The sequence below is a fragment of the Streptopelia decaocto genome (genome assembly GCF_964273445.1).
Source record: "Streptopelia decaocto genome assembly, chromosome: 9".
NCBI lineage: Eukaryota > Metazoa > Chordata > Aves > Columbiformes > Columbidae > Streptopelia > Streptopelia decaocto.
In genome coordinates, this window is record NC_138664.1 from 21,824,319 (window position 1) to 21,966,087 (window position 141,769).

The 141,769-nt window shown below is 51.3% G+C and overlaps 1 protein-coding gene and 2 long non-coding RNA genes across 4 annotated transcripts in view; 2 read left to right on the forward strand and 1 right to left on the reverse strand.

The window, feature by feature from the left end:
• LOC309443854 (immunoglobulin delta heavy chain-like) overlaps positions 1-3,721 on the forward strand; it is a 20,160-nt gene extending 16,439 nt beyond the window's left edge. Inside the window, exons 3-6 of the mRNA XM_082061126.1 lie at positions 378-433; positions 1,970-2,251; positions 3,046-3,108; positions 3,571-3,721. Of these exons, the coding sequence (XP_081917252.1) occupies positions 378-433; positions 1,970-2,251; positions 3,046-3,108; positions 3,571-3,689 (520 nt within the window). The 3' untranslated portion in view covers positions 3,690-3,721. The remainder of the gene's footprint in view (positions 1-377; positions 434-1,969; positions 2,252-3,045; positions 3,109-3,570) is intronic.
• Positions 3,722-9,859: 6,138 nt separating this feature from the next.
• LOC309443938 lies at positions 9,860-54,932 on the reverse strand. Of its 2 annotated transcripts, none has more exons than XR_014184883.1 (5): positions 54,826-54,932; positions 26,282-26,394; positions 22,494-22,626; positions 21,768-21,983; positions 9,860-10,143 (listed from the first exon to the last, which is right to left on the reverse strand). It is a non-coding gene; the product is annotated as an uncharacterized lncRNA (long non-coding RNA). The 2 variants fall into 2 exon arrangements; XR_014184884.1 differs by lacking the exon at positions 54,826-54,932 and adding an exon at positions 26,731-26,761.
• LOC309443939 lies at positions 53,584-109,804 on the forward strand. The gene is made up of 3 exons (XR_014184885.1): positions 53,584-53,698; positions 54,652-54,728; positions 109,577-109,804. It is a non-coding gene; the product is annotated as an uncharacterized lncRNA (long non-coding RNA).
• Positions 109,805-141,769: the final 31,965 nt, after the last annotated feature.

Sequence of the window (141,769 nt, forward strand, 5' to 3'; positions counted from 1 at the left end):
TGTGAGGTGTCATACAAAAACCCGAGACTGCAAAAACAACAATGCATTTTGAGGAAGAAAGGAAAAAGGGAATATTTTGAAGACAGGAACTGCAGAATTCTTATGAGCATTTATTCTGGAATTATATTGCTTACTGAGCTAATAGAAGGAAAAAGTGTTTTAAAAGCTTTGACCTGGATCAAGTTGTTTGAAATTGCTCTACTATGAAATTTTTGTTTTCTCTCTGCACAGTTTTGGAAACAACGATGACTTTGGAGCACTTCCACAGCAGTCCATGTATCCATCTTTTGTGGAAACCACTGGCATTTTACACCCTGATTTTATACACCTTTAGAGTGTGGTGTGGAGAGTGGGTTTATCTGATTATGCGAAAACAGTGTGGCAACAGACAAACTTGTGTTTGGAACCGGGATCACTTTTTCAGTTGAGCCAAGTAAGTTACACTTGTTTTGCTAGTAATGTATTTCTCAAGTTTGTACAGGGGTGGGCAAAGGGATCCTGTGATATCACAGCATAATGAGAAATTTCTGCTGAAAATTTATATCAGTATTAATTTTGTATGACTTATTTCTGTGTCATAACTCCTGTTCTTCAGGAGTGAGGGAAAAAAGCATTTCCCCAAACGGTAGGCTTTAGAAACCATTGGCTCCTCTGGACACCAGAAGAGGTTTTCCATGTTTCCAGGATGTTGGCATCCTGACTTTTTTAGTGCTTTCCTCCCTGCTCCCCTCCCCTCCCCCCAATTTCTGTGGAAGATATTCAAAAGAACTTAAAACATCTAAGAAGGCTACAGGACCTGGGCCTCCTGAGAATCTCCAGACAAAAAATATATAGAAAACATCCTTTAATCATCACACAGTTTTTGAGACATCTCCTCCTGAGAATTCAGTAAGAGAATAGCTAAGGAATTACTTGGTTTATTCCCCGTATACTTCTCACTGGAGGAAGTCAAGATACACAAGAGAATGGATACATAGCCAATTTTGTCATTTTGTAAGATTAAAAGGAAAATGAAGTACAAGTGTTTGCATAAATATATTAACTGCTTTTTATGTGCAATACAAATATAACTGCTCCCCTGTCACATCCCCCAGTACAAAGATGTCCTAAGGAACTACAAGAGTTCTGTTTCTTTCAGAAGGGACAGCCAGAGAAAAGACAGAATAAATGGTGTACTTGGAATGGCACTAAACTGCTCTGTTGGAGACCCCAGCGTTGTTCTTTAGGATGGCTTGGCATCATGCAGTAAGATAGTCTCATGATTTGGAAACCTCTCCAGAGCTCACATAGCATTATTCACTTGTTAAGTTTATATGCCTTGGTCAAGCTCCACATAGAAATATTACAGAAACCTTCAAAGAATGGAATTTAGAAAGAAAACCTCCTTGGAACTGAACATTTCTACCTGCAAGTAATCCCTCTCATTAGAATAGCATTGTACAGTGAAGTGACAAACTGTTCTTTCCCTATGTGCTATGATTCAGCCTTTTAGCCTCACCAGGTAAAGGATTTTGGGGTAATAAAGAAAAACGGATCATACTACAAGCCTATAAGGCCACCCTTGGAGTAAAAGTTCTTCTTAATATCTCAATTGTTATGAAGTCAAAATCAATATTATCATTTGTGTTGTATTCTTAACAGTTCCCTTCCTCATTTCAAGCTCCCTTGCTAAAGGAATTCATTTTATATATATATAAAATATGTGTGTATATATATATACACACACGTATGAGTTCTGGTCAAAACAACATTAGGAGCCCAAGGGATTAGAAAATCCAATTAAAATCCTACCCTTACAGTCACTTTCTGCCTTTGATCTGCTCTGGGAAACAGGAGGAAGACAGAAACACTCAGACACTCAGCTGTCAGGGGGCAGAGGTGGCTGTGCTATATCCGAACTATAAATTATTTAACTCTCATAAAAGTATGCAGAAAATTAAGTCATCCCCAAATGATGTTTCTTTTTCAGAGAGTCAAGAAGAATCTGCCCCAGAAGTCATTGTGCTTAAATCAAAGGAAGCCAAACAATATGACAAAGTGAATGTGGCTTGTTTGGCAAGGGCTTTCTATCCCAAGAACATCAGCCTTGATGTGCCCAAGAGTGACATTGTATATGATTTGAAGGCACCTCTTGTCACATCTGAGGGGATGTATAGTACCATGAAGATAGTTGGAGTGGAACCAGGTGCAGAGGTGACGTGCAAAGTTATGCACATGGGGAGCAAGAATACAGCCAGCATAATTCTGCCAGGTACAGTGTTGTGGTCCAAACGCAACGTGATTCTGGGAGATGCATCTTCCAATACTATTTTTTTCCCTTTGAGAACCTAGCAGGAACAAGTAACTGCAATCACAAAGATATGTAGGTGCCTAGTTAGGTGAAGATGAGACGTTCAAAAGCACCTAGCATACATGGAATTAATTCAACTATTTAAGCAACTGGAGTTTTCTTCTCATAAAAGAAAACAAACAAGCGAACAAAAACTCTGAAACACATGCTCCCCCCTCCAAAAAAATCCTCTAGTATTTGTGAGCCCACCTTTATCTAAGGCAAAATAGTTCAAGGGACATGAATATACATGCCTGCTAGAAGAAAGCTTGAAATAACTTTTATGAAAACCCCAAATAAAAAATTATTTGATTTTTTTTTCCCAAAAAAATCTTTTGGGGTTTTTTTTTGATCAATTTTTAAATTTTTCTTTTTCTATGGTAAAGTGCATTTCAAAGAAGACAGAAAATAAAACTCAGGAATCCTGATTTGTATGGTTGTTGGTTTTTGGTTTTTGGGTTTTTTTTGTGTTATTTTGTTTGTTTGTTTTGGTTTTGTTTGTTTTGCTTCTGTTTGCTTGTCTGTTTGGTTGTTTTTTTCTGCAATTACATGTAGAAAGCTAACGTTTCTCTTCTAGTTAATCTCAGAATTAATGGCCTGCCTTCTAATTCTATAGTACTATTTATCTGCTGCTGTGAAAAGAGATATAGCAATGTTTTGTGTGATTTTTGTTTTATATTGTTTGTATACAATTTATAGTGTCTCTCATTCAACAGAAGAGAAAACTCAAGAATTTGAAACAGTTAATGCTTGCAGCATTACAGGTGCCTCTACAAAAGGTGAGTTGCCTGAAGGAACAATAGCATATGGTCACTTTATTGGGGATTCAGTAACAATGCATGAAAATGCATTGTCTTTCATACAGAAATACCTGAATCGAAGATACTTATTAAGCAATAAGCTGCACTTTTTGTGGACTCAATATCAAAACATGAAAAATTGCTTTCTCTGGTACAGAAATGTCAGAATTGGAAGTAATTATTGAGAAATAAACTGCTGTTTCAGGTTAACAGACTAAATAGCTAACAAATTTCCATGGGATGAAACAGCAATGGGAAGTAAATTGCGCACTGGGCAGACATCTCTCTTCCCCGCCCTTGATACATTCCTCCGTCACCTTTTCCTTTGTTCCTGCTGCCCTTATCCACCTATGATGTGTGGGTTTTCCTTCTTTTTTTGGGGGTGGGAGTGGGGCTAGGGATAATATCAAGACCACACTCTCTTACCCCTTCTTTTTAAAGCAGATGTCAAAATGGAGAAAGCGAATATGCTGTTCATGGCTGTTTTGGGTTTGAGAGTCCTGCTGGCAAAAAGCATCGCCTTCAATACAATCATGAGTATCAAGCTGTTTCTCTTCTGAGACAGGAAACATTATTCAGTCCCTGGAAACACAGGAGGCAAGTGCAAGGAGTGGCCAGTTGGCTTTGCATCTTTCTGTTACCCCACAAGGAACTATGTCAGTTCAGCTCTCCCTGTTTCCACTGGCTAAGTTAATGTAACCCCCAAATCGCACCTCACCCCCCAATTGCCTTTGCATCAGGCTAGTCCAGAGCATCTCGGGTTCTATCAGAAATCCTGTGCTGGTTATTTCAACTGGCAGAGCACAAAGTCTGGTAAATATCCAGATCAGCAAGAACTAAAAATAGAGAATTCCAAAAGCCAACAAACATGAAAAGGGGGGTGGAAAAAAGGAGGAGGGAGAATTCTGAACATCAAGTAACCAAAATGACAAAAAAAAAAAATTGTCCAACCCATTCCAGATTAACAGAAACTCAACACCACTGCATTAAATGTGAATAAGAATTTTAAATAGGCATTGTTTGCTCTTTCAGGTACTGGGTGAGCCAGCAATGGGCTGAAGAAGAGCAGGAAAGAACACACAGAAAGATAATTTAAACACCATGAGGTGCTCTTCAGTTAACACCATCTGGAAGTCTTCTTAAATAGCTAATACTGCTGAACTCTTGTCTAGGTTAGTTTCATTAATTGTTAGAACAATTTTTGTTATTTCTTATTTCCATAAGAAATTTCCCTCATCCCTGTGCTAGGCAGGAATAGTTAGCTCTCCTTCTCCTGAATCCATTGTACTGAAGCATTCAAATTTCTTAGACAGTTTTGAAAACTTAAAATTGAAGTTTATACTTACTCCACTTTAAAAATGCTATCTCTGGTCATATTATATTATTGTCTATGTAAGTAATGCTTTTCTGCTTAGGGATCCCAGGCACAGAGGGAGTATTGTATAGTTTTGATTTTTAGAAGTTTGTATTGGTGGCAATTTTGTAGTGCAGGTAACTAGAACAGGTAACACTGGACCTGAAGGAATTCACTTCATGCAGGTATTCAATAGTATTTTCATTTCCATCTCTTCTTTAGAACATTTTTCTCTTTTGTTTTGTATTTAGCACCTGCATTTTAGATTTCCTCAATATACACCAAAATAAAATTTTATCATGCTTGGTTTGTACTATGCGCTTTCTTCTAAATGTTAGCTGGAAATTGTTGAAATTTCACTGTCCTATCCACTGACCAATGAGAACCAGAAAACCAACCTGTTACAGACCAGTTTTCCTTTTAATTAAATTTGTCTTTCTTGGGCTTTCCACAGGGAAAGACACTCCCTGACACATTTAAGAGACTTCAGGAGGGCTGTCAATTCTGGCCCTATGAGGTTTAAAGTAATTTTAATTATTCATTCCCCGTTCAAATTATTTAGGCTGAAAATTGTGGATCATAACAGAAAGGGATGGGTCTGAAGAGAAAACAGTTAAGACAAGGGGCAATATGAGCATTAATGTACAGACCTCAGGAGGTGAGAGAACAAGGTGCTGCTTTTTCACTCACCAATACTAGGAAGGGGCCAACAGGAAACACTGCGGGGTGTTTTGACAGATAACCTGGCCATTTGGTGGGAAGTCAATAAACCCCAACACTGACTTTTTTTCTCATAAGCTGAAAGCTTCTGCCTGCTTGATACAGGATACTGAGGTTAAAACACATGACTAAAGACAAATTTTCCCTTGCTTTTAAAAACGTTAACTGCTTCCTGGGGGGCAGGGCCCACAGCATTTTTCAGAAACCAACTGAAATACTGATGTGCAGGAGCCTGCACTTACTGTGGAAACCATGGCCATCAAGTTTTTGTTTCTTAGGCATGCCAAGGGCTAATGAACATGTCGAGCCAGCTAGACTATAACTATCCCTCGAAACAGCCGCCTTCCTGTCCCCGTGAAGCAGGCCACGCTCCACTCGTGCAGCCTTGGTGAGTCAGCCACACAACCTGTGCTGGTTTGACTGAAAATGAGTTCATTCTCTTCACGCAGTTAGAAACTTTTCTTTTTCATAGCTAGTATGGTCACTATTCGTACTCGGTTTGAGAACAACCCCAGCTCAGGGTTAATGTTTTTAATTGCTCAGATATGAGAGCCAAGGACATTGAGCTCTGCTCACAGGTGTGAGGTATCAAGAAAGGGGGGCATGGATGAGGCAGAGCTTGACTGACACCCAGACTGATCAACAAGAGTACTCCATCCCATTAGCATCATGCTGCATATTTAAGGAGAGTCAGGACCTTCCTCTTTCCTACTTTCTCCCTCCCTCTCTCTCTCTCCCTCTCTCTCGCTCACAGTCTTCTTCACTTTTTTTTTTGTCAAAGCAGAGTGAGTTCAGTTTGAGACGTTTACTTTGGCCTTTTGCCATTTTGTAGGGGCCTTTCTGCCTTTTTCCTTTTTTCTCTCTCTGGGATCAGTTGTTTGGGACCAGGTGTTGCTTCCTGGGACTGGCTGCTCAGTGCGGATGAAGATCATGAGGAATTCCCATGTTTATCTCAATCCAAGTTTCTCCCTTCCCTTTTGATTCTCTCCCCTTGGTGATTTTCAATTAAAGCTCTCCACTTAGATTGAAAAAAAACCTGAACAAACAACTGTGTCCTGGAATGATGAATAATCCCACAGACTTGGTAGTCTTACTCAGTTCTCCTTAAACAGCAGGTGTGGGGTTTTTTTCCCTTGTGCTGGGCAGTGATTAAAAAAAATAAAATAAATAAAAAATAAAACCAAAAACAAACAAAACAACACACACAACAAAACCCAACAACAAAACAGAAAGAAAAACCCCTTGAAACTACCTCTGAAGTTAGAGGTAGGTGAGACACATCACCTTTTCTGCCTCTTCCACTATCCTGCTTTCTCTGAGCTTTGTTTGTGTCATTATTCCACATGTTTTGCTTTCACTAGAGCCAGAACAATCTAAGATTCATTTTCAGGCTGGTCATCTCCTGTCTGTCAGAGATATCCATGTAGATGTGCTTGGTCACAGAGGCCTCGCTGCAAAAGAACTAATGGTGGGTGTGTGGTTAAAGGATGGTTCTGCCTTTTAACTTGTGCTGTCACGCACGTCAGTTAATAATCTTTGGAGGAGTTTCAGGTCAGTGGTAAGTGCAGAAGAATAATACGACTATTACTGGCGTTGGCTCAGGACATGAGGGAAACAAAGGTTTGGGGAGGACAGGGGACTTTTTATTAGCCACAAGACTTTTTTGAAACTCAGCATTTGTGAGTCACTGACAAGATGTTCTTGGAGGTTGTGAATGAGAATCTGCGAGAGAAATTCTTTTGTTCTGGAACTGAAGCCCAGCTTGCCTTCTTAGTCTTAGACTACTTAATCTAGACTACTTAATATAGAAGTATACAGTTTCTTTTCCTAAAACTGCAGAATATTTATCTAGAAAGAAAGCCTATTTGATATTTTGGTGGTCTGCGGACAGAGGCCAGTTGGGGGCTGTTTCTTCACCATGCCCTCGGGCTGGCTCTCACAGCTGGGAACGGGCTTTCCAAAATCCTGTTGGAAGGAGCCAGATCTGTGGCCTGTGGCTGAGGTGGGGGACAGAGAGAAGCCCTGGACAGGCCTCAGGACCTGCAGCAAACCTGCCTACAAATAGTCTCTTCCCAGCAGCACATTGCCCAGGAGTCACGGTGAGTGTTGCTGTTCTCCTTTGGGAAGCGTGGTGCACACCAAGCACACCCAGCACTGTTCCTGTGCCAGGAAAAGACTTTGAGCACAGCTGGGCCTGATGTTCCCACCAGCCATTCAGCTCAAGAAAGTGCAGGTAAGGTGCCACAGAGGGGACACTGACTGATTGTCATTTCTCTTGCAGGAACAGGGCTTAAGAGCAGAAGGGAGGCAGAATGAGGTGGCCCAGGAGGTCAAAAAGCACAGCAGACAGCTGGCACAGTCAGAATGAGAGCAGAGGGAGGTGTGAAAGAGATGCAGGTGACCTGGTTGGGACAATGCTTCTCAGGTAACATCTGCCAGCGAAACACAGAGACAGACCGAAACATCAGTGAGTCCTGGAGTGGGTGAGAAAGATGCCTGGGAGAGAGGAGAGCATGGGGAGGTGGGAAACAGAGGTGGAGGTGGAAAAGATGGTATTGGCAGTGAGGATGCTCCTGCTGGGCAGGTGTTTGTGAGGTCGGTGGTGGCTGAGTAGGTGTTAGGCCAGGAGAAGCTTTGTAGTTTGAGGAGGTGCTTGTGATGTCGTAGGTGGATGAGTAGGTGGCAGGCTAGGAGCAGGCCCCTGGCTTGTGAAGATGCTTGTGATGCCACCTGATCCTAAGTAGATGACAGTTTAGGGGCAGGTCTCTGCCCTGTGAAGTTGCTTACATGGTCACTGATGGCTGAGTACTTTATAGGGCAAGAGTAGGCAGCTGGCTAATGCTTGCGATGTCGTAGGTGGATGAGTAAGTCATAGGGTACAAGGAGTCACCTGGTGCGTCCACATGCTCAGAGGGAATCCTCAGCACAGCCCTGAAGATCTGCACATAGGACAGTACAATGAAAGAAAAACACCCAATGCTAGACAGACACTAATGACAATAAACCAAACTTCCCTGAGGTAAGAGTGTAAGCAGGAGAGCTTGAGGATCTGGGGGGTTTCACGGAATAACTGTTCCAGGGCACTGCCCTTGCACAGTGGCAGTGAAAATGTATTGGTCTGTTAATGCAGTGGCTGTTAGTGCTGGGGTTCAGGAGATCTGGACTCTCTGGTTTAAGTCTTACCTCTTTCATTGGCTTGTACAGTAATTTGTGCACTCAGCTCCTCTCTGCTTTCATTTATGAGTCCAAAAAACCCCAGCTAGCTAAAGGCAGCTAAAAAGCAGCAACTGAAGTGAGTGTTTTTGAGGCGGTTTGAGATCCCGGTGTTGGCATGCCGGTATCTGCAGCTGGTCCTTGTGCAGGGACCATGCTCCCTTCTCTCTTACTTGTTTTTCTTTGCCCTTTTCCTGGCAGAGAACAATTGAGGATGGAGGTGAAGAGGTTGACTGTGACACCCCGAAAAGAGTGCAGATCCAGCAGACTGACAAGGAAGGAGCAAGATGGCTCAGGGTAAGTTAAGCTGGCACGGTGGCATTTCGGATGGCTGCTCGTGGACTTTGAAGCATGTTCCAGGGAGCTGAATTCCACACGGATTGTCATGATATTAACTTTTAGCACTGGTTGCTCTCACTATTAAAAAAAAAAAACCAACAACCAAACCAACAGAACACTGAAGTTGTGTGTCTGGATCATCTGCAATAACTCTTTCCTCCTGTTGACTCCTTTTCTTGATGTGTAAAAAAGATTTGACCAGTAGTGGCTGTGGGTCAGAGTGCAGAAACAAGGGTTTAGCTTATGGCCTGAGAAGCTGAACATTTGTCAATTATTTTGCACTGGCTGTGGCTCATTTCTGCTGTTAGGAACCTGTCTCAGGTCTCCCAAACAAATAGTCTTGGTGTTTTGAGTAATAAAGGTCTCTGAAAAGTCAGCAGAAACTTCCGCAAAACTTAAGTGAATACAGGTTCGGGTCTTATTTTCATATTGCTTTCTCAGACAGTTGAGAAATTAATTGTCTGCCCTTCTGCAAGAATTACAGCTCTGTACTGTTTTCAAAGGTATTTGAGAGCACGAAGGCTTTAGGGGTACGTGCAATGAGCTGAAATGCACAGGCTCTCAGTCTGGCAGCTGCTGAGGCCCGCACCGTTGTCAGGCCCAGTCCCCGGCTGATTAAAGTGTCCTCACTTCACTGCAGTCAGTGCCGCTGTGGCAGGTTGAGCCAGAGGGTCAGGAGGTGGGTGGAACTTTCATGTTAGGTTGTGATGTCTCTACATTTTCTTCAGAATCAAAGGCAATAATATAAGAACTTGCTTTGGTGTAGTGTCCAGGTTGGTAGTTGTCGAGGGTTAAGATTGCGGGGTGACAATAAAACCCTGGCAGATGTATTGTTAACCTCCCCTCCCCCCCACTTCCCCCTTTTTCCCCTCCCTCTCCCCCCTTCCCACTCAGGACAGGCGATCGGGAGGAAAAGAAGGACAGAGAGAAGAGAGTTGGAAAAATTAAAGATGTTTTACTAATGCTACTAATAAGAATAGAGAAAATAATACAAAATATACAAAACCAATCTTGAAAGTCTCAGCAACTGCAGAGCCGGCCACCAAAGTCCTGGACTGGACTCTGCAACCAAGCGGAGCTGGATTCAGTCTCTCACTAGGCCTCAGTTCGCAGGGACGACTCGCAAGATCCTCTCCTAATGTCAGCCATGAGGAAAAAGGGACGAGGTCCTCATGATCTCCCACTTTTATATGAAGTATTCACGTGAATGGAATGTTATACACAGTTGGTCAGTTTCTTGGTCACTTGTTTCTCGTCGCCCCTCTCGCGAGATGTCCATCCATGCTTATCAATAAGTTTGCATTCCATTGCTATGTTTACCAAAACATGTGTCTGGTTCTCCAGGAAAATGCAGCTAATATGAAGCTTTAGCTGACAGGCAAAATTCACTGAAAGAGAAACTTGTTTTTAACAAAACCAGGACAGTAGTATAAAGATTTTGAGTAGCAGATTTCCCATCTCTGTCTCCTGTTTTTACCAGGAAAAATATTATAAAGTATTTTTGACCTCCTGTACATTTCCCAGCTGATGGTTTTGTGCAGCAGGTGGGGAGCATTTTGAGCATGTCTGTGTCCCATAAAGATACTTTAGAAAAGCAGAATTTTTTTCACGTTTCAGGGGTGTTGTTCCTTGTATGTAGAAGGACTTTACCAGGTTTTGGTCATATTCTCAAGGGAAGATTTCTTAGTGATGCTGCATTTGTAGACTGATTTGGAGGCTTTTCAGCTGAAAAGCGTTAGATGGTAAATTTTTGGATGTGTCTGAGAGAAATGCAGCTTTAACTGAAGATTTCATAGAACCTGTGTTGAAGGGAATATCGAAGTTTTTGTTCATTTTGAGTGAGCTGGGGTTTATTACCAATTCCTTTAAGTACTGAGAAGCTTGAAATCTTGCTTAGTAACTTCTTGTAGAGGTACCAGTAAGTGAAGGAACTTAGATCTTTTATGCTTCAAACATCCTGGGTTCTTGAATGGTTGGCCCCGTTATGAGAGAATGGTCAGTTTAAAAGCCAACCATAAGATTACAGCTTAAGCACCGGAAACACTTGGCTATTTAAATAGAAAAACACCTTTCTTACGTTTCAAAATTTGACAATTAGTGAAAGCAAAAGACAAATAGGCTGTGACTGACACAGTCATCCGCAGTTCCTTAAATTTCCAGTGTGAAGCTTTCATAGAAACAGCAAATTTCTTAGCTTTAAATTTAATATTAGACATCAAAGGATGGCAATCATAGATACTGTTTTTGTCACTAAATATTGAGTGAAGCTTTAGACTTTAGTCACTACAGTGTTACAAAGTATTAAAAGCCATGGTAGTAGCTCATTATTGTAATAGATCCTGCACAAAAGCACCGTCCTGTCTGAAAAGAACTTGCAGACTGAATATCAAGCGCTGCTTGTCTGTACCCATGTTGTCTCGGCTGCTGGTATCCGAGGCTGTGGTATCAGTTTGGCAACAATCTGATGTTTCTGAAGTTATTTGTAGACATCGAGGCAATGGCGGGTCTTAACAAAACTTGCAAAGACAGAAGTGACTTGTGGAGATGCTGAGAGACAACACCTCCCTCTGTTTGAAGAGATGGAAACCCGCGGCACTTCCAGAAATGGTCTTACAGCTTGTTTCTTTTAGATAATAATATATGATAGGATCATAAGATAACTTGATAGCAGTTGGACTATGTAATGTTTTGTGGAGAATGTCAGAGAAATCTCTTGAAGAAAAACTTATTAAAATCCTCCAGTATTTGATACAGCATTTGGTATTTGGAGAGCCAAAACTGACAGAATTGTTTAGTAACTAGAGATGGACTATTCCACAGTATCACAGCATGTTTGGGATTGGAAGGGACCTCAGAAGATCATCCGGTCCAATCCCCCCATGGAGCAGGAACGCCCAGGTGAGGTCGCACAGGAACATGTCCAGGCGGGTTTTGAATGTCTCCAGAGAAGGAGACTCCACAACCTCCCTGGGCAGCCTGTTCCAGTGTTCTGTCACCCTTACTGAGAAGAAGTTTTTTCTCAAATTTAAGTGGAACCTCTTGTGTTCCAGCTTGATCTCATTACCCCTTGTCCTATCATTGTTTGCCACCGAGAAGAGCCTGGCTCCATCCCCATGGCACTCACCCTTTATATATTTATAAACATTAATAAGGTCACCACTCAGTCTCCTCTTCTCCAGACTAAAGAGACCCAGCTCCCTCAGCCTTTCCTCATAAGGGAGGTGGTCCACTCCCTTAATCATCTTGGTTGCCCTACGCTGGACCCTCTCCAGCAGTTCCCTGTCCTTCTTGAACTGAGGGGCCCAGAACTGGACACAATATTCCAGATGTGGTCTCACCAGGGCGGAGTAGAGGGGAAGGAGGACCTATCTGATCTACTAACCACCCCCCTTCTAACCCACCCCAGGATGCCACTGGCCTTCCTGGCCACAAGGGCACAGTGCTGGCTCATGGTCATCCTGTTGTCCACCAGGACCCCCAGGTCCCTTTCCCCTACACTGCTCTCTAATATGTAATTTCCCAACCTATACTGGAACCTGGGGTTGTTCCTGCCCAGATGCAGGACTCTACACTTTCCCTTGTTCAATTTCATTAGATTATTCCCCGCCCAACTCTCCAGCCTGTCCAGGTCTCTGATGGCAGCACAGCCCTCCGGCGTGTCAGCCACTCCTCCCAGCTTAGTGTCATCAGCAAACTTGCTGATAGTACACTCCATTCCCTCGTCCAAATCGTTAATTAATATATTGAATAATATTGGCCCCAGCACTGACCCCTGAGGCACTCCCTGATGGACAGAGGTCAAGAATCCTGCAAAGTTCAGCATAAACATACAGTGCATAAATGCACGCTGCCCACATCCCAACTCTCATTAAAGCTTAGGCACCAGGTGGGGAAAGTGTGCAGGGTCTGACTGCTAAGGAACCAAACTGGGACTGACACAAAAAAATCAATATGGGTTTCCCTTAAAAAAACCCAGAATATGTGTGGGCTGTAAAGTCACACCTAGAATAGATTCCTACTTCTTCCATCTTGCAGTCACTTCTAAGTTTGATTGGTTTGTGGTGGTTTATGACCAGTCATTAAAATGTTCCCACTCAGATGTATCATGAACTCCTCTTAAGCCGGTGCAAGGTGTGGTTTGAAAGGAGCTGTTCCAGCCGGTGTGAGGGCTCTCCCCGCAGGGCTCTCGAGGCTCCGTGTCCCCAGCTGAGCTCCCTGTGGCCGTGACTGTGCCTCTCCTCTCAGAGGGACGACTGGTCTGCCTGGTTTAGTCTGGGTTTGCTTTGCAGTGCGCGAGGATATGTGTAAACCCTTGATCTCTGCCTCAGCTTCCCCAGCCACGGTGGAATTGTCCAACATGATGCCCTTGTCATAAGATTGTTGAAACCAGAGTTCTTATTTTAAAGCCTTGGGCGGTGCTGAATTTGTGAGCCATGGCAGGACAGAATAATGCTGCCTGTAAGGCACAGGCCTTGTCTGGGTAGGTAAGAGATTCTGCTTTGCCTTTGGAGTTGTGCCCTTGGTTTCCTCTTTCCCAGTGGCATTTTCACAGCCCCACGGCCATGCCCGCTTGTGACAGCTGTGCCACTAGTTTTGGCACAAGTGGGCGCTTGCCACCTAGAAAACTTGGTGTGGAATCACCCTCGGAGTGGGAAGGAATGGCAAATACTGCAGAAACAGAAGCTGTGTTGGAGAAAACAGTTGTGTTCCAGCCTCCTTGTGCGCTGGAGTGTTGCTCTGGGAAAGGCTGAGTGAAAATGGGCAGAAAGGGTCCTGGAGCTGTGAGCAGAGCAACTGTTTTGGTTGATTCCTCCTCTGTGCAGGCTGCTTCCTATGAATGACCAAGCTAGTTTGCAAGATACTGGCTGTTTCTTTAGGATTTTTTTCCTCTTCAAGCTCCTTAATTTTGCCCAACTCTTAGATTCCACATTTGTAGTTTGAGCTAGAAACACTCTTTAATTGTTTATGCTAATTGTATATGAATTACACTATTTGGGATTTTGCTTTTACTCAGTAGAGGTTCCTCTAAACAGCCATCTCATTTTTCAGATATGGAAACCTGGAGATTTCAGGCTGCAAAGAATTTGGAAACCAGAATTCCCCTGCATCCACCACAGTGATCAGGATGTAAGTTTGGTTTTGCACCGCCCAGCGAGCCCCAGTCAGGGTTCAGTGTTGGAGGAGGACGTGGGCAGCAGAGCTGTTGTTTCCTTTGACAATTCACACCCCTGTTTGCTTCAAGGAGCTTGTGTAAAGGCTGAGTATCAACTGTCTCATAACACATCCAATAATGCAACCCAGAGAAAAAGCTTTAATTTTTTTTTTAATGGCTGCACTGGTTACTCAAGGTGTAATTGAAGACGCAGCCTTTAGTTTCCTATGAAGTAATATCTTAATAATATTTCTTGCATAAAAAGAACAAATTAAATTCTATGCTCAAATAAGTGTCCATACTGCCTTCACATGGGGGATGAATGTCTCAGTGTTTCTGTTGTTATATTAGATACAGATCCATAGGATTGCATCAATACCTGCTGTATACAACCCATGTGTTCTCTCTGAATTTGCTCACAGTGCAATCGTGTCGATTTTACGAGCCTGGCTCGATCAGCGCACCGAGGATTTCCAAGAGCCACTGGACTACGTCTGTCTGATGAAGGTGCTGGATTATCTGAAGAGGAACATACCCGGCTCTGACCTGGAGAAGAGAGCGCAGAACCTCTTGGAGCAGTTCCAGAAAGAAGAACTGGAAAATGACGGTAAAGTACCTTTCTCTGCTGTCTGTGTGTTCTCCCAGCGTCAAGCCTGACACATCCCCTTATCCTGGGCAGAAAGCTTCCTGTGCCATGAGCTGAAAAGTCGTAGGAGCTCACGTAGCATGTGAATGACAACTAGAATCAACTTCCAGGTTTAGCAGAGGGGCAAGAGGGCATAATTCGTGTAATAAGGGATAAAGGAAATGACAGAGAAAACCCATTTCATCCCATGAAAATCCTGTCTGCCAGGTGTTCCAGAAATATCCTGTGAATGCACAGTACTGTGAAATGTCCATCCGTGCCTGGTGGTGTCCTTTCCTGGGTTTGGTTTTCACCAGCCACACTAGGCGAGCTCACAAGAGCTCTGTTTAGATGCCTCTGGTATTCTGAGTGTCCTGGTTTTGGTTAAACAAGACCAAATGGCTTTGAGTGCATTTTCCTTTCTGCTAAGCTCTTCTACATGCATTTTTCTCAAGTTGGCTGTGTGTTTTTCAGACCCCGTTGGCTCTGGAGTGGGTAACGGTAGGACCAGTGTGCAGAAAAGGCCCAGGTTTAGACGTAGTGCTGCGACAGACAAGGCTGCTGATAAGCTTTGCACATCCCATGAGAGGGGTGGACTTGCAGGGAGGGGTGGCCAGAACAGGTGACCCAAAGTGGCCAGCTAGGTAGGTGTTCCACACCATCCATGGTGTACAGCATCTAGAAATGGGAGATCACCAGGGTCTCAATCTCTTCATCCATGGCCGGCATCTGAAGAGGACCCTGCCTACAATCCTAGGCCTGGTTCCAGGCCCTGCATCCCTGAATCCAGCTCTGGTTTACTGCTGAGTCCAGCCCAGGGCATCGGGGTGCCTGTCCTGCAGCTGCTGGAGCCACAATTGGTTTCATATATTTTGCATTACTTTCTCTCCTCATTAGTATTACTAGTAAAGCATGTTTTAACTTTCCAACTGGTCTCCCTCCCTTCTCCTCCTCACCCCTTGAAATCTGGATATAAGAGCATGCTCAATGCAATACTTTAGGGGTATAATTGCAGTCTTGCCTCTCTGCAGTTCAGCTTTTTTTTCAGACTATAGAGTGCATAAATACCGACAAGTAGATTATCAAAAATCTGCAGTGTTAATAAGGAATTGTTGTTGGGGAGATGGTGGGGATTTTGTCTTCCAAAGAGTGGTTAGTGAATGAGTTAAGGCACTTCTCAGCTAAGAGACCCTGAACAGCTCAGTTCTCTCTGTTTCTTTTTCTTCCACCTCCTCTTTGCCAATTTAATCTTCTGGTCCTTAACTTTCTCACTAAAACATGCAGCACACTGAGGCCGTTACACCAGGCAGGAGCCTTTGCATGTTCTGCTATTAGATGTAGTGGTTTTGGAAATATCTGCTTTGATAAATTGTTTGTTGTGTAAATTTACTAATCCATGTTTTCCATGCTGGACAGACGGGTTCCACAGCAAATCTCCTCGGGGCTTGGGCAGGTAGGCGAGTGGGCGGAGAGAATGCAAATTGAGATTCGAAGCCTGCCAATCAGATTGCGAGAGGGAAGAGGAGGGGCGGGGCGCATGGGAATGACAGGCGGGGCGAGGATGGGGCGGGGACATGCAAATCAGGGGCGTGGCTACGCAAATAGGGCACTACAGAGCTGGAACGGGCTGCCGGGAGGTTCCGCCGAGGAGGGTTCTGTGGGTGGGGTGGCTCTCCAGAGCGAATTCTCTGTGGCGGGTTGTCCCGGGTGACTCGTTTGCTGTGGATGTTCCCGGGTGGCCACCCCCGCACACGCCCGCCCGTTCAGCCCCGGCTCCGCGCATGCAGAGTATTGAGGAATGAATGTGGTACAGAGCATGTTCAGATGCTTCACTCGTGTAATAAGTAAATGATCAAAATTGTTATTGTTGATCAAATCAAGTGGAACTCAGTTGTGTTATGTATGTTGTGTTATATTATGTATGTTGTTGTGAGCAGTAACTGTGTTTGTGCAAGTTTGGTTATGTTTTGTAAAACTTTGTGGTGGCAGTTAAACTGAGGCCTGAATGCAGCAAGGTCAAATAGGACAAGCCCCCCCCAGTGACTCAGCTTTTCAAGCCAGAAACCAGCGACATCCAGTGGCTCAAAAGGCAACATTTTCCACAGCAAATTCTCCCACAGCAACACCTTCCACCAACCCGGAGAGCTGCTGGAAGCCCGCGAACAGCATCAACCAATGCATGAACACGTGTAAAACTTAAATAAGCACCCACGAAGAGTGGAGGGTGTGCCCGTGGCGGAACCGAGCTCCCCCGGTCACCCAGCGCTGTTTTGCCTAATTACCGCTTGCTTTAAATTCGCTTGTTCAATGAAATTGATTAATTGGCTTAAAAACTTGTCTTCATTTATAACAACTCGTGTTTCAGAGAGCACAGCAGAGCGTTTGTTTGCATTTGATCGTCTGTAATAGCACGTTGTGCAGAATCCGTTCCGCTGTTCCGGTCACGGCCGCTCCCGCACCCCCTGTTGTAATTGAAACAGCCTTAGTGGCATATATTACGTGCTAATACACAAAGCAGCGTTGCGGTCTCTGAAACATGCATAGAAGGACGTATATTTAAGATAATTCTAGACGTAAGCAAGCATTATGGTTCTTATTGGGATCTTTTGGCATCTAAACTCTTACATGGTGGAAAGCATCTGTGAAGCTCCTGCTAGAACAGCTGCAGAGTGGTGAAGAATGAATGTGGGACAGATCACGTTTAGATGCTTCACTCCTGTCACTTTCAGTCAATAGAGAAGCCAAATAACATGCTTGTGATTTATAAATATTACTTTAATGTTCATGGTTTTTGCATGTTACACATCCCAGGGTCTCAACTGCTGCAGTTCATATAACGTACAGTGAACAGGGAGGCGCTGGGTGTCCCAAAGCGCCTCAAATCTGTAGGATACTCCTACCTGGAAACCTCATTGGACATTCACCATCTTTGGTTTTCTGAGTGTATTCTTCACTACTATTTTTTTTTTTTCCAAAGGAATGGTCACATGCTTTTTGGTGTCCTGAATTACATTAAAACCCCAGGTAGAAGTCAAAGACTGAGCTCCAGTATCCTGGAGCCACTAATTGATGCTGAAAACATTAACATGAGACTGGACTGTGTTCAGGAATTACTCCAGGACGGGGAGCTCTTTTTTGGTCTTCAACTAGGTAGTAGTTTATTTTTAATGCATCGTATTCAATTCATTTTAAAACATTTTTTTTTTTTTCCTAATCTGTGAAAGTATGCAATGTGACTCAATATGTTTGAATTTTTTTTAATAAATTGTCAGGTGACGCATAGTGAAGTTATATTTATTATGATAGTGATATTTTTCTCAGGTATTTTGCTAAGAAAAGTGAATTTCTGAAATTAAATGGGTAGAAGTCAGCCAATATCTTTTTCAAAGGATTGGAGTTTGTCTCTACCTCTATGACTAGTTGGAAGTATTCGAGTGTACATAATGTATACATTAAAAACAAATAAAGGCATCACTGATGTTATACTTGTTGTGTATGGATATTTTTTCCTGTTGCTTCATAGTGGTCCAGACAAACCAAACAAAATACAATAGCAGAGTATGAGTCAGTCCACCTGAAGCTGGATCATGTAAACTTAATCTTTATCACAAGAGATGTGTGATTCAATCAAACTAAAAGAATATTGCTGAATTGATATATGTCCACCTGTAAAATAATCACTACATGCTTCGGTATAGCCTATATAGTTATGACAACATAATTTAGATAGCAGCAATTCTTAACCTGTTTTTTTTTTTCCCTGGTAAATAATTTGTGAAGATGATGGAATGAAAGAAAAAGATTAGCAAAAGTTCAATTTCCATTCAATTTCTGATCTGTTTACTTTTGTTTTACAGTTATCTCAAAATTCCTGGATACAGAACAACTACTTTCCATTTTGGCGCAAGTTCCAAAGCAGGATATGGTATGTTTTGAAATGCACCTTAGATGATCAGTTACCTCCAAGACGCTTGTCTTGGAGCAGGAACCTGATAGTCCTGGGGAATCAATGCAAACACATGGAAAATCAGCCCTACTGAAATCCAAAAATCATGTTGTATATTGACATAAAACTTACCTTCTCTTCTGACAAACTGCTGACGGGCAGAGAGGAAGATCTGGAAAGTCCTGCGTTTGTCACCAGAGCGGCAGGAGGTGTCACGAGTGGTGGCGGCTGCTGCCAAAGCTGCTTACGGACCCTTTTTGTGTAGCCAGTTCCATTTCTGAAGTTGTTCACAGCCTAGAGGCAGAAAAACCATTTACAGAAAGGTAACGTTACGGAATATATTCCGGAAACTTCAGCAGATCTCCACACAAAACCCTCTGCGGAGTCAAATTACTTGTGCATTCCTGCAAATGCCATCAAACCTAAAATAAATCAACATACAGAGATAGGAACATGTCACATTAAACATAGATGTTAAGGATTGGTATTTAATCCTTTATTTAATGCTTTGGTATTTAAAGTCCTTCAGTGTTAACGCTGAATTTGAATGTGAGGCGATCACGCTCAACAAAACTGTGACCCGAATTGGACAAACTGACTCTAAATTTAGAGTTGTGACCTTCTGGAACAACAGATAATGTGTTTGAACAGGAAATTCAGCCTTAAGCAATACAGCCTTGCTTAAGGAGATGTAAATCCATAGTTTTTACAAACAGACTTTTCTTACAAACAGCGTATGTAAAAGTCATCACGTCACCTGGCGCAGGAACTTGTTGGCAACTAAAGCATCAGGAGAAACATCCATCCGGTGACGTGTTGGGCATTAATGTTCCTCAGATTCCAGTAACGCTGTCCTGATACCTGTAGAGAATTAGAGCCATCCAAGTATTTTTAGCCAAACTAAGGACATTTTGTGGGTTCTAATCAATTGTAAGAACACTTAGATGGGTAAATATGGTCTGGAATGAAGAGCATGAAGCTCTAAATGTTCCATAGTGTAAAAAGTTTCTCGTACGCAACAAATAGCTATAGAGTTTGGATATTTTGTTCTTACAACATTTGAAGATGTAGGCTGGGCTGTGTCCTGGTGTTCTAATTAGTCTCATTAGACGAGGCTGTGTCTGGATGTTTTGACCGGTCTTTCTTCCACCTTCTCATCCAGTGAGAAGTCACCAACCTCAAGGTTAAGGAATAAAACACGTCTCACAAACCATGAGTAGGTAGGTTTGAGTTCTGGAGGCCTGAACCAACCCTCTCAGGGAGAAGAATGTGGATTAAATGATATTTATTTCTTAAATTTCTTTTCTGATAGTTTAAATGATATTTCCTTCTTATGAGTGAAGCATCTGAACATGCTCTGTACCACATTCATTCCTCAATACTCTGCATGCGCGGAGCCGGGGCTGAACGGGCGGGCGTGTGCGGGGGTGGCCACCCGGGAACATCCACAGCAAACGAGTCACCCGGGACAACCCGCAACAGAGAATTCGCTCTGGAGAGCCACCCCACCCACAGAACCCTCCTCGGCGGAACCTCCCGGCAGCCCGTTCCAGCTCTGTAGTGCCCTATTTGCGTAGCCACGCCCCTCATTTGCATGTCCCCGCCCCATCCTCGTCCCGCCTGTTGTTCCCATGCGCCCCGCCCCTCCTCTTCCCTCTCGCAATCTGATTGGCAGGCTTCGAATCTCAATTTGCATTCTCTCCGCCCACTCGCCTACCTGCCCAAGCCCCGAGGAGATTTGCATATCCGGCACGACGCTCTGTTCTCTTCTATTTCTATTCGACCCCATCTATTTTCTATTATTTCTATTTCTATTCATTCTCGTTCTATTTCTTCTCCTGTTTTCTGTTTCTTTCCCTGCGAAGTACAAACCACACCTGATCTCACAGATGTTCAGTGTAACCTGTAGCTGCTTTTGGTAAATATGAGCAGAACTTTACAGCGCACGGCTTTCCCAGCAACACGAAGCAGAGAGCGTATTTAAAAATAAAAAAAAAAAAAAAAAGACGACACACAGCCTTATAGGTCCATGTGATTAATTCTATTCAGTACGCTTTTACTTAAGTTAGATTCCATGAAAACTAAATTGCGCTCATCCAGTGACCTGTGAGCAGTAGAACCCATCACCACGCAGTCACTCAGAGAGCTCGCAGCAGCGCCCCGGCTGCCGCAGCCATGGAATAAAGCATTTGGCTGGCACACAGCCCACAGCAGCCCCCGCTCCGGCCGCGGACGGGGCGCAGGGGCCGTTCTGCTCCCTGGGCAGCTCAGGCCTCTCCCTCTGCGGAGCCTGAATGGCTGGGGGGGTCGAGTGCACCCGCCAGAGACAGTTCCAGGTGAGGATGAGTTTTTTAATCCTTTCTACAAACAGGATTTCTTTGCATTTTAAAAACCTTATACATCACTGACATTGGCTCTTATGTCTCTTTTTACACATACATATGTATTTAGGGAATATATTTGTTTCATATGTATCATCTATTTCCACTGTAATATATGTCTACTTAGACATCTACATACTTGTATACGTATTTACACATATATATCTGCTTAAACTTATACAGAATATCTGTTTACGCTTATATATCAACACTTAGTATCTAGAATATCTATTTATACTTATTATCTAGAATATCTATTTATACTTATGCACCTGTTTAGCCTTCCCTTTGGACACAAATAGCTTTTTAGACTCGCAGATGTTGGCATATTATTACAATCATATTACTACAATGATGTATATTTAGACAGCGACATCGGTTCACACTTGGCATGTGACACGATGAGCAGTGACACGTGGCCAGCTGCACGGCCCAAGCAAGAGGCACAGCCCTGACCCGCCGGGGAAACGCGCCACTGAAAGCCAGACGGAAATAAAGTACGTCAGAGCACTCTGTCAAAATATTGGGAAAAAGAACTCACAGCATTCAGTTGCCTGTCTTTTTAAGTTTTTAGAACAAATACCTATCTGCTTAAGTACACCTAATAAATTATATGCTGTGCATACTCAGCAATTACACTTTTAACTATGGAAGTCAACATGTAAATTAGACCATTTTATTTTTTTTAAGTTTCATTTATGATAGGAAAAATCAGTGAGACAGATGATATGGGTTTACTTAAAAAAAATAAAAAAATATCCCCATTCCTGCAGTACAGCATAAGGCTACGAAAAAGGAGCGTCAGACTCGCTAACACTTTTGGCTGCACTGCAGCACACAGGGGAACACGTTTCTGTGACAGCTCGACTGGCACAACCGGGAACCCAAAGCTCAGCGGTGCCACCAGCCTTTGCCAGGCCTGCTGTGCTGGGCTCTGTGGAAGGAAATGGACTTGGGTCGGTTGTTGAGAAGAAAATGAACAGTCCTGTTGTTGGTCAGGCCACTGCCGATTACATCACCTGGGAAGATCCACTCGGAGGGCAGGTTCATAAAACGCAGCTTTTTGGAATGAGGAATACTGCCGTTTTGGAACATTTCTTACCAACTGAAGCCAGAACTACACACTGCAGCTTAAGAAAACAAGTCATTATTGAAACAATAACTCATCCAAACCACACCAGGACTCACTGCCACTAGTTACGAGGCTGAAAGTGCTTCTTGGGAACAACTGGGAAATGCGCAGAAGCAAAACTGATTTGCCCAGGTGCCTGTATCTCAGTCAGCTTTTTGAGTACTATTCTAAGATATTTTAAAAACCTATTGACTGAAAAAGAACAAAGCATTTGTCATTGAAGCAGCTGTTTCTTCTGGACATCTGAACCCTTACAAACACCTCCTTTCCTCTTTTAGTACAAAATCATTTCCACTGTATCATTCAATAGTAAGCGCACAGAAACAGAAGATTACGCTTTCAGGAAGAGAAAATAAACAGAGGGAGGTAAGCTCTGCACAGTGTACCATGCTCCGGAACAGACCTTACTTTTAGTACTTGTGTTAAAATATTTCCTATTAAAAATATAGAAGGAGAGTCAGTGCATTCTTAATATTAACTTTAAAGTCCATTCTATAAGTACCTTAGGAAAAATGCAGACACACGTCTTAGCCGTACCTTGTACGGGCAGACCACTCTGGATTCTTTCTGTCTGCTTGTACTTCTGTAGCAGAAGACGAGGCAACCGCAGTGAGACGGTGGCAGTGGACATCCAGCTGAAAGAGGAAAAAACCCTTCAGAACAAAGCTGGATAGGAATCTGACACTTCCTTTCTCTTGCGAAGGCCACAGCTGAGTGGAGGAAAAAGTATTTTGTACCATCTATAGTACACTTGTTGATAGGGGCCACTGGAGCGTTTGCGTTTTTTAGACAACCAGGCCGTTTTTTTGACTCATTGGCAGCCTGAGTTCCCTAGAACGCACTTTCCCAGATACACACAGAACACAGACACAGATATCGCCTAAGTATAGCCAAGATTTCCTTCCTCGCCCTGAGTGTTGGTATTGAAGAGTCCAGCAGCCCATCTGCCCCACTGGAAAAAAAAAAAAACCAACAACAAAAAAAAAAACCCAAAAAACAAAAACCAAACCTTTTCAGGCCGTTTCTTCAAACGGTAAAGATATTTTAAAATTGCAGTTATCTTTTCCAACCAAAGTGATGTTGTGATTCCTTTGAAAAGGAGGGTAAGGAGCAGATCAGCTTGCCAGAGAAAGAGAGGGACAGGGAGCAAGACAAGGTGACACAGAGGGAAAGGCAAAAGGGCCAGGGAGGCAGGGCAAAGGGAAGGAAATGTTAATGAAATATAACAAGGGCAAGTGTAGAGTCTTGAATCTGGGCAGGAACAACCCAGGTTCCAGTATAAGTTGGAGAATGACCTATCAGAGAGCAGCGTAGGGGAAAGGGACCTGGGGGTCCTGGGGACAGCAGGGTGACCATGAGCCAGCACTGGGCCCTTGTGGCCAGGAAGCCAATGGGACCTGGGGTGGGTTAGAAGGGGGTGGTCAGTAGGTCAGAGAGGTTCTCCTGCCCCTCTGCTCTGCCCTGGGGAGACCACACCTGGAATCTTGTGTCCAGTTGTGGCCCCTCAGTTCCAGCAGGACAGGGAACTGCTGCAGAGAGTCCAGCGCAGCCACCAAGATGCTGCAGGGAGTGGAGCATCTCCCGTGTGAGGAAAGGCTGAGGGAGCTGGGGCTCTGGAGCTGGACAAGAGGACACTGAGGGGTGACGCCATTAATGTTTAAAGATATATAAAGGGTGAGTGTCACGAGGATGGAGCCAGGCTCTTCTCGGTGACAACCAATGATAAGACAAGGGGATTGAAACTGGGCTCTCCAAAGATCAGCCTAAGGATGGAAAACCCAAATTAAGAGGGAAATCAGCAGCCCACTTGAAGTGCATGTACACTAATGCACGCAGTATGGGCAACAAACAAGAGGAGCTGGAAGCCATCATGCAGCAGGACATGATTGCCATCACAGAAACATGGTGGGATGACTCTCATGACTGGAGTGCTGCTATGTGTGGCTACGAGCTCTTCAGAAAAGATAGGCAGGGTAGGAGAGGTGGAGGGGTGGCTTTGTATGTTAGAGAGTCACTTGACTCTGTTAAACTTGAGGTCAGCAGAGGGAGATACGAGAAACCCTGCACAGAGATGGAGAAGGGTGGGGAAATGGACATGCTTCAAGCAGGAGGTTTTGAGTGCGCAGGAACAGGCTATACCGGTGTGCCGAAAGGCTAGCCGGCGGGGAAGACAACCGGCTTGGCTAAACAGGGAGATTCTGAATGAAATCAGAAATAAAAAGAGACTTTACCGACTGTGGAAAAAAGGGCTGGCTACTTATGAAGAATTTATGGAAATAGCTAGATCATGCAGAAAAAAAATCAGGGAAACAAAAGTGCAATTTGAAGTTAATTTGGCCAATTCTGTCAGGGATAATAAAAAGTCCTTCTTCAAATATGTTAACAACAAAAGGAGGGGCAAGGAAAATCTCCATTCTCTGTTGGACTCTGAGGGAAATATAGTTAACAAAGATGAGGAGAAAGCTGAGGTACTTAATACCTACTTTGCCTCAGTTTTTACCAGTAAGACAGGTGGCCCTCGGGACAACTCATGTCTGGAGGTGGTTGACAGAGATAGGAACCCAAATAGGGCCCTTGTATTCCAGGAGGAAATAGTTGGTGATTTACTGAGCCATCTGGATCCTCACAAGTCAATGGGACCAGATGGGATCCACCCTAGGGTGATGAGGGAGCTAGCAGAAGAACTTGCCAAGCCTCTCTCCATCATCTTCCAACAGTCCTGGCTCACTGGGGAGGTCCCATATGATTGGAAATTGGCCAATGTTACCCCAGTCCACAAAAAGGGCTGCAAAGCTGACCCTGGCAACTACAGGCCTGTCAGCCTGACCTCGGTGCCTGGCAGGGTTATGGAGCAGATCATCCTGAATGGAATCTCACAGCACCTTCAGGATGGACAAGGGATCAGACCCAGCCAGCATGGGTTTAGGAGAGGCAGGTCCTGTCTGACCAACCTGATCTCCTTTTATGATCAGGTAACTCACCTGGTGGATGAGGGGAAAGCCGTGGATGTGGTCTATCTGGACTTCAGCAAGGCCTTTGACACTGTCTCCCATAATATACTCCTGCAAAAGCTGGTAGCCCATGGCTTGGACAAGTGTACTCTACGCTGGGTTAAGAACTGGCTGGAGGGCCGGGCCCAGAGAGTGCTGGTGAATGGGGCTGCATCTAGCTGGCGGCCAGTCACTAGTGGTGTTCCCCAGGGGTCGGTGTTGGGTCCAGTCCTATTTAACATCTTTATTGACGATTTAGATGAGGGGATTGAGACCATCATCAGCAAATTTGCTGATGACACCAAGTTGGGAGGGAGTGTCGACCTGCTGGAAGGCAGGAGGGCTCTGCAGAGGGATCTGGACAGACTGGAAAAATGGGCCGATTCCAATGGGATGAAGTTCAATAAGGCCAAGTGCCGGGTCCTGCACTTTGGTCACAACAACCCCCTGCAGCGCTACAGGCTGGGCGCAGAGTGGCTGGAGAGCAGTCAGACAGAAAGGGACCTGGGGGTACTAATTGACAGGGAGCTCAACATGAGCCATCAGTGTGCCCAGGTGGCCAAGAAGGCCAATGGTATCCTGTCCTGTATCAAAAATAGCGTGGTCAGCAGGACAAGGGCAGTGATCCTTCCCCTGTACTCTGCATTGGGGAGGCCACACCTGGAGTATTGTGTTCAGTTCTGGGCCTCTCAGCTCAGGAAAGACATTGAAGTGCTGGAGCGAGTCCAGAGAAGAGCAACAAGACTGGGGAAGGGACTTGAGCATAAGACCTACGGGGAGAGGCTGAGGGAGCTGGGCTTGTTTAGTCTGGAGAAGAGGAGGCTTAGAGCTGAGCTCAGCACTCTCTAGAACTACCTGAAGGGCAGTTATAGCCAGGTGGGGATTGGTCTCTTCTCCCAGGCAGTCAGCAATAGGACAAGGGGACATGGGCTTAAACTCTGCCAGGGGAAATTGAGGCTGGAGATGAGAAAGCAATTCTGTGCAGAGAGAGTGGTCAGGCATTGGAATGGCTGCCCAGGGAGGTGCTGGACTCACCGGCCCTGGAGGTTTTTAAACTGAGATTGGACACGGCACTTAGTGCCATGATCTAGTAAACGGACTGGAGTTGGACCAAGGGTTGGACTCGATGATCTCTGAGGTCTTTTCCAACCCAGTCGATTCTGTGATTCTGTGAAATGGTGAGGAAACAGCAGAGGGAGAAGAGATGAAGAGGAAGGAGGACACAGCAGGAAAGAGGAGGGAGCAGGGAGGGACTGGAGCACAAAACAGGATGAAATGACCCCAAGGGCCCAGGACTCACCACAGTTCCTGCTCTCTGCACTGCCAGGCAAGCTGTGGAGTTCAGGCAATTCTGTCTGTCTGTCTTTTCCTCCCCTCCTATTCTGTAGCTCCAGTCGCTCGCCCATCCTGCACCTAAGAGAACACATCGGTGTCTGACAGCTCTTACAGCACGAGGCTTCACAGATACACCCCACACACACACTCTACGGCCCTACAGTAATTTTCCTCACTCACACAGACCCTGCGGTGCAGGTTTGTGATCTGCTCTGCTGCGGCTGCTCACAGGGACTCTTCCTCGCCCAGAGGGGCAGCTGTCTCTGTGCAGCTGCAGCAGCAGCTGTGGGGATCCCTGCACTTCACCCTCCAGCTGCTTCCCCTTCTCCTGCTCTCTCCAGCTCCAGCCCCAGCAGCTCCTCTCCAGCAAGTGCCCCCGCCCAGGAGAACAAGGCCAGAGCAGCCCACGCACACCTGAGCCAGAGGCAGCAACAACAGCCCCAGGGCCCCAGGGCTGGGCCAGGGCTGCTCAGCCGTGGGGCAGCTCCACGGGCGCCATGGCAAAACTCACCCTGGCCTCCCGCAGAGCAACCGCCTGCTCAGCCTGGGCTGTGCCACCATTGGTCAGGAGGGCTGTCAGTCTCCTCCCCTGAGCTGATCCTGCAGCTGATTGGCTGCCTGGGCTGTGACTCTGCCCTGGTTTGGGGCCCACCCTGGCCTGAGCTGATACTCTCTCTGATTGGCTGCCTGAGGGGTCACTCTCTCCACAGTGTCTGCCTTCCCTGAGGCGCTCTTTCCTGATTGGCTGTCTAGGATTTCCTTCTGGCACCCCCCACCAAGTGATTGGTCAGACTCTTTGTTAATCATCATGTGCTGCACTCCTGCCAGGTTTGATTGGTGGAGCCAGCACAGCCCGCCCCTGAACGCTGCCCAGTTTGTTCAACTGTCGCCAACTCTCCTGCAGGTCTCAAAGCTTGATTGGCTGCTTACATTTCAATCACATGACTTGCCCCGCCTCCTCAAATGTGATTGGCTGCATTTCATCCACTAACTGGCCACAGACTTCCGGGCGGTTGTTGCCGGGCAGCGAGCTCCACCTGAAAATGAGGCTGTGGGCCCTGAGCAAAGGCCGTGGGTGATGAAAGACACGTGGGGACCCTAAACATGAGGATTTGGCCCCAGGAAGGAGGCTCTGGGCACTCAGAAGGACGGGCAGATGCTACAGATGGCGCTTTGGGGCTGACCACGAGGGGACCCTCTTGGTTCCCGCCCGAGCTGGGTTGGTGCCCGTGACCCCCGTCCCAGTGTCTGCTGTGCTGTCTGACCGCAGGGGCCTCTTGTCCTGCCAACCTTCTGCTGCAAATCTGCTGTAGGAAACAATCGCCTCGCCAAGAGATCAGCCCGGGCAGCATCTCAGCAAAGCGTATTTTATAAACCATTTGGCAAGACCAGGTGTTCTACCCAAAGACAGGCGCAGGGAATAGGACAAAAAGCCCCGGTTACATACCCACCGATCCAGCTGCACATCCCTCCCCTGCTCCCCGTCGCTGGCGCTGCAGGGTTACAGACCACCCACTGCTTGCCGCAGTCTACCTGTCTCATTCATCTAATTCTGACAACCCTCTAACCTTATTGGTTTATTCAAAATATGGATTCCTGGCTCTTTGGTTACCCTTCCCCCTAGATTAACTTTTAAAATACAGTTATCAGTTTGGATTCCGGGATTATTTCAAATGGACTTTGTTTTACGTTACGGATTCGTAGGCTGATGTCTCTGAGTCCTTCCCCTGCCGGGGTCAGGTGCCAGATCAGTTCCAAAAACAACATTCCCCCTTCCAGTGGCTCCTTACAACTCCACATTGAAACAGAAGGGACAGCAAGATGGGCACACACAACACACAGCTCCCAAAACCCACCACAGAGACTTCTCAGAATGGGGATTTCTCCAGTTGCCTCAAAACCCAGCGAAGCAAACAGCCCATAAATGAGACACATGAGGCCAATAGGAGTTTATTTTTAATCGTGTCTTTGTCTTTTCTGCCCGCTGGTGCCCAGTGAGTGTTTCTGAGCACGATCCAGCCGTGGCGCGCAGGTTCAGCTCTTCCTCCAGGGGCCATGGGCAGGCGGGCCGGCGGCAGAGCTGCCCGTGGCTCTGGAAGGGCTCCCTGAGCTCTTCCTGCCACAGGCAGCACTGGCTGCTGGTGCCCTTGGGGCAGCTCGGTCCCTGCTGGGGCAGCTTTGCTGCTTCCTGGGCTCTTCCTCCTCCTCTTCCTCCTCTCCAGCATCACAGGCGTCAGATGCTGTGTCCTCCCTCATCCAGGCTGCAATCTGCCCCTGTCACCACCGACCGTTTTCCTCATCTGCCTCTGCAGGGCACTGAAGCCTTCCTGCTCGTCCTCCTCCTCTGTGCTGAGGGGTCACAGTCCGTGACCTCCACAAACTGCCTGTGGAGATCATGGCGGCGCCGCGGGGATCTGCTCCGCTCCCTCTGCCTCAGCTGGGTCTGCTCCCGAGCAGCTCTGGGTGCGGAACGACACCGGGAGCTGCCGCTGGAGGGCCCTGGAGCTGCATCATGCCTTAGGGCTTGGTCACACCGTGGAGGACTTGTTCTCCAGCTCCTTGTCCTCCTTGCTGAGCAATGCTGCTCTGTGATCTCCAGAAACCGGCTGCGGAGATCATAGTCCTGCTGCGGGGATCTGCTCCGATCTCTCCGCCTTGGCCGGGTTTGCCCCTGAGCAGCTCTGGGGGCAGGAGCAGAATGGGAGCTGCTGCTGGAGGGCACTGGAGGTGCTGGTGCAGGCTGGGAGCTGCTGCTGGAGGGTCTTGGAGCTGCCTCATCCCTGTGAGTGGGGTCACAGCTCAGGGGACTGGTTCTCCCCCTCCTCCGGTCTGACTGTTCGTAGTCCGCGGTGTCCACAACCCAGCTGCGGAGATCGTTGCCCCAGTGCGGGGATCTGCTCCTGGGCCTCTCCCTGGCACCGTTCTCCTGGCAGTGGGCAGAAGGGCTGAATCCCCGCTCCTCTTTGCTGCCATCCCCTCGTGCAGAGTGGAGCACACGGTCACGGGGGTGACAGCGCAGCGGGCACGCAGCTTTCCTTCTGGACACCAGCCTGAGACAGCCGTGGAAGTGGCGACGCAAGCAGGAGCCCACGGAGGAGCTGCTGTTGATCCTGCCTGGCCAGATGGGGCACGGCCAGCCCGCAGCCGCCTCCTGGGCTCCTGCCCGGCTTTGCTGGCTGGTGATGGCTGGTGCGGGGGAGCTGCTGTCCTCTGGAGTATCCTCCATGCCCCCCGCCATGTCCTGCAAAGAGAGCTGTGAGAAGCTCCTGCCCTTTCCTCCTGACAGGACCCACCAGTGGGGAACCCCCAGAAGCTGTGAGGGGACAGCTAAGGGCCTCCCAAAGGCTCCTGGAGGCTGCAGAGGGGATAGATCCAGGTGGGATGTTGGGAATGGGAGCTGTGCTGCAACTGTGCAGAAAGCTGCCGTGTGGGAGGGAAAAGAGAGTGCTGCCAAGATCCCCAAAAGAAACCCGCTGTCCATCTGGTGCCTGGACCACCTCCCCACAGCCGCCTTAGTCCTACGGGGCAGATGCTGCGGTCCCACAGAACGCACCTGCTTGCTGCCAGCCGCCCGCTGACTGAGGAGGGAACGGGCTTCTGGTGGTGCTGGTGAGGAAGAAGCCCTTTGTCCAACTTCCAAATCAGAGCACCTGGGGAAAAAAAGAGGGATCTCTGTCGAGGGCTGTTCTTGCAGCCTCCTCTGGGTTCTGGCATTTTCTTGGAACAGTTTACATGACAGGGAGAAGATGCAACTAGGACCACAAATGGGAAATGTGGTTTGGCTAAAGGATGCAGGTGGTAATTGTCTGCTATGACAGAAACACTCAGGAGGATGAGAAGAAAAATAGCAAAGACAGGAAAAGGAAATATGTTCTGAACACAGTTTAAACTTGTGATTACCTGATGTAAAACAGTAAATAGGCTTGCTGCCTGAGGACTGTGTCACTGTCGCAAAGATTCACAGTCTCATCGTTCATGTGGTACCACAGTCCATCACTGGCCTGCAAAGAAAAGCGTCGATATCTGGAGATGAATGGCACGGCTTCTCCACAAAACACAGGCCAAAAACTGCCGAACCAGAAGTGTTCAAAACATATGCATTCCAGCCCCTGAGGAAACCTTCTCCCCTCAAATCCTTGGCTGTCAGTAACACGGCCAGGAAAGTCAGTTCTCCCCAGGATACATTTTTCCTTTGTTCAGAAGGAAGTCGCTTTTCACCTTTATGTAGCAGAAGTAGTGTCCTGCACGGCAGCTGCCACCTCCGTGCACCAGGACGGCGTATAAGGAGTAGAGCACAGGTTCTCCGGCTGCCTGAGACGTGTACGGGCGAAGATCCAGGTACTGGGGATACTCCACAACCTACGGAGAGACCAGGAGGGCTCAGCAATGACCCTGGAACACCTCAGGACACAGCAATATGTCCCGAGTTGGGTGGCAGGAAACTCATCTGGACCAAAGCAGCTCTGTGGGAGCAGAGGACACACTTGTCTTCCCACAGGAAGTGTCCCCAGAAGGGAACGTGAACATCTCAACATGAGCAGCTTGCGACAGAGCGTCCGGCTTTGGGAAACCCGCTCCAGGAAGAGCACGTTGCACTCCAGTTGTGCACACACCTTGCTGATCTTGTCGCCGGTGAAAGCTTCAAACCTCTTCAGACACACCGTGAGAACCTTGGGCGCGCCATGGACTGTGAACCTCTTGGAGGCGGCAGTCATCTTGTCACACCTTGAAAGCCAGGACAGAGCCAAGGGCTGAAACACACCACTTCTTCCCCCAAAGGCCAGACAGCCTTTCCTGTCTCACACATCCCTGTGCTCTTTTAAGGCTTTTCAGTACTACAACGCCATGTTGAAAAACCTGCGTCTCATTACTGTGCCTTAATCCAATGTGAAAAGCTGACTTCTGCTCAATGACACCTTCGCACAGGATCCAGTATGAATACATCATCAATAATAGCCTTACTTGCTACATTTAAAGCAGTTGTCACCATCCAGGTGCTCAGGTTTCACAAAGTCTTCCAGAGCTGCGGTGACAGATGCGGCTGCCTGGAGGAGTGAGAAGGGAGAGCCCTGAGCTCTGGGAAATTCCCACACCCAAACACTTACGAGGAGTTTACGCAAAAAAAACAGCTTGATGATGCTGAGGAGACCCACTGTGAACCCACAAGCAGCGCCCAGGAGGCAGAAAGAGGGTGTGATGCTGAACATCTCCCTTATTTCCCAGGGATTCCCAGGGTTCCCCAGAGCCACCTCTTTGTGGCACCGCACAGTTCAGCTACGATGGTATGGGTGTCACCAGTGATGGAAACAACACCCCCGTGAGCCTGGGAGCCAGACGGGTGTTGAGGGAGGGCAAGGGAAGAAGGAGGAGGGTACGTCAGAGTGCAGAGAGGGGCACGTGTGCCTGTCCAGCTGAAACCAGCACCGGCAGGGAGACCACTGCCATGGCCTCTGCAGAACACAGTCCATTCCACCTCCCGCCCACCGCCAACCTCTCTTGTCAGATACATTTTTAAGCCAACTGTGTGGAATCTGGAAAGCTACAGGGGCCTTGGGACGTCTTGAAGCACAAACTCTCTTACTTTGATATCCAGAGGAACATCCAGGAAGGCCTCGTAGGAATCGGACACCGCTTGGCAGCTCCAGCATGTGACTGGAAGGCAGATGGAAATGCTCAGTGACAGGGGAAGTCGACTGACTGTGCCGGGTTACCCTCTTCACACCCACTGCACCAATCACACCATCGGCTGTTGTCGCAGGCAGACAGGAGGGCACAGACTACTCCAAGGAGAGCAATAGCAGTGGAAAAGTACCTCTGGATCTCAGAAAGCCCCCAAAGATCTGATGGACGATGGTGGTTGCTTGAGAGGAGATGTCCAAGCTGCAAACCAACGGGAAGGCGGAGTTATCTCCTCCCAGAGTCTGGCTTTGTCCGAAAGCCCTGGGCATAGTTTTCCTTGAGGGGAGGACATCAAGGACTCCAAAGGGCTTGGGAAGGCTGGAAACACAATTTGCTTGCGCTTACTCGCTGTTTCCTCTCAGACAAGCTCTCTGCATGGCATCCACGGTGCAGCGTAAGAACTCGTGGGCGTCCTCCTGCCTGCCATGCTGGAAATTTTCTCCTATTTCTAAGAAAGAAGAAGTTACTAGTTCTCTCCTACAAGAACGGCATCAATCATGTCACAGCTCCTGCACTGACTCACCTGTGAGAAAATCGATGACAGCCCAAGGCTCGATGGCGCTGGCTGAGGAATGCAGGACCTGTTGAACGTGCACTTCCATCCTGCACATCACGCAGAAGCCTTTCTGGTGACCTGCAGAGGGAGGGAGGAATGGGAGAGGGAAGCTCCTCAGGTTTGCAAAATATCCACAGCGATGGGAAACCTAATGGAGGTCTTGCAGTTTAAGAATTCTCCATTCCTCCCAAGGTGCCCAACAAGCCCAGGACATTTTAATGCACAGAAAACTTTCTTCAGGGGGATGCTGAACTGACGGAAGCTTTCTGTGCAATCAGCAAAGGAGTTTAACTTGCAGGAACAGGGACCAAGAGCCTGGGATAGAAAGAGGTGCCTTTCTGAAGATGAACACATCCAGATACAGCAAGCTGCTTCTAGGCTTGAGTGTTCAGAGAACACCAACTCGGGGAGCTGACAAAGAAGGGCCACTTTTCTCCTAGATCAGCTTCCAGATTCTGGGAGCCCTTGGGCCCTGCTCAACAGATGTACAAGGAATGTTCCCAAAAGTACTCACAGGCCCGGCTGTGCTCCCCAGAGAGCAGGTGGTTGGCCAGAGGGGGGGTGTAGGTCAGGCACTGCAGGACGGAGTTGAGCCAGCACGTGTTGCCCAGGTTGTGCAGTCCCGCTCCAGCTCTCTGGCTGTGCTGCCAGGCCATGCAAATCTTCTCTGGGGGAAAGAGGATCCTCTGCGGCGGAGCCATTCCCTCAGCAACGACTGCCAAGAAACCACATTGGAAGAGAGATGAGTCCATGTTCTTGCACAGAAGCAGATTTAAAAGTTGAGTTCTGGACAGGAGCACCCAGGAGAACAAGCTCTAACCTCCCACACAGAAACACTGGGGGAAGCCTAACACTGCTCTTGAAAGTTCCTGGTCAAGGAGCAGTTTTGGAAAATAGCGTGTTCCCCTGCTCACTTTGCCAAAAGTGCAACAAATCCACACTCTGACTTCTGTGCCCTGAGCAACCTTCCTTTCCCTCCGGAGTCTTGACCTGGATCAACCCCCGGCACAGTCTCCCCATGCGTGTCAGGGCTGCAGGGTGCCCGGCTGACGGGCTGCGATGCTGGAGCCGGGCAGGACGGGGAAAGCACCCAGTGCAGCGGGTGAGGAACTCGCTTCAGACGGGCAGGAAAGGTCCCCGTCCCACAGCACGGCTGCCTCCTGCCCGCCCAGCTGCCTCTCGCTGCCCGTGCCCTGCAGCAGGAGCTGGGTCCCCTCTGCCCGCTGTGCTGTGCTGGGGCCGGCTCCCAGCTCCGAGCAGCCCTGGGCTTCAGGCAGCATCACGGCCAACACCTGTGGAACCCCCCTGCCAGCGTGCAGGGAAACGTGGTCCTGGTGTTGAGCAGGGAGCGCTCGCTGGCCCCCGCCCTGCCCAGACAATCAGGGCCCCTCACTCACCCATCTCCAGGTGCTGGGCCATGCACAGCTCCTGGGGCTCTGCTGCAGAGCTGCTCTCCTGGGGAGCCCTGTCCTCCTCCAGGGCCACCACGGGGCAGGTGAGGTGTTTGTCTGCCATCTCGTGGGTTTGGGGACAGAGGTATGGGTGAGGAATGGGGAAGACTTGGTGAAACACCACGAGTCTGCCAAGGGCAGCCGGGAAAGACGTGGGCTGCACTTGGGGAGTCCTCAGCACAAGGCTGCCGGGGGCAGAGGGGAGTCTGCCAGGGGCAGCTGAAGTGAGGGTATGGTTGGACTCGATGATCTTAAAGGTTCGCTTCCAACCAAAAAGATTCTCTAAATCTCAAACTCAATGAAAGACGTGGGCTACGCTCGGGGGCTCTCGCCAGCTCCGTGCTCGCACCCTGTCTCGTCACCGTCCTGCCGGACAGTGTGGGCTGGGGCTGCAGCTGCGCTGAGCACAGGCAGGGCAGTGGGTGTCACAATGTGAGGTCATAAAGGGCCCCACTGTGACCCTGCGCCTGGGGAGCGAGGGGCAGCATGTCCCGTTGGGAGGAACAGGCCAGTTCAGCCCTGGGCACCTGGGTGCTCTCAGGTGTCTCCAGGTCCCCCTTTGCCCTCATGTCCCCTCGGGACTGCCCTGTTGCCCTGTGGTTTGTTCCAGAGCCCCGTGTTCACCTGACTGGCTGATCTGAACAGCAGTGAAGCTGCTCCTTTAGTGGGTTTGTAGAGATTTCTAGGGAATTCCAAAGGGTGGGCAGCAGAGGGGATGGGCTTTGTGTGCTGTCTCACCACTTACGGAAGCTCTCAGTGGCTTGAGGATAAACTGACCATATAACCAAGTGACAAACTGTTGGAGCGGGCAGAGCACAAAAGGAGGAATCCAGGTGGTGGGGGGTGAAAAAGGTGGAAAGGCTGAGGTACTAAATGCCTTCTTCGCCTCAGTCTTTAACAGTCAGAACAGTTGTGCTCCAGGTACCCAGCCCTTGAAGCAGAAGACAGACATGGGGAGCAGAGTGGAGCCCCAATGATCCAAGGGGAAATGGTTGGCAACCTGCTACACCACTTGGAAACCCACAAGTCTGTGGAGCCAGACGGGATACACCCGAGGGTTCTGAGGGAACTGGCGGAGGGGATCACTGAGCCACTTTCAATTATTTACCTGCAGGAGGACAAGAGACACAGAGAACATCACTGCTTTCCCTTATTAAATTCATCAGTGGCCACACAGTGTCTTTGTTTCTCGTTTAACTGTTCCTGCAGTAGTAACAACTCATTATGGGGCCCTTGAATTGCCTTACAGCTCTGGGCTGAGCTTTGATCTGGACTGTTGCTGTGCTTGGCGGCTGCTGTCCTTGAGGACCAGACGAACTCACTCCTGCCACCCTGCCTGGCAGTTCATTCCACCCGTGTCACAGCTCTGTCTGCAGCACTGACAGCTCCAGCTCCCCCAGTCAGGTCCTGCCGCGATTGAGAGACGGGGACGCAGTTTGATGCAAACAAGTGTCCGATTTATTGATCAGAGGCGACACATTTATATAGTCTATGGCTAGCGTGTTACATACTGATTAGTTACTTTTTGCAAAGTTAGTTCGGCTGAGAAGGTTTTACAAGCTACGTTCCCATCGCTAATAGTTGCTAACAGTTGCTAGTTTCATGGTCATAAGATATACTCTGTTGCAAGGAGAAGACACCTGTTTATCACAGTAAGTCCCTTGTTCTTTGTTCTTGCTTCAGCACGTTGTAATTTTCCACTGCAGCACATTCCCACTGTTGTCATGGCCTACTCTTACAACAGACTAGCTAACTTATTATATGTATATAAGACTATGTTATAGATCAATTCGCATCATATGAATTCAGACAACCCACATCTCCCCCTTTTTGTTTTCAATCATCTGACTCTTCCCAGGGTCGACGTCCGACTAATTCCAGGACATCTTGCTTCACCAACATTTCAGCACTGGGGGTTTTTGCGAAGTCTCGTTGCTGTACAAGGAAAATCTTATTCATTGAAGCAGTTATCGATTTCTGTAAGCACTGCAACACACACGGAATCATTATTAACAGCACACAAATTATTAAAAGAATAGAAACTCCCTGTTTGAGCAAATCTTTCATCCATCCTGTAATGCCCCAAGAAGCCAACCAGCTGTCAAACCCGTCTGTTCTTACTGTAACAAGATGTACTCGGTCCCGCAATTCTTCAATCTGCTTATGGACACTTTTCGAATGATCAGACAAATTCATACAGCACATCCCTTCAAATTCCTGGCAGCCATGTCCATGAGCTAACAAGAGAAAATCGATAGCTGCACGATTTTGTAAAACTGCATGTCGTAAGCTATCTACATCATTGGCTAGGCCTGAAAGAATATCAGAGGTTGTGTTAAATTCTTTTACAGCCCAACAGGCTAGTCTTTTAATCTTATTCCAATTGCTTGCAGCCATTCCTCCAGGTAAAAAGAAGGAGATCCTAAAGACCCTAGGTCGACTTGGTCGTCACAATCTGGACCTAATTGGTGTAACGACCTTTTTCTTCGGGAAGACGGGATAGTAGAAGAGTGAAAGAGGTCTCTCATGTGGGGTGCAAATAAAGTAAGCTTCCCAATATAACAAGGACCTCCTATTGGCTTGTAGGGGATTCCTTGCCATGCCCTATCTCCACAAATTAGGAAATATCCCTCAGGTAGCTTCACTTGTCCCGTAAAAGTTTTACCAATGTACATGGAGCCCATATTGCGTGACACATTCCAATGGAATGAAGCACCTGATACATTTTGGTATGAAATTAATCTTTGTAATGTTTCTGGATCACCTTCCCGTATCAAGTAGCTCTCAAGAAGGTCCCCAAATTCAATCACTCCAGTTCCATTGACCGGAAGTACCTTAGGGGTAAAGAAAGAACAGTTTTTCCATCGACTAACATCAGCCCAGCCTGTCAAGGGTGGAAAAGAGCCCCATAACTGCAGCTCTTGTACCGGCAAAGGGCTAGAAATATTAAGCAATTCAATCAGTCTTCTCTGATAAAGGGCTCCCCTTTGTGCTGGCCAGTCATTTTCCTTATAACATCCTACCGCTTCATAGTCCCCATGAGAGTCTTTTTGCTCATGCCAGGAATAATACGTGTGATTAAGTTCATTCTCCAAAGAAGAGGTATTTACAAATCCTACAAAATCTTGCGGGTCTAAGTACGGATAGCCTATTAAGCATGTTCTAAAGGGATCGCCTACTTGTGCTAAGGATAAACAGAAATCTGTAGTCCCAGTGCGATTTGCCCAGGTAAGCCATACGTTAGTGCGAGGGTCAACATGATGCAAATCAAAGCAAAAGCCTATACCTATGATAAATGACAAAGAGACTAACACTTTGCCCATGTTTGCAAGTTCTTATTCTTCCTTCTGTTTCTCTTTTTTAAACACTTCTTTTTTGTTTCTTCCCACTTATCGGGGCTTACTTCCCAAATTTGAGGTACCGGAACAAATTTGGCACACTCAATAGTTCTCCAAAGGATATTGTCTGATCGTTTAGCGATATATCTGTGCCATTCTTCCGACTTTGTCTGGTAAGAATGAGACCTTTCACCCTCAATTCCCGTATCTACCACCCTGGGTTCAAAAAGGTTATTTGTGCTGAAATGGCGAACTACCGGAGGATTGCTATCTAATAGAGAACAATTCAAAAAGTTAAAAACGTACAAGGCTTTCTGTATTCGCTCCTCTGGCGTAGCAGTCCCTATTCCCCCTTTTTGTTTTAATAATAAGCGTTTTAAGGTTTGGTGAGAGCGTTCTATCAGAGCTTGACCCGTGGGGGAATGAGGGATACCTGTAACGTGAGAAATTCCCCAAAAAGCAAAAAAGGTTGTTAAAACTTTAGACACATATGCGGGACCATTGTCTGTTTTAATTTGAGAGGGTACCCCTAAAGTGGCAAAAGCGCGCATTAGATGTTTTTGCACATCGCGTGCTTTTTCTCCTGTATGACAGGAGGCAAATAACATTCCCGAAAATGTATCAACAGAGCAATGAATAAACTTTAAACGACCAAATTTGGCAAAATGAGTAACATCTGTTTGCCAGAGTTGAAGACTCTGTAAACCTCTGGGGTTAACTCCTCCTGCTATGGAAGGAAAAGAGTGTCTCTGACAATCAGGACACACTGCAATGATATTATTGGCTTGTTGTGAGGTAAGTTTAGCTTGTGCGACACGGAAGATAAGTTCCTGTAACAAGTCAAATAATGCAGCATGAGAAACATCCCGTAATACAGAAGCCTCAGCTCGGCTAACAATTCCTGCAACATAAGCAGAATCAGTAATTATGTTAAGAGGAACAGACCATTTACGAAAAACTCGAACAACTGCGGATAATTCCACTATTTGAGGAGAACCTTGAACAATTTTGATATCAGATTCCCAGGGCTACAGCTTTCTCCATGACTTCATGGTATTGTGCTGCCACTAGAATGTCATCCATATAATGATATAACAATGCAGCAGGTACCACAGTTCTGACAGGACTAAGTATTTTGACCACATACCATTGGCATATTGTGGGACTATTTTTCATTCCCTGTGGTAGCACAACCCACTGGTATCTTTGCAAAGGAGCTTGCATGTTGACGCTAGGGACCGAAAAAGCAAATTTAGGAGCATCGTCTGGATGCAATGGAATATTGAAAAAGCAATCTTTGAGATCTATGATAGTTAAATGCCAATCTCGAGGGATCATGGTAGGTGACGGTAGCCCGGGTCGCAGGGCTCCCATGTTTTCCATAGCGTCATTAATTTTTCTCAGGTCATGGAGCAAGCGCCACTTGCCAGTTTGTTTTTTAATAACAAAAACAGGTGAATTCCAGGGACTTGTAGAGGGTACAATGTGTCCCATAGATAATTGTTAATCTCTTGCAGTAACTGCTCTACTACTTGGGGTGAGCGCAGTGATGTAGAAGGAGGCTCTGGGAAACTTCTCAGTTACACATTCCTTAGCTCTATTTACCTTTTACAATCAGACATGTCAAAAACTGTATAAACCAGTATAATAAACCTCAATCCATTACTCTATTTTCCTAAATCTAAATCAGTTAATATTCTAGCAACTTTTAAATACAACCTCTTCTAAATTCACGTCTATCATAGCATTTTAACAATTTAAATACTTTTCTAACAATATAAGCAATTGCTCCAAGGTGTAAGGATGCATCCTAAAGGGGGAGCAAGGTGGAATTTTAGCAGTGGAACCGGTTCCCATTTTGTAATTATCTCCCCAGAAAAGATTCTTTTGGTACCAAATATGAATATGCAAACCAAAATACTGAGCTCAGATGTGAAAACCAAATACCCAGGTCAAATATGCAGATAGATTATAGTCACACTAATTTAAGACAATATCTCAATTTTTGCATTGCACCTTTGAGCCGCTCACTGCTCAGGCAGGTGGAGGTACCTCTGGGTCTCCCTGACAAAACAGGTCAGCAGCGCCGGAGCCCATCAGTACTCGCCCCCCCGCCATCGCAACGAGCTGAACCGGGCAAGGCCTTCCTTTTTGCTTTGTTTGTTTTCAGTGTCTCATCTGGTGCGCTATAACTGTTAATCCAAAACCTGGATTCTTTACTTGATGTGCATATGAAAAAGCCAAATTTAGTGTACCGAGATGAGAGACAGCCTGTCACAGAGTTGCGCAAGTCTGGATATTGGAATAAAGCTAGCATGCTAGAGAGAAAAACAACAGCTACTACACGCAAAATTTTTACGATCACATTCATGCAGCAAGGAACCAAATCACTCATGATCTTCCGAACCATCACAAAATGCACATTTTGAGTCAACGGATTCTCACGATTTAACAGAGTACGAACTTATCATACCATATAGCACAAACCTATCGAAATTGTAACATACTTAAACAGATTCCCACAAAGAACACAGGTTAATGAGGAAAGAACCTTGCAGACTTTAACAAGTTTCGCGACTTGTGTGTTATCAGTTAAGTCTCTCAGCTGTCTGAGATGATTTAATGATCTCTTGCAGGGATTCATTTTGTCCCGCTCTGCTGGCCTCAAAAACAACATTAGTTGCAACAAGATTCTATCCTCCGGACACTTTCCCTAATCATTTAACTCATACAGCAGCAAACACTGATTTCAATATTTAACAAGATCTTCCTTCCTTATAATTCCGAGTGCTTTCCCAAGTTTTAAAACACCTCGCAATACTGATTTTTTAGGAACACAGCTGAAAACAATTATTCCTGACCCCATCTTGCAAGTAAAAACCTTGAGAAGAGGGAGGGAGGGAAGGAGGGAAGGTGGGGGGGGAAACGCACAGGTCTGCTTGAAAACAGTTAACTCACATTCCTGACAAGCCGCTCGATTTTCAGAGAGGCAATACACAGAAACACACAATATGCACTGTAAAACTCGCAAATAACATGTTGATAGCAAACATTAGCATTCTCTACTGCTAATTGAAACACCAATGCTTCCTCAGCTTCCAAGTTTTCAACCTGCTTACTGATGGCCTCTTGAAGATGGTCAATAAATTACGTGTAAGTCTCATTGGGACCCTGATTACGGTGTTTCAATTAGTGTCTCTAATGATCTATAGCTGTTACCTTTCACAGAGTTCCTTTGCCCAGTTCTCATCCGGTGACTCCCTCTGCTCTTTCGTAGGGGTTAGAGGGTTAAAAAACAGTAAAAGCAGACTGGTAAAATTGGTAAAAGGACTGATAGTACACTCGTTTACGACTTTAGCATTCTCAGCTTTCACAGGGTCTTTGAGTAAGTTGTCCGACTCCAATCCTCTGGACGATGGTACAGGAGGCCACCCGCTCGGCATTTTTCCTCCCCCCGCCCCGGACTGCTGAGCCATCGGGGGCGCCGACAGTACAGCAGGGGATGGAGTAGGGAGGGTATCACAGACACAAGCCGGGTAAACTTCACAGCAACTTTCAGGATACTTATCAGGCTGCAACGCTGCAAAAATTCCAGCAGCAGCAGATCGTTCAGCCCCAAGGTCTTTTAAGGCAGTCCCATGATTTCCACCACTGACTCCATCCCATTCCCTCTGCTCTATATTGTCCCAAAGTTCAAGCGTAAAAATTGAGGAGGCAGTCACCGTAGGGACCGTAACTTGCACCCATTTTGGGATTAATTTAAGATCTTGTCCCGAAAGAGCTCCTCTTCCCTGCTTATTAAGCAGAGTTTTCATGTGCTCATAAACGTCTCTTTCAGGGGAACTCTCCTGATTCCCCATTTAGTTTCCTGCAGCAGCTCACCTCTCGTTCCAGACGGAGGGAGTGATTCGCCGGCCGGCTTATCCTGCTTCTTTCAGCAGCACTTCCCAAGTTCTGCGGGACGTCGCGGCAGGCCACCTTGCCCTGGGCTGCCACCAGGCAGGCGGTTATTTGACCTGCGTTCCTGTCACGGACGATCACGCATCACGTCGGGGTCACCATTTGCCGCGATTGAGAGACGGGGACGCAGTTTGATGCAAACAAGTGTCCGATTTATTGATCAGAGGCTACACATTTATATAGTCTATGGCTAGCGTGTTACATACTGATTAGTTACTTTTTGCAAAGTTAGTTCGGCTGAGGTTTTACAAGCTACGTTCCCATCGCTAATAGTTGCTAACAGTTGCTAGTTTCATGGTCATAAGATATACTCTGTTGCAAGGAGAAGACACCTGCTTATCACAGTCAGGTCCCTGGCTGAGGACATTGCCTCACATCTGGGCTGAGCCACCCCAGCTGTGGCACCAGCCCAGCTCTGACCTGCACAAGAAACCTGGTACCAAGTGTCCAAGAGCCTATGTGTGCAAAGGCTTTGCTGCAGAGCACAGACGTGACATGGCCAAGTATTGCTGAATGTCTCTCTAGACCGAGGAGTATAAAACCAGAATAAAATTACTAAATCCATTCAACTGAAGATATTCCTCCTTCAGCTTGGAGAAATTAGATCCTTTGCTGTAACCTTCCTGGCGTCCTGTCTAATGATGGGACAAGAAGAGATGATTTTCATACCAGTTTATTTTCTAATAGGAAGAATATAATGCTGGCAAGAAGTGTCTGTGCAGAGGAGAGAGAATCAACATCACTGATTACTTGAAGCTGTTTGAAATGTTGTGTCCCTGGAGGCCCAGGGACACCTGGAGGGAGCCCAGAGGGGGCAGAGAAAGGGACATCATGGGCTGCTCCTGTGCTGCTGAGCTGGGCTGGGCTCCTGGACACAGGGAGCTCACGGCAGCGGCAGCGCTGCAGAGAGACAGCTCTGCCCAGGGCAGCTCCTCTGCACACGCAGCAGGGTGAGGGCTCTGCCTGCAGCACCGAGGGCACAGGAGACAGGCACACAGAGGGGAAAGACAACATGGGGTGGAGGATGCTGAGAGATCACTGGGAGAGAAATCTTCACAAATATTAAGCCTGTGGCTGCAGGACGTTGCATCTGCAAATCATGGCAGAATCTCTGATACCTGTCACATTGCAGAGCCTACAAGAGACGTAAGTACAACTCTTAGAGATTCCCTGATGCAGAGGAGAGGATGTGCTGCAGAGCAGGGGTTGTCTTCTGCGCTGTCAGAGTGACAAGACGTGAATGCTGCGTTCTCCCCAGGGTGGCTGTGGGGTGTAAATGTCAATGTGCAGGATGGGTGCCCAGGGCTGTCCTGCAGAGCAGGGTCCCTGCACCCCAGGGCTGTGCCGGGCAGGGACTCTGCCGCCTGCAGGGTCAGCGCTCAGCCTGCCGGGAGAGCCCAGCAACAGGAGGGGAGAAGCTGTGGGGGGAGGGAGCAAACCCTGTTGGGCAGGAAAGGTGCTTCTGCTGCTGAGAGGTGCCGTGTGGTCAGTGCTGCGCACAGTTCCAGATCACCTGCAGGATTTTTTGCGGCGATTAGGAACGACGCATACCAGGACACAGAAATTCACGCAGATGCAGAGATCTTGTTCAGGAAGGAGCGCAGAGCCTGGCCAGGCAGAGAGCTGACCTAGGCCTAGGCTGCCTTCTTTATTCACCATTGACAATTTATAGGATTTACAGGTACGGGCCTGGAGTAAGATGTTTACAAAAGGTGTTTTTCCACTAATTGTTATTAAAAACACACTAAACTCATGTGATGTTTGTCTCACTTGTTTTTCCACTCATTCACAGACCAGGCCCAAGGACATTCACACGTCCCATGCACTAGGGGGCGGTTATCCAGCCCGAGATACCATTCTCACGAGTCTGGGCTATAACTTTTTACAGTTATGAGAAAGATACTTCAAAGTAATCTGTCCAAGGCCCTTTATATATTATTATGTTACTATTATGTCTTTGACCGTCCGGATGGTCATGTTAGTATTGATCTTCCTTTATCATCCAGGTGGCTGGAACCGCACATCTTGCTTTCCCACATTTTACTTTCCAACACGGGTCCTCAAGACATTATCTTTGAATCTCTCACACATGGCCAGTTGAACAGCTTGTCAGAGGAAATAAGGTGAAGTGAGTACACTGTGATGGAAACAAGGTTACATAAAAGTTTATCATTGTTTTACTCGTCTATTAATACTATTTAACATATTTAAAGCAGTACAGAGAATGCCACATTGTACACCTCATGTTGCAAACATCGGCACTGAGCGTATTTCTGATATGAAATACAGGTGGATGCCTCTTGGAAAATATTTGTTCCTTTATAGAATGTTTTTCCATTTTTTTTTTCCCATTGTCTGGAATGCTTTTCCTATTCCTCTTTCCCTTTATTTCCATCCTGGGATGTGAATGTAACTTCCTACAATCAGCTCTTTGGGAAAGAGCGTGAAATCCAGGTGTTCACTTTGCTGTAGTTGGGAGGGGAACAAATACAGCGGTTTTGACTATTGATGTGATTCAGAGCAGCACATCAGACAGTTGCACTGGGTGCGGCTTTTTAATGCAGGACTTGCAGAATCAAGAGGAAAAAGCCCAAACAAACACTTTCTCTGGGAACTGAGTTTCTAAAGGGAACATGACTCAGAGTTTTCCAGTAGCCACCAATTTTTTCCTCCAGGGCATTTACTCCTGATGTTCATCTTCTAGATGGTCTGTTTCAAGTGAAAAATGTGTTTTTATCTTGTGCAGTGCCCCTGGACCTGAGCAATCTTGTGATGGGACCCGCAGTGATGGAAGTTCTGTTTGCCTGTGGAGAATCCAGGAAGGTTCCTTCCAACTTGAGCCAAGAGGTGGAGAATCTTTTTACTCCCTCAGCTTCTGAAGCCATTTCTGCCAAAGCAGCAGCTGCTGAAAGTGACATAACGCAGGCTGATTATGCACGTCCCAATGTGAGTCGTCAGCACAAGGCCAGGAGAAAACCCTTGGGCACTGAAGATGAATTTGGCGCTTTCCGCCATCGCATCCTCCTCTGCTGAGGCCATGACATGAGGGGCAAGGTGTCGGGCAGAGTGACAGCCCAAGCAGCCAATCAGAGGTCAGCACCTCAGATGAAGGGCGGGCACTGCATTGCAGGAGCCTGACCAGCTGGGGGCCAATCAGAGCCGGGATCACCTCAGGGAAGGGCGGCCCAAAGCAGGGCAGAGTGACAGCCCAGGGGACCAATGCGGGGCAGCGTCCCCTCAGGGAGGAGACTGGCCGCCCTGCCGCCCGGTGCTGGCAAAGGTGGATGTGAGAAGGCGGCGGCTCTGCCGGTGGCCGGGCTGAGCTCGGACATGGCGCCCGTGGGGCTGCCCCAGGGCTGAGCAGCCCCGGCCCTGGCCCCGCCTCCTCTCTTCAGCCCTCCCCCAGCTCCACCCCCCTTGCCCATGTTCTGGACCCCCCGTCTCTGTGGGAGCCACCGCCTCACAGAGTCAGTGTCCCTGGGCTGTGCCACCACACAGCAGCCAGGGGCCACTGGGCTTCTCGCCGCCATCGCCGCCAGCACGTGGCCGCCAGTGATGAGGACGTGACGCTGAGGTGGAGGACGGGGTGGGTGGGCGATGATGGCGGGGCCGTGTTTGCCGTGGGGGTGCCCGCCATCACCTCACCCACATCCCCTCCCGCAGCACAAGCGACCCCACAGCGCCTGGAGGACGGTGAGGAGGGGAGGACGTGGCCGCCACCACACGTCAGCCCTGAGATGGTGAGCTGAGAGGGGGGATGGCGGGGCTGGGGTCTCCCCTCAGAGCAGGGGGTCCCAGGGCTGACGCTCTCCCCGCCTCCCCACAGCTCCTGCTCATCATCTCCTGACGCTGCCCGACCTGCTGAGCCGGGGCCAGACCTGCTGCTGCCGCCATGAGCTGTGAACAGCGAGGCCGCCTGGGGCCACTTCTGCCCCCTCTGCCCCCACCAGCACCCGGCCCTGCAAGATGCCGCAGCCTCAGCTGTGAGCCCGCGGCACCGCCAAGGGACGGGAGGGTGGTGGCACTTTGTCCCCAGCCCATGACAACGTCTCTGCTTCCCCCTCCAGACACCAACGGGCTGAGCCTCCAGGGCCTGGGCCCCTGTCAGCAGCCAGCGCTGGTGGCCGCCATCCCCTCCCCTTTGCTCACGGCCACCACAAGCTGCTGCCTGCCCAGCAGCACCTCTTCCTCCTGGGTTACGGCAGGACCCTCTTCCTCCATGACTCTGGCTGCCACACCTGCCACTGCCAGGCCCTCTCCCGTGGCATCGATGACGTACGCCGACCCCTCACCCCCACCCCTTTCGCCCATGCCACCGCCACGCTGGGTGACCGTCCCCTCCTCCCCACAGGTGACAGCAGACCCCTGTGAGGAGCCCACCCATATCTACGTGCTGATGGGGCAGGAGCAGCAACAGGTCAGCAGCAGGTCCTCTTCAGAGAAGGTAGCGTGCATTGGAGACTTGCAAAAGGCCTTTGAAACTGCTGTGAACTGGGGCCCTGTGAGAGTCATGGGAAGGTCATCAGCCTTGCAGCTCTGCAGCAGTTAAAACTGCCACTGAAACACTCTTGGTGGCAGATGCTGTTCTGTGGGTTTCAATTTGGGTATTTTTTAATCATTTTGTTGAGGTACAATTCTTTATTTGGAATCAGGTGACGGGATTGACGCTCATCTTCTCTTTCTGGAGCACATCCTGACATCCTTTATCATCCAGAGCCCTGTGTTCCTGAGAGGAGCGATGGCCACAATGGAGAATGACTTCTGTGAGTAGCAGCTGCAGCAGCAGCCTCGGACTTTGTGAATCCCCAAAGTCAACGGACGTGGCTGGTGCTCAATTCCTGAATATTGATGCGCTGACACCCTAGAGTGAATTCTGGGGCACTTCCTGAGAGCAGCCAGACTTACCAAGGTGTTCTCAATTAGACACGGGAAGCTGTGTTTCCTCACTCCCTGCCACTGTGTACAGGAGTTTTAAAGACGTCATTGCTCGCAGAAAGGTCTGACATCAGTAGGGTTACCTTCTGTGCCAGGTACTTGGTTGTTTTCATCAACTTACAATCAAGAAAAGGGAAGACTTGACCTGCTAATGCCATTCAAGACTCTAGAGGGAAAGGAAGGTTGTCTGGGGCACAGAAATGAGTGTGGGTTTGTTGGACTTGAGGCAAAGTAAGCAGGGGAACACACTTTTTCAAAACTGTTTCTTGACCAGCAAATTGCAATGGCAGTGTTAGGCTTGCCCCAATGTATCTCTGTTGGAGGTTAGGGCTGGTTGTCCTGGGTACTCCTGTAGAAAACTTGACTTTTAAAATGTGCTTTCATGCAACAACATTATTTCTTTTCAAATGTGGTTTCTTGGCAGTCGTTGCTGAGGGAATGGCTCCACCACAGAGGATCTTCTTTCCCCTAGAGAAGATTTGCATGGCCTCGCAGCACAGCCAGAGCGCTGGAGCGGGACTGCACAACGTGGGCAACACATGCTTCCTCAATTCCATCCTGCAGTGCCTGACCTACACCACCCTCTGGCCAGCCACCTGCTCTCTGGGGAGCACAGCCAGGCCTGTCAGCACTTCTGTGAACATTTCCTTGTACATCTGTTGAGCAGGGCCCAAGGGCTCCCAGTATCTGGAATTGATTTAGGAGAAAAGCAGCCCTTCTTTGTCAGTCCCCGCAGGGCTGTTCTTTGAACATGCAAGCCTAGAAGCTGCTTGTTGTATCTCTTTCTATCCCCAGGTCTCAGTCCCTCTTCTTGTAAGTTAAATTCTCTTTCTTATTGTACAGAAACCTTTGGTCAGTTCAGCGTCCCTCTGAAGAACATTTTCCATGCACTAAAATATCCCAGGGCTGTTTGGACGTTGGCACCTTGGGAGAAGAGGAGTGGAGTCTGTTCTTATAACTTCAAGACAAGATCTCCATTAGGTTTCCCATTGCTGTGGATATTTTGCTAACCCGAGAAGCTTTCTTCTCTCCCTCCCTCTTCAGGGAGCCGGGAAGGCTTCTGCACGGTGTGCAGAATGGAAGCACAGGTTAACGAGGTCCTGCATTCCTCAGCCAGGGCCATTGAGCCTTGAGCAGTCGTCAGTGTTCTCAGACATAAGCCATTTCAGGTACTTTGATATGTTTTCTTCCATTCCTGTAAGAGTGAACTATTAACTACTTCCTTTTTAGAAACAGGAGAACATTTCCAGGATTGCAGGCAGGAGGATGCCCACGAGTTCTTATGCTGCACTGTGGATGCCATGCAGAGAGATTGTCTGAGTGGAAGCAGCGAGTAAGTGCAAGGAAATTACCTTTTGAGTGTTCCTGAGCCCTTTGGACTCCTTGATGTACTCCCATAATGGAAAACCTGGGCCCAGGGCTTTCAGACAAGCCAAAGTCTTGGAGGAGATAACTCTGCCTTCCCATTTATTTCCAGCATGGACATCTCTTCTCAGTCAACTACCATCATCCATCAAATATTCGTGGGCTTTCTGAGATCCAGAGGTACTTTTCCACAACTATTGCTCTCCTTGGAATTTTCTGTGCCCTTCTGTCTGCCTGTGATAATCAGCTGATCAGCTAATTAGCATAGTATATATGAGAAGTGTAAACCAACATAACCAACTTCTCTTATCGCTGAACATTTCCATTTGCCTTCCAGTCTCGTGCAAGAGCTGCCAAGCTGTTTCTGATTCCTATGAGGCCTTCCTGGATGTTCCTTTGGATACAAAAGTAAGAGGGTTTGTAATTGTGCTTCAAGACATCCCAAAGCTTTCCAGAATCCACGCAGTTGGCTTAAAAACTGACACTGCGAACACAAGAGATCTTGGTGGTGGGTGGGAAGTCAAATGAACTGTGTCCTTCTGGGGAGGCCGTGCCAGTGGTCTCCCTGTCGGTGCCGGCTTTAAGCTGGACGGGCACACATGAGCCTCTCTTGCCTCCATGGCGTATTTTCCTCCTTCTTCCCTTGCCCTCCCACAACACCCATCTGGCTCCCAGGCTGATGAGGTGTGTTGTTTCCATTGTTGACAACCCTGCACACCATCGGGAGCTGAACTGCGTGGTGCCACAGAGAGGGAGCTGTTGAGAGCCCCAGGAATTCCTCGGCAATGAGGGAAATGTTCAGTGTAATACCCTCTGTATGGACGCTGCTTGTGGGTTCACAGTGGGTCTCCTCGGCATCAGCTACCTGGGTTTTTGTGTAAACTCCTAGTAAGTGTTTGGGCAAAGATGTTTCTCCAAGTTCATTTCTCTCTTTTCTAACTCCTCCAGGCAGCTGCATCTGTCACCGCAGCTCTGGAGTACTTTGTGAAACCTGAGCACCTGGATGGCAACAACTGCTTTAAATGTAGCAAGTGAGACAATTACTAATGACATATTAATACTAGATCCTGCATGAAGATGCTGCATGTCATAGAGCAGAAGTAATTTTTTCACATCAGTTTAGTGCACAATGAGACACAGCATATTTAATATGGCCTTTTGGTACTGAATAACCTTAAACCAGTGTAATGATGTGTGAGACGTGCACATTCGTCTGGCCTCGTGGGAGGAAAAAATGGTGCATTTCGGCACTTGGTTTTGTGCTTGGTTTCAAGGTGTGACAAGATGGTTACTGCCTCCAAGAGGTTCACAGTCCATCATGCACCAAAGGTTCTTACGGTGTGTCTGAAGAGGTTTGGAGACTTCACTGGTGACAAGATCAGCCAGGTGTGTGTGCAACTGGAGTGCATATTTCTCTTCCTGCAGCAGATTTCCCAAAGCAGTATGCTCTTCTGCAAGCTGTACATGTTGAGTTTTTCATGTTCCCTTCTGGGAAGAGTTCCCGTAGGAAGATGAGCATGTCCTCTGCTCCAGCAGAGTGTCTTTGACTGGTAGCAGTTTCCTGCCACCCAAACCATGACATGTTGCTTTAGGGAAAACCAAGTGTTCATGAGACCCAAAGATGTCATTATACACTTTTGCCCCCTCAACTTGGAAGGCTGTTTCATGAAATATTTCAGGATCCATTCTGAGCCCTCTTGGTCTCTCCGTAGGTTGTGGAGTGTCCTGAGTACCTGGATCGTCACCCATACATGTCTCAGACAGCCGGAGAACCTGTGCTCTACTCCTTATATGCTGTCCTGGTGCACAGCGGTGTCGGCTGCCATGAAGGACACTATTTCTGCTACACAAAGGTAAAGAGCAACTTCCTTCCTAACAAGGGCAAAATGCATCCTGGGGAAAACAACTTTCATGGCAGTGTTATGGCAGCCAGGGTTTTGGGGAAGAAGGTCTCCCTGGATTGGATTTGTTTCAATGTACTCTTGGTTCCGCAGGTTTTGGCCTGTGTTTTTGTGGAGAAGGCATGCAGCTCATCTGGAGATGCTGACGTTTTTCTTCACAGGCCAGTGGTGGACTGTGGTACAAGATGGACGATGAGTCTGTGGCTCTTCATGACATCGACACAGTTCTCAGGCAGCAAGCCTATTTACTGTTTTATGTCAGGTAATTACAAGTACTAAGACGTTTTTGGAATATGTTTCCTTTTCATGGTTATGCTATTTTTCTTCTCATCCTCCTGAGTGTTTCTCTTTCTGTCACAGCAGACAAGTAACACCTGCATTGTTCAGCGCTGTCAAACCTGAACTACCCCACATCCCTATTTGTCTTTCCTTGTTGGGCTTTAGACTGCTGTCCTGCTGTAAACTGCTACTTGTCTGCTAGCTGAAGCTGGCTGCTGTTTTAAACCAGAGGAGGACTGATTTCAATTACATATTAGGAAGAAATTCTTTACTGTGAGGGTGGTGAGACTCTTGAAGAGGTCGCCCAGAGAAGCTGTGAATGGGGATGAACCCTCACTGGAAGTGTTCAAGGCCAGATTGGATGGGGCTTTGATCAACACAATCTAGTTGAAGGTATCCCTGCCCAAGGCAGGGACAATGGAACTAGATGGTCTTAAAGGTCCCTTCCTACCTGCACCATGTGACGATTCTATGAAATGGAGGTCGTAGGGGGCAGACCTGGTTGGAAGAACCCAATACAGTTTCCCGTTTGCAGTCGTGGTTACATCTTGTATCTCTTGTTGAAACTGTTCCAAGAAATTGACTGAAGCCCAGAGGAGCCTGCAAGGACAACCCTAAACTGAGGTGACTCTTTTTTTTCTCCAGGTGCTCTGGTTTGAAAAGTGGAGAAGGGGTTTCTAGCTCACTGGTGCCATCACCTGTCAGTTCCTTCCTCAGCCATTGGGTGGCCGGCAGCAAGCAGGTGAGTTGTGCAGCGCCACAGGGTTTGCCTCATAGAACTAAGGTAACTCTGGGTAGGTGGGTCAGGACACAGATGGACAGCAGGTTTCTTTCAGGAATCTTGGCAGTGCTCTCTTTTCCATCTCGCGGCAGCTTTCTGCACAGTTGCAGCACGGCTCCCTCTCCCAGCATCCACCTGGATCCCTTCCATTTGTCCTCCTTGGCCCCCCTGCAGCCTCCAGGAGCCATTGGGGAGCCCTTACAGCCTCTGGAGTTTCCCCACTGTTACGGTCCTGTCAGGAGGAGAGGGCAGGACCTTTTCACAGGTCTCTTTGCAGGACATGGCGGGGGGCATGGAGGACTCTCCAGAGTATAGCAGCTCCTCCGCACCAACCAACACCAGCCCGCAAAGCTGGGCAGGTGCACAGGAGGCAGCTGCGGGCTGGCCGTGCCCCATCTGGCCAGGAAGGCTGAACATCGCCTCCTGCCTGGGCTCCTGCTTGCACTGCTTCTTCCGTGGCTGCATAAGGCTGGTATCCAGAAGGAAAGCCGCATGCCCACTGCGCTGTCACCCCCATGACCGTGTGCTCCACTCTGCACGAGAGGACAGCAGCAAAGAGGAGCGGGGATTCAGCCCTTCTGCCCACTGCCAGGAGAACGGTGCCAGGGAGAGGCCCAGGAGCAGATCCCCGCACTGGGGCAACGATCTCCGCAGCTGGGTTGTGGACACCGCGGACTACGAACACTCAGACCGGAGGAGGGGGAGAACCAGTCCCCTGAGCTGTGACCCCACTCCCAGGGATGACAGAGCGGCAGTGCCCTCCAACCGCAGCTCTCAGTGTGCTCCCGCCCCCAGTGCTGCTCAGGAGCAAACCCAGCCAAGGCAGAGAAAGCGGAGCAGGTCCCCACAGCAGGGCCGTGATCTGCACAGCCAGCTTATGGAGATCATGGACCAGCATCGCCTGGCAAGGAGCACGAGGAGGTGGAGAATAAGTTCTCCATGTTGGGACCGAGCCCCAAGGGATGTTGCAGCTCCAGTTCCCTCCAATGCCAGCTCCCAGTGTGCTTCGGTACCCCCAGCTGCTCAGAAGAAAACTCAGCTGAGGCACAGAGACCGGAGCAGATCCCCACAGCGGGGTCATGATCTCCACAGCTGGTTTGTGGACACCACAGACTATGATCCCTCAGCAAGGAGGAGGAGGAGAGGAGGAAGGCTTCTGTGCCCAAGAGATACACATCAGGAGAACAGTAGTACTGTTGGCACTGCAGTAGTGATGGGGGCAGATTGTGACCTGAGAGAGGAAGGAACACAGCATCTGACCCCAGCAATGTCAGAGAGGAGGAGGAGGAAGAATCCAGGAAGCACCAAAACTTCCTCTAGCAGGGACCAAGCTGCACCAAGGGCACCAGCAGCTCCCTCATCCCTCCTCCCAGTGCTGCCTCTGACCACGAAGAGCTCAGAGAGCCCCTCCAGACACACGGACAGCTCTGCCTGCCTGCCCACAGGCCCCTTGAGGAAGAACTTGAATGTGGGTCCAATGTTTGGGATCACTTCCCCAAAACAACACTCATTTCGTACCAGCAGGCAGAAAAGCCAAACCCATAATTAAAAATGTGTCCTTTACAGGGTGTTTTCTTCTCTGTGGATTTTGGGGCAATTGGTGAGTACACCCAGTCTGAGCAGTTTACGAGATGGGATTTTGAGAGCTGTCTGATGCAATGTGCCCATGTTGCAGTCTCTTTTTTTTAAATATGGAGCTTGAGTCCCTGGAACTGAAATGGGCTGGATGAGCCAGCGGCAAGTGAGACTGACACTGGCTGACGGCCCGTCCAGAGTGTGTTGCTCAGTGGCACCAAGTCTGGTTGGAGGCCAGTTACAGGCAGTGTCTCCCAGGGGTCAATACTGGGTCCAATCCTGTTTAACATCTTCCGTAAGTGGTCTGGATGGTGGGGCAGAGTGCACTCTCAGCAAGCTGGCGGAGGACACCACACTGGGAGGAGTGGCACTTAGGCCGGGGGGTCGTGCTGCCATCCCCAGGGACCTGGGCACACTGGAGAGATGGGCTGACAGAGATCTCATGCAGCTCAGCAGAGGGTGCTGTGTGAGTGACGCGCACTGGCAGAGAGTGCCCAGGGAGCTTGTGGAGTCTCCTTCCTTGGAGATGTTGCACAGCCCTGTGAACACCATCGTGGACAACCGGCTGCAGGTGGCCCTGCTTGAGCAGGGGGTGGGACCAGGTGACCTCACCCTCCAAGTGACCTCACCCTTCAAGTGACCTCCTGGCCAGTCTCAAGTAGCCTGTGGTCTGTGAAATGGATGCCTAGAAGAGGATCCAGCCACTAACACTGTCACCCTCAGGCAGCCATCGACAACTCCACCAGCAAGCTGCAGTCCCTGGAGGGAGAAATCCACCCATGAGGAGCACAGGCACCTGCACCCCGAATCCCAGAGCTGCCCCAGCCCACTCCCCCTGCAGCTGTCCCAGCCCAAAACCTCCCTGACCTGTCCCACAGCCCCAGGCCACCCCACGGCCTCTCCTGGCAGCAGCAGCTGGGCCTGGGGCTGCTCCATCCTCCACTAACCAGGTGCCAGCAGCACGGGTGCGGGGAAGGAGCGGGGTCTGCAGGAGCTCCTGCAGCAGGAGGTCTCCAGCCAAGGCAGCTGCGGGAATCGTGGCTGCTGGTTTGTTCTCTGCCAGAGGCTGCACTGGGACCCTGGGGCTGTTGTTGCTGCCTCTGGCTCAGGTGTGCGTGGGCTGCTCTGGCCTTGTTCTCCTGGGCGGGGGCACTTGCTGGAGAGGAGCTGCTGGGGCTGGAGCTGGAGAGAGCAGGAGAAGGGGAAGCAGCTGGAGGGTGAAGTGCAGGGATCCCCACAGCTGCTGCTGCAGCTGCACAGAGACAGCTGCCCCTCTGGGCGAGGAAGAGTCCCTGTGAGCAGCCGCAGCAGAGCAGATCACAAACCTGCACCGCAGGGTCTGGCTCAGTGAGGAAAATTACTGTACGGCCGTAGAGTGTGTGTTTGCATGGTGTGTGTCTGGGAAGCCTCGTGCTGTAGAGCTGTAGAACACCGATGTCTTCTCCTAGGTGGAGGATGGGCAAGCGGCTGGGGCTACAGAAGAGAAAGGGAGGACAGAAACACAGAGACAGAATTGCCTGAACTCCACAACTTGCCTGGCAGGGCAGAGAGCAGGAACTGTGGTGAGTCCTGGGCCCTTGGGGTCATGTCACCCTCTTTTTTGTCCCAGTCCTTCCCTGCCCTCTCCTGTTTCCTTCTTTGTCGGGTTTTTTTGGCTTCCGTGTACCTCTCTTGCCCTCTGTTATTATGCTCTGCTCCCTGTCACCCCTTTCTCTTTTCTCCAAGTCTTTGTCATCCAACTGTTCCTCTCCTCATTGCTGCTCTTTCCGGCTCCCTGTGCATTATTTTTTCTGTCCCTCTCTACTCTGCAGGCCATTGTCTCTTTCTTCTTCTCCATCTCTTTGTCTTGATCTGCGTCCCTGCCTTTTTCCCTCGTAATCTTTCTGACCTGTTCTCTGTCTTTTGTCTCTTTCTGCCTCTATGTCCTGCTCTCTGCCCTTGTCTTCCCCTCTCCTTCATTCCTTCTGCTTTTCTTTCTTTCTTTCTTTCTTTCTTTCTTCCTTTCTCTCTTGCCATGTTCTGTTCACTGTCATGGGTCCAAAGCAGGGCAGAGTGACAGCCCAGGGGACCAATGCGGGGCAGCGTCCCCTCAGGGAGGAGACTGGCCGCCCTGCTGCCCTGTGCTGGCAAAGGTGGATGTGAGAAGGCGGCGGCTCTGCCGGTGGCCGGGCTGAGCTCGGACATGGCGCCCGTGGGGCTGCCCCAGGGCTGAGCAGCCCCGGCCCTGGCCCCGCCTCCTCTCTTCAGCCCTCCCCCAGCTCTACCCCCCTTGCCCATGTTCTGGCCCCCCCGTCTCTGTGGGAGCCACCGCCTCACAGAGTCAGTGTCCCTGGGCTGTGCCACCACACAGCAGCCAGGGGCCACTGGGCTTCTCGCCGCCATCGCCGCCAGCACGTGGCCGCCAGTGATGAGGACGTGACGCTGGGGTGGAGGACGGGGTGGGTGGGCGACGATGGCGGGGCCGTGTTTGCCGTGGGGGTGCCCGCCATCACCTCACCCACATCCCCTCCCGCAGCACAAGCGACCCCACAGCGCCTGGAGGACGGTGAGGAGGGGAGGACGTGGCCGCCATCACACGTCAGCCCTGAGATGGTGAGTTGAGCGGGGGGCCCCAGCAGCTCCTCTCCAGCAAGCGCCCCCTGCCCCCTCCCCCGCCCAGGAGAACAAGGCCAGAGCAGCCCACGCACACCTGAGCCAGAGGCAGCAACAACAGCCCCAGGGCTGGGCCGGGGCTGCTCAGCCGTGGGGCAGCTCCACGGGCGCCATGGCAAAACTCACCCTGGCCTCCCGCAGAGCAACCACCTGCTCAGCCTGGGCTGTGCCACCATTGGTCGGGAGGGCTGTCAGTTTCCTCCCCTGAGCTGATCCTGCAGCTGATTGGCTGCCTGGGCTGTGACTCTGCCCTGGTTTGGGGCCCACCCTGGCCTGAGCTGATACTCTCTCTGATTGGCTGCCTGAGGGGTCACTCTCTCCACAGTGTCTGCCTTCCCTGAGGCGCTCTTTTCTGATTGGCTGTCTAGGATTTCCCTCTGGCACCCCCCACCAAGTGATTGGTCAGACTCTTTGTTAATCATCATGTGCTGCACTCCTGCCAGGTCTGATTGGTGGAGCCAGCACAGCCCGCCCCTGAACGCTGCCCAGTTTGTTCAATTGTCGCCAACTCTCCTGCAGGTCTCAATGCTTGATTGGCTGCTTACATTTCAATCACATGACTTGCCCCGCCTCCTCAAATATGATTGGCTGCATTTCATCCACTGACTGGCCCCAGACTTCCGGGCGGTTGTTGCCAGGCAGCGAGCTCCACCTGAAAATGAGGCTGTGGGCCCTGAGCAAAGGCCGTGGGTGATGAAAGACACGTGGGGACCCTAAACATGAGGATTTGGCCCCAGGAAGGAGGCTCTGGGCACTCAGAAGGACGGGCAGATGCTACAGATGGCGCTTTGGGGCTGACCACGAGGGGACCCTCTTGGTTCCCGCCCGAGCTGGGTTGGTGCCCGTGACCCCCCGTCCCAGTGTCTGCTGTGCTGTCTGACCGCAGGGGCCTCTTGTCCTGCCAACCTTCTGCTGCAAATCCTGCTGTAGGAAACAATCGCCTCGCCAAGAGATCAGCCCGGGCAGCATCTCAGCAAAGCGTATTTTATAAACCATTTGGCAAGACCAGGTGTTCTACCCAAAGACAGGCACCGGGAATAGGACAAAAAGCCCCGGTTACATACCCACCGATCCAGCTGCACATCCCTCCCCTGCTCCCCGTCGCTGGCGCTGCAGGGTTACAGACCACCCACTGCTTGCCGCAGTCTACCTGTCTCATTCATCTAATTCTGACAACCCTCTAACCTTATTGGTTTATTCAAAATATGGATTCCTGGCTCTTTGGTTACCCTTCCCCCTAGATTAACTTTTAAAATACAGTTATCAGTTTGGATTCCGGGATTATTTCAAATGGACTTTGTTTTACGTTACGGATTCGTAGGCTGATGTCTCTGAGTCCTTCCCCTGCTGGGGTCAGGTGCCAGATCAGTTCCAAAAACAACATTCCCCCTTCCAATGGCTCCTTACAACTCCACATTGAAACAGAAGGGACAGCAAGATGGGCACACACAACACACAGCTCCCAAAACCCACCACAGAGACTTCTCAGAATGGGGATTTCTCCAATTGCCTCAAAACCCAGCGAAGCAAACAGCCCATAAATGAGACACATGAGGCCAATAGGAGTTTATTTTTAATCGTGTCTTTGTCTTTTCTGCCCGCTGGTGCCCAGTGAGTGTTTCTGAGCACGATCCCGCCGTGGCGCGCAGGTTCAGCTCTTCCTCCAGGGGCCGTGGGCAGGCGGGCCGGCGGCAGAGCTGCCCGTGGCTCTGGAAGGGCTCTCTGAGCTCTTCCTGCCACAGGCAGCACTGGCTGCTGGTGCCCTTGGGGCAGCTTGGTCCCTGCTGGGGCAGCTTTGCTGCTTCCTGGACTCTTCCTCCTCCTCTTCCTCCTCTCCAGCATCACAGGCGTCAGATGCTGTGTCCTCCCTCATCCAGGCTGCAATCTGCCCCTGTCACCACCGACCGTTTTCCTCATCTGCCTCTGCAGGGCACTGAAGCCTTCCTGCTCGTCCTCCTCCTCTGTGCTGAGGGGTCACAGTCCGTGATCTCCACAAACTGCCTGTGGAGATCATGGCGGCGCCGCGGGGATCTGCTCCGCTCCCTCTGCCTCAGCTGGGTCTGCTCCCGAGCAGCTCTGGGTGCGGAACGACACCGGGAGCTGCCGCTGGAGGGCCCTGGAGCTGCATCATGCCTTAGGGCTTGGTCACACCGTGGAGGACTTGTTCTCCAGCTCCTTGTCCTCCTTGCTGAGCAATGCTGCTCTGTGATCTCCAGAAACCGGCTGCGGAGATCATAGTCCTGCTGCGGGGATCTGCTCCGATCTCTCCGCCTTGGCCGGGTTTGCCCCTGAGCAGCTCTGGGGGCAGGAGCAGAATGGGAGCTGCTGCTGGAGGGCACTGGAGGTGCTGGTGCAGGCTGGGAGCTGCTGCTGGAGGGTCTTGGAGCTGCCTCATCCCTGTGAGTGGGGTCACAGCTCAGGGGACTGGTTCTCCCCCTCCTCCGGTCTGAGTGTTCGTAGTCCGCGGTGTCCACAACCCAGCTGCGGAGATCGTTGCCCCAGTGCGGGGATCTGCTCCTGGGCCTCTCCCTGGCACCGTTCTCCTGGCAGTGGGCAGAAGGGCTGAATCCCCGCTCCTCTTTGCTGCCATCCCCTCGTGCAGAGTGGAGCACACGGTCACGGGGGTGACAGCGCAGCGGGCACGCAGCTTTCCTTCTGGACACCAGCCTGAGACAGCCGTGGAAGTGGCGACGCAAGCAGGAGCCCACGGAGGAGCTGCTGTTGATCCTGCCTGGCCAGATGGGGCACGGCCAGCCCGCAGCCGCCTCCTGGGCTCCTGCCCGGCTTTGCTGGCTGGTGATGGCTGGTGCGGGGGAGCTGCTGTCCTCTGGAGTATCCTCCATGCCCCCCGCCATGTCCTGCAAAGAGAGCTGTGAGAAGCTCCTGCCCTTTCCTCCTGACAGGACCCACCAGTGGGGAACCCCCAGAAGCTGTGAGGGGACAGCTAAGGGCCTCCCAAAGGCTCCTGGAGGCTGCAGAGGGGACAGATCCAGGTGGGATGTTGGGAATGGGAGCTGTGCTGCAACTGTGCAGAAAGCTGCCGTGTGGGAGGGAAAAGAGAGTGCTGCCAAGATCCCCAAAAGAAACCCGCTGTCCATCTGGTGCCTGGACCACCTCCCCACAGCCGCCTTAGTCCTACGGGGCAGATGCTGCGGTCCCACAGAACGCACCTGCTTGCTGCCAGCCGCCCGCTGACTGAGGAGGGAACGGGCTTCTGGTGGTGCTGGTGAGGAAGAAGCCCTTTGTCCAACTTCCAAATCAGAGCACCTGGGGAAAAAAAGAGGGATCTCTGTCGAGGGCTGTTCTTGCAGCCTCCTCTGGGTTCCGGCATTTTCTTGGAACAGTTTACATGACAGGGAGAAGATGCAACTAGGACCACAAATGGGAAATGTGGTTGGGCTGAACGATGCAGGTGGTAATTGTCTGCTATGACAGAAACACTCAGGAGGATGAGAAGAAAAATAGCAAAGACAGGAAAAGGAAATGTGTTCTGAACACAGTTTAAACTTGTGATTACCTGATGTAAAACAGTAAATAGGCTTGCTGCCTGAGGACTGTGTCACTGTCGCAAAGATTCACAGTCTCATCGTTCATGTGGTACCACAGTCCATCACTGGCCTGCAAAGAAAAGCGTCGATATCTGGAGATGAATGGCACGGCTTCTCCACAAAACACAGGCCAAAAACTGCCGAACCAGAAGTGTTCAAAACATATGCATTCCAGCCCCTGAGGAAACCTTCTCCCCTCAAATCCTTGGCTGTCAGTAACACGGCCAGGAAAGTCAGTTCTCCCCAGGATACATTTTTCCTTTGTTCAGAAGGAAGTCGCTTTTCACCTTTATGTAGCAGAAGTAGTGTCCTGCACGGCAGCTGCCACCTCCGTGCACCAGGACGGCGTATAAGGAGTAGAGCACAGGTTCTCCGGCTGCCTGAGACGTGTACGGGCGAAGATCCAGGTACTGGGGATACTCCACAACCTACGGAGAGACCAGGAGGGCTCAGCAATGACCCTGGAACACCTCAGGACACAGCAATATGTCCCGAGTTGGGTGGCAGGAAACTCATCTGGACCAAAGCAGCTCTGTGGGAGCAGAGGACACACTTGTCTTCCCACAGGAAGTGTCCCCAGAAGGGAACGTGAACATCTCAACATGAGCAGCTTGCGACAGAGCGTCCGGCTTTGGGAAACCCGCTCCAGGAAGAGCACGTTGCACTCCAGTTGTGCACACACCTTGCTGATCTTGTCGCCGGTGAAAGCTTCAAACCTCTTCAGACACACCGTGAGAACCTTGGGCGCGCCATGGACTGTGAACCTCTTGGAGGCGGCAGTCATCTTGTCACACCTTGAAAGCCAGGACAGAGCCAAGGGCTGAAACACACCACTTCTTCCCCCAAAGGCCAGACAGCCTTTCCTGTCTCACACATCCCCGTGCTCTTTTAAGGCTTTTCAGTACTACAACGCCATGTTGAAAAACCTGCGTCTCATTACTGTGCCTTAATCCAATGTGAAAAGCTGACTTCTGCTCAATGACACCTTCGCACAGGATCCAGTATGAATACATCATCAATAATAGCCTTACTTGCTACATTTAAAGCAGTTGTCACCATCCAGGTGCTCAGGTTTCACAAAGTCTTCCAGAGCTGCGGTGACAGATGCGGCTGCCTGGAGGAGTGAGAAGGGAGAGCCCTGAGCTCTGGGAAATTCCCACACCCAAACACTTACGAGGAGTTTACGCAAAAAAAACAGCTTGATGATGCTGAGGAGACCCACTGTGAACCCACAAGCAGCGCCCAGGAGGCAGAAAGAGGGTGTGATGCTGAACATCTCCCTCATTTCCCAGGGATTCCCAGGGTTCCCCAGAGCCACCTCTTTGTGGCACCGCACAGTTCAGCTACGATGGTATGGGTGTCACCAGTGATGGAAACAACACCCCCGTGAGCCTGGGAGCCAGACGGGTGTTGAGGGAGGGCAAGGGAAGAAGGAGGAGGGTACGTCAGAGTGCAGAGAGGGGCACGTGTGCCTGTCCAGCTGAAACCAGCACCGGCAGGGAGACCACTGCCATGGCCTCTGCAGAACACAGTCCATTCCACCTCCCGCCCACCGCCAACCTCTCTTGTCAGATACATTTTTAAACCAACTGTGTGGAATCTGGAAAGCTACAGGGGCCTTGGGACGTCTTGAAGCACAATTACAAACTCTCTTACTTTGATATCCAGAGGAACATCCAGGAAGGCCTCGTAGGAATCGGACACCGCTTGGCAGCTCCAGCATGTGACTGGAAGGCAGATGGAAATGCTCAGTGACAGGGGAAGTCGACTGACTGTGCCGGGTTACCCTCTTCACACCCACTGCACCAATCACACCATCGGCTGTTGTCGCAGGCAGACAGGAGGGCACAGACTATTCCAAGGAGAGCAATAGCAGTGGAAAAGTACCTCTGGATCTCAGAAAGCCCCCAAAGATCTGATGGACGATGGTGGTTGCTTGAGAGGAGATGTCCAAGCTGCAAACCAACGGGAAGGTGGAGTTATCTCCTCCCAGAGTCTGGCTTTGTCCGAAAGCCCTGGGCATAGTTTTCCTTGAGGGGAGGACATCAAGGACTCCAAAGGGCTTGGGAAGGCTGGAAACACAATTTGCTTGCGCTTACTCGCTGTTTCCTCTCAGACAAGCTCTCTGCATGGCATCCACGGTGCAGCGTAAGAACTCGTGGGCGTCCTCCTGCCTGCCATGCTGGAAATTTTCTCCTATTTCTAAGAAAGAAGAAGTTACTAGTTCTCTCCTACAAGAACGGCATCAATCATGTCACAGCTCCTGCACTGACTCACCTGTGAGAAAATCGATGACAGCCCAAGGCTCGATGGCGCTGGCTGAGGAATGCAGGACCTGTTGAACGTGCACTTCCATCCTGCACATCACGCAGAAGCCTTTCTGGCGACCTGGAGAGGGAGGGAGGAATGGGAGAGGGAAGCTCCTCAGGTTTGCAAAATATCCACAGCGATGGGAAACCTAATGGAGGTCTTGCAGTTTAAGAATTCTCCATTCCTCCCAAGGTGCCCAACAAGCCCAGGACATTTTAATGCACAGAAAACTTTCTTCAGGGGGATGCTGAACTGACGGAAGCTTTCTGTGCAATCAGCAAAGGAGTTTAACTTGCAGGAACAGGGACCAAGAGCCTGGGATAGAAAGAGGTGCCTTTCTGAAGATGAACACATCCAGATACAGCAAGCTGCTTCTAGGCTTGAGTGTTCAGAGAACACCAACTCAGGGAGCTGACAAAGAAGGGCCACTTTTCTCCTAGATCAGCTTCCAGATTCTGGGAGCCCTTGGGCCCTGCTCAACAGATGTACAAGGAATGTTCCCAAAAGTACTGACAGGCCCGGCTGTGCTCCCCAGAGAGCAGGTGGTTGGCCAGAGGGGGGGTGTAGGTCAGGCACTGCAGGACGGAGTTGAGCCAGCACGTGTTGCCCAGGTTGTGCAGTCCCGCTCCAGCTCTCTGGCTGTGCTGCCAGGCCATGCAAATCTTCTCTGGGGGAAAGAGGATCCTCTGCGGCGGAGCCATTCCCTCAGCAACGACTGCCAAGAAACCACATTGGAAGAGAGATGAGTCCATGTTCTTGCACAGAAGCAGATTTAAAAGTTGAGTTCTGGACAGGAGCACCCAGGAGAACAAGCTCTAACCTCCCACACAGAAACACTGGGGGAAGCCTAACACTGCTCTTGAAAGTTCCTGGTCAAGGAGCAGTTTTGGAAAATAGCGTGTTCCCCTGCTCACTTTGCCAAAAGTGCAACAAATCCACACTCTGACTTCTGTGCCCTGAGCAACCTTCCTTTCCCTCCGGAGTCTTGACCTGGATCAACCCCCGGCACAGTCTCCCCATGCGTGTCAGGGCTGCAGGGTGCCCGGCTGACGGGCTGCGATGCTGGAGCCGGGCAGGACGGGGAAAGCACCCAGTGCAGCGGGTGAGGAACTCGCTTCAGACGGGCAGGAAAGGTCCCCGTCCCACAGCACGGCTGCCTCCTGCCCGCCCAGCTGCCTCTCGCTGCCCGTGCCCTGCAGCAGGAGCTGGGTCCCCTCTGCCCGCTGTGCTGTGCTGGGGCCGGCTCCCAGCTCCGAGCAGCCCTGGGCTTCAGGCAGCATCACGGCCAACACCTGTGGAACCCCCCTGCCAGCGTGCAGGGAAACGTGGTCCTGGTGTTGAGCAGGGAGCGCTCGCTGGCCCCCGCCCTGCCCAGACAATCAGGGCCCCTCACTCACCCATCTCCAGGTGCTGGGCCATGCACAGCTCCTGGGGCTCTGCTGCAGAGCTGCTCTCCTGGGGAGCCCTGTCCTCCTCCAGGGCCACCACGGGGCAGGTGAGGTGTTTGTCTGCCATCTCGTGGGTTTGGGGACAGAGGTATGGGTGAGGAATGGGGAAGACTTGGTGAAACACCACGAGTCTGCCAAGGGCAGCCGGGAAAGACGTGGGCTGCACTTGGGGAGTCCTCAGCACAAGGCTGCCGGGGGCAGAGGGGAGTCTGCCAGGGGCAGCTGAAGTGAGGGTATGGTTGGACTCGATGATCTTAAAGGTTCGCTTCCAACCAAAAAGATTCTCTAAATCTCAAACTCAATGAAAGACGTGGGCTACGCTCGGGGGCTCTCGCCAGCTCCGTGCTCGCACCCTGTCTCGTCACCGTCCTGCCGGACAGTGTGGGCTGGGGCTGCAGCTGCGCTGAGCACAGGCAGGGCAGTGGGTGTCACAATGTGAGGTCATAAAGGGCCCCACTGTGACCCTGCGCCTGGGGAGCGAGGGGCAGCATGTCCCGTTGGGAGGAACAGGCCAGTTCAGCCCTGGGCACCTGGGTGCTCTCAGGTGTCTCCAGGTCCCCCTTTGCCCTCATGTCCCCTCGGGACTGCCCTGTTGCCCTGTGGTTTGTTCCAGAGCCCCGTGTTCACCTGACTGGCTGATCTGAACAGCAGTGAAGCTGCTCCTTTAGTGGGTTTGTAGAGATTTCTAGGGAATTCCAAAGGGTGGGCAGCAGAGGGGATGGGCTTTGTGTGCTGTCTCACCACTTACGGAAGCTCTCAGTGGCTTGAGGATAAACTGAGCATATAACCAAGTGACAAACTGTTGGAGCGGGCAGAGCACAAAAGGAGGAATCCAGGTGGTGGGGGGTGAAAAAAGTTGGAAAGGCTGAGGTACTAAATGCCTTCTTCGCCTCAGTCTTTAACAGTCAGAACAGTTGTGCTCCAGGTACCCAGCCCTTGAAGCAGAAGACAGACATGGGGAGCAGAGTGGAGCCCCAATGATCCAAGGGGAAATGGTTGGCAACCTGCTACACCACTTGGAAACCCACAAGTCTGTGGAGCCAGATGGGATACACCCAAGGGTTCTGAGGGAACTGGCGGAGGGGATCACTGAGCCACTTTCAATTATTTACCTGCAGGAGGACAAGAGACACAGAGAACATCACTGCTTTCCCTTATTAAATTCATCAGTGGCCACACAGTGTCTTTGTTTCTCGTTTAACTGTTCCTGCAGTAGTAACAACTCATTATGGGGCCCTTGAATTGCCTTACAGCTCTGGGCTGAGCTTTGATCTGGACTGTTGCTGTGCTTGGCGGCTGCTGTCCTTGAGGACCAGACGAACTCACTCCTGCCACCCTGCCTGGCAGTTCATTCCACCCGTGTCACAGCTCTGTCTGCAGCACTGACAGCTCCAGCTCCCCCAGTCAGGTCCTGCCGCGATTGAGAGACGGGGACGCAGTTTGATGCAAACAAGTGTCCGATTTATTGATCAGAGGCTACACATTTATATAGTCTATGGCTAGCGTGTTACATACTGATTAGTTACTTTTTGCAAAGTTAGTTCGGCTGAGAAGGTTTTACAAGCTACGTTCCCATCGCTAATAGTTGCTAACAGTTGCTAGTTTCATGGTCATAAGATATACTCTGTTGCAAGGAGAAGACACCTGTTTATCACAGTAAGTCCCTTGTTCTTTGTTCTTGCTTCAGCACGTTGTAATTTTCCACTGCAGCACATTCCCACTGTTGTCATGGCCTACTCTTACAACAGACTAGCTAACTTATTATATGTATATAAGACTATGTTATAGATCAATTCGCATCATATGAATTCAGACAACCCACATCTCCCCCTTTTTGTTTTCAGTCATCTGACTCTTCCCAGGGTCGACGTCCGACTAATTCCAGGACATCTTGTTTCACCAACATTTCAGCACTGGGGGTTTTTGCGAAGTCTCGTTGCTGTACAAGGAAAATCTTATTCATTGAAGCAGTTATCGATTTCTGTAAGCACTGCAACACACACGGAATCATTATTAACAGCACACAAATTATTAAAAGAATAGAAACTCCCTGTTTGAGCAAATCTTTCATCCATCCTGTAATGCCCCAAGAAGCCAACCAGCTGTCAAACCCGTCTGTTCTTACTGTAACAAGATGTACTCGGTCCCGCAATTCTTCAATCTGCTTATGGACACTTTTCGAATGATCAGACAAATTCATACAGCACATCCCTTCAAATTCCTGGCAGCCATGTCCATGAGCTAACAAGAGAAAATCGATAGCTGCACGATTTTGTAAAACTGCATGTCGTAAGCTATCTACATCATTGGCTAGGCCTGAAAGAATATCAGAGGTTGTGTTAAATTCTTTTACAGCCCAACAGGCTAGTCTTTTAATCTTATTCCAATTGCTTGCAGCCATTCCTCCAGGTAAAAAGAAGGAGATCCTAAAGACCCTAGGTCGACTTGGTCGTCACAATCTGGACCTAATTGGTGTAACGACCTTTTTCTTCGGGAAGACGGGATAGTAGAAGAGTGAAAGAGGTCTCTCATGTGGGGTGCAAATAAAGTAAGCTTCCCAATATAACAAGGACCTCCTATTGGCTTGTAGGGGATTCCTGGCCATGCCCTATCTCCACAAATTAGGAAATATCCCTCAGGTAGCTTCACTTGTCCCGTAAAAGTTTTACCAATGTACATGGAGCCCATATTGCGTGACACATTCCAATGGAATGAAGCACCTGATACATTTTGGTATGAAATTAATCTTTGTAATGTTTCTGGATCACCTTCCCGTATCAAGTAGCTCTCAAGAAGGTCCCCAAATTCAATCACTCCAGTTCCATTGACCGGAAGTACCTTAGGGGTAAAGAAAGAACAGTTTTTCCATCGACTAACATCAGCCCAGCCTGTCAAGGGTGGAAAAGAGCCCCATAACTGCAGCTCTTGTACCGGCAAAGGGCTAGAAATATTAAGCAATTCAATCAGTCTTTTCTGATAAAGGGCTCCCCTTTGTGCTGGCCAGTCATTTTCCTTATAACATCCTACCGCTTCATAGTCCCCATGAGAGTCTTTTTGCTCATGCCAGGAATAATACGTGTGATTAAGTTCATTCTCCAAAGAAGAGGTATTTACAAATCCTACAAAATCTTGCGGGTCTAAGTACGGATAGCCTATTAAGCATGTTCTAAAGGGATCGCCTACTTGTGCTAAGGATAAACAGAAATCTGTAGTCCCAGTGCGGTTTGCCCAGGTAAGCCATACGTTAGTGCGAGGGTCAACATGATGCAAATCAAAGCAAAAGCCTATACCTATGATAAATGACAAAGAGACTAACACTTTGCCCATGTTTGCAAGTTCTTATTCTTCCTTCTGTTTCTCTTTTTTAAACACTTCTTTTTTGTTTCTTCCCACTTATCGGGGCTTACTTCCCAAATTTGAGGTACCGGAACAAATTTGGCACACTCAATAGTTCTCCAAAGGATATTGTCTGATCGTTTAGCGATATATCTGTGCCATTCTTCCGACTTTGTCTGGTAAGAATGAGACCTTTCACCCTCAATTCCCGTATCTACCACCCTGGGTTCAAAAAGGTTATTTGTGCTGAAATGGCGAACTACCGGAGGATTGCTATCTAATAGAGAACAATTCAAAAAGTTAAAAACGTACAAGGCTTTCTGTATTCGCTCCTCTGGCGTAGCAGTCCCTATTCCCCCTTTTTGTTTTAATAATAAGCGTTTTAAGGTTTGGTGAGAGCGTTCTATCAGAGCTTGACCCGTGGGGGAATGAGGGATACCTGTAACGTGAGAAATTCCCCAAAAAGCAAAAAAGGTTGTTAAAACTTTAGACACATATGCGGGACCATTGTCTGTTTTAATTTGAGAGGGTACCCCTAAAGTGGCAAAAGCGCGTATTAGATGTTTTTGCACATCGCGTGCTTTTTCTCCTGTATGACAGGAGGCAAATAACATTCCCGAAAATGTATCAACAGAGCAATGAATAAACTTTAAACGACCAAATTTGGCAAAATGAGTAACATCTGTTTGCCAGAGTTGAAGACTCTGTAAACCTCTGGGGTTAACTCCTCCTGCTATGGAAGGAAAAGAGTGTCTCTGACAATCAGGACACACTGCAATGACATTATTGGCTTGTTGTGAGGTAAGTTTAGCTTGTGCGACACGGAAGATAAGTTCCTGTAACAAGTCAAATAATGCAGCATGAGAAACATCCCGTAATACAGAAGCCTCAGCTCGGCTAACAATTCCTGCAACATAAGCAGAATCAGTAATTATGTTAAGAGGAACAGACCATTTACGAAAAACTCGAACAACTGCGGATAATTCCACTATTTGAGGAGAACCTTGAACAATTTTGATATCAGATTCCCAGGGCTACAGCTTTCTCCATGACTTCATGGTATTGTGCTGCCACTAGAATGTCATCCATATAATGATATAACAATGCAGCAGGTACCACAGTTCTGACAGGACTAAGTATTTTTGCCACATACCATTGGCATATTGTGGGACTATTTTTCATTCCCTGTGGTAGCACAACCCACTGGTATCTTTGCAAAGGAGCTTGCATGTTGACGCTAGGGACCGAAAAAGCAAATTTAGGAGCATCGTCTGGATGCAATGGAATATTGAAAAAGCAATCTTTGAGATCTATGATAGTTAAATGCCAATCTCGAGGGATCATGGTAGGTGACGGTAGCCCGGGTCGCAGGGCTCCCATGTTTTCCATAGCGTCATTAATTTTTCTCAGGTCATGGAGCAAGCGCCACTTGCCAGTTTGTTTTTTAATAACAAAAACAGGTGAATTCCAGGGACTTGTAGAGGGTACAATGTGTCCCATAGATAATTATTAATCTCTTGCAGTAACTGCTCTACTACTTGGGGTGAGCGCAGTGATGTAGAAGGAGGCTCTGGGAAACTTCTCAGTTACACATTCCTTAGCTCTATTTACCTTTTACAATTAGACATGTCAAAAACAGTATAAACCAGTATAATAAACCTCAATCCATTACTCTATTTTCCTAAATCTAAATCAGTTAATATTCTAGCAACTTTTAAATACAACCTCTTCTAAATTCACGTCTATCATAGCATTTTAACAATTTAAATACTTTTCTAACAATATAAGCAATTGCTCCAAGGTGTAAGGATGCATCCTAAAGGGGGAGCAAGGTGGAATTTTAGCAGTGGAACCGGTTCCCATTTTGTAATTATCTCCCCAGAAAAGATTCTTTTGGTACCAAATATGAATATGCAAACCAAAATACTGAGCTCAGATGTGAAAACCAAATACCCAGGTCAAATATGCAGATAGATCACAGTCACACTAATTTAAGACAATATCTCAATTTTTGCATTGCACCTTTGAGCCGCTCACTGCTCAGGCAGGTGGAGGTACCTCTGGGTCTCCCTGACAAAACAGGTCAGCGGCGCCGGAGCCCATCAGTACTCGCCCCCCCGCCATCGCAACGAGCTGAACCGGGCAAGGCCTTCCTTTTTGCTTTGTTTGTTTTCAGTGTCTCATCTGGTGCGCTATAACTGTTAATCCAAAACCTGGATTCTTTACTTGATGTGCATATGAAAAAGCCAAATTTAGTGTACCGAGATGAGAGACAGCCTGTCACAGAGTTGCGCAAGTCTGGATATTGGAATAAAGCTAGCATGCTAGAGAGAAAAACAACAGCTACTACACGCAAAATTTTTACGATCACATTCATGCAGCAAGGAACCAAATCACTCATGATCTTCCGAACCATCACAAAATGCACATTTTGAGTCAACGGATTATCACGATTTAACAGAGTACGAACTTATCATACCATATAGCACAAACCTATCGAAATTGTAACATACTTAAACAGATTCCCACAAAGAACACAGGTTAATGAGGAAAGAACCTTGCAGACTTTAACAAGTTTCGCGACTTGTGTGTTATCAGTTAAGTCTCTCAGCTGTCTGAGATGATTTAATGATCTCTTGCAGGGATTCATTTTGTCCCGCTCTGCTGGCCTCAAAAACAACATTAGTTGCAACAAGATTCTATCCTCCGGACACTTTCCCTAATCATTTAACTCATACAGCAGCAAACACTGATTTCAATATTTAACAAGATCTTCCTTCCTTATAATTCCGAGTGCTTTCCCAAGTTTTAAAACACCTCGCAATACTGATTTTTTAGGAACACAGCTGAAAACAATTATTCCTGACCCCATCTTGCAAGTAAAAACCTTGAGAAGAGGGAGGGAGGGAAGGAGGGAAGGTGGGGGGGGAAACGCACAGGTCTGCTTGAAAACAGTTAACTCACATTCCTGACAAGCCGCTCGATTTTCAGAGAGGCAATACACAGAAACACACAATATGTACTGTAAAACTCGCAAATAACATGTTGATAGCAAACATTAGCATTCTCTACTGCTAATTGAAACACCAATGCTTCCTCAGCTTCCAAGTTTTCAACCTGCTTACTGATGGCCTCTTGAAGATGGTCAATAAATTACGTGTAAGTCTCATTGGGACCCTGATTACGGTGTTTCAATTAGTGTCTCTAATGATCTATAGCTGTTACCTTTCACAGAGTTCCTTTGCCCAGTTCTCATCCGGTGACTCCCTCTGCTCTTTCGTAGGGGTTAGAGGGTTAAAAAACAGTAAAAGCAGACTGGTAAAATTGGTAAAAGGACTGATAGTACACTCGTTTACGACTTTAGCATTCTCAGCTTTCACAGGGTCTTTGAGTAAGTTGTCCGACTCCAATCCTCTGGACGATGGTACAGGAGGCCACCCGCTCGGCATTTTTCCTCCCCCCGCCCCGGACTGCTGAGCCATCGGGGGCGCCGACAGTACAGCAGGGGATGGAGTAGGGAGGGTATCACAGACACAAGCCGGGTAAACTTCACAGCAACTTTCAGGATACTTATCAGGCTGCAACGCAGCAAAAATTCCAGCAGCAGCAGATCGTTCAGCCCCAAGGTCTTTTAAGGCAGTCCCATGATTTCCACCACTGACTCCATCCCATTCCCTCTGCTCTATATTGTCCCAAAGTTCAAGCGTAAAAATTGAGGAGGCAGTCACCGTAGGGACCGTAACTTGCACCCATTTTGGGATTAATTTAAGATCTTGTCCCGAAAGAGCTCCTCTTCCCTGCTTATTAAGCAGAGTTTTCATGTGCTCATAAACGTCTCTTTCAGGGGAACTCTCCTGATACCCCATTTAGTTTCCCGCAGCAGCTCACCTCTCGTTCCAGACGGAGGGAGTGATTCGCCGGCCGGCTTATCCTGCTTCTTTCAGCAGCACTTCCCAAGTTCTGCGGGACGTCGCGGCAGGCCACCTTGCCCTGGGCTGCCACCAGGCAGGCGGTTATTTGACCTGCGTTCCTGTCACGGACGATCACGCATCACGTCGGGGTCACCATTTGCCGCGATTGAGAGACGGGGACGCAGTTTGATGCAAACAAGTGTCCGATTTATTGATCAGAGGCTACACATTTATATAGTCTATGGCTAGCGTGTTACATACTGATTAGTTACTTTTTGCAAAGTTAGTTCGGCTGAGAAGGTTTTACAAGCTACGTTCCCATCGCTAATAGTTGCTAACAGTTGCTAGTTTCATGGTCATAAGATATACTCTGTTGCAAGGAGAAGACACCTGTTTACCACAGTTAGGTCCCTGGCTGAGGACATTGCCTCACATCTGGGCTGAGCCACCCCAGCTGTGGCACCAGCCCAGCTCTGACCTGCACAAGAAACCTGGTACCAAGTGTCCAAGAGCCTATGTGTGCAAAGGCTTTGCTGCAGAGCACAGACGTGACATGGCCAAGTATTGCTGAATGTCTCTCTAGACCGAGGAGTATAAAACCAGAATAAAATTACTAAATCCATTCAACTGAAGATATTCCTCCTTCAGCTTGGAGAAATTAGATCCTTTGCTGTAACCTTCCTGGCGTCCTGTCTAATGATGGGACAAGAAGAGATGATTTTCATACCAGTTTATTTTCTAATAGGAAGAATATAATGCTGGCAAGAAGTGTCTGTGCAGAGGAGAGAGAATCAACATCACTGATTACTTGAAGCTGTTTGAAATGTTGTGTCCCTGGAGGCCCAGGGACACCTGGAGGGAGCCCAGAGGGGGCAGAGAAAGGGACATCATGGGCTGCTCCTGTGCTGCTGAGCTGCGCTGGGCTCCTGGACACAGGGAGCTCACGGCAGCGGCAGCGCTGCAGAGAGACAGCTCTGCCCAGGGCAGCTCCTCTGCACACGCAGCAGGGTGAGGGCTCTGCCTGCAGCACCGAGGGCACAGGAGACAGGCACAGAGAGGGGAAAGACAACATGGGGTGGAGGATGCTGAGAGATCACTGGGAGAGAAATCTTCACAAATATTAAGCCTGTGGCTGCAGGACGTTGCATCTGCAAATCATGGCAGAATCTCTGATAGCTGTCACATTGCAGAGCCTACAAGAGACGTAAGGACAACTCTTAGAGATTCCGTGATGCAGAGGAGAGGATGTGCTGCAGAGCAGGGGTTGTCTTCTGCGCTGTCAGAGTGACAAGACGTGAATGCTGCGTTCTCCCCAGGGTGGCTGTGGGGTGTACATGTCAATGTGCAGGATGGGTGCCCAGGGCTGTCCTGCAGAGCAGGGTCCCTGCACCCCAGGGCTGTGCCGGGCAGGGACTCTGCCGCCTGCAGGGTCAGCGCTCAGCCTGCCGGGAGAGCCCAGCAACAGGAGGGGAGAAGCTGTGGGGGGAGGGAGCAAACCCTGTTGGGCAGGAAAGGTGCTTCTGCTGCTGAGAGGTGCCGTGTGGTCAGTGCTGCGCACAGTTCCAGATCACCTGCAGGATTTTTTGCGGCGATTAGGAACGACGCATACCAGGACACAGACAGAAATTCACGCAGATGCAGAGACCTTGTTCAGGAAGGAGCGCAGAGCCTGGCCAGGCAGAGAGCTGACCTAGGCCTAGGCTGCCTTCTTTATTCACCATTGACAATTTATAGGATTTACAGGTACGGGACTGGAGTAAGATGTTTACAAAAGGTGTTTTTCCACTAATTGTTATTAAAAACACACTAAACTCGTGTGATGTTTGTCTCACTTGTTTTTCCACTCATTCACAGACCAGGCCCAAGGACATTCACACGTCCCATGCACTAGGGGGCGGTTATCCAGCCCGAGATACCATTCTCACGAGTCTGGGCTATAACTTTTTACAGTTATGAGAAAGATACTTCAAAGTAATCTGTCCAAGGCCCTTTATATATTATTATGTTACTATTATGTCTTTGACCGTCCGGATGGTCATGTTAGTATTGATCTTCCTTTATCATCCAGGTGGCTGGAACTGCACATCTTGCTTTCCCACATTTTACTTTCCAACACGGGTCCTCAAGACATTATCTTTGAATCTCTCACACATGGCCAGTTGAACAGCTTGTCAGAGGAAATAAGGTGAAGTGAGTACACTGTGATGGAAACAAGGTTACATAAAAGTTTATCATTGTTTTACTCGTCTATTAATACTATTTAACAGATTTAAAGCAGTACAGAGAATGCCACATTGTACACCTCATGTTGCAAACATCGGCACTGAGCGTATTTCTGATATGAAATACAGGTGGATGCCTCTTGGAAAATATTTGTTCCTTTATAGAATGTTTTTCCATTTTTTTTTTTCCCATTGTCTGGAATGCTTTTCCTATTCCTCTTTCCCTTTATTTCCATCCTGGGATGTGAATGTAACTTCCTACAATCAGCTCTTTGGGAAAGAGCGTGAAATCCAGGTGTTCACTTTGCTGTAGTTGGGAGGGGAACAAATACAGCGGTTTTGACTATTGATGTGATTCAGAGCAGCACATCAGACAGTTGCACTGGGTGCGGCTTTTTAATGCAGGACTTGCAGAATCAAGAGGAAAAAGCCCAAACAAACACTTTCTCTGGGAACTGAGTTTCTAAAGGGAACATGACTCAGAGTTTTCCAGTAGCCACCAATTTTTTCCTCCAGGGCATTTACTCCTGATGTTCATCTTCTAGATGGTCTGTTTCAAGTGAAAAATGTGTTTTTATCTTGTGCAGTGCCCCTGGACCTGAGCAATCTTGTGATGGGACCCGCAGTGATGGAAGTTCTGTTTGCCTGTGGAGAATCCAGGAAGGTTCCTTCCAACTTGAGCCAAGAGGTGGAGAATCTTTTTACTCCCTCAGCTTCTGAAGCCATTTCTGCCAAAGCAGCAGCTGCTGAAAGTGACATAACGCAGGCTGATTATGCACGTCCCAATGTGAGTCGTCAGCACAAGGCCAGGAGAAAACCCTTGGGCACTGAAGATGAATTTGGCGCTTTCCGCCATCGCATCCTCCTCTGCTGAGGCCATGACATGAGGGGCAAGGTGTCGGGCAGAGTGACAGCCCAAGCAGCCAATCAGAGGTCAGCACCTCAGATGAAGGGCGGGCACTGCATTGCAGGAGCCTGACCAGCTGGGGGCCAATCAGAGCCGGGATCACCTCAGGGAAGGGCAGAGTGACAGCCCAGGGGACCAATGCGGGGCAGCGTCCCCTCAGGGAGGAGACTGGCCGCCCTGCCGCCCGGTGCTGGCAAAGGTGGATGTGAGAAGGCGGCGGCTCTGCCGGTGGCCGGGCTGAGCTCGGACATGGCGCCCGTGGGGCTGCCCCAGGGCTGAGCAGCCCCGGCCCTGGCCCCGCCTCCTCTCTTCAGCCCTCCCCCAGCTCTACCCCCCTTGCCCATGTTCTGGACCCCCCGTCTCTGTGGGAGCCACCGCCTCACAGAGTCAGTGTCCCTGGGCTGTGCCACCACACAGCAGCCAGGGGCCACTGGGCTTCTCGCCGCCATCGCCGCCAGCACGTGGCCGCCAGTGATGAGGACGTGACGCTGAGGTGGAGGACGGGGTGGGTGGGCGATGATGGCGGGGGCCGTGTTTGCCGTGGGGGTGCTCGCCATCACCTCACCCACATCCCCTCCCGCAGCACAAGCGACCCCACAGCGCCTGGAGGACGGTGAGGAGGGGAGGACGTGGCCGCCACCACACGTCAGCCCTGAGATGGTGAGCTGAGAGGGGGGATGGCGGGGCTGGGGTCTCCCCTCAGAGCAGGGGGTCCCAGGGCTGACGCTCTCCCCGCCTCCCCACAGCTCCTGCTCATCATCTCCTGACGCTGCCCGACCTGCTGAGCCGGGGCCAGACCTGCTGCTGCCGCCATGAGCTGTGAACAGCGAGGCCGCCTGGGGCCACTTCTGCCCCTTCTGCCCCCACCAGCACCCGGCCCTGCAAGATGCCGCAGCCTCAGCTGTGAGCCCGCGGCACCGCCAAGGGACGGGAGGGTGGTGGCACTTTGTCCCCAGCCCATGACAACGTCTCTGCTTCCCCCTCCAGACACCAACGGGCTGAGCCTCCAGGGCCTGGGCCCCTGTCAGCAGCCAGCGCTGGTGGCCGCCATCCCCTCCCCTTTGCTCACGGCCACCACAAGCTGCTGCCTGCCCAGCAGCACCTCTTCCTCCTGGGTTATGGCAGGACCCTCTTCTTCCTCCATGACTCTGGCTGCCACACCTGCCACTGCCGGGCCCTCTCCCGTGGCATCGATGACGTACGCCGACCCCTCACCCCCACCCCTTTCGCCCATGCCACCGCCACGCTGGGTGACCGTCCCCTCCTCCCCACAGGTGACAGCAGACCCCTGTGAGGAGCCCACCCATATCTACGTGCTGATGGGGCAGGAGCAGCAACAGGTCAGCAGCAGGTCCTCTTCAGAGAAGGTAGCGTGCATTGGAGACTTGCAAAAGGCCTTTGAAACTGCTGTGAACTGGGGCCCTGTGAGAGTCATGGGAAGGTCATCAGCCTTGCAGCTCTGCAGCAGTTAAAACTGCCACTGAAACACTCTTGGTGGCAGATGCTGTTCTGTGGGTTTCAATTTGGGTATTTTTTAATCATTTTGTTGAGGTACAATTCTTTATTTGGAATCAGGTGACGGGATTGACGCTCATCTTCTCTTTCTGGAGCACATCCTGACATCCTTTATCATCCAGAGCCCTGTGTTCCTGAGAGGAGCGATGGCCACAATGGAGAATGACTTCTGTGAGTAGCAGCTGCAGCAGCAGCCTCGGACTTTGTGAATCCCCAAAGTCAACGGACGTGGCTGGTGCTCAATTCCTGAATATTGATGCGCTGACACCCTAGAGTGAATTCTGGGGCACTTCCTGAGAGCAGCCAGACTTACCAAGGTGTTCTCAATTAGACACGGCAAGCTGTGTTTCCTCACTCCCTGCCACTCTGTACAGGAGTTTTAAAGACGTCATTGCTCGCAGAAAGGTCTGACATCAGTAGGGTTACCTTCTGTGCCAGGTACTTGGTTGTTTTCATCAACTTACAATCAAGAAAAGGGAAGACTTGACCTGCTAATGCCATTCAAGACTCTAGAGGGAAAGGAAGGTTGTCTGGGGCACAGAAATGAGTGTGGGTTTGTTGGACTTGAGGCAAAGTAAGCAGGGGAACACACTTTTTCAAAACTGTTTCTTGACCAGCAAATTGCAATGGCAGTGTTAGGCTTGCCCCAATGTATCTCTGTTGGAGGTTAGGGCTGGTTGTCCTGGGTACTCCTGTAGAAAACTTGACTTTTAAAATGTGCTTTCATGCAACAACATTATTTCTTTTCAAATGTGGTTTCTTGGCAGTCGTTGCTGAGGGAATGGCTCCACCACAGAGGATCTTCTTTCCCCTAGAGAAGATTTGCATGGCCTCGCAGCACAGCCAGAGCGCTGGAGCGGGACTGCACAACGTGGGCAACACATGCTTCCTCAATTCCATCCTGCAGTGCCTGACCTACACCACCCTCTGGCCAGCCACCTGCTCTCTGGGGAGCACAGCCAGGCCTGTCAGCACTTCTGTGAACATTTCCTTGTACATCTGTTGAGCAGGGCCCAAGGGCTCCCAGTATCTGGAATTGATTTAGGAGAAAAGCAGCCCTTCTTTGTCAGTCCCCGCAGGGCTGTTCTTTGAACATGCAAGCCTAGAAGCTGCTTGTTGTATCTCTTTCTATCCCCAGGTCTCAGTCCCTCTTCTTGTAAGTTAAATTCTCTTTCTTATTGTACAGAAACCTTTGGTCAGTTCAGCGTCCCTCTGAAGAACATTTTCCATGCACTAAAATATCCCAGGGCTGTTTGGACGTTGGCACCTTGGGAGAAGAGGAGTGGAGTCTGTTCTTATAACTTCAAGACAAGATCTCCATTAGGTTTCCCATTGCTGTGGATATTTTGCTAACCCGAGAAGCTTTCTTCTCTCCCTCCCTCTTCAGGGAGCCGGGAAGGCTTCTGCATGGTGTGCAGAATGGAAGCACAGGTTAACGAGGTCCTGCATTCCTCAGCCAGGGCCATTGAGCCTTGAGCAGTCGTCAGTGTTCTCAGACATAAGCCACTTCAGGTACTTTGATATGTTTTCTTCCATTCCTGTAAGAGTGAACTATTAACTACTTCCTTTTTAGAAACAGGAGAACATTTCCAGGATTGCAGGCAGGAGGATGCCCACGAGTTCTTATGCTGCACTGTGGATGCCATGCAGAGAGATTGTCTGAGTGGAAGCAGCGAGTAAGTGCAAGGAAATTACCTTTTGAGTGTTCCTGAGCCCTTTGGACTCCTTGATGTACTCCCATAATGGAAAACCTGGGCCCAGGGCTTTCAGACAAGCCAAAGTCTTGGAGGAGATAACTCTGCCTTCCCATTTATTTCCAGCATGGACATCTCTTCTCAGTCAACTACCATCATCCATCAAATATTCGTGGGCTTTCTGAGATCCAGAGGTACTTTTCCACAACTATTGCTCTCCTTGGAATTTTCTGTGCCCTTCTGTCTGCCTGTGATAATCAGCTGATCAGCTAATTAGCATAGTATATATGAGAAGTGTAAACCAACATAACCAACTTCTCTTATCGCTGAACATTTCCATTTGCCTTCCAGTCTCGTGCAAGAGCTGCCAAGCTGTTTCTGATTCCTATGAGGCCTTCCTGGATGTTCCTTTGGATACAAAAGTAAGAGGGTTTGTAATTGTGCTTCAAGACATCCCAAAGCTTTCCAGAATCCACGCAGTTGGCTTAAAAACTGACACTGCGAACACAAGAGATCTTGGTGGTGGGTGGGAAGTCAAATGAACTGTGTCCTTCTGGGGAGGCCGTGCCAGTGGTCTCCCTGTCGGTGCCGGCTTTAAGCTGGACGGGCACACATGAGCCTCTCTTGCCTCCATGGCGTATTTTCCTCCTTCTTCCCTTGCCCTCCCACAACACCCATCTGGCTCCCAGGCTGATGAGGTGTGTTGTTTCCATTGTTGACAACCCTGCACACCATCGGGAGCTGAACTGCGTGGTGCCACAGAGAGGGAGCTGTTGAGAGCCCCAGGAATTCCTCGGCAATGAGGGAAATGTTCAGTGTAATACCCTCTGTATGGACGCTGCTTGTGGGTTCACAGTGGGTCTCCTCGGCATCAGCTACCTGGGTTTTTGTGTAAACTCCTAGTAAGTGTTTGGGCAAAGATGTTTCTCCAAGTTCATTTCTCTCTTTTCTAACTCCTCCAGGCAGCTGCATCTGTCACCGCAGCTCTGGAGTACTTTGTGAAACCTGAGCACCTGGATGGCAACAACTGCTTTAAATGTAGCAAGTGAGACAATTACTAATGACATATTAATACTAGATCCTGCATGAAGATGCTGCATGTCATAGAGCAGAAGTAATTTTTTCACATCAGTTTAGTGCACAATGAGACACAGCATATTTAATATGGCCTTTTGGTACTGAATAACCTTAAACCAGTGTAATGATGTGTGAGACGTGCACATTCGTCTGGCCTCGTGGGAGGAAAAAATGGTGCATTTCGGCACTTGGTTTTGTGCTTGGTTTCAAGGTGTGACAAGATGGTTACTGCCTCCAAGAGGTTCACAGTCCATCATGCACCAAAGGTTCTTACGGTGTGTCTGAAGAGGTTTGGAGACTTCACTGGTGACAAGATCAGCCAGGTGTGTGTGCAACTGGAGTGCATATTTCTCTTCCTGCAGCAGATTTCCCAAAGCAGTATGCTCTTCTGCAAGCTGTACATGTTGAGTTTTTCATGTTCCCTTCTGGGAAGAGTTCCCGTAGGAAGATGAGCATGTCCTCTGCTCCAGCAGAGTGTCTTTGACTGGTAGCAGTTTCCTGCCACCCAAACCATGACATGTTGCTTTAGGGAAAACCAAGTGTTCATGAGACCCAAAGATGTCATTATACACTTTTGCCCCCTCAACTTGGAAGGCTGTTTCATGAAATATTTCAGGATCCATTCTGAGCCCTCTTGGTCTCTCCGTAGGTTGTGGAGTGTCCTGAGTACCTGGATCGTCACCCATACATGTCTCAGACAGCCGGAGAACCTGTGCTCTACTCCTTATATGCTGTCCTGGTGCACAGCGGTGTCGGCTGCCATGAAGGACACTATTTCTGCTACACAAAGGTAAAGAGCAACTTCCTTCCTAACAAGGGCAAAATGCATCCTGGGGAAAACAACTTTCATGGCAGTGTTATGGCAGCCAGGGTTTTGGGGAAGAAGGTCTCCCTGGATTGGATTTGTTTCAATGTACTCTTGGTTCCGCAGGTTTTGGCCTGTGTTTTTGTGGAGAAGGCATGCAGCTCATCTGGAGATGCTGACGTTTTTCTTCACAGGCCAGTGGTGGACTGTGGTACAAGATGGACGATGAGTCTGTGGCTCTTCATGACATCGACACAGTTCTCAGGCAGCAAGCCTATTTACTGTTTTATGTCAGGTAATTACAAGTACTAAGACGTTTTTGGAATATGTTTCCTTTTCATGGTTATGCTATTTTTCTTCTCATCCTCCTGAGTGTTTCTCTTTCTGTCACAGCAGACAAGTAACACCTGCATTGTTCAGCGCTGTCAAACCTGAACTACCCCACATCCCTATTTGTCTTTCCTTGTTGGGCTTTAGACTGCTGCCCTGCTGTAAACTGCTACTTGTCTGCTAGCTGAAGCTGGCTGCTGTTTTAAACCAGAGGAGGACTGATTTCAATTACATATTAGGAAGAAATTCTTTACTGTGAGGGTGGTGAGACTCTTGAAGAGGTCGCCCAGAGAAGCTGTGAATGGGGATGAACCCTCACTGGAAGTGTTCAAGGCCAGATTGGATGGGGCTTTGATCAACACAATCTAGTTGAAGGTATCCCTGCCCAAGGCAGGGACAATGGAACTAGATGGTCTTAAAGGTCCCTTCCTACCTGCACCATGTGACGATTCTATGAAATGGAGGTCGTAGGGGGCAGACCTGGTTGGAAGAACCCAATACAGTTTCCCGTTTGCAGTCGTGGTTACATCTTGTATCTCTTGTTGAAACTGTTCCAAGAAATTGACTGAAGCCCAGAGGAGCCTGCAAGGACAACCCTAAACTGAGGTGACTCTTTTTTTTCTCCAGGTGCTCTGGTTTGAAAAGTGGAGAAGGGGTTTCTAGCTCACTGGTGCCATCACCTGTCAGTTCCTTCCTCAGCCATTGGGTGGCCGGCAGCAAGCAGGTGAGTTGTGCAGCGCCACAGGGTTTGCCTCATAGAACTAAGGTAACTCTGGGTAGGTGGGTCAGGACACAGATGGACAGCAGGTTTCTTTCAGGAATCTTGGCAGTGCTCTCTTTTCCATCTCTCGGCAGCTTTCTGCACAGTTGCAGCACGGCTCCCTCTCCCAGCATCCACCTGGATCCCTTCCATTTGTCCTCCTTGGCCCCCCTGCAGCCTCCAGGAGCCATTGGGGAGCCCTTACAGCCTCTGGAGTTTCCCCACTGTTACGGTCCTGTCAGGAGGAGAGGGCAGGACCTTTTCACAGGTCTCTTTGCAGGACATGGCGGGGGGCATGGAGGACTCTCCAGAGTATAGCAGCTCCTCCGCACCAACCAACACCAGCCCGCAAAGCTGGGCAGGTGCACAGGAGGCAGCTGCGGGCTGGCCGTGCCCCATCTGGCCAGGAAGGCTGAACATCGCCTCCTGCCTGGGCTCCTGCTTGCACTGCTTCTTCCGTGGCTGCATAAGGCTGGTATCCAGAAGGAAAGCCGCATGCCCACTGCGCTGTCACCCCCATGACCGTGTGCTCCACTCTGCACGAGAGGACAGCAGCAAAGAGGAGCGGGGATTCAGCCCTTCTGCCCACTGCCAGGAGAACGGTGCCAGGGAGAGGCCCAGGAGCAGATCCCCGCACTGGGGCAACGATCTCCGCAGCTGGGTTGTGGACACCGCGGACTACGAACACTCAGATGGGAGAAGGGGGAGAACCAGTCCCCTGAGCTGTGACCCCACTCCCAGGGATGACAGAGCGGCAGTGCCCTCCAACCGCAGCTCTCAGTGTGCTCCCGCCCCCAGTGCTGCTCAGGAGCAAACCCAGCCAAGGCAGAGAAAGCGGAGCAGGTCCCCACAGCAGGGCCGTGATCTGCACAGCCAGCTTATGGAGATCATGGACCAGCATCGCCTGGCAAGGAGCACGAGGAGGTGGAGAATAAGTTCTCCATGTTGGGACCGAGCCCCAAGGGATGTTGCAGCTCCAGTTCCCTCCAATGCCAGCTCCCAGTGTGCTTCGGTACCCCCAGCTGCTCAGAAGAAAACTCAGCTGAGGCACAGAGACCGGAGCAGATCCCCACAGCGGGGTCATGATCTCCACAGCTGGTTTGTGGACACCACAGACTATGATCCCTCAGCAAGGAGGAGGAGGAGAGGAGGAAGGCTTCTGTGCCCAAGAGATACACATCAGGAGAACAGTAGTACTGTTGGCACTGCAGTAGTGATGGGGGCAGATTGTGACCTGAGAGAGGAAGGAACACAGCATCTGACCCCAGCAATGTCAGAGAGGAGGAGGAGGAAGAATCCAGGAAGCACCAAAACTTCCTCTAGCAGGGACCAAGCTGCACCAAGGGCACCAGCAGCTCCCTCATCCCTCCTCCCAGTGCTGCCTCTGACCACGAAGAGCTCAGAGAGCCCCTCCAGACACACGGACAGCTCTGCCTGCCTGCCCACAGGCCCCTTGAGGAAGAACTTGAATGTGGGTCCAATGTTTGGGATCACTTCCCCAAAACAACACTCATTTCGTACCAGCAGGCAGAAAAGCCAAACCCATAATTAAAAATGTGTCCTTTACAGGGTGTTTTCTTCTCTGTGGATTTTGGGGCAATTGGTGAGTACACCCAGTCTGAGCAGTTTACGAGATGGGATTTTGAGAGCTGTCTGATGCAATGTGCCCATGTTGCAGTCTCTTTTTTTTAAATATGGAGCTTGAGTCCCTGGAACTGAAATGGGCTGGATGAGCCAGCGGCAAGTGAGACTGACACTGGCTGACGGCCCGTCCAGAGTGTGTTGCTCAGTGGCACCAAGTCTGGTTGGAGGCCAGTTACAGGCAGTGTCTCCCAGGGGTCAATACTGGGTCCAATCCTGTTTAACATCTTCCGTAAGTGGTCTGGATGGTGGGGCAGAGTGCACTCTCAGCAAGCTGGCGGAGGACACCACACTGGGAGGAGTGGCACTTAGGCCGGGGGGTCGTGCTGCCATCCCCAGGGACCTGGGCACACTGGAGAGATGGGCTGACAGAGATCTCATGCAGCTCAGCAGAGGGTGCTGTGTGAGTGACGCGCACTGGCAGAGAGTGCCCAGGGAGCTTGTGGAGTCTCCTTCCTTGGAGATGTTGCACAGCCCTGTGAACACCATCGTGGACAACCGGCTGCAGGTGGCCCTGCTTGAGCAGGGGGTGGGACCAGGTGACCTCACCCTCCAAGTGACCTCACCCTTCAAGTGACCTCACCCTTCAAGTGACCTCCTGGCCAGTCTCAAGTAGCCTGTGGTCTGTGAAATGGATGCCTAGAAGAGGATCCAGCCACTAACACTGTCACCCTCAGGCAGCCATCGACAACTCCACCAGCAAGCTGCAGTCCCTGGAGGGAGAAATCCACCCATGAGGAGCACAGGCACCTGCACCCCGAATCCCAGAGCTGCCCCAGCCCACTCCCCCTGCAGCTGTCCCAGCCCAAAACCTCCCTGACCTGTCCCACAGCCCCAGGCCACCCCACGGCCTCTCCTGGCAGCAGCAGCTGGGCCTGGGGCTGCTCCATCCTCCACTAACCAGGTGCCAGCAGCACGGGTGCGGGGAAGGAGCGGGGTCTGCAGGGGCTCCTGCAGCAGGAGGTCTCCAGCCAAGGCAGCTGCGGGAATCGTGGCTGCTGGTTTGTTCTCTGCCAGAGGCTGCACTGGGACCCTGGGGCTGTTGTTGCTGCCTCTGGCTCAGGTGTGCGTGGGCTGCTCTGGCCTTGTTCTCCTGGGCGGGGGCACTTGCTGGAGAGGAGCTGCTGGGGCTGGAGCTGGAGAGAGCAGGAGAAGGGGAAGCAGCTGGAGGGTGAAGTGCAGGGATCCCCACAGCTGCTGCTGCAGCTGCACAGAGACAGCTGCCCCTCTGGGCGAGGAAGAGTCCCTGTGAGCAGCCGCAGCAGAGCAGATCACAAACCTGCACCGCAGGGTCTGGCTCAGTGAGGAAAATTACTGTACGGCCGTAGAGTGTGTGTTTGCATGGTGTGTGTCTGGGAAGCCTCGTGCTGTAGAGCTGTAGAACACCGATGTCTTCTCCTAGGTGGAGGATGGGCAAGCGGCTGGGGCTACAGAAGAGAAAGGGAGGACAGAAACACAGAGACAGAATTGCCTGAACTCCACAACTTGCCTGGCAGGGCAGAGAGCAGGAACTGTGGTGAGTCCTGGGCCCTTGGGGTCATGTCACCCTCTTTTTTGTCCCAGTCCTTCCCTGCCCTCTCCTGTTTCCTTCTTTGTCGGGTTTTTTTGGCTTCCGTGTACCTCTCTTGCCCTCTGTTATTATGCTCTGCTCCCTGTCACCCCTTTCTCTTTTCTCCAAGTCTTTGTCATCCAACTGTTCCTCTCCTCATTGCTGCTCTTTCCGGCTCCCTGTGCATTTTTTTTTCTGTCCCTCTCTACTCTGCAGGCCATTGTCTCTTTCTTCTTCTCCATCTCTTTGTCTTGATCTGCGTCCCTGCCTTTTTCCCTCGTAATCTTTCTGACCTGTTCTCTGTCTTTTGTCTCTTTCTGCCTCTATGTCCTGCTCTCTGCCCTTGTCTTCCCCTCTCCTTCATTCCTTCTGCTTTTCTTTCTTTCTTTCTCTCTTGCCGTGTTCTGTTCACTGTCATGGGTCCAAAGCAGGGCAGAGTGACAGCCCAGGGGACCAATGCGGGGCAGCGTCCCCTCAGGGAGGAGACTGGCCGCCCTGCCGCCCGGTGCTGGCAAAGGTGGATGTGAGAAGGCGGCGGCTCTGCCGGTGGCCGGGCTGAGCTCGGACATGGCGCCCGTGGGGCTGCCCCAGGGCTGAGCAGCCCCGGCCCTGGCCCCGCCTCCTCTCTTCAGCCCTCCCCCAGCTCTACCCCCCTTGCCCATGTTCTGGACCCCCCGTCTCTGTGGGAGCCACCGCCTCACAGAGTCAGTGTCCCTGGGCTGTGCCACCACACAGCAGCCAGGGGCCACTGGGCTTCTCGCCGCCATCGCCGCCAGCACGTGGCCGACAGTGATGAGGACGTGACGCTGAGGTGGAGGACGGGGTGGGTGGGCGATGATGGCGGGGCCGTGTTTGCCGTGGGGGTGCTCGCCATCACCTCACCCACATCCCCTCCCGCAGCACAAGCGACCCCACAGCGCCTGGAGGACGGTGAGGAGGGGAGGACGTGGCCGCCATCACACGTCTGCCCTGAGATGGTGAGTTGAGCGGGGGGCCCCAGCAGCTCCTCTCCAGCAAGCGCCCCCTGCCCCCTCCCCCGCCCAGGAGAACAAGGCCAGAGCAGCCCACGCACACCTGAGCCAGAGGCAGCAACAACAGCCCCAGGGCTGGGCCGGGGCTGCTCAGCCGTGGGGCAGCTCCACGGGCGCCATGGCAAAACTCACCCTGGCCTCCCGCAGAGCAACCACCTGCTCAGCCTGGGCTGCGCCACCATTGGTCGGGAGGGCTGTCAGTTTCCTCCCCTGAGCTGATCCTGCAGCTGATTGGCTGCCTGGGCTGTGACTCTGCCCTGGTTTGGGGCCCACCCTGGCCTGAGCTGATACTCTCTCTGATTGGCTGCCTGAGGGGTCACTCTCTCCACAGTGTCTGCCTTCCCTGAGGCGCTCTTTTCTGATTGGCTGTCTAGGATTTCCCTCTGGCACCCCCCACCAAGTGATTGGTCAGACTCTTTGTTAATCATCATGTGCTGCACTCCTGCCAGGTCTGATTGGTGGAGCCAGCACAGCCCGCCCCTGAACGCTGCCCAGTTTGTTCAATTATTGCCAACTCTCCTGCAGGTCTTAACGCTTGATTGGCTGCTTACATTTCAATCACATGACTTGCCCCGCCTCCTCCAATGTGATTGGCTGCATTTCATCCACTGACTGGCCCCAGACTTCCGGGCGGTTGTTGCCAGGCAGCGAGCTCCACCTGAAAATGAGGCTGTGGGCCCTGAGCAAAGGCCGTGGGTGATGAAAGACACGTGGGGACCCTAAACATGAGGATTTGGCCCCAGGAAGGAGGCTCTGGGCACTCAGAAGGACGGGCAGATGCTACAGATGGCGCTTTGGGGCTGACCACGAGGGGACCCTCTTGGTTCCCGCCCGAGCTGGGTTGGTGCCCGTGACCCCCGTCCCAGTGTCTGCTGTGCTGTCTGACCGCAGGGGCCTCTTGTCCTGCCAACCTTCTGCTGCAAATCCTGCTGTAGGAAACAATCGCCTCGCCAAGAGATCAGCCCGGGCAGCATCTCAGCAAAGCGTATTTTATAAACCATTTGGCAAGACCAGGTGTTCTACCCAAAGACAGGCACCGGGAATAGGACAAAAAGCCCCGGTTACATACCCACCGATCCAGCTGCACATCCCTCCCCTGCTCCCCGTCGGCTGGTTCTGCAGGGTTACAGACCACCCACTGCTTGCCGCAGTCTACCTGTCTCATTCATCTAATTCTGACAACCCTCTAACCTTATTGGTTTATTCAAAATATGGATTCCTGGCTCTTTGGTTACCCTTCCCCCTAGATTAACTTTTAAAATACAGTTATCAGTTTGGATTCCGGGATTATTTCAAATGGACTTTGTTTTACGTTACGGATTCGTAGGCTGATGTCTCTGAGTCCTTCCCCTGCTGGGGTCAGGTGCCAGATCAGTTCCAAAAACAACATTCCCCCTTCCAGTGGCTCCTTACAACTCCACATTGAAACAGAAGGGACAGCAAGATGGGCACACACAACACACAGCTCCCAAAACCCACCACAGAGACTTCTCAGAATGGGGATTTCTCCAATTGCCTCAAAACCCAGCGAAGCAAACAGCCCATAAATGAGACACATGAGGCCAATAGGAGTTTATTTTTAATCGTGTCTTTGTCTTTTCTGCCCGCTGGTGCCCAGTGAGTGTTTCTGAGCACGATCCCGCCGTGGCGCGCAGGTTCAGCTCTTCCTCCAGGGGCCATGGGCAGGCGGGCCGGCGGCAGAGCTGCCCGTGGCTCTGGAAGGGCTCTCTGAGCTCTTCCTGCCACAGGCAGCACTGGCTGCTGGTGCCCTTGGGGCAGCTCGGTCCCTGCTGGGGCAGCTTTGCTGCTTCCTGGACTCTTCCTCCTCCTCTTCCTCCTCTCCAGCATCACAGGCGTCAGATGCTGTGTCCTCCCTCATCCAGGCTGCAATCTGCCCCTGTCACCACCGACCGTTTTCCTCATCTGCCTCTGCAGGGCACTGAAGCCTTCCTGCTCCTCCTCCTCCTCTGTGCTGAGGGGTCACAGTCCGTGATCTCCACAAACTGCCTGTGGAGATCATGGCGGCGCCGCGGGGATCTGCTCCGCTCCCTCTGCCTCAGCTGGGTCTGCTCCCGAGCAGCTCTGGGTGCGGAACGACACCGGGAGCTGCCGCTGGAGGGCCCTGGAGCTGCATCATGCCTTAGGGCTTGGTCACACCGTGGAGGACTTGTTCTCCAGCTCCTTGTCCTCCTTGCTGAGCAATGCTGGTCTGTGATCTCCAGAAACCGGCTGCGGAGATCATAGTCCTGCTGCGGGGATCTGCTCCGATCTCTCCGCCTTGGCCGGGTTTGCCCCTGAGCAGCTCTGGGGGCAGGAGCAGAATGGGAGCTGCTGCTGGAGGGCACTGGAGGTGCTGGTGCAGGCTGGGAGCTGCTGCTGGAGGGTCTTGGAGCTGCCTCATCCCTGTGAGTGGGGTCACAGCTCAGGGGACTGGTTCTCCCCCTCCTCCGGTCTGACTGTTCGTAGTCCGCGGTGTCCACAACCCAGCTGCGGAGATCGTTGCCCCAGTGCGGGGATCTGCTCCTGGGCCTCTCCCTGGCACCGTTCTCCTGGCAGTGGGCAGAAGGGCTGAATCCCCGCTCCTCTTTGCTGCCATCCCCTCGTGCAGAGTGGAGCACACGGTCACGGGGGTGACAGCGCAGCGGGCACGCAGCTTTCCTTCTGGACACCAGCCTGAGACAGCCGTGGAAGTGGCGACGCAAGCAGGAGCCCACGGAGGAGCTGCTGTTGATCCTGCCTGGCCAGATGGGGCACGGCCAGCCCGCAGCCGCCTCCTGGGCTCCTGCCCGGCTTTGCTGGCTGGTGATGGCTGGTGCGGGGGAGCTGCTGTCCTCTGGAGTATCCTCCATGCCCCCCGCCATGTCCTGCAAAGAGAGCTGTGAGAAGCTCCTGCCCTTTCCTCCTGACAGGACCCACCAGTGGGGAACCCCCAGAAGCTGTGAGGGGACAGCTAAGGGCCTCCCAAAGGCTCCTGGAGGCTGCAGAGGGGACAGATCCAGGTGGGATGTTGGGAATGGGAGCTGTGCTGCAACTGTGCAGAAAGCTGCCGTGTGGGAGGGAAAAGAGAGTGCTGCCAAGATCCCCAAAAGAAACCCGCTGTCCATCTGGTGCCTGGACCACCTCCCCACAGCCGCCTTAGTCCTACGGGGCAGATGCTGCGGTCCCACAGAACGCACCTGCTTGCTGCTGGCCGCCCGCTGACTGAGGAGGGAACGGGCTTCTGGTGGTGCTGGTGAGGAAGAAGCCCTTTGTCCAACTTCCAAATCAGAGCACCTGGGGAAAAAAAGAGGGATCTCTGTTGAGGGCTGTTCTTGCAGCCTCCTCTGGGTTCCGGCATTTTCTTGGAACAGTTTACATGACAGGGAGAAGATGCAACTAGGACCACAAATGGGAAATGTGGTTGGGCTGAACGATGCAGGTGGTAATTGTCTGCTATGACAGAAACACTCAGGAGGATGAGAAGAAAAATAGCAAAGACAGGAAAAGGAAATGTGTTCTGAACACAGTTTAAACTTGTGATTACCTGATGTAAAACAGTAAATAGGCTTGCTGCCTGAGGACTGTGTCACTGTCGCAAAGATTCACAGTCTCATCGTTCATGTGGTACCACAGTCCATCACTGGCCTGCAAAGAAAAGCGTCGATATCTGGAGATGAATGGCACGGCTTCTCCACAAAACACAGGCCAAAAACTGCCGAACCAGAAGTGTTCAAAACATATGCATTCCAGCCCCTGAGGAAACCTTCTCCCCTCAAATCCTTGGCTGTCAGTAACACGGCCAGGAAAGTCAGTTCTCCCCAGGATACATTTTTCCTTTGTTCAGAAGGAAGTCGCTTTTCACCTTTATGTAGCAGAAGTAGTGTCCTGCACGGCAGCTGCCACCTCCGTGCACCAGGACGGCGTATAAGGAGTAGAGCACAGGTTCTCCGGCTGCCTGAGACGTGTACGGGCGAAGATCCAGGTACTGGGGATACTCCACAACCTACGGAGAGACCAGGAGGGCTCAGCAATGACCCTGGAACACCTCAGGACACAGCAATATGTCCCGAGTTGGGTGGCAGGAAACTCATCTGGACCAAAGCAGCTCTGTGGGAGCAGAGGACACACTTGTCTTCCCACAGGAAGTGTCCCCAGAAGGGAACGTGAAAATCTCAACATGAGCAGCTTGCGACAGAGCGTCCGGCTTTGGGAAACCCGCTCCAGGAAGAGCACGTTGCACTCCAGTTGTGCACACACCTTGCTGATCTTGTCGCCGGTGAAAGCTTCAAACCTCTTCAGACACACCGTGAGAATCTTGGGCGCGCCATGGACTGTGAACCTCTTGGAGGCGGCAGTCATCTTGTCACACCTTGAAAGCCAGGACAGAGCCAAGGGCTGAAACACACCACTTCTTCCCCCAAAGGCCAGACAGCCTTTCCTGTCTCACACATCCCCGTGCTCTTTTAAGGCTTTTCAGTACTACAACGCCATGTTGAAAAACCTGCGTCTCATTACTGTGCCTTAATCCAATGTGAAAAGCTGACTTCTGCTCAATGACACCTTCGCACAGGATCCAGTATGAATACATCATCAATAATAGCCTTACTTGCTACATTTAAAGCAGTTGTCACCATCCAGGTGCTCAGGTTTCACAAAGTCTTCCAGAGCTGCGGTGACAGATGCGGCTGCCTGGAGGAGTGAGAAGGGAGAGCCCTGAGCTCTGGGAAATTCCCACACCCAAACACTTACGAGGAGTTTACGCAAAAAAACCAGCTTGATGATGCTGAGGAGACCCACTGTGAACCCACAAGCAGCGCCCAGGAGGCAGAAAGAGGGTGTGATGCTGAACATCTCCCTCATTTCCCAGGGATTCCCAGGGTTCCCCAGAGCCACCTCTTTGTGGCACCGCACAGTTCAGCTACGATGGTATGGGTGTCACCAGTGATGGAAACAACACCCCCGTGAGCCTGGGAGCCAGACGGGTGTTGAGGGAGGGCAAGGGAAGAAGGAGGAGGGTACGTCAGAGTGCAGAGAGGGGCACGTGTGTCTGTCCAGCTGAAACCAGCACCGACAGGGAGACCACTGCCATGGCCTCTGCAGAACACAGTCCATTCCACCTCCCGCCCACCGCCAACCTCTCTTGTCAGATACATTTTTAAGCCAACTGTGTGGAATCTGGAAAGCTACAGGGGCCTTGGGACGTCTTGAAGCACAAACTCTCTTACTTTGATATCCAGAGGAACATCCAGGAAGGCCTCGTAGGAATCGGACACCGCTTGGCAGCTCCAGCATGTGACTGGAAGGCAGATGGAAATGCTCAGTGACAGGGGAAGTCGACTGACTGTGCCGGGTTACCCTCTTCACACCCACTGCACCAATCACACCATCGGCTGTTGTCGCAGGCAGACAGGAGGGCACAGACTATTCCAAGGAGAGCAATAGCAGTGGAAAAGTACCTCTGGATCTCAGAAAGCCCCCAAAGATCTGATGGACGATGGTGGTTGCTTGAGAGGAGATGTCCAAGCTGCAAACCAATGGGAAGGCAGAGTTATCTCCTCCCAGAGTCTGGCTTTGTCCGAAAGCCCTGGGCATAGTTTTCCTTGAGGGGAGGACATCAAGGACTCCAAAGGGCTTGGGAAGGCTGGAAACACAATTTGCTTGCGCTTACTCGCTGTTTCCTCTCAGACAAGCTCTCTGCATGGCATCCACGGTGCAGCGTAAGAACTCGTGGGCGTCCTCCTGCCTGCCATGCTGGAAATTTTCTCCTATTTCTAAGAAAGAAGAAGTTACTAGTTCTCTCCTACAAGAACGGCATCAATCATGTCACAGCTCCTGCACTGACTCACCTGTGAGAAAATCGATGACAGCCCAAGGCTCGATGGCGCTGGCTGAGGAATGCAGGACCTGTTGAACGTGCACTTCCATCCTGCACATCACGCAGAAGCCTTTCTGGCGACCTGGAGAGGGAGGGAGGAATGGGCGAGGGAAGCTCCTCAGGTTTGCAAAATATCCACAGCGATGGGAAACCTAATGGAGGTCTTGCAGTTTAAGAATTCTCCATTCCTCCCAAGGTGCCCAACAAGCCCAGGACATTTTAATGCACAGAAAACTTTCTTCAGGGGGATGCTGAACTGACGGAAGCTTTCTGTGCAATCAGCAAAGGAGTTTAACTTGCAGGAACAGGGACCAAGAGCCTGGGATAGAAAGAGGTGCCTTTCTGAAGATGAACACATCCAGATACAGCAAGCTGCTTCTAGGCTTGAGTGTTCAGAGAACACCAACTCGGGGAGCTGACAAAGAAGGGCCACTTTTCTCCTAGATCAGCTTCCAGATTCTGGGAGCCCTTGGGCCCTGCTCAACAGATGTACAAGGAATGTTCCCAAAAGTACTGACAGGCCCGGCTGTGCTCCCCAGAGAGCAGGTGGTTGGCCAGAGGGGGGGTGTAGGTCAGGCACTGCAGGACGGAGTTGAGCCAGCACGTGTTGCCCAGGTTGTGCAGTCCCGCTCCAGCTCTCTGGCTGTGCTGCCAGGCCATGCAAATCTTCTCCGGGGGAAAGAGGATCCTCTGCGGCGGAGCCATTCCCTCAGCAACGACTGCCAAGAAACCACATTGGAGGAGAGATGAGTCCATGTTCTTGCACAGAAGCAGATTTAAAAGTTGAGTTCTGGACAGGAGCACCCAGGAGAACAAGCTCTAACCTCCCACACAGAAACACTGGGGGAAGCCTAACACTGCTCTTGAAAGTTCCTGGTCAAGGAGCAGTTTTGGAAAATAGCGTGTTCCCCTGCTCACTTTGCCAAAAGTGCAACAAATCCACACTCTGACTTCTGTGCCCTGAGCAACCTTCCTTTCCCTCTGGAGTCTTGACCTGGATCATCCCCCGGCACAGTCTCCCCGTGCGTGTCAGGGCTGCAGGGTGCCCAGCAGACGGGCTGCGATGCTGGAGCCGGGCAGGACGGGGAAAGCGCCCAGTGCAGCGGGTGAGGAACTCGCTTCAGACGGGCAGGAAAGGTCCCCGTCCCACAGCACGGCTGCCTCCTGCCCACTCAGCTGCCTCTGGCTGCCCGTGCCCTGCAGCAGGAGCTGGGTCCCCTCTGCCCGCTGTGCTGTGCTGGGGCCGGCTCCCAGCTCCGAGCAGCCCTGGGCTTCAGGCAGCATCACGGCCAACACCTGTGGAACCCCCCTGCCAGCGTGCAGGGAAACGTGGTCCTGGTGTTGAGCAGGGAGCGCTCGCTGGCCCCCGCCCTGCCCAGACAATCAGGGCCCCTCACTCACCCATCTCCAGGTGCTGGGCCATGCACAGCTCTTGGGGCTCTGCTGCAGAGCTGCTCTCCTGGGGAGCCCTGTCCTCCTCCAGGGCCACCACGGGGCAGGTGAGGTGTTTGTCTGCCATCTCGTGGGTTTGGGGACAGAGGTATGGGTGAGGAATGGGGAAGACTTGGTGAAACACCACGAGTCTGCCAAGGGCAGCCGGGGAAGACGTGGGCTGCACTTGGGGAGTCCTCAGCACAAGGCTGCCAGGGGGTATAGGTGAGGAATGGGGAAGACTTGGTGAAACACCACGACTGTGCCAAGGGCAGCCGGGAAAGACGTGGGCTGCACTTGGGGAGTCCTCAGCACAAGGCTGCCGGGGGCAGAGGGGAGTCTGCCAGGGGCAGCTAAAGTGAGGGTATGGTTGGACTCGATGATCTTAAAGGTTCGCTTCCAACCAAAAAGATTCTCTAAATCTCAAACTCAATGAAAGACGTGGGCTACGCTCGGGGGCTCTCGCCAGCTCCGTGCTCGCACCCTGTCTCGTCACCGTCCTGCCGGACAGTGTGGGCTGGGGCTGCAGCTGCGCTGAGCACAGGCAGGGCAGTGGGTGTCACAATGTGAGGTCACAAAGGGCCCCACTGTGACCCTGCGCCTGGGGAGCGAGGGGCAGCATGTCCCGTTGGGAGGAACAGGCCAGTTCAGCCCTGGGCACCTGGGTGCTCTCAGGTGTCTCCAGGTCCCCCTTTGCCCTCATGTCCCCTCGGGACTGCCCTGTTGCCCTGTGGTTTGTTCCAGAGCCCCGTGTTCACCTGACTGGCTGATCTGAATAGCAGTGAAGCTGCTCCTTTAGTGGGTTTGTAGAGATTTCTAGGGAATTCCAAAGGGTGGGCAGCAGAGGGGATGGGCTTTGTGTGCTGTCTCACCGCTTACAGAAGCTCTCAGTGGCTTGAGGATAAACTGAGCATATAACCAAGTGACAAACTGTTGGAGCGGGCAGAGCACAAAAGGAGGAGTCCAGGTGGTGGGGGGTGAAAAAGGTGGAAAGGCTGAGGTACTAAATGCCTTCTTCGCCTCAGTCTTTAACAGTCAGAACAGTTGTGCTCCAGGTACCCAGCCCTTGAAGCAGAAGACAGACATGGGGAGCAGAGTGAAGCCCCAATGATCCAAGGGGAAATGGTTGGCAACCTGCTGCACCACTTGGAAACCCACAAGTCTGTGGGGCCAGATGGGATACACCCAAGGGTTCTGAGGGAACTGGCGGAGGGGATCACTGAGCCACTTTCAATTATTTACCTGCAGGAGGACAAGAGACACAGAGAACATCACTGCTTTCCCTTATTAAATTCATCAGTGGCCACACAGTGTCTTTGTTTCTCGTTTAACTGTTCCTGCAGTAGTAACAACTCATTATGGGGCCCTTGAATTGCCTTACAGCTCTGGGCTGAGCTTTGATCTGGACTGTTGCTGTGCTTGGCGGCTGCTGTCCTTGAGGACCAGACGAACTCACTCCTGCCACCCTGCCTGGCAGTTCATTCCACCCGTGTCACAGCTCTGTCTGCAGCACTGACAGCTCCAGCTCCCCCAGTCAGGTCCCTGCTGAGGACATTTCCTCACATCTGGGCTGAGCCACCCCAGCTGTGGCACCAGCCCAGCTCTGACCTGCACAAGAAACCTGGTACCAAGTGTCCAAGAGCCCATGTGTGCAAAGGCTTTGCTGCAGAGCACAGACGTGACATGGCCAAGTATTGCTGAATGTCTCTCTAGACCGAGGAGTATAAAACCAGAATAAAATTACTAAATCCATTCAACTGAAGATATTCCTCCTTCAGCTTGGAGAAATTAGATCCTTTGCTGTAACCTTCCTGGCGTCCTGTCTAATGATGGGACAAGAAGAGATGATTTTCATACCAGTTTATTTTCTAATAGGAAGAATATAATGCTGGCAAGAAGTGTCTGTGCAGAGGAGAGAGAATCAACATCACTGATTACTTGAAGCTGTTTGAAATGTTGTGTCCCTGGAGGCCCAGGGACACCTGGAGGGAGCCCAGAGGGGGCAGAGAAAGGGACATCATGGGCTGCTCCTGTGCTGCTGAGCTGGGCTGGGCTCCTGGACACAGGGAGCTCACGGCAGCGGCAGCGCTGCAGAGAGACAGCTCTGCCCAGGGCAGCTCCTCTGCACAGGGTGAGGGCTCTGCCTGCAGCACCGAGGGCACAGGAGACAGGCACAGAGAGGGGAAAGACAACATGGGGTGGAGGATGCTGAGAGATCACTGGGAGAGAAATCTTCACAAATATTAAGCCTGTGGCTGCAGGACGTTGCATCTGCAAATCATGGCAGAATCTCTGATACCTGTCACATTGCAGAGCCTACAAGAGACGTAAGTACAACTCTTAGAGAGTCCCTGATGCAGAGGAGAGGATGTGCTGCAGAGCAGGGGTTGTCTTCTGCGCTGTCAGAGTGACAAGACGTGAATGCTGCGTTCTCCCCAGGGTGGCTGTGGGGTGTACATGTCAATGTGCAGGATGGGTGCCCAGGGCTGTCCTGCAGAGCAGGGTCCCTGCACCCCAGGGCTGTGCCGGGCAGGGACTCTGCCGCCTGCAGGGTCAGCGCTCAGCCTGCCGGGAGAGCCCAGCAACAGGAGGGGAGAAGCTGTGGGGGGAGGGAGCAAACCCTGTTGGGCAGGAAAGGTGCTTCTGCTGCTGAGAGGTGCCGTGTGGTCAGTGCTGCGCACAGTTCCAGATCACCTGCAGGATTTTTTGCGGCGATTAGGAACGACGCATACCAGGACACAGACAGAAATTCACGCAGATGCAGAGACCTTGTTCAGGAAGGAGCGCAGAGCCTGGCCAAGCCGAGAGCTGACCTAGGCCTAGGCTGCCTTCTTTATTCACCATTGACAATTTATAGGATTTACAGGTACGGGCCTGGAGTAAGATGTTTACACAAGGTGTTTTTCCACTAATTGATATTAAAAACACACTAAACTCATGTGATGTTTGTCTCACTTGTTTTTCCACTCATTCACAGACCAGGCCCAAGGACATTCACACGTCCCATGCACTAGGGGGCGGTTATCCAGCCCGAGATACCATTCTCACGAGTCTGGGCTATAACTTTTTACAGTTATGAGAAAGATACTTCAAAGTAATCTGTCCAAGGCCCTTTATATATTATTATGTTACTATTATGTCTTTGACCGTCCGGATGGTCATGTTAGTATTGATCTTCCTTTATCATCCAGGTGGCTGGAACCGCACATCTTGCTTTCCCACATTTTACTTTCCAACACGGGTCCTCAAGACATTATCTTTGAATCTCTCACACATGGCCAGTTGAACAGCTTGTCAGAGGAAATAAGGTGAAGTGAGTACACTGTGATGGAAACAAGGTTACATAAAAGTTTATCATTGTTTTACTCGTCTATTAATACTATTTAACAGATTTAAAGCAGTACAGAGAATGCCACATTGTACACCTCATGTTGCAAACATCGGCACTGAGCGTATTTCTGATATGAAATACAGGTGGATGCCTCTTGGAAAATATTTGTTCCTTTATAGAATGTTTTTCCATTTTTTTTTTTCCCATTGTCTGGAATGCTTTTCCTATTCCTCTTTCCTTTATTTCCATCCTGGGATGTGAATGTAACTTCCTACAATCAGCTCTTTGGGAAAGAGCGTGAAATCCAGGTGTTCACTTTGCTGTAGTTGGGAGGGGAACAAATACAGCGGTTTTGACTATTGATGTGATTCAGAGCAGCACATCAGACAGTTGCACTGGGTGCGGCTTTTTAGTGCAGGACTTGCAGAATCAAGAGGAAAAAGCCCAAACAAACACTTTCTCTGGGAACTGAGTTTCTAAAGGGAACATGACTCAGAGTTTTCCAGTAGCCACCAATTTTTTCCTCCAGGGCATTTACTCCTGATGTTCATCTTCTAGATGGTCTGTTTCAAGTGAAAAATGTGTTTTTATCTTGTGCGGTGCCCCTGGACCTGAGCAATCTTGTGATGGGACCCGCAGTGATGGAAGTTCTGTTTGCCTGTGGAGAATCCAGGAAGGTTCCTTCCAACTTGAGCCAAGAGGTGGAGAATCTTTTTACTCCCTCAGCTTCTGAAGCCATTTCTGCCAAAGCAGCAGCTGCTGAAAGTGACATAACGCAGGCTGATTATGCACGTCCCAATGTGAGTCGTCAGCACAAGGCCAGGAGAAAACCCTTGGGCACTGAAGATGAATTTGGCGCTTTCCGCCATCGCATCCTCCTCTGCTGAGGCCATGACATGAGGGGCAAGGTGTCGGGCAGAGTGACAGCCCAAGCAGCCAATCAGAGTTCAGCACCTCAGATGAAGGGCGGGCACTGCATTGCAGGAGCCTGACCAGCTGGGGGCCAGTCAGAGCCAGGATCACCTCAGGGAAGGGCAGAGTGACAGCCCAGGGGACCAATGCGGGGCAGCGTCCCCTCAGGGAGGAGACTGGCCGCCCTGCCGCCCGGTGCTGGCAAAGGTGGATGTGAGAAGGCGGCGGCTCTGCCGGTGGCCGGGCTGAGCTCGGACATGGCGCCCGTGGGGCTGCCCCAGGGCTGAGCAGCCCCGGCCCTGGCCCCGCCTCCTCTCTTCAGCCCTCCCCCAGCTCCACCCCCCTTGCCCATGTTCTGGACCCCCCGTCTCTGTGGGAGCCACCGCCTCACAGAGTCAGTGTCCCTGGGCTGTGCCACCACACAGCAGCCAGGGGCCACTGGGCTTCTCGCCGCCATCGCCGCCAGCACGTGGCCGCCAGTGATGAGGACGTGACGCTGAGGTGGAGGACGGGGTGGGTGGGCGACGATGGCGGGGCCGTGTTTGCCGTGGGGGTGCTCGCCATCACCTCACCCACATCCCCTCCCGCAGCACAAGCGACCCCACAGCGCCTGGAGGACGGTGAGGAGGGGAGGACGTGGCCGCCACCACACGTCAGCCCTGAGATGGTGAGTTGAGCGGGGGGATGGCGGGGCTGGGGTCTCCCCTCAGAGCAGGGGAGAACATCCCATCCGGACCCATGGATTTATGGATGTCCAGACTATTTAATTGCTCCCTAACCCAGTCCTCATCGACTAACGCAAACTCCTCCACTGACCTGGATTTGGGGAAAGAATTTGGAGGTGCAGGGTTTTGGGGTGCAGAGTTTCAGAGTTCAGGATTTGGGAGTGAAATAAATAACTTACGCTTTTTCTATGGATAAACAACATTTAATCCAATTCCTTGTATTCCTTAAACACATGTTCATTAGAGCATAAGCAAAACAGCACTGGGTGCGCGGGGGACTCGCTCCACCCAACATACACACTTTTAAACAATAAGAGGTGTGCTTAAATACAGTAAGGTGTTACATATTCATAATGACCCCAGGAACGCCTGTACATATTCATGACCTTTCCCCGCTTGTGATTAAAATGAGTCTCAGAGAACCATTTCCATAGACCCTCCCCTGTTGCGCCTGCGCAGTGCCACTTGGTGAATTTGAGGAGGGGTCTGTGGATGAAGGCTCCTTCAGCTTCGTCACAGTGAACTTTTTACCTTTGGCTCATTATGTTGAATTGGCTGGAACCCAAGCTGCCAAGTCGATTGAAACCAGACTGGCGCCCCCTTTTGCTGTAAATCTTCCTTATCTTGTCTCCTCAAGTTTACAGCTGGTGCAGTAAAACTTCTTCTCTTGGCATTCGATGGGGTTCTGTTCTTCTTAACATAAAGCTCTAAACTAAGCATTTATTGTGTGACTAAGCCTTAAAGAGTTAGTTCGTTAGTAGGCACCCATTATATGTTTAGTTAACCCTTAAAATGTTAGTTCCCTCTGTCAATATAACTTCATAAGCAAGTTTCATAACTTTTTACATAGAACTTAACCAGCTTTTTCCAGGTTCAGAGCCCGAGCCTCATTTGGTTATATCTGTAAACATTAAACATCTCAGCAAGAATCACAACTGCATTTTTCACAGGGAGGAAAATTTAAGGTTGCAGAGTGTGGGGTGCAGAACATTGGGGCACAGAATTTGGGGGTGCGGGGTTTCAGGGTTCAGGATTTGGAGGTGTGGAGTTTTGGGGTGCAGGGTCTGGGGGTGAAGGATTTGAGGGTGCAGGGTGGTGGGGGAAGGATTTGGGGGTGAGAGAGTTGGGATGCAGCATGTGGGGGTGCAGAGTTTTGGGCGGCAAGGATCTGGGGGTGTAGGATTTGGGGGTTCAGTTTTAAGCGTAGCACAATCCTGGGGTGCAGGGGTTTGCAGTGAAAGGTTTGGTAGGGCAGGATTTGGGGTGCAGGATTCTGGGGTGCTGGGTTTTGGGGTACAGGATTTGGTGTTGCAGGGATGGGGTTGAAGGGCTTGGGTTTCCAGGACTTTGAGGTGCAGGATTTGGAGGTGCAAGGTTTGGGAGTGAATTCTTTGGGGGTGCAGGGTTTGGGTGGTCAGGACCTGGGGGTGCTGCATTTGGGGGTGCAAGGTTTTGGGGTGCAGGGTTTGGGTGTTCAGGACCTGGGGGTGCCGCATTGGGGGTGCAAGGTTTTGGGGTGCAGGGTTTGGGGAGGCAAATTATGGGGGTCGTGGGGTTTAGGAGGACAGGATTTAAAGGCGCAGGATTTGGGGATTCAGGACCTGGGGGTGCAGGTTTCAGGGTGTGAGGTTTAGGGGTGCATTATTAGAGGGTGGAAGATTAGGGGGTGCAGGGTTGGGTGGTGCGGATCTGGGGTGCACATTTGGGGCGTTAAGGACGTGGGGGTGGGGGACTTGGGCGTTCAGGGATTGGGAGTGCACAGTTTGGGGGGGTAGAGTGCAAGCTGGGAGGGGCAGAATTTGGGGTGCAGGGTTTGGGGGTGCATTGTTGGGGGACAGGATTTGGGGGTGCAGGGTTTGGGGATGCAGGATTTAGGGTGCAGGATCTGGGGCTGTATGGCCGGGGGGTGAAGGGTTTGGGGGAAAGACTATTGGGGTGCGTGGTTTAGGGGTGCAGGGGCTTGGGGGAAACGATTTGGGGCTGCAGGGTTTTGAAGGATTTGGGGGTTCAAGATTTGGTGGTTCAGGATTCTGGGGTGCCGGGTTTTGAGGTGAAGGATTTGGGGGTGCAGGGTTTGGAGATGGATGATTACGGGGTGCAGACTTTGGAATTCAGGATCTTGGGGTGCACGGGTCTGCAGTGAAGGATTTGGTAGAGCAAGATCTGGGGGTGCAGGACTTTTGGGTGAGGTTTGGGGTGCAGGTTTCGTGTGTTCAGGGTTAGGGGTGCAGGATTTGAGGGTGCAGGGCTTTGGGTGCAGAGTTTGGGGGTGCAGGGTTTTTGGCAGGAGGATCTGAGGGTGCAGGATCTGGGACAGCAGCGTTTTCAGCGCAGGTGTTGGGGAGACTTGATTTTGGGGTGCTCACTTTGGGGCTGCAGGATCTGGGGGGGCAGGATTTGGGGTTTCAGGGTTGAGGGTAACAGGAATTTGGGGTGCAGGGGCTTGGGGTGAAGAGTATGGTAGGGCAGGATTTGGGAAGGAAGGAAGGAAAAAAGGAAAGGAAGGGTCTGGGGGTGCAGGATTTGGGGGTGCAGGGTTTAGGGGTGCAGGATCTGGGGGGCAGGATCTGGGGATGCAGGATTTGTGTTTCAGGGTTTAGGGGTGCAGGATCCGGGGGTGCAGGGTGTTTGGGTGAAGGGCTTGGTAGGGCAGGATTTTGGGGTGAAGGATTTGGGGTGCAGGGTTTGGGGGTGCAGGGTTTGAGGGTTAAAAGATTTGGGGGTGCAGGGTTCAGCTGTTCAACCTGGGTGTGCAGGGTTTGCACGTTCAAGGTTTGCGGTGCGTTGTTTTGGGGGAAAAGATTTGGGGGTGCAGAGTTTGTGAGAGAAGAATTGGGGGCTGCATGATTTGGGGGTTCATGGTTTAGGGTAGCAGGATGTTGGGGTGCAGGATATGGGGGTGCAGTGTTTGTGGGTGCAGGGATTGGGGTTCAGCATTTGGGGGTGCAAGATTGGAGTTTCAGGGTTTGGGGGTGTAGGCTTTTGAGGGCAGGATCTGGGGGTGCAGGATTTAGGGGTGTAGGGTTGGGCGTGAAGGGTTTGGGGGACAGAATTTTGAGGTGAAGGGTTTGGGGTGCAGGATTTGCATTTCAGGGCTTGGGGGTGCAGGATTTTAGGATGCTGGCTTTGGGCATGAATGCTTTCTGGGTGCAGGGATTTGGGGGTGCATGGTTTTTGGGTGAGGAATTTGGGGTTCAGGGTTAGGGGTGCAGGGTTTGGGGGTGCAGGGTGTTGGAGAAGGATTTGGTGTGCAGGGTTTGGGGTGCTGGATTTGGGTTTCAGGGTTTGGGGTTGCAGGATTTTAGGGTGCAAGGTTTGGGTGTTCAAGATTTAAAGGAGCAGGATCTTGGGGTGCAGGGTTTGAAGGGTGCAGGGTTCAGGGGTTCAGGACTTGGGGGTTGGGGGATTTGGGTGTGCAAGGATTGGGGGGTGCAGGGTGGGGCAAGGAAGGCTCTGAGGGTGCAGAGTTTGAAGTTTCAGGACTTGGGGATGCAGGATTTGGGGGTGCAGGCTTAATGGGTGCAGGGTGTTAGGGGGAAGGATTTGGGGGAGCAAGATTTGGGTGTGCAGGATCTGGGGGTGTGGGGTTTTAGGGTGAAGAGCTTGCAGGTGCAGGTCTTGGGGGGTTAAAATTTGGGGGGGAAAGGTTTGGAGGAGCAGGATTTAGGGGTGCAGGGTTTTGGGGTGCAGTGTTTTGGAGTGCAGGGTTTAGGGAAGGATGATATGGGGGTGCAGGGTTTAGGGCAGCAGGATCCTGGGGTGCAGGGGTTTGGGGTGGAGGGCTTGGTAGGGCAGGATTTGGGGGTGGAAAGTTTAGGGGGTAGGGTTTGGGGTGCAAGATTTAGGAGTGAAGGGGTCTGGGGGTGCAGGGTTATGGGGTGCAGAATTTTAGGGTGAAGGTTTGGTAGGGCTGAGTTTGGGGGTTCAGGGTTTTTGGGCTGCAGGATTACTTGGGATTTGGGGGTGCAGGGTCTAGGGCAGCACGATCTTGTGATGAAGGGATTTGGGGTGAAGGGTTGGGCAGGGCAGGATTTGGGGTTGCAGGATTTGGTGGGGCAGGAATTGGGGGTGCAGGGTGTTGGGGGGAAGGATTTGCTGGTGCAGCTTTTAGGGTAAAGGGTTTTGGGGTGCAGGGTTTCAGGGTGGAGGATTTGAGGGTAGAGGGTTTAGGGATGAAGAGTGTTGGGGTACAGGGTAGTGGGGTGTAGGGTTTGCAGGGCAGGATCTGGGGGTGCGGGATTTAGGGGTGCAGGGTTGGGGGTGAAGGGTTTGGGGGACAGAATTTCGAGATGAAGTGTTTGAGGGTTCAGGGTCTTGGGGTACAGGGGTTTGGGGTGAAGGGGTTGAGTGGGGCAGGATTTTGGCGTGCAGGGTTTGGGACTATAGGTTTTGGGGGGTAGGGTTTGGGGGTACAAAGTTTAGAGGGCAGGGTTTTGGGGTGCAGGATCTTGGGGTGTACGAGTTTTGGGTGTGGGATTTGAAGGAAAATGATTTGGGGTGCAGGGCTTGCGGGGGCAGGTTTTGTGTGTTCAGAACTGGGGGTGCGGGATTTTGCATTGAAGGGCTCTGGGGTGCCAGGGTTGGCCTGCAGGGTTTGGGGTGCAGTATTTTGGGGTGCAGGGGTTTGGGTTTCAGGACCTGGGGGTGCAGGGTCTTAGGGAACAGGATTTCAGGGGTGCAGGATTTGAGGGGTGACGGCCTTGCGGGCCTTGGGGATGAAGGATTTGGGAGTGCAGGGTTTGGGGGTGCAGATTTGGGGTGCAGGGTTTAGGGGGTGTAGGGTTTTGGAGGGGCACGATATTGGGGTGCAGGATTTAGAGGTGCCGACTTTTGGTCAGCAGGATTGGGGGGGCAAGGATTTGGGGGTTTAGGGTAGCAGGGACTTGGGGTGCAGGGTTTGTAGGGCAGGATCTTGGGGTGCAGGATTTGGGGTTCAGGGTTCAGGATGTACATTTTTGGGATGCAGGGTTTGAGGGCACAGGGTTTTGGGGTGAAGGGTTTAGAGAGCAGGATTCAGAGTGCAGGGTTTGGGGGTTCAGGGTCTAGGGTGGCAAGAATTTTGGGGTGCAGGCCTTTGGAGCAAAGGGTTCTGGGGTGCTGGGTTTTGGGGTGCAGGATTTGGGTGTGCAGGGTTGGGGGTTGGGGAGAAGGATTTTAGGGTGCAAGATTTTAGGGTGAAGGTTTGGTGGGGCTGAGTTCAGGGTTTTGGGGGGCAGGGTGTTGGGTGCAGGATCTGGGGGTAGAGGATTTATGGGTGCAGGGTGTTGTGGGGAAGGATCTTGGGGTGCAGGGTTTGGGGGGTGCAGGGTTTTTGAGTGAGGGATTGGGGGTTCAGAGTTAGGGGGTGCAGGCTTTGGGGGTGCAGGGTGTTGGTGAAGGATTTGGGGTGTAGGGTTTGGGGGTGCAGGGTGTTTGGGGAAGGATCTGGGGATACAAGATTTGGGGTTGCTGGGTTTGGGGGTTAAAGGATTTGGGGGTGCAGGGTTCAGGTGTTCAGGACCTGGGCGTGCAGGGTTTGCGGGTTCAAGGTTTGGGGCGCATTGTTTTGGGGGACAGGATTTGGAGGTGCAGAGTTTTGGGGTGCAGGGTTTGTGAGAGAAGAATCGGGGGGTGCATGATTTGGGGTTTCAGGGTTTGAACGGCAGGATCTGGGGGTGTGGGATTTAGGGGTGTAGGGTTGGGGGGTGAAGGGTTTGGGGGACAGAATTTTGAGGTGAAGGGTTTGACGTGCAAGGTTGGGTAAGGCAGGATTTTGGGGTGCAGGGTTTGGAGGTGCAGGATTTTTGGGTGAGGGATTTGGGGTTCAGGTTTAGGGGGTGCAGGGTTTGGGGCAGCAGGGTGTTGGGGAAGGATTTGGGGTGCAGGATTTGGGGGTGCAGAATTTAAGGGTGCACGATTTGAGGGTGAAGATTTGAGGGGTGCAGGGTTTTTGGGTGAGGGATTTCGGGTTCAGGGTTAGGGGGTGCAGGGTTTGGTGGGGCAGGAATTGGGGGTGCAGGGTGTTGGGGAGAAGGATTTGCTGGTGCAGGTTTTAGGGTAAAGGGTTTTGTGGTGCAGGGTTTTGGGGTGGAGGATTTGGGGGTGAAGGTTTGGGGGTGCAGGGTGTTGGGGAAGGATCAGTTGGTTCAAGATCTGGGGGTGCAGGATTTTGCGGTGCAGAATTGGGGGTGCAGGGTCTGGGGTGTAGGGTTTTGGGGACAGGATCTGGGGGTGCGGGATTTAGGGGTGTAGGTTTGGGGGGTGAAGGGTTTGGGGGACAAAGTTGTGAGGTGAAGGGTTTGCGGTGAAGGTTTTGGGGTGCAGGATCTGGGGTGCAGGATTTGGGTTTCAGGGTTTGGGGTGCAGGATCTGAGGGTGCAGGGCTTTGGATGAAGGGCTTCGTATGGCAGGATTTTGGGGTGAAGGATTTGGGGGTGTAGAGTTTTCGGGTGCAGGGTTTGGGACTGCAGGTTTTGGGGTGTAGGGTCTGGGGGGCAGGGTGTGGGGTACAAATTTAGGGGGCAGGGTTTTGGCATGCAGGATCTTGGGGTGTACAAGTTTTGGGTGTGGGATTTGAAGGAAAGTGATTTGGGGTGCAAGGTTTTGGGGTGCAGAGTATGCGTGGGCTGGTTTTCCGTGTTCAGGAACTGGGGGTGCAGGGTTTTGAGGTGCAGGGTTCAGGTGTTCAGGACACTGGGGTGCAGGGTTTGAGGGAAGGATCTGGAGGTGCACGGTTTCGGGGTGCAGGGTTTTGGAGTGGAGGATTTTGGGGGGCAGTGTTTGGGGGGGCAGGGTTAGTTGGGGTTTGGGGTTACAGGTTTTGGGGGTGCAGGGTTGAGGGAATTATTTGAGGTGCAGGGTTATGAGAGTGCAGGATTTCCGGGTGCAGAGTTTGGGGGTGCTGGGTATGGGGCAGCAGGATCTGGGGGTTCAGGTTTTGGGGGTGCATTCATTTGGGGGGAGGATCTGGGGGTGCAGGGTATAAGGGTTCAGGATTTGGCGCTGTAGAGTTCTGGGGTGCAGGGTTTGGGGTTCAGGTTTTGGGGTGCAGGGTTTGGTGGTAGAGTTTAGGATGCAGGTTTTGGGACTGCATGATTTAGGGTGCAGGATTTGGGAGGGAATGCTTTGGGGTGCTGTGTTTCTGGGGGTGCAGGGTTGGAGGTGCAGGGTTATTGGGTGTAGGGGTTTGGGGTACAAAGTTTTGGTAGAGCGTGGTTTGGTGTGCAGGATCTTGGGGTGCAGGATTTGGGGGTGCGCAGTTTAAGTCAACAGGATTTAGGGGTGCAGGATTTGGGGTTGCAGGGTTCTGGGGTGCCAGGTTTTGGGGTGCAGGGTTTTGGGAAGGATGATATGGGGGTGCAGGGTTTAGGGTACCAGGATCTTGGGGTGCAGGGGTTCAGGGTGGAGGGCTTGGTAGGGCAGGATTTGGGGGTGGAAAGTTTAGGGGGTAGGGTTTGGGGTGCAAGATTTAGGAGTGAAGGGGTTTGGGGGTGCAGGGCTCTGGGGTGCAGGGTTTGGGGAAGGATGATATGGGGGTGCAGGGTTTAGGGTAGCAGGATCTTGGGGTGCGGCGGTTTGGGGTGAAGGGTGTTGGGTGCAGGATCTGGGGCTCCAGGATTTATGGGTGCAGGGTGTTGGGGGTTGAGGGTAGGAGGATCTTCGGGTGCAGGGCTTTGGGGCACAGGATTTGGGTGTGCAGGGTGTTGGGGTTCAGGATAGGGGGGTGCAGGGTTCGGGTGTTTAGGAGCTGGGGGTGCAGAGTTTTGAGGCTGCAAGTTCTGGGGGTGTACGGTTTTGGGGTGCAGCATTTAGGGTGAAGGCTTTTCCAGAGGAGCATTTGGGGGTGCAGGGTTAGGGGTGCAGGGTTCTCATGCTGAGGAGCTGGGGGTGCAGGATCTGGGGGTTGAAGGTTTGGGGGGCTGGATGAGGTGGTGCATGATTTAGGGTTGCAGACCTTGGGGGGCAGGGCTTTGTTGGCAAAATTTGTGGGTGCAGCGTTTTGGGGTGCAGAGTTTGGGAGATTAGGGTTTGGGGGTGCAGGGGCTTGGGGGGGAAATTTAATGTTGCGGAGTGTGGGTTGCACTGGATCTGGGGTGAAGGATTTGGGAGTGTGGGGTTTGGGGGTCAGTATCTGGGAGCTGAGATATTTTGGGTGCAGGGTTTGGGTGGGCTGGATTTTGGGGTGCAGGATCTTGGGGTGTAGGGTTTTGGGGTGCAGGATTCGGGGTTGCAGAGTTTGGTATTACAGGTTTTGGGGGTCCATGGCTTGGGAGGAAGGATTTGGGGGTGCAGAATTTAGGGGTGCACATTTTGAGGATGCAGAGTTCAGGGGTGAAGAATTGGGGATGCAGGGTTTTGGGGGCATTATCTGGGGCATCAGGATTTGGGGGTGCAGGGTTTTGAGGTGCAGGGTTCAGGTGTTCAGGACACTGGGGTGCAGGGTTTGAGGGAAGGATCTGGAGGTGCACGGTTTCGGGGTGCAGGGTTTTGGAGTGGAGGATTTTGGGGGGCAGTGTTTGGGGGGGCAGGGTTAGTTGGGATTTGGGGTTGCAGGGATTTGGGGTGCAGGGTTTGGGGGTGTAGGATGTGGGGGTGAAGGATTTCAGGGTGCAGGGTTGGGGGGAAGGATTTGTGGGGGCAGGGTTAGGTGGCATATGGGGCTGCAGGGTTTAAGCAGGTAAGATTTTGGGGTGCAGGGGTTTGTCATGCAAGGTTTGTGAGGGCAGGGTTTTGAGGTGCAGGGCTTTGGGGTGAGGGTTTGGGGATGCAGGACTCATGTGTTTAGGAACTGAGGCTGCAGGATTTGGGGGTTCAGGGTTTGAGAGTGCAAGGGTTTGGAGTGTCGGGTTATGGGGTGCAAGGTTTGGAGTTGCAGGAGTTTGGGGTGCAGGGTGTAATGGTGCAAGGCATGGGGGAGCAGGATCGGGGGTGCACGTTATGGGGGCATGATTTGGGGGTGCAGGTTTTCAGGGTGTTTTATTTTTGGGGTTCAGGGCTTTGGGGAGGAGGATCTGAGGGGGCAGGATTTGGGAGTACGAGGTTTGTGTGTTCAGAACCAGGGGTGCAGCATTTAGGGGCCAGGATTTGGGGTGCAGGGCTTGGGGGTGCAGGATTTGCAGTGCAGGCTTTTGGGGTGCAGGGCTTTAGGGTAGACGGCTTGCTGGGGCAGGGTCTTGGGGTGTAGGGCTTTGGGGTGCAGGATTCGGGGTTGCAGAGTTTGGTATTACAGGTTTTGGGGGTTCATGGCTTGGCAGGAAGGATTTGGGGGTGCAGAATTTAGGGGTGCACGTTTTGAGGGTGCAGAGTTTAGGGGTCAAGAATTGGGGATGCAGGGTTTTTGGGGGCATTATCTGGGGGGTCAGGATTTGGGGGTGCAGGGTTTTGAGGTGCAGGGTTCAGGTGTTCAGGACACTGGGGTGCAGGGTTTGAGGGAAGGATCTGGAGGTGCACGGTTTCGGGGTGCAGGGTTTTGGAGTGGAGGACTTTGGGGGGCAGTGTTTTGGGGGGCAGGGTTAGTTAGGATTTGGGATGCAGGGTTTAGGGGTGCAGAATCTGGAAGTGCACAGTTTGGGGACAGGATCTGGGGGTGCAGGGTGGAGGGAATTACTTGAGGTGCAGGGTTATGAGAGTGCAGGATTTCCGGGTGCAGAGTTTGGGGGTGCTGGGTATAGGGCAGCAGGATCTGGGGGTTCAGGTTTTGGGGGTGCATTCATTTGGGGGGAAGGATCTAGGGGTGCAGGTTTTGGGGGTCCAAGGTTAGACGGCCTTTGGGGCTGCAGGAATTTAAGGTGCAGGGTTTAGGGGTGCAGTGCTCTGGAGGAAGGATTGGGGTGCAGGATTTGGGGGTGCATGGTTCTGGGGTGCAGGGTTTGGAGTCTGGGATGTGGGTCTGGAGGATTTGGGGGTGCAGGGTTCTGGGGTGCAGAGTGTGGGGCTGCAGGGTTTGGGGCAGCAGGATCTGGGGGTGCAGAGTTGGGGGGTGCATTGTTTTTTGGGGGAGGATTTGGAGTGCAGGGTTTTAGGGTTTAGGATCTGGAAGTGCAGAGTTCTGGGGTGCAGGATCTGGGGGTACAGGATTTATGGGTGCAGAGTGTTGGGGTTTAGGGTAGGAGGATCTTGGGGTGCAGGGGTTTGGGGTGGACGGCTTGGTAGGGCCAGATTTGGGGGTGCAGGGCTTTAGGGTGAGGCTTTGGGGGTGCGGGTGTCATGTCTTTAGGAACTGGGGGGGCAGGATTTTGTGGTGCGGACTTTTGAGTGCAAGATTTGGGTGTTCAGGACCTGGGGGTGCAGCGTTTGGGGGTGCAGGATTTGGGGTTGTAGGAGGCAGGATCTGGGGCGCAGCTTTTGAAGTTGCAGGTTTTGGGGGTGCAGGATCTGGAGAGTCAGGATTTGGGGGTGCATGGTTTAGGGTGCACATGTTTTGGGCGTGCATGATTTGAGAGTGCAGGGCCATGGGGTGCAGGATTTTGGGGTCAGGATTTGGGGGTGCAGGGTGTTGGGAGAAGGATTCAGGGTGCAGCATTTTGAAGTGCAGGGTTTGGACGGGGAGGTTTTGGGAGTGCAAGATATGGTGGTGCATGTTTTGGGCTTGCAGTGTTAAGGTGGTGAAGGATTAGAGGTGCAGGGTTGGGGCTGCAGGGTTTTGGGGGCCTGATTTGGGGGTACAGGACCTGGGAGTGCAAGATCCTGGAGTTCAGGATTTGGGGGTTCAGATTTGGGGCTGCAGGGTATGGGAGGGAAGTATCTGGGGCTTCAGGGTTTGGGGGTGCAGGGTTTGGGGGTGCAGGTTACATGAGTTCAGGAATTGGGGGGGCAGGAATTAAGGCTGCAGGATTTGGGGGAAGAATTTGGGGGTGCAGGGTTTTGGGGTGCTGGGTTTTGGGGTACAGGATTTGGTGTTGCAGGGATGGGGTTGAAGGGCTTGGGTTTCCAGGACTTTGAGGTGCAGGATTTGGAGGTGCAAGGTTTGGGAGTGAATTCTTTGGGGGTGCAGGGTTTGGGTGGTCAGGACCTGGGGGTGCTGCATTTGGGGGTGCAAGGTTTTGGGGTGCAGGGTTTGGGTGTTCAGGACCTGGGGGTGCCGCATTGGGGGTGCAAGGTTTTGGGGTGCAGGGTTTGGGGAGGCAAATTATGGGGGTCGTGGGGTTTAGGAGGACAGGATTTAAAGGCGCAGGATTTGGGGGTGCAGGGTTTGGGGATTCAGGACCTGGGGGTGCAGGTTTCAGGGTGTGAGGTTTAGGGGTGCATTATTAGAGGGTGGAAGATTAGGGGGTGCAGGGTTGGGTGGTGCGGATCTGGGGTGCACATTTGGGGCGTTAAGGACGTGGGGGTGGGGGACTTGGGCGTTCAGGGATTGGGAGTGCACAGTTTGGGGGGGTAGAGTGCAAGCTGGGAGGGGCAGAATTTGGGGTGCAGGGCTTAGGATGGAAGCATTTGGGTATGCAGGGTTTGGGGGTTCAGGATTTGGGAGGGCAGCATTAGGGGGTGCAAGATTTTGGTTGTAGGGTTTAGGGGTACAGAGTTTGGTAGGGCCGAAATTGGGGTTGCAGGATTTAGGGTGCAGGGTTTGGTGCTGCAGGGTTTTGGGGTGAAGGGTTAATAGGGATGCAGAATCTAGGGTGCAGTGTTTGCGAGTGCAGGGATTGGGGATCAGCATCTGGGGGTGCCAGGTTGGGGTATCAGGGTTTGGGGGAGTAGGCTTTTGGAGGCAGGATCTCGGGGTGCAGGATATAAGGTGTAGGGTTGAAGGGTGACGTTTTTGGGGGACAGAATTTCGAGGTGAAGGGTTTGAGGCACAGGGTTTGCGGTGAAGGTTTTGGGGTGCAGGATTTTAGGATGCAGGATTTGGGCATGAATGCTTTCTGGGTGCAGGGATTTGGGAATGCAGGGTGTTGGGGAAGGATTTGGGGGTGCAGGGTTTGGAGGTGCAGTGTTTCAGGGATCAGGGTTTGGGGGGGCAGAATTCCGGGTGCAGGGTTTGGGATTGCAGGATTTGGGGTAGCAAGACTGTGGGCTGCAGGGGTTTGGGGTGAAGGGTTGGGTAGGGCAGGATTTGGGGTGCAGGATTTGGGGGTGCAGGGTCAGGCAAGGAAGGCTCTGAGGGTGCAGAGTTTGAAGTTTCAGCACTTGGGGGTGCAGGATTAATGGGTGCAGGGTGTTTGGGGGAAGGATTTGGGGGTGCAGGGCTTTGAAGTGCAGGGTTTAAAGGGACGGCATATGGGGTGAACAATTTGGAGTGCACGTTTTCTGGGGGTGCAAGATTTGAGAGTGTAGGGATTTGGGGTGAGGGATTTTGGGGTGCCAGGTTTGGGGGTGGAAGGATCTGCGGGTGCAGGGTCTGTAAGTGCCTTGATTTGGGTCAGAATTTGGGGTTGCAGGGTTTGTGGGGCAGGATTTTGGGTGCAGCGGTTTTGGGTGAGGGATTTGTGGTTCAGGGTTCGGGGGTGCAGGGTGTTGGTGAAGGATCTGGGGGGGCAGGGTTTGGGGGTGCAGGGTGTGGTAGGGCATGAATTGGGGGTGCAGGGTTGAGGGTAGAAGGATTTTTGGGTGCAGAGGTTTAGGGTGAAGGGGTTTGGGGGTGCACTGTTGGGGGGCAGGGTTTGGCACAGATTTTTGGGTTGCAGCATTTAGAGGGCAGGATTTTCAGGTACTGGGTTTGGGGATGCAGGATATGGGGGTGAATGGTTTGGGGGGTTCAGGATTCTGGGGTGTAGGATTTAAGAGGTGCAGGGTTTAGATGAGCAGGGTTTGGGGGTTCAGGACGTGGGGGTGGACGATTTGGGCGTTTAGGGTTTGGGGGTGCAGGATGTTGGGGGAGGGATTTCGGGTTGCAAGATTTGGTGTTCCAGGGTTTTTGGGTGAAGGATCTGGGGGTGCAGGGTTTTGGGGTGCACTCTTTGGGGATGCAGGATTTGGGGCTGCAGGATTTGGAGGTTCAGGAAATGGGGTTGAAGGATTTGGGGGGTGCAGAGTTTTGAAGTGCAGGATTTGGGGGGCAGGATCTGGGGGTGCAGGATATGGACATGAATGCTTTCGGGGTGCAGGGTTTTTTGGGAGGGATGACAGGATTTAGGGGGCAGCAACTGGGGGTGCAGGATCTAGGGGTTCAGATTTTGGGGTGCAGGGTTGTGGAGAGCAGGAACAGAGGTGCAGGGGGGCAGGGGGGCAGGGTTTGGTGGGGCAGCAATTGGGGGTGCAGGCTGTTGGCGGGAAGTATTTGCTGGTGCAGCTTTTAGGGTAAAGGGTTTTGGGGTGCAGGGTTTCGGGGTGGAGGATTTGGCGGTAAAGGTTTTGGGGGTGCAGGGTGTTGGGGGAAGGATCTGTTGGTTCAAGATCTGGGGGTGCAGGATTTGGGGGTACAGGGTTCGGGGGTGTAGGGTTTGGGCGGCAGGATCTGGGGGTGCAGGATTTAAGGTTGCAGGATTTGGGGGGTGAAGGGTTTGGGGGACAGAATTTCGAGGTGAAGGTTTGGGGGTGCAGGATTTGGGTTTCAGGGTTTGGGGTGCAAGATTTAAGGGTGCAAGGTTTGGGTGTTCAAGATTTAGGACAGCGGGATCTTGGGGTGCAGGGTTCTTGGGTGAGGGATTTGGGGTTCAGGGTTAGGGGGTGCAGGGTGTTGGGGAAGGATTTGGGGTTCAGGGTTTGGGGGTGCAGGGTGTTGGGGAAGGATTTGGGGTTCAGGGTTTGGGGGTGCAGGGTGTTTGGGTGAGGATCTGGGGATGCAGAATTTAGGAGTGTAGGGCTGAGGGGTGCAGGGCTTTGGAGTGCAGTATTTGGGACTGCAGGTTTTGGGGTGCAGGGTTTGCGTGTTCAGGAACTGTGGGTCCTGGGGTACAGGATTTGGTATTACAGGGATAGGGTTGAAGGGCCTGGGTTTCCAGGACTTTGAGGTGCAGGATTTGGAGGTGCAAGGTTTGGGAGTGAATTCTTTGGGGTGCAGGGTTTGGGTGTTCAGGACCTGGGGGTGCTGCATTTGGGGGTGCAAGGTTTTGGGGTGCAGGGTTTGGGTGTTCAGGACCTGGGGGTGCCGTGTTGGGGGTGCAAGGTTTTGGGGTGCAGGGTTTGGGTGTTCAGGACCTGGGGGTGCCGTGTTGGGGGTGCAAGGTTTTGGGGTGCAGGGTTTGGGTGTTCAGGACCTGGGGGTGCCACGTTTGGGGGTGCAGGGTTTGGGAAGACAGGATCTGGGGGTGGAGGATTAGGGTGAGGGTTTGGGGGTGCAGGTTTCATGTGTTCACGAACTGGGGATGCAGGATTTGGGGGCGCAGGGTCTAAGGGGCAGGATTTGGGGTTGAGGGTGCAGGGTTTGGGGGGAAGGCTCTGGGGGTGCGGGGTTTGGGAAGAGTATTTTGGGGTGCAGGATTTTTGGTGCCGTGTTTGTGGGCAGGTTGGGGTGATCACTGCTGACCTGCACACACTTGCTCTCTCTGTATTCACCTTCACTCTGCTCCTCCATCTCCCCACTGTTCTCTCCAGCTTCTCTCTTTCCGTTTCCACCGCACTCTTGACACAGACCTGACCCACTGAGAATGTTCCAGAACACGCCGATCCAAACCCCGGGGTGACCTTCGGGCTCCATGACAATGTGCAAATTGAGGGTGCGACGGAATCCGAGAACCATTCTGGTTGTCAAACACCTCGAAGATGCTGAGTCCAAGCACAAGCCCCGGCACTGCCCCCCGTCCCTCAGGAGCTCAGCGGAAACCCCTCCAGGGACGGCGACTCCAGCCCTGCCCTGGGCAGCCCGTTCAGTGCCCCACAGCCCTTGCCGGGAGGAACAGTTTCCAGGCTCCAGTCAGAACCTCACCTGGTACCACCGGGGCCGTTTCCTCTCCTCCTGTCGCTCGTTCCCGGGCAGTCACAGATCCCCGCTCTCCGGGCTCTGTGGGCGGCTCCTGTCCGGCCGCCCCCCGCGCTCCCGCTCTGTCTCTGCCCGAAGGCTCAGGCGGGAACGGCCGCTGCGTCCCGGCGGCCAATCGCAGCTCGCCGCCTCCGCCCCGCGCGCCGCCGGCCGTTGGCCCCGCCCCCTCATCCCCTCACCCCCTCAGGAGGAGCCTCACAGCGCTGGTGCTGAATCCGGAGCTCCTGGCGCCGCTCGGGGGGCTCCGGGGGACACCCCAAAAGGTGATGGACCCTGCCCTGTGGGCAGAGGGAGAAGACCCGAGACAGCCCCTGCCCTGTCGCTGCGGGCACACGTAGGGCACCGAAAAGAGGACGAGGCTTGGAAGCGACTTCCAGTTCGGCGCCACGGGCATCCTAGGGAAGATATGCAGGCCAAACGTCAGAAAGGTACAGCCACCTAGAAGAACTTAGCTGAAAGAAAAGTCACTAAAAGAGAACCGGTCTAGTTTTTAACAAAACCAGGGCACCCCCAAATTGTGTATTTTGCCCTAAAAAATGGGCCCAAAAAATGCTTTTTCCCCCCAAAAATTGGGTTCCCCGCAAAACTGAGTTTCCCCCCAAAAATGGACCTCAAGTACTGGGTTTTTTCCCCCAAAAAATGTGTTCCCTCCAAAAAATGGGTCTTGTTCCCTCCAGAATGGGTACTACTCCACGAAAAATGGGGCTAAAAATGGGTGTTTCATTCAAAAAATATGTCCAAAAAATGGTGTTTACCCACAAAATGTGGGCCCAAAAGATGTTTTTTCCCCCCTCAAAGAATAAGTGCACCAAAAAATGTGTGCACCCTCCGAAAATGGGTCCAAAAATGGGTGTTTCTCCCCAAATATGGCCCTAAAATTGGGGTTTTCCCCCCAAAAATGCACTTGTTTCTAATAAAAAAATGTGTTTCCCCCACAAAAATGGGTCCTACCCCACAAAAATGGATCAAAAGATGAGTGTTTCCCCCAAAAATGTTATAAATTTTTTTGCAAGATTTGCCAAGTTTGGGCAAAATTACCAATTTTCTTGTCAAGATTTGTAGATTTTGGGGCAAAATTGCAAAGGTTTTGGGCAAGGTTTGCAATTGGGGGGGGAAATTAGTATTTTGAGGCAAGATTTGTGCATTTTTTTGTTAAATCACAGATTTATTTGCAAGATTTTGGAAGATTTGCAATTTCTTTTTGGCAAAACTACTCAGTTTTGGGGCATTATTGTGCAAGATCATGAGAGAGGTTCTCCTGCCCCTCTGCTCTGCCCTGGGGAGACCACACCTGGAATCTTGTGTCCAGTTGTGGCCCCTCAGTTCCAGCAGGACGGGGAACTGCTGCAGAGAGTCCAGCGCAGCCACCAAGATGCTGCAGGGAGTGGAGCATCTCCCGTGTGAGGAAAGGCTGAGGGAGCTGGGGCTCTGGAGCTGGACAAGAGGACACTGAGGGGGGACTCATTCCTGGGGATCAAGATGGAAAGGGGGATGTCACGGAGGCACCCCGAGGTTAGTTTAAGGGACAACAGGGTCCAAAACAACTGTTGTTAACCCGGTGAGAAACAGGGTTTTAGCACTCCAGAAGTGACTTGAATACAGGTTTGGATATCAGTTGAGGAAAATTATGAAGGGGCAGCAACTAAGACAACAGGCGGTGCACAGAGTGCATGCACATGGCTGCACCAAAACAATGCCGGAGCCGGCCCTGAGTCCGGGAGGAGTACGCACTTGCATGAACACGGTGCGGGCTTATTTTGAAGAGATACACGTACTCGTAGTGAGTACGGGAAGTGTACACTCGCGATTCTGCGAGGGTAGATTTATAATACACTCGCAATCCTGCGAGGGTTAATACATGTGCAGATGTGCACGGAATATTACACGTGCTTATGTGGAAGCACAGGAGGAAAATACACCCGCGATTGTGCGAGGAAATAATTTATACACGTGCTCGTATTGAGCATGGAAAGTTACACGTGCAAATGTGCACGGAAAGTATAAATACACTCGCAATCCCGCGAGGGTTAATTTTACTCACACCCGCGGCGGCGAGGCAAGCGGAGTCTCCATCCCGGGGGGGCTCTCGGCGGCAGCATCTCGCTCGTGCTCTGAGAGACCCGCGACAATGGGCGGAGTCTCAACAAAAGTCCCGTTTTTTATAGCCTGATCAGATCTGACTGTGGTCATTCCAGAAGCTTCTCTGCACCCCCACCCTGGCTGTGGGTGCCCCTGAAGCCTCCAAACATCCCCCACACTGGCCGCGGGCGCCCAGCGGCTCCCTGGTGCCTCAGCGCTCCCTTCTCCTGACGGCCCTGGCCAGGGGCTCTGGGGCCAAACAAAAGCAGCTGTTGGCCTCAAGTAGCAGAGGGAGAGGGAGATGTGTCTGCACCTTCCATAACAAAGGAAGGGAGGGGGAGAGAGAGGGGTTTGCATCCTGCCACACCCACTATCCTGTCCTGTACCCCACTATACTGCCCCTTCACCCTGCATACCCCCTCCCAACCTCCCTGCACCCCAATGTCCTCCACATGGTGCTGGTGGATGGATCCAGCTCAGCACAGGGTGGGGTGCCCGACTACTCTTCCTGGACCCCCCCAAATCCTGCTGTGAACCAGCAGGTCCCAGTACAGCCCAGCACTGCTGTGCCTGCCCAGGGGGTGGCAGCCGGGGGGGGGTGCCCAGGACTGGGTGCTGGCAGTTTGGGGGAGCACCCGCCTGGCCCCAGCCCAGGGCAGCGTGTTGGCTGATCCTGGATCCCCACACCATGACACCAGCAGCAGCCACTGCGTGTGTGTCACAGGGCTGTACTTGTCCCCCTGTCTCCTGCAGGGCTGAGGACACACACACATTCCCAGGCACCTCGGAGCCCCCACCACCCCCTCCCCGGGGCATACCCACCCTGATGCCTTCATCACCCTCAGCATCCTCACCTGCACCCCCTGCTCCTGGGCACCAATTTAAGCCCAGCAGCCCCAGTGCTGGGGTGTGTTGTGCTCAGCCCTGTTCTCTGTGCCCACTTTGGGGGTTTCCTGCTTTACCCACCCCCACTTAGGTGTTTTATTTCCCCTGACAGGTGCTGGATGTGCAGTGGGACCTGCTGCTGCCATGGTCCCTTTGCTGCCCGGGGTGGGGGTGCTGGGACCACCTGCAGCCCCAGCTCGTTTGCTGTGCTGAGCACCCCCCAGGTAGAAAGCCTGTGGATTGGGGGGGGGATGACTGGCAAACCAGCCTTCCCCCCACCCCGGGGGCACCCATTCTGCCCCCCTCTCTGCGCACTGTAGGGTCTCCCCATCCCTCTTCCCCTCTGCATCCTCTCTCCAGTTCCTCTGATCCCAAATATCACAGCTCCTGTGCTTCCCCCTGCTGGTACTCACACCCCCCATGCCCCAGATTCTTTCCTGGGTCTCCCCCATTCCTCTTTACCCCCCCAAAAACCCGCACGAGCTCCATTTCTCTCTGCAGGACTTTGCTCCTGCCCCTGCTCAATCACCTCTATCCCCACCGAGCACCTTCAGCTCGGCTCTGGTCCCTGCGTGCTCACTCCCACCCTGTGTGACACCCCCTGCACCATCCCATCCCTTTCCCCCTCCCCATATACACCTGGATCCTCTCTGGACCCGTCTACAAGACCCTCCCTGGGTTTCTGTGCCCCCTGCTCTGCTCCAAGCTCCTCCAGGGCCGCCCAGACCCCTCTGTCCCTTCCCCTGCTCCCTGTGCAGCAGAGCGGCCTGCGAGAGCTCGGGCAGGATGTGCTCCCCATGTCCCCCATGGATGGGACCCTGCCCCACGGTCTCACAGCGCAGAGAACCTGGAAAGAGGCTTTGCTTTCATGCGCTCCGGGTCGCCCATGGCATGGCTGGGCTGGGACAAGCTCCAGCCGCCTCCTTCCCCAGGTAAGCTGGAGCTGGTCACATCGCTGTGCAGGTTTTGGCAGTCGTTCTCCTTGCTGGTGTTCTTCAGATGACCCGAATCCCAGGGCACAAAATCTTTCCCATTGATATTTCTCCCAAACAGGCACCGGTGTCAGAGCCAGCGAGCTCCGCAGTGAGAGCTGTGCTGTCCCCACGCTGTCCTTTGTCCCTGCGTGAGCAGTGAAAGCCTGGCAACTGTGTGGGGGTGTTATTTTTCTCTGCTAAAGTGGCTGAAGCATTTCAAAGGGTTTCCCCGGGTGTGCTTGGCAGAGAGCTAAAGCCAGGCGCCTTTCCCTGGTCTCTGCATCACCCAAGACACTTCAGTTTTGCTTTTCCACCAAGCTGAGTGGTGCGGTCGATGCGCTGGAGGGAAGGGGTGGCGTCCAGAGGGACCTGGACAGGCTGGGGGCTCCATGTGAACCTCATGAAATTCAACCAGGCCAAGTGCGAGGTCCTGCACCTGGGTCAGGGCAACCCCAGTACCAGCACAGACTGGGGGAGGATGGATGGATGGATGGATGGATGGATGGATGGATGGATGGATGGATAGCAACCCTGTGGAGAAGGGCTGGTGGGTGACAAAAGGGACATAAGCCGGCAATGTGCACTTGCAGCCCAGAGAGCCAAGTGTCTCCTGGGCCACACCACCAGCAGGTCGAGAGAGGGGATGCTCCCCCTCTGCTCTGCTCTCCTGGGGCCCCCAGAGAACCGGGTCCAGCTCTGGGTTGTCTGGCACAAGACAGACATGGACCCCAGGGCTCTGTCCCTCTGTCACCAGCGCTGCCTCAGTCCCACCCTGCTCCCTCCAGCATTTTAGAACGATGCTAAACCCAACCTGTGGCTGGTGATGCCAACCCAGGCGATGTGTGGGTCAAAAATCACCATCACATATATTAACCCTCCTAAAACCAACATGGAAATGGCAAATGTTTGTGCCTCCTTGTGTGGAAGCAGCTCTGGCTGCCTCATCCTGCATCCCACCCTTGCAGCTCCAGGACAGAGTCCACACTGGTGGCCCTGCCTGCATCTCCTGTCCCAGAACAGCCAAAGGAGCCGCTTGTTTTGGCCTCCAACTGGCTGATTTAGCCTGGCTCCCTTTCTCCATGAAGGATAAAACCCGGTGCTGAGGCTCCGGTGTCAGTCCCAGCCCGTGCCTACCCTTCGTCGCGTTTCATTTCATGTGATTTTGATCACATCCTTGAAAACAAAAAAACCTCCAACCCACTCAATCTCAGCCCTCCCAGGGCAGAGATATTTCCGCGTGGTGAACGCTCCCATGCAAATTCTCCCGTGTCCTATTTTAGGTTTCTCGCCGGCACCGGCTGCAGACAACTGCGCTGGAGCTCCTGTCAAGCCTTTGGCAGTGGTTGCTGTGGAAGGAATAAGGGTTTCTCAGGGCAGAAGAGGAAATCTCTCCTTTCCTTCCCTGGGCTGTGCCACCCCCCACTTGCCACCTAAAGAAACCCCAATGGCATCAGCCATTTCCCTCCCCTGCATTATCCTTTATATTATTAATATTAGAGAGCACCGTGCAACCTTTCTTTTTCCAGCATTTGGAGACATGTGTGTTCCCCCGGGCAGTGGTGGAATCACCATCCCTGAAGGGGTTTAAAAGGTGTTTACACAAGGTTCTCAGGGATATGGGTCAGTGCCAGGGGTGGGTTATGGTTGGGCTCCATGATCTTGAGGGTCTTTTCCAACCAAAATGATTAATGAGTTTTTAGGGTTTATCCCAAATGATGGGAACCCCTGGTTCCAACTCTGCTCTTTTCCAAATACCTTTTAGAGGCTGAAGAGGAAGGAGACACAACACCTCAGCATATGGAGGGTCTTCCCCAAAGCTTCCCAGTGTCCCTTCTGTCTCCTCTGCACATCAGGGCAGGGCACAAGGGACAAAGTACCACCAGCACGCTCTGAAAGGTCATCATTTCTACCAGCTGAAACCTGATCTGGGTGAAGATGTCCCTGCTCATGGCAGAGGTTGGACTGGATGAGCTTTGAAGGTCCCTTCCAACCCAGACTGTTCTGTGAGTCTGATTCTGCGATTCTGTGATTTTCTTCTCAGTGACCTTCAGGCTGTCAGAATACCTGGAACTGGGACATTCCCAGTTGTTGACCAACAGACTCTGGATCTTGGATTCGGTGATGTCACTGCTGAGAGGTGGGTTTCTCGGTTACCTGAGGCTTTGGCAGATGTTTGTGGACACACACCGGCCCATTGGTGCACCCAGAGCCGTCTGGGGGACAGAGGTCCCAGGAAGTTGCTGGCTCCACAGGATCAAGGGGGGAAAGCCAGCCTGCCCCCGGCTTTCCTCTGGCCAGGAACGCCGTCCCCACCCCAGCCCATCCCCACCTCTGCGAGGAGAACAGCTGGATGAGGGCCAGGGCCATGGGGCTGCCTCCAAACCCAGGTGAGTGCTCCTCAGGGTTTGACCGCCATGCGTCCTGGGTGACAGAAGTGACCTAGGACCCCTTATTGCAGGTTGACCACAGGTTTGGGAGGAATGAAAAAGATCTGCTTTATTAAACCCGCTGGAGAAAGGGTACAAGGGGTGGCGGGGGAATGCAGAGCCAAATGGATGGTCTGGGCCATCCAAAACACAAGGGGTAGTGGGGGCATCCGAAGCACAAGGGGTGGTCTGGGGCATCCAAAGCTCTCGTGGAGCGACTGCTACTTCTTCTTGCTGGCTTTCTTCTTGCTTTCGATCAGCTGCTGCCCCTCCCTCTTGATGTCTTCCCGCGTGGGGACGTGTTCGTCATCTTCACCATCAGATTCAGAGGATTCTGGAGGAGGGAATAGAGAGAAATGGGCTGGGGAGGGTCTGCAGGGCCACCTCCGCTGTGCCGGTGTCACCAGGGAGAGCCAGCACGTTTTGGAGGGCTGTTGGCATCACAGTGAGCTTTCCTGCCAAGCCCTGGCTCTTCCTGCCCAGCATCCGAGGGTGACCTGCAGGGCCTGGCAATGCCGCTGCTGTGGCCCATCTCCAGCTGCTGGGGCTTCCCAGAAAGGTCTGGAGCCACGCCGTGCTGAACGCAGCTCCAGCTTCATTCAAAAGAGGTGGCAAGCTCCAAAAACTCAGTGGCTCCCCCAAGAGCATCCAATAGGAAGAGGCCACAGACACACCCGAGCACTGGTTATTCTTCACAACCAGGTGATTTTGAAGACAAGGGTCTCCCTCCTTGCCCCATAGCATCTTTTCTTGTTCCTTCTGTGGTTCGATGCTCACCACCCCACCGGCTGCCTTCATGCTCCCACATCCCCACCTAAAAGCACCACCCATGCTCAAAGCCTTGGAGACAGCCCCAGGGTCTGGAGAGAACTCATGGGCTGGGCTCTGCTGGGACAGTGAGAGACAGGCGAGGATGGTCAGAAATGCCAACAGACAGGGGCAGGGACAGTCGCCATGGGACGCATCCCCGCTATGCTCTCCTACCGTCATCACTGCTGTCTCTGTCCTCAAAGGAAACCATCACGTTCTGAGGATTGCTTGACATTTTTTTCTCCAGAAAATCCCTGGCCTTCACAAAAGTCTGTGAAAGACACCCTGGGTTAATTGCTGAAGGGGAGGTGGGTGTTACAACCCAAGGGATGCCCTTGATGTTCCCCTGGGGACAACACCCTGCAGTGCCCAGTGCCACCTGGAGCTGAGCTGCTCCATGGGGCCACCGCCATTCTCCTCACTTGGGATGGGCCATCAGGGGAGCCTGGTGCGGGTCCCCGAAGACCCCAGCAGGGATATAGATATAGATATAGATACATAGATATAGAGATCTATAATTTGATGGAGCCACAAACACATCAGAATTCTTTCCCAGGGCAGTCAGGGTGAATGAGAGCTTCTGTAAACAGTGAGACTGCTGCCAGCAGATTGAGGGAGGTCATCGTTCCCCATCCTCAGCACTGGTGAATGAAGCCACTCCTGAAGCACTGCGGCTAGTTCTGGGCTACCCCGTACAAGAGAGACATTGACACAGTACAGAGAGCTCACCAAATGGTCACAACGAAGATGAGGGGCCTGGAGCGTCTGTCCAACGGGGACGGGCTGAGGGAGCTGGGGCTGCTCAGCCTGGAGAAGAGAAGGCTCCCGGGGGATCTCATCAATGTGCATCAATACCTGCAGGGAAGGTGCCAAGAGGATGAAGCCAGGCTCTTTCCAGAGGCGCCCAGTGACGGGGGGACAGGATTTGGGGGTGCAAGGTTTGGGGACAGTGTTTAGGGAAGGATGATATGGGGGTGCAGGGTTTAGGGTAGCAGGATCTTGGGGTGCAGGGGTTTTGGGTGGAGGGCTTGGTAGGGCAGGATTTGGGGGTGGAAAGTTTAGGGGTGCAGGGTTTGGGGTGCAGGATTTGGGGGTGAAGGGGTTTGGGGGTGCAGGGTTATGGGGTGCAGGGTTTGGGAATTCAGGGTTGGGGATGCAGAGTGTTGGGGAACAGGGTTTGGCAGTTCATGACGTGGGGATGGAGGAATTGGGGGTGCAGGGTTTGGTGGGGAAGGGTCTGGGGGTGCCTGGCTTAGGGTTACAGGGGGTCAAGGGTTTGGAGGTGCAGGGGTTTGGGGGGCAGGATATAGGGGTGCAGGATTTGAGGGTGCAGGGTTGTGGAGTGCAGAGGTTTAGGGGTGCAAGATCTGGGCTTGTATGGTTTTGAGGTGCAGGTTTTGGGGAGGGAGGATTTGGGGTGCAGAGGTTGGAGGTGCCGGGTTTGTGGTTGCAAGTTTTAGGGGTACAGGGTTTGGGGGTTCAGGTCGTGGGGGTGCAGGATTTGGGGGTGCAGGATTTCCACGTTCAGATTTGTGTATGTAAGGTTTGGGGTGAGGGTTTGGGGGTGCAGGGTTCGCATGTTTAGGACCTGGGGGTGCAGAATTTAGGTGTACAGGTGTCTGGGGTGCCGGGTTTTGGGGTGCAGGGTTTGGAAGCGCAGGGATTTGGGCTGCAGGGTTTGGGAATTCAAGTTTGGGGTTCCAGGATTTGGGGGTGCAGTGTTAGGGGGTGAATGTTTTGGGGGTGCAGGGTTTGGGGGTGTAGGATCTGGGGGTGAAGGATTTCAGGGTACAGGGCTTGCTGAGGCAGGATTTGGGAGTGCAATGTTTTGGGGTGCAGGATTTGAGGGTACAGGATTGGGGGTTGCAGAGTTTGGTATTACAGGTTTTGGGGGTTCATGCTTGGGAGGAAGGATTTGGGGGTGCAGAATTTAGGGGTGCAGGTTTCAGGTGTTCAGGACAGTGGAGGATTTTGGGGGGCAGTGTTTGGTGGGGCTGATATAGTTGGGATTTGGAGTTGCAGGGATTTGGGGTGCAGGGTTTGGGGGTGCATTGGTTTGGGGAGTGCAGGATCTGGGGGTGAAGGTTTCGGGTGGGGAATTTTGGGGTACAGGGTGTTGAGGAAGGACCTTGGGGTGCCATATTTGGGCTTTAAGTGTTTAGGGGTGCAGGATTTGGGGTGCAGGGTTTGGGAATGCAGGATTTGGGAGGGAATGCTTTTGGGTGCTGGGTTTTTGGGGGTGCAAGATTTGGGGGTGCAGGGTTGGAGGTGCAGGGTTCTTGGGTGCAGGGGTTTGGGGTAAAAAGTTTTGGTAGGAAATGGTTTGGGGTGCAGGATCTTGGGGTGCAGGTTTCACACATTAAGGAGCTGGGGCTGCAGAAGTTGGGGGTGCAGGGTTATGGGGGTACAGGTTTTGGGAGGGAAGGATCTGGGGGTGCAGGGTGTAGGGATCAGAATTTCAGGGTGCAGGGTTCTGGGGTCCAGGATATGGGGGAGCAGGGTTTGAGGTACAGAACCCTGTTGTTCAGGGTTTAGAGGCAGGATTTGGGGTTGCAGGGCTTTGGGGTGAGGGATTTCAGGGTGCCAGGTTTGGGGGTGCAGGATCTGGGGTTACAGGTTTTGGGGGTGCAGGGTTTTAGGGTGCAACTTGTGGGGAGCAGGGTTTTGGGCTATAGGGTTTTGGGGTGCAGAGTTTTGGGGGGAGGATTAGGGGAGCAGGGTTTTGGGGTGCAAGGTGTAGCGGTGCAGTGTATTGGGGGTGCAGGGTTTGAGGAGGCAGAACTGGGGGTGCAGGGTTTGGGATTGCAGGATGTTGGGTGCAGGATCTGGGGGTATAAGATTTGGGGTAGCAGGGGTTTGGGGAGCAGGGTTTAGGTGTCAGGCTTTAGGGGGACAGGGTTTGGGGGGCAGGGTTAGGAGAGATGATTTGGGGGTGCAGGGTTTAGGGCAGCAGGATCTTGGGGTGAAGGGGGTTGGGTGAAGGGTTTTGTAGGACAGGATATGGGGTGCAGGTTCTTAGGGTGCAACTTGTGGGGGGCAGGATTTAGGGGTGCGGGGTTTGTGGGTGCAGGTCTTGGGGAGGCAGAATTGGGGCTGCAGGTTTTGGGAGTTAAGGGGTTTGGGGGTGCAGCTTTTGGGTGTTCAGAACCTGGGGCTGCAGGATTTGAGGATGGAGGTTTTGTGGGGGCAGGGTTTGGGGTGCTGGGTTTGGGGGAGGTTCGGGACATGGGACTGCAGGATTTGGGGGTGTAAGGATTTGGGGGTGCAGAATTTAGGGGTGCAGGATGTTGGGGGAGAGATACTGGGTTGCAAGATTTGGTGGTCCAGGGTTTTTGGGTGAAGGATCTGGGGTGCAGGGTTTGGGGGTGCACTCTTTGGGGGAGCAGGATTTGGGGTTGCAAGGTTTGGAGGTTCAGGAAATGGGGATGAGGGATTTGGGGGTACGGGGTTTTGAAGTGCAGGATTTGGGGGGCAGGATCCGTGGTGCAGGATTTTAGGGTGCAGGATTTGGTCATGAATGCTTTCGGGTTGCAGGGCTTTGGGTGAGGGATGACGGATTTAGGGGGGGTAGCAACTGGGGGTGCAGGATCTAGGGGCACAGACTTTAGGGGTGCAGGGTTTGGTGGGGCAGGAATTGTGGGTGCAGGGTATTGGGGAGAAGGATTTACTGGTGCAGGTTTTAGGGTAAAGGGTTTTGGGGTGCAGGGTATCGGTGTGGAGGATTTGGGGGTAGAGGGTTTGGGGGTGCAGCGTGTTGGGGGAAGGATCTGTTGGTTCAAGATCTGGGGGTCCAGGATTTGGGGTTCAGGGTTTGGGTGGCAGGATCTGGGGGTGCAGGATTTAGGGGTGTAGGGTTGGGGGGTGAAGGGTTTGGGGGACAGTATCTGGGGGTGCAGGATTTGGCTTTCATGGTTTGTGGTGCAGGATCTGAGGGTGCGGGATTTGGGCATGAATGCTTTCGAGGTGCAGGGTTTGGGGGTGCAAGATTTGAGGGAGCAAGGTTTGGGTGTTCAAGATTTAGGGGAGCAGGATTTTGGGGTGCAGGGTTTGAGGGGTGCAGGGGTTTTGGGTGAGGGATTTGGGGTTCAGGGTTGGGGGTGCAGGGTGTTGGGGAAGGATTTGGGGGTGCAGGGTTTGGAGGTGCAGTGTTTCAGGGATCAGGGTTTGGGGAGCAGAATTTTGGGTGCAGGGTTTGGGATTGCAGGATTTGGGGCAGCAAGACTGTGGGGTGCAGGGGTTTGGGGTGAAGGGTTGGGTAGGGCAGGATTTGGGGTGCAGGTTTTGGGAAGGAAGAAAGAATCTGGGGGTGCAGGATTCGGGGGTGCAGGGTTTAAGGTAGTAGGATCTTTGGGTGCAGGCTTTGGGGTTGCAGGGTTCTGGGGTTACAGCTTTTGGCATGCAGTGTTTTGAAGTGCAGGGTTTAGGGAAGGATGATATGGGGGTGCAGGGTTTGGGGCAGCAGGATCTGGGGGTACAGAGTTGTGGGGGTGCATTGTTTTTTGAAGGAGGATTTGGGGTGCAGGGTTTAAGGGTTTAGGATCTGGAGGTGCAGAGTTCTGGGGTGCAGGGTGTTGGGTGCAGGATCTGGGGGTACAGGATTTATGGGTGCAGAGTGTTGGGGTTTAGGGTAGGAGGATCTTGGGGTGCAGGGCTGAAGGGTTTGGTAGGGCCGGATTTGGGGGTGCAGGGCTCTGGAGTAAGGGGTGGGAGTGAGGCTTTGGGGCTGCGGGTTTCGTGTTTTCAAGAACTCGGGGTGCAGGGTTTGGGGGTGAAGAGTTTTGGGGTGCAGGGTTTGAAGGGTGCAGGGTTCAGGTGTTCAGGACCTGGGGGTTGGAGGATTTGGGGGTTGCAGGATTTGGGGGTGCAGGGTAGGGCAAGGAAGGCTCTGAGGGTGCAGAGTTTGAAGTTTCAGCACTTGGGGGTGCAGGATTAATGGGTGCAGGGTGTTTGGGGGAAGGATTTGGGGGTGCAGGGCTTTGAAGTGCAGGGTTTAAAGGGGTGGGATATGGGGTGAACAATTTGGGGTGCACATTTTCTGGGGGTGCAAGATTTGAGAGTGCAGGGATTTGGGGTGAGGGATTTTGGGGTGCCGGGTTTAGGAGGGAAGGATCTGGTTTTGGGGGTGCAGGTTTTTAAGGTGCAGCTTGTGGGGCGCAGGATTTGGGGGATAATCAAGTTATTTGGTATATAATCAAGTTTGAGGGGCCTTGATTTTGGGGTGCATGGTTCGGGGGGGAGCAGGATTTCAGGTGCAGGATTTGGGGGTGCAGGGTTGGGGAGGATTTGGGGGTGCAGGATTTTAGGGTGCAGGTTTGGTAGGGCCGACTTTGGGAGTCAGGGTTTGGGGTGCAGGGTTAGCTGGTAAAATAAAGAATGCCGCTTCACAGGATCATTGACTCTGCTGTTATTTCTCCATTTCAGTGGGAGGGGGCAGTGAGGACCCTGTGGGGGGGGGGAAGGGGTGACAAGGCCCCAGGGCCTGTGGGGAGACACCCCCCACTGTCATCCACACACAGAGCCCCTGACCCGGGGCCCCTGGGCCTGAGCAGAGCGCTGGGCTCAGGCTGCCCCCAGCCTGTCACGGCCACCAGCCCCGTGGGCCCCGTCTGGGCCAGCACCACCGGGAGCCCCAGGAGGTGACGGGGCCCCAGGGTTTTGGAATTTGACAGTGGACTCTGAGGTGCGGGGAGGGAAACTGGCAGCTCCTACGCACCAGGAGGTGCTGTTTTCCACTAAAATGAACAAAATGGCTCATGATGTTCAAAGACAGTTTAGTCCAAAGGACTCAAAAAGACACTGAAAAGAACTGCCCGCTCCCAGGAGACGCCATTAGATGAGCCATGATGGTTTCCTTGTCCAATTCTGGGGTTCAAGAAGGCCCATAAGCAAACCCCCAGTGTTATAGTCAAATACAACTCAAAGAAATTTAGAATAACTTTTATTAAAGATAAATGAGCAAAACAGCGCTGTGCAGCCCCGCAGTCACTGCTGCACCCAAGGGCACGACACCGAACTGCAGCAAACGGGGGTTTAGAACCGGCTGTAAGTACACGCCCCCGGTCTTCTTCCTGATTGGTCAGCTGGGTCGCTATGCTGTCAATCAGCCTTCCCCGCACAGCAAAGCACGTTCCCCCCCATCAGCACACGCCAAAACTTGCAAAAACAGAATGTGGCAAATTCTGGTGGTTTAACATTTACATAACTCAGTGAATCACCAACTACCAACATATTCTTGGTGTGATTAGCAAATTTACTTTAGTTATGCAATCTATAACCCCCAGTTTTCCATTAAAGATGTATTTCAGTCACATCCTCCAGCTTCTCACGTGCAGAACCATTGAGGGCGAAGAGGGAAACGAAGCCCCATCCAATAGGAAGCCGGTGTGGCCAAGTGTTGAGCAATGGTGCCTGCTCAGGGCAGGACACCCTCACCAGGCCATGCGGCCTCACCCCCTCTGTGTGCCGGGGCCAGGACCCGGGGCTGAGGCCACGCTCGCCAAAACTGTCCCTCGGCCCATCCAGGGTGGGATCCCAATATCCTTATACCAAGGGACAGGCTGAATCGTTAATGCAAAAAACCAGCAGTGAGCTGGAAGAGAGTGACTGAGCAAGACTTGAGATCAGCCCCGCGCGTGGAGCAGCGGAACCCCATCCTTCACCTCCCGGCTGAAGCCTGCCCGGCCATCCCACCTCAGCTCCAGCCTGCCTTTCCTACCAGGGCTGTCCAACTGAAGGCTCGGGAGCCCCAGCCGAGCTTTGGCAGAGTCCGGCTACCCAACTGCCCGCCATGGCTTTCCTGTCCCCAGCACGGCTCCTGCCTGGGCTGTCACTGTCCCCGTGGCACACGGTGGTTCCTGCACAGCTCTGGGCGCCCCGCAGTGCCCTGGCTGGGCGAGCCCCCGGATGTTCCCCTGCAGCTCGGCTCCCCTGGCTGCCCAGCCTCCCCCTCCCCCTCCCCCGCCTCCCTGGCTGGACCACACGGGACGGGGAGAACCGGGAGAAGGAGCTCAGCAGGCCCTTGGGGTGACCTCTGAGTGTCACCAGGGTTTCACTGCAACTCCCTGTCCCCGCTCTTGCTCAGGAAGGGCAGCATCACCCGCCCGGCTCTGCTGCAGCAACGCTGCTGTGACGGCTTGGGTGCTAGAGGTACTTTGCGATCCCAGCCGCCCCGCAGGAGAAAGTGCTCTTTGCCCGCAGGAATCCCAAGTACCTGGATCCTCTGCATCTCCTTTGGTTGTTCTCCCTTTCCTTTCACACTGGGTGTCTCCTTTTCTGCCTTGGCCTTTGCTTTCATTGCTCCGGCTGAGTGCTGTTTCCTTTTGTCCCCTGCCGCCACCTCTTTTTTCTTCTTTTCCTCTTCTTCCAGGAATTTCCGGATATATTGTGGAAGCTGCTCCTCTTTCTTCTTCTTCTCCCGTTTCTTCTGGAGGTCAAACAAAATGCAATAGCAGGCAGCATTAGTCTGTCCTGCCACGGTTGAGCTGTTTTCCTCCCTTCCCTCCCTGCTCTTCTGCCTTGCTGCCCACGCTGGTTTGCTCCCAGGTTCCTGCAGGCTCCACTGAAGAGCCAGGGAGATCAGCCACCACCAGGCTACAAACCAGCCGGCAGCTGGTGAGCCCAGACCAGCCCTGCAGTCACCCGGCTGACAGAAACTGCCCCAAGTGAGGGCTCTGGGTGTGTTTCCAGGCTACCGGGAGTGACAGGTACATTCTCAAATGACAGTGACCCGCTTCTCTTCAAGTAAACACCAAAGCAACTGGTCAGTGGTCCCATGAACACCCAGTGAAGAATCTTGTGAGCACTGGCGTGCATGGAGCAACGCTGCTCTACAGTACGACACGCTCCTGCAGCGTCCCTTGTCGGGTACCTTTTCTCTCCTCTCAATGGCTCTGGCAATGAAGTCCACTGTTCCGGGTCTGACCAGAGGCGGCAGCTTTCCTTTCTCCTCCTTTTCCTTCAAGCAGCTCCTCTGGACAGCTGGCAGCTGCCTGCAAAGACACCACAGGGTGTGTTGCAGGAGTGCAGGAGGAGCTGGTTCTGCACCTTGTGCTTCCAAGTGGCACAGCTGCTGCTGCAGCAGAAAGCGCTCTACTCGCCTCCTTGTGATCAAGTGCCCAGACACGGAGAAGACCCCAAGCTGTCAGATGTGCCCAGCGGCCCCCCTACAACTCAGGATGCCCGGGTCTCAGCCCTCTCTTGCTGGAGCACCCAGAGGAACGGGGTCCTGTGCCCAGAGATAGCGCTACGCCCTCCAGGTCAGCGCACTGAAGTCTGCTCCTGGGTCCGAAACACAGAGCGCCCACAGGCTGTATGGGCAGGTTGGGTGCTCGGGACGCAGTGTCAGAGGGAGGAGGACACGGCCCCACGAGAAAAGCCATCCTGCCACCCAGCTCTCCTTAAGACAGGCGTCAGCGTAGAAGAGGCTCCTGGTTACTCAGGGCAATCCTCTGCAGTAACCAACCGCAGAACACTGTTCTCAGCAAACAGAAAGGTCGGGCTCATTTCAATCTGAAGGGAAAGCCAAAATGGCCTCCTGCTCCCGGAATGAGCATTTGCACTTGGCTACTCAACAGATCTGCACATCGGGAGCAGAGAAAGAAATAGTGCTGCCTGCGGGGTCTGCCAAGAAGCTACGAGACACTTGCCATGCCCGAGAAACCATTAGTTAGTGGGACACGGGGTGAGTGCACTTGGAGTGTGTCCGGGAGAAACATCTCGCTCCCACAGAGACCAGAGCAGGGGGTCACGCTCACCCATTTATGCAAGTGTCTCACCTGGCGCGAGGCTCACTCCCCTCAGCTTTCTGGCCCTGCTGCGGCTTCACAGGCAGTGCAGGTAACCGATTTGGAGAAAGCCTTGCTCGACGAAGGAGGCGCTTCTCAGCAACATCCTCTAGAAAGGGGAAATGAGACGATTCTTCAGAACAGCATCTCGGTGTTGTTCTGGGAACCGGGTGCTTATTGTGTGCCAGTTCCAAGGAGAGTGCCGTGCGGGTCTGCTCAGGGCGGTGCTAACACTGGGGAAGGTGGTCCTGTTCATCCCTTGGGAGGAAAGCCATGTTTCCTGGCAGGTCTTGGGCATGTTCTGGCACTGTTTTTTTGTCCAGCTCCTCGTGCCTACAGTGCACCGTTATTCCCGGGGGAAAACTGTCTGGGTGGCTTTCTCTCCTCCTTGTGCTGAAACGGGGGGTTCCCTGGCAGAGCTGGTGGTCTCCAGGAGTCATTCTGGGGAGGGGAATCATTTTGCTCAAGGGAACCCAGCTCTGGGATTGCTGCTCTGATCCCGTGCACACACATTTGCTGCTGGAGCAGGTTCACTCCACAGGCATTGCTTCTGAGACATCTGAGCACATGATGGAAAGAAGCAGGCTTAGACCTTTGCACTGTTTGCAGCACAAGCAGGGAGTGGAGGCACTGGGAAGGTGTCCTCCAGCAGTCCCAGCGGCCCTTTGTGCTGCAGGGCTGTCCTGAGACCTTGTACCACGATGGGGCACCGGAGCTCTACCATGATGGGTCCAGAGAGTCACAGGAGGAGCCTCTCCCTCTTCCAGGCCCCCTGGGGTAACCTCAGCTCTGATCCCCTCCAGACGCCGTGGAAGGAAACCCTGCAGCCTCCTGCCAGCAACCCGCTGGTCCCCGACCTTTCTTTCCACTGCCATCACCTTTTCCCTGCACACGTCCCGGCAGGTCTATCAGCGTTGGCATTTTAGGTGCGGTCTCAAGTTGGTACCTGAAGAGCAAGAAGGCACCAGGCTGAAGAAAGGACACCACGTTGTTTCCCAAGGCAGCCCAACCCGCAGGGCTGCAGCAGAAACTCCAGTTCCCCAGGGGCAGGTGAGGCCCCATCAGCCTGTGCCCGTGTCTGTCTGTCCTGCCCATGAGAATGGTCGTCCTCCCACAAAACCCCCTTGCTGCTTCTGGGGAAATGATTCTGCTCACAGTGCACATGGAGAGCAGACTATTGTGTAGTGCTGGGATTTTCCAACACCCTTTGAATTCTAATCCTGCCCTCCAAGTTCCTTGCAGAGCCTCGCAGATTAATGCTTCTGTAGCTAAGAGCAATCTCTCACAAACAGGAAAGAAAAGGAGCAGGCGAACCCTGGTGGAAAATGTTGGCTAAATGCGTCTCTAGGGCCGCAATAGGACACACGCATAGGCTGTGTCACTGTCCCACGTTCCTCCAAGTGAAGTCAAACTGAACAAGAGCAACACAGAGTTCTGGGCCAACAAGGCTTCTGAGACGCTTGGTCCTCAGTGCCATCACGAGTACAGTTCCCAGCGCCGGGCAGGGCTGCCCTCCCAAGCAGGAGCTGAGAAGCCGCTTGGTTGCTCAGCCGAGGGCTTGCAGGAGCAAACATACCGTGGTAGGACCATAACATGTCCAGAAGAGGTCTGGGAAGCAGCGGTGTCATGGCATGAGATGACCGAGTCCCTCATCTCCGGCATCTGCAACGAGGACAGAGGCGGATGACGGGAGGAGCGGACACTGGGAAGGGCCGGCTGCTCGCTCCGCCTCAGCCCAGCGCCAGCAAAGAGCCAGAGCCGCCCAAGGGCTCTGGGCTCAGCAAGCCTTGCTCTGCCTGTGCCTCTGCTCCCGGCCCCCAGAGTGGGGCACGCAGCGCTCCCCACCCTCAACGCCGGCCTTTTGTCACAAACTGCAGCTCCTCTGGGGGTGGCTCTTGCAAAGCCAGGCCATTGCACGCCAGGGAAGTGCTCTGCAGAGAGCCTGCTGTGCTCTAGAGCTCGAGGAGCCCAGGGGGCTGAACAAGGCACGGCCGGCCAGGGGAAAGCAGCCCCCAGAAAGCATTTCAGAAGCAGCAGGAGTGGCGCTGGGAAAGTGAAAATCCTACCTCGAGAAGAGCTTGCAGCATCTTGCCAGTGCCATTCAGCCTTTCCAGAAAGTCTAAGTAAAATCTCATTTTTATGTCTTTTCCCTGGACAATCAGCATGCCCACGTCCCTCCAGATGATGGCAACGTTCTGCCTGTTCTCTAGGCAGGCATGGAAAAGGTGCGTGGTCCTCTTCATGTAAACCTGCACGGTGCCCTCAGAGACAGCGTTCTCTGAGGCTATCTGAGCAAACGGCAGTTGCTCAAAATCTTGACGGCCTGAAAGACAAGAGAAGAGGAACACGTGAGCTTGCAGACCTGCTGCCAGGCTGCAATCCAAGGTCTGCAGCTTCCAGGCCCTCGGGCAACACTTTGGTACTGGGCTGTCTGGCTGGGCCAGCGCCTCTGAGGAGACGCTCGGCTTGTCCCTTCCTCTTAAAGTGGACAGTGAGGTGCGGAGCAGACCGCTGTGGCCTCTCTGATACAGAAAGAGAAACAAAGAGTCTGAGGCACTTGGCGGGAAGAAGAGCCGTGACTGCGGGACAAGGTGGGGAGATGGGCGCCAGGTCCCAGGGCCAGCTGGAGGCTGCCAGTCCATTGGAGCCCACACTTGGTGCTGTCTGTCGTTAGAGAGAAACGCACCCCAAACACAGCCCCAAGCTCTTGGTGCTCCCCGGGGTCCCACAACAGCTGCCCCAAAGGCAGTAGTGACTAGAAGGCACAGGTGTCGCGGTCACTGGGTTTTGGAAGGAACCATCTTTCGTCCCTAGGTTTCCCCTGCTTTTCCCCTTGCAAGGAGGCTGAGGGAGCTGGGCTCAAGGGCCAGCGCCGCTTTTGCTCTGCTTACCAGGAATGTCTATGCAACCACAGCGGAGCTCACGGTCCTGCGCAACAGCCTGTTCAAGTTGAAACACGGGTCTCTCCACGATCACCAGATCCTGCTCGCTGAGGGCTACTCGCTTTGTGAGAACCGCAAAAGTCCCGATTCCGGGAATGCGGATGGCCTGAAACAGAGGAGATGGCGGATGGGAAGAAGTCTTGGAGGGACAGATGGGTGACTTGTCAGAGGAGGCTGATGGTGTTTAGTGCCCTGCCCTGGCCTGAGGTACAAAGGAGCAAGATGGGCTCTTTGGAAACCTTGGCAGAAGACAAACAGGGGCTGCGCTTTTCCCTCTCTCCCCGCTTCAGCCATGAAGAACCAAATAGGTGAGGGAAAGCTGACGAACATCCTCTGGCTCAATCACATGGAAGGCAGGGGGTTCCCACACTTGGAATAAGTCCAGACGTGTCCCAGGCTTCCAGGCTTTCACATGCAACTCTGACGGGGGGACCTTCTTGTACATCTGAATGGACAGAGGAGGTGTCCATCGCACTGTGTGCATTGCAGTGTCATGCTGGGGCGTTGCTCCTGCTTTCCAAGGAGAGGAAGAACAACTGCACTCGATGGCAAAGTGTGGATTATCTAAATTTAGAGTTGATAAGTTGAGTTTCTATGTTTGGAGTTAATAAGTTGGTTTGTTGTATGTTTGCCGTATGTATAAGGTTAAGTGTTGCCATAGTTACAAAGTACAGGGGCGGTGCCTGCACCCTGAGGCGGGAAACAGCCTGTGACCACGAAGTGGCAGTCTTGTTGCCATGCGAACACTGCCTGACCAGTGTTCCCGCCAGAGATAGCCAGCCTTCTGTCTGTCAAAGTGATTAACCAATCAGCATAAGACACGCTCATCTTCTTCTGTATAAATGTGGACATTTTGAGCAATAAAGGGGACACTTTGCTTGTATCAAGTCGCGTCCCCGTCTCTCAGTCGCGTCAAATTGGTGACCCCGACGTGATCGTCCGTGACAGGAACGCAGGTCAGATATCCGCCTGCCTGGAGGCAGCCCAGGGCGAGGTGGCAGGGCGCGACGTCCCGCAGAACGTGGAGTAAGCTGCAGAAAGGATAAGCCGGCCGGCGAATCACTCCCTCCGGAACGAGAGGTGAGCTGCTGCGGGAAACTTAAAGATGGGGAGTCAGGAGAGTTCCCCTGAGAGAGACGTTTATGAACTTATGACTCTGCTTAAAAAGCAGGGAAGAAAAGTTCGTTCGGGACAAGATCTTAAGATAATCCTTATATGGGTGCAGGTTAAGATCCCCACAGTGACTGATGCAGCTACCTCAGGAAATGAGGAAGCGCAGCGTATGCTCCCTAGTTGGAGAAAAATTGCGCAGCGTATGCTCCCTAGTTGGAGAAAAGAAGCCGTATCGGCACAGGAGCAACATCAGCGAGCTCCCTCCTCGGAGCAGGAGGAGACAGCTCAGCCACCCCTTCCCTATCCTCCTAACATCGCTGGTGGGGCGGGATCCTCGGCGCGGTCGCCACCTCGTGCTGCCGCCGCCTCGGTGCGGTCGCCATCTTGCGCACTGCCGCCATCTTGTGGCGCCGCCGCCTCGCTACCGTTAGCATGTGCCGCACAGGCTGCACCCCGCAGCACAGGGTTTCCCCTTGAACACGGTCCCTCGGACCCGAGTCCTATATACTCTGAAAAGGGGCCTGATCTTTTTCCCCAAACCTCATGGGAAAAAATTAAGTGCCATGTGATAAACGAGGGCGAATTGGAAATAGCCAAAACTATAGTGGCCCTCGTTGTGTGCCGGGGATGGGGGGAGGCTCGGGCTCGGCCCGTGCTCTCTCGGTCCGATCTGCGGCGGGGGCTGGCGGTTTTGCCGTCCGTGGGCAGGGAGCCGGAAGTTTCCCGCTCTGAGTCTCTGGGGAAATGTGACAAAAAACCGGAAATGCAACTAGGGGACTGTCCGGATGAGGCAGGCCCTGAGTGCCGCCCTCCACCTACGGCTCCACCTCTGCCCTGCCCCGAGCCAGACACGCCCCCTCTGAGACCATCGCGTCAGCCGGGCCGGGCCCGGCCGGGCCGTCGGGGCCGGGACCGCCCCACGACGAGCCTCCACAAACACCTGTGGAAGTTTCTTGTGAGCCGCCTTCTACATCATTGCGCTCACCCCAAGTAGCAGAGCAGTTACTATAAGAGATTAACAGCTATCTATGGGGCACATTGTACCTTCCACTAGCCCCTGGAATTCGCCTATTTTTGTAATCAAAAAAAAAAAAACAAAAAAAAAACCGACTGGCAAGTGGCGCTTGCTCCATGACCTCCGAAAAATTAATGACGCTATGGAAAATATGGGGGCCCTGCAACCCAGGCTCCCCTCACCCACTATGATCCCTCGCAATTGGCACTTAACTATCATAGACCTCAAAGATTGCTTTTTCAACATTCCACTGCATCCGGACGATGCTCCTAAATTTGCCTTTTCAGTCCCTAGCGTCAATATGCAAGCCCCTTTGCAAAGATATCATTGGGTTGTACTGCCACAAGGAATGAAAAATAGTCCCACAATATGTCAGTGGTATATGGCAAAAATACTTAGCCCTGTTCGAGCTGCTCTGCCTACTGTTTTGCTATATCATTATATGGATGACATCCTAGTGGCAGCACAATACCATGAGGTCATGGAGAAAGCCGTAGCCCTTGTCGTGGCTGCTGTAAAATCAGCAGACCTTTGTATTGCGCCAGAAAAAATTCAAAAAGTACCACCTTGGAGATATTTAGGATGGCGTATAAGAAATCAGACTATTGTCCCTCAGCTCCTGCAGATACAAGCAAATGTAAAAACTCTACATGATGTGCAGAAACTGTTAGGAACAATCAACTGGGTTAGACCATTACTGGAAGATCTCACAAATCAGTCGTCCTTTGGTGGAATGACCAATGCCAACAGTGGAACTCAGATATTGAAACTGTGCAAGGTTCTCCTCAGATAGTGGAATTATCTGCAGTTGTTCGAGTTTTTCGCAAATGGTCTGTTCCTCTTAACATAATTACTGATTCTGCTTATGTTGCAGGAATTGTTAGTCGTGCTGAGGCTTCCGTGTTACGTGATGTTTCTCATGTTGCATTATTTGACTTGTTACAGGAGCTTATCTTTTTACTGGACTCTCGTCTTCACCCTTATTTCATTATGCATGTTAGATCTCATACTTCTCTACCAGGTTTCATTGCAGGAGGGAACCGACAAGCGGATCTGCTTACGCTACCGGTGCAGGTATTACCAGATCGGTTAGCACAAGCCAGACTCAGCCATTCCTTTTTCCACCAAAATGCTGGGGGCCTAAAACGTTTATTACAAAAACAAAAAGGGGGAATAGGTGCCGCCACGCCAGAGGAGCGAATACAGAAAGCTTTATATGTTTTTAACTTTTTGAATTGTTCTCTAGTAGATAATAATCCTCCAGTAGTTCGACATTTTAGCACGAACACCCTCTTGGAGCCCACAGTTAAGCCGCCAGTATTGATCCGGGACCCAGAAACAGGTAAAATAATGGGACCCTATCCCCTTGTCACTTGGGGAAGAGGCTATGCTTGTATCTCCACAGAGAGAGGTCCTCGTTGAATCCCGGCGAAAAACGTGAGACCTTACTGAGAGGCGCTGCAACAGTCTCCTGATGACAATGATCTGGCCCTAGAGCTGGGAAGTGATGCCAACGGCTCCTACTGATGACGTCACTTCAGGACGTGGACAAGTGCGATCTTCAATGCCCTCACTGTGGACTGTGCAACCCCTGGATCCTTAGAATTTGTGCGGACTGTGAAAAGCTACAGTGGGTTAATAGACGTCGTGTAGGGCGATGGTGTAATGATTGTTTACTTGCTCACTTTAGGATTTTGCAAAATCTGTTGGTAGATACGGGAATTGAGGGTGAAAGGTCTCATTCTTACCAGACAAAGTCGGAAGAATGGCACAGATATATCGCTAAACGATCAGACAATATCCTTTGGAGAACTATTGAGTGTGCCAAATTTGTTCCGGTACCTCAAATTTGGGAAGTAAGCCCCGATAAGTGGGAAGAAACAAAAAAGAAGTGTTTAAAAAAGAGAAACAGAAGGAAGAATAAGAATTTGCAAACATGGGCAAAGTGTTAGTCTCTTTGTCATTTATCATAGGTATAGGCTTTTGCTTTGATTTGCATCATGTTGACCCTCGCACTAATGTATGGCTTACCTGGGCAAATCGCACTGGGACTACAGATTTTTGTTTATCCTTGGCACAAGTAGGCTTAGACCCCAAGTTCTCCCGGTTAATGGGTCAGTAATACCCCAAGAAGCTTGGCCAGTTACTAAGAAACAAGCAGATCATATAGTGACAAACAATGGTATTTCTGGATGGGCGAAAGATGTGCTTAAACAAGGAGTCTCTGTTTTCTTAATGATTTGTACATTATTAATAGTAATCCCGTGTGTATTGCAATGTTTGCAAAAATCAATAACTGCTTCAATGAACAAAAATTTCCTTGTGCAGCACGGAGTGGACCAAAATCAGAAAAGGGATTACAAAAGCCCCCAGTACAGAGGTGTTGGTAAAACAGGATGTCCTCGAGTTGGTCGGTCGCCGACCTTGGGAGGTACCCGTTAATTAAAACAGAAAAGGGGGAGATGTGGATTATCTAAATTTAGAGTTGATAAGTTGAGTTTCTATGTTTGGAGTTAATAAGTTGGTTTGTTGTATGTTTGCCGTATGTATAAGGTTAAGTGTTGCCATAGTTACAAAGTACAGGGGCGGTGCCTGCACCCTGAGGCGGGAAACAGCCTGTGACCACGAAGTGGCAGTCTTGTTGCCATGCGAACACTGCCTGACCAGTGTTCCCGCCAGAGATAGCCAGCCTTCTGTCTGTCAAAGTGATTAACCAATCAGCATAAGACACGCTCATCTTCTTCTGTATAAATGTGGACATTTTGAGCAATAAAGGGGACACTTTGCTTGTATCAAGTCGCGTCCCCGTCTCTCAGTCGCGTCAGCAAAGGGCTGTCAGGACTCGATCAGCGTTCGTGGGGATGTGAGGGGGAGGAGGAGGTGAGGCCCACCTGGTGGAGAGCCAGCTGCAGGCTGAGGTGATACGATGCGCTGGCCCAAATCTTAGCGAACTCTGGAAGAACAAGGGAAAGACCCGTCACGCTCTGCGGCAGCAGCGGGAAGCCGGCAGTGCTTTGCCGTGCCCGCAGGGGCACGGGCTGTGCTCCACGCGGCTCTCGGAGGCTCAGGGCAGGCCCTGGTGTCTCCCCAGCAGGGGCCAGTTTTGCTGGGTCACAGCTCTGAACACGCAGAGCCCACGCGGCCCACGAGCACCTTCAGCTCCTCTATTCAGACATGAGCTCAGGGTGGGCAAGGGCAGCGCCAGGCAAGGGCAGCACTTCGGGGTCAGGGCTCCATCAAATTATAGATCTCTATATCTATATCTATATCTATATCCCTGCTGGGGTCTTCGGGGACCCGCACCAGGCTCCCCTGATGGCCCATCCCAAGTGAGGAGAATGGCGGTGGCCCCATGGAGCAGCTCAGCTCCAGGTGGCACTGGGCACTGCAGGGTGTTGTCCCCAGGGGAACATCAAGGGCATCCCTTGGGTTGTAACACCCACCTCCCCTTCAGCAATTAACCCAGGGTGTCTTTCACAGACTTTTGTGAAGGCCAGGGATTTTCTGGAGAAAAAAGTGTCAACGTGATGGTTTCCTTTGAGGACAGAGACAGCAGTGATGACGGTAGGAGAGCATAGCGGGGACGCGTCCCATGGCGACTGTCCCTGCCCCTGCCTGTTGGCATTTCTGACCATCCTCGCCTGTCTCTCACTGTCCCAGCAGAGCCCAGCCCATGAGGGCGAAGAATCACGGACTCCACACAATCCAATATGAATTCAAGCGAAGCCGTTCATTACTTGTTATAACTCTCCTTAAATATCTTTTTGACCTGTCCACGCACTGTCCATGCATCAGAAGGCTGTTTGTAATTGGTCAATAGCTGCTGTTCACGCGCCGCAAACTAATAGGTGATTGGACTATACAATTCTTACATAAACTCTAATATTAAACAAAATGTATCTATATTATAGCTGGCTTGCTGATTCTTTTCTTCACTAGACAGTCTTTCTTTTGTTTTACCCAAGGTTGTATAAAGTCACGCACGACACGTAGGCTGCTCGACTCTTGCTCTCTTGCTCTCTTGCTCTCTTGCTGAATACATAGGCCTCAGAGGCCTGTTCAGTTCAGTTCCATACAATGTCCATTAACTTCAAGAAAATCACTCAAATCACCCACAATTCCCCCTTTTTGTTTCTGAGCCAACCATAGACCTTTCATGGATTTTTCTACAGTTCGTTGTACACATTGTAAGATACAAGGAATAAACATTAACATTACTAAAACAATTATCAATATGATCAGACCGTTTTTCAGTAGATCCTTAATCCATCCTGTAATACCCCAACCATTTAACCACTTGTCTATACCCCAATCCTCGTAGGTCAACTTCTTGGTCATGTCATCTATCCTCCTAATTGCTTTGTGAATTGATTCAGAATGATCAGACAAATTCATGCAACACATCCCATCAAAGTCTTCACAACCATGTCCTTGCGCTAACAACAAAAAATCTATGGCAGCACGATTTTGAAGCGTAGCATGCCTGATTGAATCTGTATCTGCTAAAAGTCCAGATAATGCTAAAGAAGTAGCGTTAGTCTGTTTTGCTAACCAGCATCCTAATTTGTTAAGTGTAGTCAAAGCCTGTGCTGCTGCAACTCCAGGTGCAAAAATAGAAGATGCTATAGTTTCACCTTTTCCCCAAAATTGTATATTATCTTTACAATCTTTATTATAGGCATGAATGCTTCTTTTTCCTCTTTTATGCATTAGAATGCTTGATGTGTTTGGAGTCAATAGAGTCAATCTCCCTAAAGAACATGGTCCTCCTTTTATGTAGGAAGGAATTCCTTGCCAAGCCCTATCTCCACAAATTAGAAAAATTCCTGGAGGTAATTTCAAAGGAATATTGGTAGCTCTGGATACATTTGAACTGGTGTAATTACACCAAAAAGTCTGATTGTGATATACAGATGATGAAGCATTTACCTCTTGCACAAGAGAGATGTTTTTCCCTGAATAACTGAAATACAGACAAAAATCCATTTTTACTGATCCTAGTAACTCAATTTCTTGAGGTTCCAAACCTCCTTGTGGTAGGTCTACAACCCAGATGTCCCAATTATCTGTCACATTTTTACCATCAACCAATTGCTTCTTATTTCCAGGAATAGGCCAAGTATCTAGTGGAACTCCAACTAAACATGTTGAAAAAGGATTGCTTGGAGATGCAGTAGCTAAACAGATTGAATCTTGACCTGTCATGTTGGCCAAAGTTATCCAAATGTTAGTCTTTGGCTGAGAAGGAAGCCAAAAAGCATCACTTATGGTTAGCACTATTAGAGTAATGCCTACTATACATTGCAAAATCCATAACATCATTGAACTCTGTATGAATAAAAGAAGCAATTATTTTATCCCCACAGGTTAAAACTAGCCAGTCTTAATTTTCCCCTCTATGTTATTAATTGTATGCTAGATATCTAATCAGTTTCACCACTAGATGACTTCTGTTTCTGCTTCTTGAGTCTTGTTGCTGTTTCTGACCTCTGTGCTCTGAGCAGTGTTTTCTAGCCAGGGTCTGATCCACTTTGCCGGAACCCAGCGCGATCCTGATCCTGTAACGACACAGGCATATCCCCGTCCCCATGTTATCAAGTTCCATGGACCTTCCCATTGTCCTGTAACTCCATTTTTTACCCAAACTTTTGCTTGTCCCTTTTTGACTTGCTCTAAACCTCCTGTTAAACCTGCACCATGAGTTACCATAGGAGGAACCTTTTCTCCCTTGGGTAACCTAAGGTAGTTCATAACATATATAGCTTTTTGTAAGCGCTCTTGAGGTGCTAGACCAACCTCCCCCTTTTTTTTGTTTTTGCAACAGCTGTTTCAAGGTGTGATGTGTACGTTCCACAATAGCTTGCCCCGTTGGCTGATGTGGTGTCCCTGTCGTATGGGTAACTCCCCATAAGGATAAAAATTGAGCGGTAGCCCGAGCAATATAGCCAGGACCATTATCTGTTTTAATTTCTTTTGGAATACCAAGAGCCGCAAAAGCTGCCCTTAAATGTTTTTGAACATGTTTGCTAGATTCTCCTGCCTGAGCAGTAGCCCATATAACATGAGAAAAAGCATCAACCGAAACATGAACATACTTGAGACGTCCAAATTCTGCAAAGTGTGTGACATCCATTTGCCAAACCTCTAAAGGTCCAAGGCCTCGTGGATTAACACCTCCTGAAATCCCACCAGAGCAATTTTGACAATCAGCACAGGACAAAACAATGTTTCGTGCATCAATCTCAGGAATATGAAACTGTTTCTGTAAAACGCTAGCTGACTGATGGAAAAAATCATGTGAGCGACGAGCTTGAGCAAATCTGTCAACAGAAGGACCCGTCCAAGCAGGTGCAACTAATTTATCTGCGCGCTGATTACCTTCAGCTAAGCTACTAGCAATGCCTGTATGACTTCTGATATGAGTGATAAAGTAACGATGTGTTCGCTGATTCAGTAAATCCCATAAAATTTTAAACAATCTGTACTGTAGTAAAGTGTCAATATTCTTCAAAACTGCTCTTTCTAATCGCAGTACAACCCCTACACATAAAGTGAATCACATACTACATTTACAGGTTGTTTGTGCCACATCTTAAAGACTTGAATTACTGCTTGTAGTTCTAAGAGTTGAACTGAACCCTCTAAATCAGTTAAAACAAAATCCTTCCATTCTCCCTCTTCCTGCCATGTTATTGCAGCTTTTTGTGAACGACCTCCTGCATCTGTAAAAACAGTGACACCTTTTACTGGATTCAGAGATAGAAGAGGCATTCGTTCTATTTGAAATGTTGGCAACCACCCCATAAGTTTATGTGGAGGATAATGCACTCTAATTGGTCCTGAGTAATCTAACACTGCAGACTGTAAAGCTATAGAATTCTGTAATGCCCATTGTAAATACTCAGACGACAAAGGTATGACTACATAATCTGGTTCTTTCCCACTTATTTCTACTATACGAGCTCGACCTTTTATTATCAATTGTGCAAATGCTTCTATTCTGGTAACTACTGATCGTTTGGGTTGAATTGAAAGAAACAACCACTCCAAAATTCTGAGCGGATCAGAGTCTTTTGCCCACTGCATAATCAAAGCAAAAGGATATGCAGAATTATTAATAATCATTAATCCTAATTCTTGTTCTGGATCCCATCTGTATGTATACTGAGTGGAAATTTTTTGCATAATGTTAACTAATGCTTGCTGTACTTCAGCATTTGCTGAACGTGGAGCATCAACCCCACCTCCTCCCTGTAGTAATTTAGCAAGTGGCAGTAAATCATCATTTGTAATACCACAACAGGTACGAATCCAGTTCAAATCACCCATAAGTTTTTGAACATCATTTAAAGTCTGAATGTTAGTCCTGATAGTCAATTTTTGCGGATGAACTGTAGCTTTAGTAATTTCCCAGCCTAAATATTTCCAAGGCTGTGTTTGTTGAATTTTTTCTGGTGCAATTTTTAAACCTCTGGTTCCTAACTCTTTTTCTAGTTCTGTAACTATCAATTCAATTTGAAGTGATTTTCCAGTAATCAAAATATCATCCATGTAATGATATATGATCAGTTCTCTGTGTTTGTCACGTAATGGTGCCAATGCCCAAGCAACATATAACTGACACATAGTAGGTGAATTTTTCATGCCCTGAGGTAAAACAACCCAATGATATCTTTTCATAGGCTCTTGCTTATTAACTGATGGAACTGAGAAAGCAAATTTTTCATAATCATCCTCATGTAACGGAATGGTAAAAAAACAATCTTTCAGATCTATTACTAACACATCCCATTCTTGTGGAATCATGTTAGGAGATGGTAAGCCAGGCTGTAGTGTTCCCATATTCTCCATTACTTCATTAACCTTTCTGAGGTCATGCAAAAGACGCCATTTTCCACTCTTTTTTGGAATTGTAAAAATCGGAGTGTTCCACGGACTCGTGGAAGGTTGAATATGTCCTAACTGTAACTGTTCTGAAACTAAGTCATTAATTCGGGCGATCTTCTCACTTGATAGCGGCCACTGATCAACCCACACTGGAGCCTCTGTTTTCCATTTTAATTTTAGGATTGGTCGCCCTTCAGTGACCGCTGTCAAAAATTTTTTATTCCAGTTGTAATTATTGCTCCTAACTGGCTAAGAACATCCCTTCCTAATAGACAAATAGGAAGTGGCATGGCGTAGGGTCGTATAGTGCAATGGCTGCCATCTTCTAACATCACCTGAATAGGCTTAGCACTCACTTTTGTAGCTTGCACACCACCCACACCCATGATTGGTAAGCTTGGAGTGTCTAATTCCCAGTTAGAAGGCCATTGTTCTAGGCTGACAACAGTAACATCTGCACCAGCGTCTATAAGCATTGACAGACAAAGTTTTCCTCCATCAGGATGTGACAATGTCACCTGTTGCGTAGGTTTTTTCTTCTGAATTTCCAATGCCAAATAGAATTCAGGAGGTCCAGTAGAACCAAAACCTCCCTCACCACGTTCCTTATGTTGAACTTTTGGAACTGCCAAAAAAAAAGGAATTAACTGTCCAATTTTTGACCCTTTTGGAATATGAACTGGAGGAAAAAGTGTCCATACCATAATAGAAATCACTCCGGTAAAATCAGCATCTATTATTCCTGGTAAAACAAAAACTGCTTTTCTGGATGTAGAAGATCTCCCCAGCAGTAGTGCACTCAACCCCCGACCCAAAGGTCTGTGCATTTCAGTAGGAATGCAGCAAACCTGTGAATCCACCAGAGTTGTCTCTACTGCTGTTGAGACATCCACTCCTGCACTCCCTGCGGTGGCGGCGGCGCTGCTGTCCAAACAGCCTGCCTGTGAGGGTTGCTGTTTTGTGCCATCGCGCTGCCCCTCCCCACGCTCAGTGATCCCTTTCCCAAAGGTCCACCATCTTTAGTAAATCTTGATCTGCGATCCACAGCCCTGTGTCCAAACTTTTGACAACGAGTACAGACACCAGTGTTAGCACTACTTGATTCCTTTGTCAGTTGTCTCGGCTTTGCTTTACACTGCACTTTTATGTGACCTGATTTTCCACAATTATAACACAAAAGTCCTGATTCCTGTTTACCCTTTTGAATTAATGGCTTTATGGCTGCTGCAAAAGCACTAGCCATATAACCACCGTGCTCTTCTGGTGTACCCACCCTTGAACATGCCTCTAGCATATCAACTAAAGTCGAATTCTTTGGCATTGCCTGTAAAATACGCTTACAAGCAGGATTAGCATTGTCCACTGCTAAAGTCATAAGCAATGATTCACGAACCGGATCAGTTAACTGCGATCTTTCCAATACTTCACGTAAACGCTCTAAAAATGACATGTAGGACTCATTTTGACCCTGTTTAACAGTAGTATATGAAGGTATAACTTTTCCATCCTCAGGCAGTGTTTTTAATGCTTCTCTAGCTAAGTTCATTGACTGATGTAATATTGGTGCAAGCAATCTAGCTTGTCTTTGTACATCAGCAAAGTCTCCCTGACCTAAGAGCATATCAGCTGTCGCTGTTTTTAATGGATCTCCATCCCCCCTTTCTAGATTTTGTACTACTGCTTGCTGTACCAAATCACTCCAACGCGTTCGCCACAGTAACTGCTGAATTGGTGTTAGTATCATTTGCATCAACGTACGTGAATCTGAAGGAGTCATAAGATTAGTGGTAAAAATATTGTCAATAAATGCTTGAGTATAAGGTGACTGTAACCCATGTTCTTTTACTGATTTCCTAGCTTCCTTAATTATTTCCCAAGGAAAAGCCGCCCAATAGTTAGGTTTCTGTTTTCCATCATTCCCTATACCCCCCAATATCACTGGATACGCGGACGGTAAAACTTCCCCTTCAAGCAATGCATTTTTTATAACACCCTGCCACCTCATGGTAGGATTACCACCCACAGCACCCTCCACAGCTCCCGCACCTCCCCCAATTCCCGCAATTCCCGTACCTCCCGTACCTCCCACCGCCCCCCCAGAATGCTTATCAGAAATTTTCTGTTCTAGTCTATGGATTATCATGTCTTCTCTGTTCAGTTGATCGTCTAAATGAGCTTGTTGAATCTGTTGTTGTTTCTCCAAACCCTCCAGTTTCCAAATAAGCTCTTGGGCCCATTTAGGCTTATCAGGAAACCCAGGATGAATCAGAGGTTCAGGAGTAGGCGGTGTAGACGGTGGCAAAGGAGGATAAAACAATTTCTTCTCCGTCGAGTCGATCGGTGCATTTTTATCAATTTCCATGTCCTCAATATGTTGATTCTGTTTTTTCGATGATTCTTCTTCCAGGGGAGGTGCAGACGATTCCTCTGCCAGCACTTCCTCTGGGAGTGAATACTGTGTTGGATCACGAGCAAAAACTTGCAACTTAGTCGGCATTTGAGCTGGAAATGCCTGTTTTGAGTCACTAAGGCTCATAACAGTCTTTTCTTCTTTTATAGGGCTTAATGCAGCAAATGCGCCTTGTGTAACAGTCTTTTCAGCTTTTAACTGTTTCAGTGTAGTAATTATCAGTTGCCAGGCAGCTACAAGGCCAAGAATATCTTTTTCGCCACGACTAACTGCCTCCCACAAAACAGTTCCCACTTTTTCCCAAGTCTCTATCTGAAAAGCTCCTGTCGGATCAGCAGGAAATCCATTGTCCCTGCACCAAATTAACAGTCTTTTGAGGTTACTCTCCTCATACTTCACCCCTCTCCTAGAGAGGATATGCGAGAGGAGACGCAGTATTGCTTCTTCTTCTTTTGATATATTTTGCCCCATCTCCTCTCGCCCC